Genomic DNA, 144,179 nt, shown 5'->3' with positions numbered 1-144,179 from the left:
AGCCGAGCTCCTGCCAGAAGAGCCTCTTAGCTCTGCACCCAACTCAGGGGGTCTCATGCACTCAGCAAACACCACCCTATACAGACATGGACCAAGCTCCTTCCTCCACCACAGGGAATAGTGATGGGCTTCCTTAGAATTGCCTCTTTCCTCGCATGCTGGCCTGGGGTCCAAGACCTAACTTTACATCCCCGCTGCACCCATCACTGACTGTGGGATCCCAAACCACATTTTGGGTCCCTTCTCATCTGCAGACAGGAGTGGTAGAACTCAAAATCAGGCCAGACCTGATGCTCTCACCGTGGGTTTTGAAGGGGATAGCTTTTGCAGCAGGAAAATAAGGACAGGAGGTGACCTTGTCCTCCACACTGCCCTTCAAAACTTGCTGCAGAAATTTGAGGTCCTTTTGGTAACTTGGGTTTCCTCTCAAGTATGTAAAACATTGAACACAGTGCAAACTCAGCCAGCGTTGATGGCCTTTCCTTCCCTTTTTTGCAACTGCTTCAAAGGGCCCCCACCTGCTTTTGCACGCCTCGCTGCCTGGGACAAGGCAGCTCTGCCCCACATCCCATGTACACCCTGCACTTCAATCATCTTCAGGGTGACTGCTGCCATTCAGGTTTCAAAGACTCCAAACTGGGGGCTTCATGTCCAGCTCAGTGTGATTAAGGGATGGAGCTAGAATAGGGGGCTTGGAAGGATTAACCAGCTCTCCCACAGAGAGGCCAGGCAACCTGTATTACTAAATCCTCCTACCAGATTAAGCCCAAGCCCATGGATCACCCACAGCCTTGAACAGATGTGACACGATAGGACACTTTCTGGGCCTCCGTCCAATGAAGGAGCCAAAAGTAGACAGCACATGGGCACATGGCACTTGTCACTCTCTCCCTGATGTTATTTGTAGAGGCAGCAGGGAGTCTGGAAAAGAGCATGAGCCAAAAGAGCTGGGTTTTCCCCAGTTCTGCCACTTGACAGCTGTTTGACTTTGAGTAAGTCACTTCACTTTTCTGGGCCTCAGTTCCCTCGACAGAAAAGCAGCGATCATTGTACAGATTTCACAGAGTCTTGAAGGTTTCTGAGATCGCCTATCAAACACTCATTTCCTCAAAGAGTCTGCACCTAGATGATGGTGAGGACCCCTGGCTGGGAGGAGGGCCTGGCTCAATGTCCTCCCACATCAGGGACCTTCCCAACTTGTCTTGCTCTCTCTGTGCTCCATGGTGCCCCACATCGGAGTCCACCTAAATGCTTCATCTTTCCAATTTCTCTTCTCACCACAGCTCCTTGGCAACAGGGATCCCATTATATTTATCTTTGCTTTCCCACACCTGGCCACACATGGGATCCTGGAAATGTATATCAAGCTGAAAGTACTTGTAAGTGAGGCCTGCCTTTGGGATCACTAGCTAGTGCAGCCAGCCACGTGTTGCTTAACAACATGGAAATGTGTCTTAGGTAGTTTTGTTGGCATGCCAACACAAAGCTAGATGACAAAGTCACACCTAGGCTATAGGTATAACCCACAGGGACCACTGGGATGTGTGGCCTGTTGTTGAGTGAAACATCATTACGCAGTGCAGAGCTGTGTCGAGTATCATGTTCCATCTCCCTGCCCAGATGGTACTCACTCGGAGGGCAGCCTCTATGGGCTTGGGAGATGAACAGGAGCTTGTGGTCAAGGAGGCTGGAAAGTCCAGGAAAGAGACCTGCATGTGGGTAGGACTGAGCCTATGATCAAGCACGTCGTGTTCTAGAAACATTTCCCCACTGCACACTGGCCCTCGGGTTAGGCTCCGGTTTCTGAAATTTTTCTGCCAGCTGGTATTTTTCATTCTACTCATTTGAATTCAAACAGATCTTCACTTTCAGCAATGTAACTTTACAGTGTGAGCTCAGACAAGGGGCTTCCTCATCCTATCTGCAGTGGCCCTCGGCCATAGGTGGTACTAACTAAGAGAGGTGTCCGGCCTAAGTGTGCCTGGCAAGGACCTGGCACACAGGAACTGTCAGTCCCTGTTCCTCGCCAGCCTGCCTCCCTTTCTCCATTGCTATGGAGACAGATGAATAGGTTTCTGGGAATCAGAAAAGGAGGCAGCCAGAGGTAAGTTGTTTAGGAGGAAAGAGAAGCTTCCGTGTTGATGACATTTTTAAATGCTGAGTGCAACAGGAAAAACCCAGGTGAGAGAGAAACCACACTGCCTATCAGGGAGTAAACAGCGTTGCCCAGCCTTTGTGAAGCAGCACAGTTTTGTGTTTTTTGTTTTGTTTCCTATTCTGCTGCACCCTCATCTTACTCAGACAGGACCATCTGGCCTGATTCATCCCCATATCTTTACTCTTCCTCTGCTTCCACCTCTGCCCTTCCCAAATCTAGTCTCGACTTCACGCCCCCATCAAGGCCATTTGGCCTGTACCCTCTGCCATGGCATTTCAGTTCCCCAAATGTGCCATGGTGGGCTCGCCTTCTGTGTCTCTGACCTTCAGTTCTCCGTGTAGATGTCCCCTCCTTTGGGAGACTTCCTAGGTCCTTGCCTGCAACCTGGCTCAGATAATGTGCATCCACTATGAGTCCTTCTACACCTACTTCTATTATACTTCTTTCAGTGCTAAAATTAACTAGTTTCTGCCTTTCTGCCCCTCAGAAAACCAGGGCTTGCCCTGTTCTACAGAGCCAGGGCTTGTCTTGTTCTGCAGAGTTACGTCCCAGCAACTAGCTCAGTGCCTAGCCAGGGCAGGTGCAGGAATGGCCCACACTGATGGACCCTGCCCTGAACTGATTTCACTGGACTCAAACAGATGCACAGCCAATGTCACCATCGATCCATTCAGCCCTCAGAATGCCTCCAGTGCCTACTGTGTGCTAGGACAGGGCTAGGTCCCAGGACAGAACAAAAAAGAAGACAGTTCCTGCTCTCAAGAAGAACCAGTCTGGTGGGGGGAAGAGACAGTTGCAATGTAGGAGAATGAAGCCATGGTACAGAGACAACCCCATTACTATAGAAGTACAGAGGAGGGAGCCAAAATTTCATCGGGGAGAGTCAGGGCAGGCTGCTCAGTGGAGGTGGCAGCTGTTGGGTTCTTTCGGATAAGGAGGAGTTTGCTGGGTTTAGGAGAGAGGACTGAACTGGCCAACTTGGGTGAAGAAGCCTGTGCAAAGGCAGCAAGGGGGTAAGAGGCCAGTCACTGTTTTAGGAGGAAGATGAGAAGTTCAGTGTCATGGCAATAGGGGAGTGGAGGCAATGAGCAAAGGCAGAGCCCACTCTAGAAGGGGCCTGCATGCCAAGAATCCCAGGTGAGCCTTGATGCTGCAAGCAGTGGGGAGCCTCAGAGACAGGGGCGCATGTCACTCATGTGGTCAAGTCTGGCATTTAGCAAGATGAGCACTGTAGGGTTTGATTTCCTACCCTCCCTTCTCACAAACTCTCCCTCACCCTTCCATCCTTCTACCCACAGACCAGTGGTTCTCAGAGTGTGAACCAGCACATCACAACAACTGTGAACCTGTTAAAAATGCAAATCCTCGGGTCATCCCCACCCCCAACCCACTGAATCAGAAACACCAGAGATGGGACCAGTTCTAAGCAAGTTTAAGAGCCAGCATGCCAAACAGTCCTCTTCTGAGGCAGAAACAGACAAAAGAGGAAAATGATTCCTTGCACTTCAGAGTTCTCCAATCATATGTGCTAAGGCACGTATCTAGTGTTTTTTCCAACAAACCCCAGAGGGCACCTACTGCATGGAGACAGAGGCAGGATGGTTAACCCCCAATTCAGTCTGTAATTTATCTTACAGATAAGTATTGAGTTTTGTATGCTTCCAGCTTGACTCATGACACATCTGAGTCCCAGGCCCACTGCTCGCTGCCAAGAGCGGAAACGTGGAGCACAGGCAGAGAAGAGAGAGTTCAGTACCCAGCTCTGCATGAAGCAGGAGGGGATGGGCATTTCTGGGGGGCACCTCTCTAGGTGCGTGTGGCTCTGTCCTCCTGCACAGGGCTCTGGCAGAAGGGGCACTCAGCTGTTCAGGGAAGGGCACGGGGAGGAGCACTCCAGTACACACCAGTGACACATGTTTCATATTATATGCAACATTCTTTGTGGGAGCCCCAGTGAAAAATACACATGGCCAACCATCCCTTCCTCAGAAGGGGGCCCAGGGAAAGGGGATTTGGCTGCTGGCTTTATCAAGGGTTAGAAACAAAGTAAAGGCTCTGAGCTTGTCAGGAAAGGTCTGTGCCAAGGCCTTTTATTTTAAGAATCAAGAGATGGATACCCAGATAGCCCAGGAGCCCACCTGGGTCTCAAGACCACGATGGAAAGTGCATGAGGGTTGTCATCGCCCCAGCTCACTGATTTCCTTACTGTGTGACATTTGGGAATGTGGTTGCCAGGCTGAGCGTCACTTCATGGGGAGCAATAGAAGGCCCTGTGAACTGGCTTTTGGAAGAGCGTTCTTTGTAAACATACATAGTATGTACATGAAACATAGTACATGAAAGGGGTTCTTTTGATCATTATTGTATGTAGAAAATTCACAAGGAAATATTGCCCAAAAAAGTATCTGCCAGCATGACAGAGTGGAAGAAATATGAATTTTATGACATCCAAAACTGGATATAATCCTATCTTCACCATATATTGGCTGTGTGGCTTTAGGTAAATTAGTTCGCTTCTCAGAGCCTCAGACTTCTCATGTGCAATACGGGGGTAAAAGTAGTCTCCACCAGAGAGGATGGCAGCAAGAATGAACACTGACTCTCTGTAAATGCCCCTGGCCTATAGGAGGTACTGGATAGAGGTGAGGACGGCAGCTGAAGGGCACCCCTCTGCCTGGTTGTAGGTCACTCCTAAGAGTTAGCTTTGCTTTGCACAAGTCCCAGTTGAGGAGACCAGGCTGCTTCCACCTCCTGACACTCCTCTGAAAAGCTATTCTTCATCCTCACAGTTCTGGCAGCCTCCCCTCTATCCTTGATCAAGTTACAGACCCATTTGTTTTCCCCTTACAAAGCGCTGCAGTCTGCGGCTTCTCCCCCTTCTCCTGCAGCCTTGTGAGCTGTGCCAGAGTGCAGCACAGAGTAGCACGCCCAGCCCTTCTCATTAATGCACACAGAAAATGTCACAGCTGGCCCCGCGTCCGCTCCCTTGTATGTGTCTTCATTACTTTCCAAGCCCCTGGAAGCAGTTCCCACCATCCTCTTCTCTTCAGTGCAGTCAGTTCCCTGGAGGGGAGGGGAGTTTCTTAAACCCAGTCCAAACCAGCAGGTGTGGATGAGGGATGTGACCCAAGGCAGCGAGACAGGAACTAACCTCTCGAGTCCCAGCCTCCTGTCATGCATGTATAGTCTCAGCATGAGGATGTTTTAGGCTGTTCTTCTGACTTCTTCAAGACTCGGCAGAGTCCCCTTCCTCACTCCCTTCGTAACCTGCACTTCTTCGTACAATCCTTACACGTGTGGGTTGAAGTCTTTCCTCCCTGCAGCTTCATGAAGACGCCTTCAAGACTACCTCATGGCTCAGTGTGACATTGGCACTTGTCACATGGAAGGTGCATAATAGGGCCTCTCCAGTGGCGCAGCAGTTGAGCGCTGGGTTGCGAAGCTGCCCGCAGCCTCTGCAGGACCGGTTCGATTCCTGGCGGCCGGGCGAGGGTCCCACATGGCACACAGACCTCTCCTGCCACCCGCTGCTCCCTCAGCAGTGTATTTCATCAGTCTGCCTCTTCTGCTCCCAGCTCTGGCTGTGGTGAGTTCTCTCACCCCGCCCCCCGCCCCCCGCCCCTGCTCTTCTGACTGTACCCAGTGCTTGTATAAATAAATATATAAATCTTTAAAAAAAAAAAAAAAAAGAAGGTGCATAATAGATATCTACCCAAGGAAAAAGTACAAGCTTGTGGAAACGCTGTAGGGTGAACACTACATTTCCCTTATTTTGCAGAAAGGCGATGGAGACGACGGGAGGGGAGGAGAGAAGTCTTACTCGGGCCCACAGGACCAGGAGTTGGTAGACTCAGATTCCAACCCCGGTTTTTCCCCCTGTATTAGATTTATATTACGATCCAGGCTGAAAATATTAACAAAGGCAATTTTTTTCAAGGAAGAAGCTGAAACTGTTTGCCCAGAACTCCCTTTCCACCCCCAACACAGCGTGATTTGTACTGAGCACGAAATTTCCCGAAAGCTTTGTGCAACCCACGCCAGGGGGAGGAGAAAGACAGAGGCGGCCCTTGTCCCTCAGCTGCCAGGGACTGGGTCCTCACATGGATCCCCTCCCCAGCTGGTCCCCACCAGGCCGACTGGGATAAAAAGTCTCAGAACAAAGGTCACATTTTCCCCAGTGAAGCAAAAAGGCCAACACTGGGGAAACAATGGCCTTGCTGGGGATCAAAGAGAGCTGGGCCCAGACTGAAGACAAAAGCTGAGCCCTAGCTTGATAAGAATGACAACCTGCCCTACTCTGCCTCTGACAGAGGTCTCTGGAGAGCAAGCAGTCAGGTCTTTTGAGGCCCATCCCACCTTCCCAGCCTCACCTCCCAATTCTTCTCCCCTCCCCCACACAATGGAACACTTCAGGAATGCAGCCTAATTGCCTTCCCCAGTCTCCATGGTCCTTTTCATGCTAGGTCTTTGCTGGGTTTTCCCTCTGCCTATTGGTCTCTTCCCTCCTGCCTTTGACGTGTGTTTACTCAGGCTTCTGCAGGCACTTAAGCTCCAAACCTACTCCTCTCTGCCCTCTGTGACTTTCCCCCTGGATCCACTGCACCTTGCTGCTGTGCACTTGCCAGGAACTGAATTCTGCCTCCAGTTACAGCGCAGACTACACTGACTTACCACTACCAGAGTCGAAGCCAGCCTCCCCAACCAGCTGAGGCCAAGCAAGGTCCAAGCCAATTTCTTAACAATTTTGTAAATGCTCAAAAGGGGAGGAAGAGGAAAAGGTTGAATGAATACAGCAATGAATGGTGTCGTGTGCTCTCCAGAAGCCTGGAAATTCACTTGAATACCATGTCTAAAGAAACCAAAACTCTGATTTCTTAATTTCATTCATTTTAATTTTATTCAACTAGTGTTTTTAAAGTGTTTCCTCTGTTCAGGGCACTGCAGGGTGTGGAGAATGGAATGGTCAGTGAAACAAGTCCCTGACCTCGTGGAGTTATAGTCTAGTGGCCAGGGACAGGGAACCACATATTGACCAACTACATGATCAAAAATTATGTGTGTTAAAGGGAAAGCACAGGACAAGACAATAAATGAGTATATTAATTTGTATTCCAATATCTGTTGCGAGCCCAACAGATATCAGCCAGGGGGCCAGGTTCTGGGAGGAATATGTCAGGGATACTGACGATTATGGAGCTACCCAGGCTGATAACAGGGAAAAGTGGTCAAGGCAGGGAAGTTTTCCTGGAGAAAAATGATAGCTAGGAAGCTAAGGGATGAGCCAGCATTAAAGAAACAGAAAGGCAGAAAGAGGAAAGGCTAAATGTTTGCTCTGATGGCCAATAGAATGGGGTTGCCTATAAGAAATGATAGACATGAAATTGCCACAAAGAACTTGGTGGCAGAAGTTGGTGGAGCAATCCAGGTTATGTGAAGTTAAGACTTTAATGCCTAGAGAGACTTTGTAGTTTGCCCAAGGTCACCCACTTGCAGGTGGAGAGAAACAGAGCTCCAAGGCCATGCCTCTGTCTATTGCTTCAGTGATCTGCACAGTGAGATGGATCAGGGAGACCCCTCTCCTGCTCTGGAGTCAAAGAGCAAGTAACCCAGGAAAGCAAACTTTTGAACAACCAGACTCAAGACTCAACCTTGAATTTCCTATAAGGGGCAGCCATTTTATATCAAAAAGTCTTCTGTTTTCATTGAAATTCCATTTAAATTTTTTTCATTGAAGTAACATTGCGTTACAACCCCTCGAAGTTTCAGGTGTGCATCATTGCCAATCAACATCTGCACGTAGCACATCACACTCACCACTGAAAGGTCAATTTCATCTTTCACCATACCATTGAGCCCATTCACCAACTGGCCCGCTGCCTTGCTCTCTTCCCTTCTAGTAACTACTAATTGGTCTTATAGTCTAAATAGCCTCTAGTCTAATTTGGTCTTACAGTCTAAAAGTGTACTTTCGTTTTATTGAGTTCATTTGTTTGTTTTGTTTCTTTATGTACAACATGTGAGTGAAATCTTATGGTGTTTGTCTTTCTCCATCTGACTTATTTCACTGAGCACAAGTCAAGGTCCAGCTATGCGGCTGCAAATGGCAGTATTTCATCTTTTCTTACAGCTGAGCCATATTCCAGTGTGTGTATACGTGTTGTGTATCTCCACGTCTTTACCCACTCATCTGTCAGTGATCACTTAGGTTGTTTCCAGCTCTTGGCTATTGTAAATATTGCTCAATATACATAGGGGTACATATATCTCTTTCAATTCATTTTTTGTAAATCTTCAGTTAAATACCCAGAAGTGGGATAATTGGGTCATATGTAATTTCTGTTTATAATATCTTATAATATTTTGATATTTTGAGGAATGTTTAACTATAAGGAGTTCTTATTATCTACAATCTTGAACAAGGTTCACCGCTCTGAGCTTGAAGTTCCTCATTCATCCTTTAGAATGTATGCTCCCAGCCTTCAGGGTTGTGGATAGGAAGGTATATTTATTAGTTTGCTTCTACTGTCATAGCAAAATGTCACACACTGAGTATCTTAACAGAAATTTATTTTCTAACAATTCTGAAAGCTAGAAGTCTGAGAGCAAAGTGCCAATGAGAGGGTTTCTCCTAAGACCTCTCTCCTTCTTGTAGATGACCATCTTCCGATGTTTTCACATGATCTTGCTTCTGTGCCCTAATTTCCTCTTCTTATGACACCAGTCACAGTGGATTAGAGCTCATTCTAATGCGACCTTATTTTACCTATTTAAAGATTTTATCTTTAAGGTACTGGGAATTAGGACTTCAATGCATGAATTTGGGGGCAATGTAATTCAGCCCATGACAGATGGATTAACATTCCTAAATCTCTGGTACATGACAGAGCCTGGCTCAGTGATATCGTCAGCATTGGTAGCATGGGGAGATGTCACAGGGCAGATGACTACCAGTTCTCCCTCATGTGTTGTGATGGACAAACAGGGACCTTGAGGTGCCCTAGGTTCTAATCCTCCTTGCTGCCTGGATCACCTTGGCATGACCTTGATGCTTTCTCAGTTACAACAAAGGGGATATACCACCAGTAAATCTACATTCCTTTCTTTCTCACATAGTTCTCTATTGTATAAATAGAGAAAACAAACACCCCAGCACTGGCCACTCAAGAGCAAGGCAGGAAGGAGGCTGAGGTTCTGCCATTTTAGAACTAGCCACACCTATGCTCAGAGGGCTCAGCTTCCTGCTGCTGCTCTGAACATGCAGCTGAAGCAATTCCAGAAAACACTCTCTTCCTTGCCCTTCCCCTCTGCCCTCCCCCAGCAAATGAGACACAGTACTTTTCCTAGAGGCAATCAATTATAATATTATCAAACACAGAAGGTATAATTTCAGGAGCCATCCTGATAAGACTCAGTTGTCTCCACATCACCCACTGGTATCTTAAGCCCGGTACATTCATCTGGCAACCTGCCTTGTTCCCAGGGAGAGGACAGGCACCCCCAGGAGTTGGTGACAAGGCCAGAATATCACATTTGAGGTAGCTTTCCCATCATGTGCCTATTCAGGGACTGGTAACTGGTTTGTTATTTTTTAAGACTTTATCAGCACATCCTATTTGCAACGTGAGACCAGGCAGTTCCTAAAGACTGGCTTTAGTCTATTGTATTTGCTTCCTCTTTGAACCCAGTCAAATCAAGATTGTCGCGCCAAAAGAGATGAGTGAGCAGAGGAGAGATGCTGAAATGGCACTTTAACACAGCAGGAAGAAAAAGATTTTGAAACGGTACTAATTGATATTTAGGCTAGGGAGGCCCTAAGTGAAGGGAGTTCCTTGTATTCCATTCTGTGTTCTGTATTGATTTTTAAAATGACCCTATATCCCATTGCAGAAAATTTAGAAAATAGAAAAATGTAAAGAAGCACCCACACACATTACATGCATGCATAACCCATAAACCTGTCATCTTAAGATAATTGTTAAGATAATTGCTATTAGAGTTGGGATGCATTTTACTCCAGACCTCTTTCTTGTGGAATCGAGATCATACTGGAGATAAAGTTTTAAATCATTTTTTGAAATTTTATTGAGGTTAATTGACATATCTTCCTTGTTTTGCTCAGCATTTTATCATAGGAATTTTTTCAAGAAAAACTGCTTGCATAATAATTCTTTAAATTGATGTTCCCCTGGTAGTTAGTCATTCTCATGCTGTGAATGTTTAAGTTAGTACTATTTTCTCTTTTATTGTGGATTTTTTTTTTCCTTTTTTCTGTGCTAGTGTTATAAACAATACTACCTTCAACATCTATGTCTTTAGTCAACTTTTTTCGTAAGGAAATATTACATCCTTAATTTCACGTGCTGTATTATTAAAACAACTCAGAGAATTAGGTAGCATTCACATGGAAGAGATGCAGGCCCCATAAGGCAAGTGATGAAACACAGCTTGTAAAACCAGAAACAAAACAAAGATCTTTGATTTTAGATCTCAAATCCCATGTCTCTTCTGTCAATCTATGCTTCATATTAAAAAGTGAGTGACAGGAGTTTGAGCCACCTGCCAGCTACACCTCGCCATGGAGAGCAGAGGAATCGGAACTCTGCATCTGGAGGAAAAAAGACAGAGAAAGCAAATATTATCTTCCAGCATCAGCCAGAATAACTGGTGAAAAACAATGCAAGATTGCTCTTTGCAGCCCCAGAGGGCAGAACTAAACTATCCATAGAGAAGTTAAAAGATGATTTCTATTCAACATAAGGAGAAAGTGCTGTGGGTTAGACATAAGAGGGACTCACGTTTAAATCCCTTCTTCATTATTTATCGGTTGTGTTACCTTGGGGAAGTCACTTGCACTCTAAGAAATTGAATTCCCACAAATTTAAACCATGTAATGTTGACTCGAGGATTAGAGGTAATGTATATTTAATATCTATAGCAGGGGCTCAGTAAATGGCCACTGTTATTAACACTAGGTTATGGCTGTCCACACTGGATGTTCAAGCAGAGTTGAGACACCGAGATGTCCAATAAATGTTGGAGGCAGTCATTGGTTCAACCAGGTGACCTCTAAGTCACATTGTACAACAATGTGAGCTAGAGGTGGGAGCTCTGAACAGAAGACATTGTTCTATTATTAGCAGCTGAGGCATAAGGACAAATGGCTTTTTGAGTATCAGTCACCTGTTTATAAAAATAGGTATAAGGGCCTTCCTGGTGGCACAGGGGTTAAAGTCAGTGCTATCAAGTTATCACAAGCTACTGTCTCAGGAGTTCAATCCCGGCCAGGAAGCGAACCCACATGGTACAGCCGACCTCTCTTGTCTCACCCGCTGCTCCCCTTACCAGTATATTTCAGTGGATCTGTGTGTTGTGCTCCCCACTCGGTCTCTGGTGAATCCTCTCACCCTCCGCACCTCTGGCCTACACCCCAGTTCTTATCTGCATAAATAAAATAAATCTTTAAAAAAAATGGGTATAAGAACAATGCATTTCTCACTGGCATACCAGGAGAGAGAAGAAAATATGGATGCGACAGCATGAAATATAAATACAAGTTTTTTCATAAAAGTCCATTAATTTCATGATTAAAATTCCAATTCAACAAGTGAATAACTCTCAGGAGGTTGCAGATGCAGTCCAACCATCACCACCCTTCACTACAACCACTGTGTTTTATTCCATTGTTTAAAGAAAGAGGGGTGAGGAGGACCAGTGCTCACCTGGAGTGTGGAGATCTAAAGATTCTGCCTGTGGAACTATCTTTCATCAGCCAGGAATGTCTGCAGTATTTACAGATCAGACAGAGCCTCCTTTCCAGGACTGGGCAGGCGACTGAGAGCATCCTACCCCAGCCCCTTCACCTCTGGGTGTGGAATAGTTACAGGTCTGGGACAATTGACCCTTGGGCTGGAATGCAGTGAGCTCAGCCTGACACATCTTCCATCAATTTCCTTTGAAAGAAAGATCCCAGCAAGGCAGCTTGCATCCATCCATCTGATCACAGCCATCCCAGGTGTCTTTAGCATTTTATCTCTTCATTGATCACAGCAACTGACCAGTGCCCTTCACTCAAATGCACATTACACGAGACCAGACATTCCTGATCCTCAGTGCTCAGACCTCCATCCATCACTTAGGAATAGACAGAAATTGCATTCAGGGAAAGAGTGGCTTGTAACAGCTTCACCCCATAAATTCTGATTAGGTGTCTTCTTAGCCAACATTAACTTCCCTCCATCAAAGAAACAGGATTTATATCGATCCCCCATCAATCTCTTTAAAGCAGAATTGTGGAGTTGAAAGTTCTGAAGGCAGGTAGACCTGATCATAAATACCTACTCTAGCACTTACTTGTGACATAAGGCAAGCTGTTAAGTAGGTAAAATGAGATAATGTCTGTTAGACACCTTAGCCCACTGCCTGGGCCATAGCAAACAGGCTGCAAACATTGGCTGTTCCTTAGCAGCTAAGCTAGATGCACACTCTTGGATAATTCACTCAGCTTTTCTGAATCTCAAATGTGGCTGAGAAGAAAGCGATGGGTTTCACACTCGGAGCAGGCTAGAGCTATCTTCTTCATCTTTCACTTAGTAAACTGTGTTTCCTGGGCATGTTGTTGAAAGGAAACAGCTTCAGTAAAAATAATAAGAGCCACCTTTCAGGGTTGCTGGAAGAGTAAGAGATAATATCTGGAGCATCCTAGCATGAAAAGCAACCCTGCCATTGTTCCCCACGGCTGGCTGGCAGGATGATTACCACTTGAATTGAGCGGCAGCAATTTTAAGTTGGCATCTGACGCATCGCTTTTCACAAGTTTGGGCAGTGTAATTGCCAGTCAATAGAGCAGCAAGAGGAAACTGAGGCAGATGCTGCAGGGGCAGCTGACGGGCCTCACAAATTACATCAGAACCAGGCTCCAATTAAAAGGTAGCCACGAAGTGTTTTGGTGGGGGAAATGACTGTCCTTCCCAATCTCTGCCTACTCTTGTTCAGGAGTGGAGTATTCTTCTAGACTGGATTCATGGAATAGCCCAAACAAGAGAGACTCTGGCCTCTAATCTTCATTCCCTCCTCAACCCCCACATTTATGAACACCCTCCCCCCATTATTCATCACCTAAAAGCAGTTTTGTCACATGAAGCAAGGGTCTTCTGGAATTCCCCACCACCTATCCTGAAGATTGCTCATGGCCTAAGGGGCTTGGGAGGTTCTGAACTAGGAGCCATGCACAGCGAACAAAGCCTGCCCATGACAAGGAGCACCTAAGCTGTGGGGAGAAGTTTTTCTGGAAAAATGAATGAATGTTCTTCAGTCACTGCAAGGTAAAATCTTCTGAAAGGCAGATTCTTCCCATCCCCTTTATTTAGAGCCTGGATTCATTACCAGTTTCCCATCATAAAATAAGGAGCAGGCCCTGTGCACCAGCCTCCACTACAGCCTTGTCTATTATTCATCTTCAAAGTCCCACTGCATTTGCCTTATACCTCAAACAGTGCAAACATGGAAAATATAGAATTCCTGAGGATAGTAGTGAGGTCTAAGGTGCTTGTCACTGTATCCTCGGCACAGATATATTCACTGAACAGAGGAGTGCACAGGCTGTCTCACCTACCAGGCTGTGTGTGCAGTGTGAATTGCAGTAGGAAGGAGAAATGGAGACAATCACATAGGTTCACATTGATACAATGTGGAACCTGCTGACCAGGGTTTGGTAAGGGATAGCAGCCACCAGGAAACTAAAGTAAAGGTCAGTCACAAACTCCCAGGAGAGCAAAGGTTTAGCCCTCCAGGCCTGGAGTTCAAGTTCCACCTCCGTCCCAACTCACATCACACCACCCTGGAGGTGCTCTCTCCTTCCTGGGTCATGTCGTCCTTGCGTGAGATGCAGGAAGGCAGATCAGGAAAGCTCACACGGCAGGCCTGGATTCGATATTCACATTTCTCCACTAGCTCATTCTTCTTGTTCCAATTTTTAAGGACATTTTCAAAACTTGCTGAAATAGTGACCTGAATATTAGATCATTAGCAGCAGCTCCTGGGGGTAAAGCACATGTGAACTGACCCCCCAACTTCAGCATGTTGTAAAGATTTAGGAGAGCAGGGATTCAAAATGGAAAAGAAATCCCAAATGTTAGGGTTGAATTTTTAATAGAGAAAGGATTTTCAAGTTTGCTTTCCCATTCTCTCTCTCTCTCTCTCTCTCTCTCTCTCTCTCTCTCTCTCTCTCACACACACACACACACACACACACACACACACACACACACACGGAGCTAATCCTGTTACCCATCTGAACCAGAAAAAAAAGCAAGAGAAAGGTAATTGCAATTTTCTATCCTCTTCAGGGTTTTCTTTGTTCAAAACCTAGTTGAGCTATGCATCACCTCATCAAAATCATCTGGAGTAGAGATTACCAAACTACTTTTCACATGTTCCCCTCCTGACCCTCCTCCCTCTCCCGCCACCCCCAACCTTAAACTCCTAAGCTTTGAGATTCACTATGTAAATTTTAGCCCAGTTTAGGGACTATTCAGACTTGACCGATAATTTATATAGTAGCTCAAAATATATGAAAGTGTCAATAGGCAACGATTTTTGACCTTTAAAAATGCAATCAAGGGCCTCCCCTGGTGGCGCAGCGGTTGAGCGCTGGGTTGCGAGGCTGCCCGCAGTTTCTGCAGCACCAGTTCGAGCCCCAGCCACCGGCGAGGGTCCCACAAAAAAATAAAATAAAATAAAATAAAAGTGCAATCACATACATATGGTTCAAACTAATCCATTGGTGTAGTTGATGTCAATCTTAGTGCTACCTTCTAGGTAGGCATAGTTAACTCCATTTCAGGCAAAGAACACAAGCCTCCAAGGGGTCATGAAAATTTGCTGAAGGACATGCCTTCCGTGGAAGGCAGAGGTGGGATTGGAATGTAGGCCTCTCTGTTCCCGGTTCTGCTCCAGAACTTCCTGCCACTGCTCCCTGGGACAGCTGAAACACTAGACAGATTTGCTCTGTCCGGGCCACAATGTCCTATGTTGGCGTCACCTCTGGCTCAAAACAGGGCCGTGAGTTGGTCCCTCGAGGCCTGGGTTGTGTGCACAAGTTTTCAGAAAGCTTTGTTTCTTGTCAAAAACTAAAGTGGTGTTTTTCCTGGAATAGCTTTTGGAAGGGAGCATGATTGCTGATTAAATATGAAGTGGTTTGAAACCTAAGTGTCTCTCTGCATAACGTAATGTTTACTCCTTACCAAGAAGCGGTGCCAAGGGGCTGTCTCATCGGGGTTATTTGCGTGTCCTGGTCTCCAACACCCCCTCGGGAAGCTGTTGCAGTGACTCTCTTTGGGTTTGATGCTTCTCGGGGGATCTGTGTCCTGAAGTGGCCTGAGGGTTGGGATGGAATATTGCTGTCCCCCAATGCTATCAGCTCTGCTGTCTGACCTGGTGCCTGCCAGAGAGCCAGGGCTGCTCCGTGCCTGGAGGGGAAGGAGCCAGAGACTTGCAGACACAGCTTGCCTTAGCATGGGGTTGGGGATCCAGGCTGTGAGGTGGCGGAAGGAGTCCTAGAGAAGGGTACCGGGAAAAAGAGAAGCTTTGCCTCAAAGGACTTCTATGAGTTCCCCCAAAGACCCCTCCATGGGGTCATTCCTACTGGCATTTTATAAATAAGAAAAACAGAAATCCAGAAATGTTAATACTTTTCCCCAGTTCACACAGGATTCAAAGCCAGGACTGTCTGATTCTAAAGCCTCTGTACATTTCAGGATGGAAATTGTACTAATTTTATGTTAATCACAGTGCAAGGTGATTTTCTCTCCATTATCTTTTTATTCCTTCCACTGCTCCTGTGAGGAAAGTATGAGTATGTGCATTTCACAGGTAAGGAAACTGAGGTTCAGAGTATTAGCGTGTTTTCCCAAGGGCATTTCATAAATAGCAGGACCAGGCTGTACAGCCCAAGCTGGCTCTCACTTCCCACCCCCTCGTGCTGCTTCTTTGATGAGTCTCAAAGTCTAAATCTCTTTCTAATTCTACCACTAACCAGAATGAGATTTGAGTAACTAAATTGCTTCTCTCAACCTCAGTTTATCCTTCTGTATCATAAAAAGGCTTCAGATGTCTCCCAGATTCATAAACAGGAGACAACAGTGGCCCAGCAGAATAGGCTCTACATGTTGGAGAGAAGACCTGGCTCCCGGTTGGATTATAGATAAATATTGTTTAAGTTGCTGCCCCTTGAACTGTCTTTGTGGAGGGGAAATGGCTCAGAAGACACCAAAAGAGCTTACTCCAGTCACAAGGAAGAAATTGGAAGGGAGTCTGGGGTGTGGGAGTATTTGGGAGAAGCAAGTATCTTCAAGAAATCCTTGGAAAGTCCCCAAGTAGCTCACATAGCCACTTGAATCAAGCAGAGCGGGAAAAGTAGGTGATTTGGGGTTATACAATCAGACACAGGGTAATGTGTTCTGCCAACCTGTCTATAGCAAACGTGCTCCCAGGTTATCACTCCCAGGTCTTCACTCCATGTTGTGCCCCCACATCAGCAAGAGTCAGGGCTTCACAAACCCCTTGCAAACATTCAGTCTTGGAGATGCCAGCTACAAAAGAGGCACAACAGGTTAACAACAGGTTAACCCCCTGAGAGGCAAGGAACTCACAAGGTTACAGTCTACTGTAGACCAAGTACATAGTCAACAACAAAAATAACTGTCCTTGCAGTATTTTTTATATAACAGTGAGAAATAATAATAAAAAGAGCATAAGTACAATAAGAAAAGTGATAGCAGTAAGCAACCCATATGGAACTCTCTTTCTATGCAGAGGGTATGTGTTATGTTAATCCTCACAACAAATCCAGAAGACACTTGCTACTGCTATACCCATTTCACTAACATGACCCCCTGAGACTAAAAGAGATCGAGTAACACACAAAATCACACAGCAAGTAGCTAGCCAACTGAGGATGTGACCCAGGTGTGTTTGACCTGCAGCCTTTGGCTGCTATCTATGTTTATACTATGAGGCCTGTAGTGAAATTGCATCCACTTCCCAGTCTTTCTTCTTCTTAACTGTACCACCTTGGTCAAAGCGTCTAGCCTCTCCGAAGCTTAATTACATTATCTGTAAAATGGAGGGTGCGGACAAGAAGACTAGATCCATTCGTGAATCTAGTCAGGCATTCCACACCACTGTGGGGCTCCTGTGGCAAATCAGCCATTGAGCTGGGTTCTGGGGCTTGGAGCTGAATAGGACTCTCCACTGACAAGGACAACAGACATAGAGGCAGTCACCAAAAAACAGCAGGCTAAGTACTGCTGGAGAATTGATTGCACACCCAGAAACTCTGGTGACCCTTCTATCAATTATTAATATTGCTATTCATTGAAACATTCAAAGCTTACTTTCTGTCTGAGTCTCTTCCTGGGGTTGTCCCTTTAGATCGTACATTCCTCAGATGGAGACCCAGGCCAACAGAACTTGTATGTGCAGCTGGCTCAGAACTTGCCACACACTGGACTTTTTTTAATCCTCCAGGAACTTGTAGGAAAATCCCAAAGGTGACTCAGAGATTTCAGGGAAAGTGACCAAAATAGAAGTCTGTAGAGCCCCTGGATTCTACCAGATCTGTAGCCACACCACTCCCAAAGCTGCACTGATGCACACACTCCTTTTCTCTCCATAGCTACCGAGGGAGAGAGTATCAAAGAGGAGCCCCAACAGCTAGAGTCCATGAACCCCTCAGCTCTGCGTCAACTGTAGGTCCCTGGGCAAGTCCCTCCAAGCTCAGTGTAAACTGGGGATAGAATTTCTCTTCCTGTCAAGCTTGATATAAAAACTAAATCGGAAAGTACAATATTGTGCAATGATATACCTATCAGATAGAAGCCATCCATTCTCTCTTTATTAGAGACACTGTGTCACCAAGCGACTATAATACCCAACATTTACTAGGTACTAAATCCATGTATTAATTTAATCATTCCATATATTAAATTCATATATGCAAAGCACTTCATTTTGCCTATATTAACTAATTCAATTCTCACAACACCGTAAGCAGATATTTTCTGTCGTCCCATTTTATAGATGGGGTAAATGTTCACATAGAGATTAAGTGACTTGTTTAAGGTTGCACAGGCTCCGCGGATACATGAAGAGCTGGAATATGCACCCAGGTGACCTCGCTTCAGCGTACTCTTAAGCCTCCCCATGTACCACCTCACCCTCCAAGGGGAACATACAGCTCCTAGCTTCAGGAGATGAGGGTGGTAGGAAAGAAAGACAAGTCAGCAAACCGATGCAGTACGGGATTACGAGTAGAACAAGGTGACCGCTGGAGCCAGGGGGCCAGCTCCAACCAAGTCTGGGGATTCAAGGACAGCTTCATGGAGGAAGGGGAAGCCTCCTGCCCTGACGGTGCCCTCCTATTTTCCTCCTTCCATTGCCCACCCCTCTTCCCAGCCCCAGGACCTCCAAGTCTTATACTTTGACCTGTTGTCAAGAGGCATACTCCCCTGTGGGGTCCTCCACAGACAGAGCTGGACATAAGCCCCCTTCCCTCTGTCATGGCAGCCTGGTACAGCACTGGAGCCTGGTGGCCTGGGATCACAGTGGCGGAAAGTCTGCTCCTCCTCGTGCCTCCTATCTGGAGGGTGTTGCTGCTGTGAGGCCAGGTGTGATCTCAGCAATGGTTTATACCTGCAGGGTATCTATCTGCTTTACACTGGGGCTATTTGAAGTGTTTTACCTTTAATCAACACAAACCCCCACAGGGTGCGTACTATGAGCAATTCCATCTTAGAGAGGAGACAACTCAGGCACAAAGGGTTTAAAGCAGAAAACGAGCAACTAGGCTGGGGCAGAGCTCAGCCGGGGGCCTCCAGCCTCGGTTCTCTGAACCTGCTCCTATGCATTTTGTCTGCTCTAGAAAGTCCCACAGCACATCCAATACCACATTGGAAATAAGGCTCAGGGAGTGGGAGTGATTTTCCCAGGTCGGTGATGGTGCCTGGAGCAGAACACCTGACCAGTCCTGTGCTTGTCCCACCTCCAGGCCTGTACCTTCTCCAACCTCCCTCCTGCAGCTCTGTGCACCCTGGACAAAACAGCTAAGTTCCTCTCTAGCTGCTCCATTATGCTGGGGTGAGCACTCCCCTCCAGGAAGCCAGTTTACGGGACATTAAAGTCTCTTGCTAATGACCTATATTCCTCACATCCAAACTGGAGCTTGGCCAGGTCCTCCAAGCAACTCCTTTCAGGGGTGGCAAAGTTTTTGGCCAGGGAATAACCAAAGCCAACTATTTCCAGTGGCAGGAAAACCCCTAGGGTCCCATTCCCCAGCTTGGCAACCAATAGAAGACATTTTCTGTTCTTTGAGACTCAGGGATGACACCTGGTTAGCCTGGGGTGACCATCCTAATCACTCTCACCCTATAATTATTCTGTAGATGACGGGATGGCTTTATTCAAACTCTGCATTTAACCAATGGAGAAACTGAGGTCAACAGAGCTCAGGCCAGCCCCAAGACACAAAGTAAGACCAGCAACAGTCAGAGGCCAGTTGGAAGCCAACCTGTGTGCTCTGATTTCCTCTTCTTCCCACTGTAACTTAAAGGGTCTTTCCAGCATTTGGTTTGCTCAGAGTAAATGTTTACTAAGAGTTTCATATTATGCTTAAAATCCTAAACAGTTGTATGTGTCCTTCCAAAAACATATTTGTAGAAATAAGGAAAAAGAGTTCAGGGAATAACATGTCTCCCTCTTCCCTTACTTAATCTGTTTACCTCAGGATTACTGGGCCAGTGACCAAGCTGTCCCCTTGGTTCCCCTGGGGAGGCAAATTTAGGACATATCAATGAGTTCCATGAACTCATGTTTGGGAAGCACTTCAGTTTACACAGTGTTTTCACGTTGCATTCACAACAGCCCTGTGAGGTAAACACGCTATTGCAAGAAAGGCAGAGCGTGACCTGGCTGTGTCTCCACTGGACGCTGAGTGAGGTAAACCCAGGTTTGGATCCCAGCCCAACGTGCACAAGCACAGTGAACTCATGCCAGTTATTTATCTTTCTGCAGTCCTCTTTTCCTCATACCCAACTCTCAGATGTATCAGGGAGGTTGAGTGAGTTATGTGGCCCTGATCCGTGAATGTTAGTGATGGTTTCCCTGGTCCTGTCCTCTGCCAGGAAACACGCTTCCTACACTAGCGCATCACACCCCCCTTGGGGTTTGTTACCCCAATACAAGCAGCAAATATAAATGGACATCACGTGGGTTTGACAGAGGTCAAATGATATAGTGAGAGTTAGGGGTGTTGGTACAGGCATGTCTCCCACTTAATCTAATCAGGTGGACTCAGGTCCTGTGTGGGAGTTATCAGGAAGGTACAGTGCATTTTTTTCTGCTGGATGTGAACCCAGAGAATGTAGGCCTAGCAGAGTTGGCTGCCATTTTACCACTACGGAAACTGAGAATGAAGCCAGCAGGGGGAAAGGAGACCTGAGAGGAGAGAAGTGGGGCCTGCATGTCATCATCTGACCCCCCCCCATCCCCTGCCTCTTCAGCAAGCCCTATCCAGGATATTTAAATTATATGAACCAATTTTTTTTTTTTTTGAGTAGGGAAGAGTATTTATCACTTGCAAGTGAAAGAGTTCAACAGATTTACCCACTGGCTTCGAGAGTTACTGAAAAAGATCAAGTCACACTAGGCTGTTTGGTGGCAAGGGCTGATGATGCCCTGGGATGAGCTGCCCAGGACACCCCAGACACACCAGGAAAAACACAGAACTCCAGCCACACAGTGGGAATGTGGGTGTTTGTGATGCCATTCTCTGCCTTGCCTGTAGGCAAGATCTCACAATCTATATATTTTCATTCTACCTAAAACATATAACCTGGAATCACTTCTCTAGAGACAACAATACATATTGATTATAATGCACAAACTCATTTATCAATTTAATTACTTGAATGGCTAATCTAAAGTACACTGATCTTGTAGTTCCAAGATTCTTCTTCTTAGTCCATGAAACCGTTAAAATGTGCACAAAAAATTAGTTTCCCCACTTTTCATTGAAATTTTAAAATTTCTAATTTAAATAAAAGATAACTTAGGCACTTTATCATTATGAAATTGAATAAATCATGATAAACCCTTACAATGGAATATTTATGTAGTCATTAAAAAGACTATTGTAGATTTTTTTCAATGCATTGACAGGGAAAATACCTTTAATAGAAAAGTAAAGTGGGGGAGAGGGGAAATTGTGTATCATTTATAAATTGCACCCAAAAGCCAGTAACCAAAAACCTCACTATAGTTGCTTAAAATCATAAGGAATTAGTCTCCAGTGTTAAATAAGATCTGATAAAGGACAAAGTGGGTTGGGGTGAATATTCTTTTTCTTTGGGTCCCAATGAATGTTATTCATCCTTGGGGTCCCTCATGGTCTAAGATGTCTGCTGGACAAATAACCTTCCTATCTGCTCTGTAGGCCAGAAGGAGGACAAAGACACACTTCCCATGTGAATTAGCCAAGTTTTAGCAACCTTCTCAGGTCTGACATCTGCCCACTTATAGGTGATTGGCCAGAACTTAGCCACAAGCACATATCTCACAGGGATGGAGGCTGGGAGACATGGTCTTTATTCCAGATGGCAGGGTGTTGAGCTAAAAATCAAGATTCTGCATCAAATTATGTGTGTGTGTATGTATCTAGAATTTAACATGTAAGTTCATGTGAGTACACAATAAAATCTGGGCATATACAGTCATAACAAAAAAATGTTATGTCTGGAAAGTCAATTCTTTCACTTCCTATGTCATATCATCCTGAATTAATAAATTATTTTCAAATAAATGATATCATTTTTAGAATCAGGAAAAGAATACAGAGATATCTCAGTGTTAAAGAGGAAGGAGCTCATTTGAAGTACTCATCCCAATGTGGTATTGGAAATGAGGCCTTTGGGAAGTAAATAGGTTTAGATTGAGGTCATGAGGGTGGAGGCCCCATATTGGAATTATTAGAAGAGAGAAAGGTGTGAAGTCATGTACAATAAATTTCTAAGTGCAGTAGTCGTGACAATATCTTATACCTATTATGGAGCATTCTTAGAGCCTACAGAATGTGGAAGGAACTGAGTGAAGGCAAGGTCAGAGAGAGAAGATAAGCTCTTTTCTGAAATAAAAAATGAGACTCTACTGAAAACTCCTTTTGTGATTCAATGAAGACTTCCTTTTGTGGATATTTCATCTCCCCAGGAGATTCATTCCATGAACATTAGTTGAATGCCTACGATGATGAGCCAGGCATTTTATTAGTGCTCTCAGCATTTTTTATTTAATACTTAACAACAACTCTGCCAAGCAGATCCTATTGCCCCATCTTACAGATGAGGAAACTAAGGTGCAGATTGATGAAATTAGTCACTTGACCACATGCCATACAACACTAGATCTATCTGACTTCAGAGTCCATCCTTTTTCTTTTTCTACTCTCTGGGGTGACATCTTCAAGCTGAATCAGCCCCAACCTCTGCACTGGAGGCCAGTGGATGATAAATGACAAATAAACCTCACTGAGTTCCCTTTCTCATACCTTAGGAGCCTTAGAGTCTGGGGCTTTCTAAAATTAGGCTGATGGCTTCCTTCCTTACTTCCAATCTATTTTAAATATAGGCTCTCCTATCCATCTTCCTTACTCACTGATGTTTCCTTTACACTCCATGGACCATCGAGCCCCAGCAGTATTTTTCCTATTGCCCTCTTAACTTCCTTTGGGAGTCTGATGATTACTCATTTAGGATCCAGTGTCTTGTGAACTTGTTAATGGTCTGCTTACCTGTCAGCTCTGTTGTAAGTCAGTCTTTGTGTTTTAGTCACTCTTCAAGAGTGGGATGTCATGCAGCCCCTTCCATGACACCTCCAGTGAATTTTCTGCGGGTAACAGGTGCGGTTAACAGATAACTGCAGTGGAGGGAGCTTGGGTCTGGACCCACAGACTTGGGTTGGGATCTTAGCTGTCCAGTATGTCTAGGTCTTGACTTCCTTATTCCTAAAATGCAGGTGATAGTACATGTTTTCTAGGCTTCATGTGAGGGTTTTTGAGATAATGTAAATATTTTATCACCTGGCACCTGGGAATTGTTGAGTAACTTTGATATTCATCTTTCTTCCAATTTTCAAGATTGAAAATGTCCAACTCTATCTTATAGTTAAAGAATATGAACATCAACACTTACATAGTATAATGGTTAAAAGCAAAGGCTATAGGAGATACTGCCTGCATTTGAATCTCAGCTGCACCACTTAGCAATGTGACCCTCTGGATTTCAGTTTCCTCAAGTGTAAAATGAGTTGTTTTTTTTTTTTTAAGAGTTATTTATTTATTTTATATAAGAACCGGGGTACAGGCCAGATGCACAGGAGGGTGAGAGGATTCACTGGAAACAGAGCGGAGAACAGAACAGGCAGACTGACGAAATACACTGCTGAAGGGAGCAGCGGGCGAGACAGGAGAGGTCTGCCATGCCATGCCTGCACCACCAGGGGAGGCCCGGAAAATGAGTTTTATGGTCATCCTTACCTCATGGGGTTAAATCATTTAGAATAATGTCTCATCTAATATAAGCACCCAATTTGTGTGCTTATATTGTGTGAGATGATTATTGCTACCATACATTGAGCTCTTATTAAATACCAAGCTCTGTGTTAATCTTTTTTTTAATATTTTATTTTATATAATTCTTACATCATTTTTCATTTTTGCACAATGTGTGCATTTTCATTTTTGTTATATTCCCCATACAACTGCACCCCCTCTTATTGGACCCTAATACTTCCTCTCCCCGCCATCCCCCCTCCACCCCATAGTGTGTCTCTGGTTTATAGTTGCTTGTTGATTTTGATTTTCACTTTATTATAATTAGTCTATTTCCTGGTCTCTTATTTAGGTTTTCTAGATTCCTGCTATGAGTGAGACCATCCTGTATTTTTCTTTCTCTTTCTGGCTTATTTCGCTGAGCATGATCCCTTCTAGCTCTATCCATGTTGCTGCAAACTGCATGAGTTTATCTTTTTTGATTGCTGAGTAATATTCCATTGTGTATATGTACCACATCTTCTTGATCCACTCATCTATTTTTAGGCATTTGGGTTGTTTCCAAAGCTTAGCTATTGTAAATAGTGCTGCGATAGACATAGGGGTGCAGGTGCCCTTTGGAATTACTGTTTCTGTGTCCTTTGGGTAAATACCTAGGAGTGGGATTGCTGGATCATATGGAAGCTCTATTTTAGTAGGTTGAGGAATCTCCACACAGCTCTCCATAGAGGTTGGACCAGTTTGCATTCCCACCAGCAGTACAGGAGGATTCCTTTTTCCCCACATCCTCACGAACATTTGTTGTTGCTAGTTTTTTTAATATGTGCCATTCTCACTGGTGTAAGATGATATCTCATTGTAGTTTTGATTTGCATTTCTCAGATTACAAGTGATGTTGAACATTTTTTCATATGCCTGCTGGCCATTAGCATTTACAGATACATCACCCAAAGCAGTGATAGTGAAGGCAAAGATAAACAGCTGGGACTACATCAAATTAAAGAGCTTCTGCACAGCAAAAGAGACAATAACCAAAAGAAAGAGAAACCCCACTGACAGGGAGAAAATTTTTACACACAACACTAATGATAAAGGACTGATCACAAAAATCTACAAAGAGCTGATGAGACTCAACAAAAACAAAGAAAATAATCCAGTCAAAAAAGGGGCAGAAGATCTTAAAGGAAACTTCTGTGTTAATCTTTTATGCATTCTCTTTTATTTTCTCAGTTGACGTGGGTGATATGTCTACCTATGTACAGGTAAGCTTCACAGTAGAAGGATGGCTTACCACAGAATCCCACAGCTAGTAGGTGGCAGAGGCTGGACTCACTTCAGGCAGTCAACACCAGAACCCCCTTTCACTCCACTGTTGGACTATCTCCCTCTGACTTCCAGCTCCTTCTCCAAGAAACCCCATGACTCCTTCATAACTTCCTATCCTGATATCGCACAGACATTTCCACATTAATCTTGGTTTCCTTTGCTATTTATGTTCTGTTACCTTGTCCATGCTGTATCACAAGAGTTGATTAATCAGAAATTGTGTCTCAGTGGTTATGACCCTAAAGGAAATGTTCTAGAATCCCCACCAACCTGTCCTTGATCTCAGCTTGTAAATGATGGGCCATTTATCAGCAAGCAGAAGGCTAACTGTTGTTGAGATATAAAGGAAAGATGACCAGGTTAGAGGGCCCATATAAGATAGGGCCCCTATAAGATGCTGAGTAAGCCGATGCCCTTGTTAAACAGGATGGTGCTAACCCAAACTGCTGACACTCAGCCCCTCTGTGCTGTGAACTGAGTCATCTAAGAACAGGCCATTTCTACCATAGAGATAAATATGCATCCACCTAACAACCAGTAGCAATTCAAATCATAGCCATATCTCTGCCTGAGTGCTTCCCACATGCTAAGGAAGAGGCACACACCTCTAACTAGGATGCCTTGTTCTTGAAGATCAAAGAATCCCAAACAACCCAAAGTTCCCCCACAAGCAAATTATATTTTGACTCTACTATTTGAATGTTATGGGTTTAACTGTGTTCCTCCTATTAGAGGAACAGTAAGGAGCAAACTCCGAGCCCATGAATGACATCCTGAATGAACTCCACCCCCTGACATTTTCGAAGACCCCATTCATATCTCCACACTGAAGAGATCTCAGGAATCTGACTTTCTGAATGGGGGTCACGGGGAACTAGGGGTAGAGTGACGCAGACGCACTTGGCGTTTAACTGAGTACATCCTGGCTCTTGCTCTCTTTTCTTTCTGGCTTCAACTTGCACCTTGGTACAGCTGGCAGGGGGCTTGGAGGAGATATTTAGAAGAGATACTTGGAAGAGACAAGTGGGTGCAAGCCAGTGGGGAGGCTGTTGGTTGTCCTTGGCAGAGACAATGGCAGCCATTGTCTTGGTGTGGTATATATTGAATTTTGAGTACCTCCTTCTGCCCCAGCTCTCTGGGACTTGCCTAACCCCTTTCTTGTGGTTCCTTAGACTTGTCACAAGTTTTCAGGCCTCAGCACCTCTGTTTCAGGCAGAGACTATTTGGCTGGACATTTTCCCATGAGGACATGGGGAATTTGGGGAGTTTTATTGGGGAAAATATTTGAAATCCATTCTTCTCTATCCACCTATGCAAACTTTTTCTATTAAAACTATCACACTAAGAGTATGCTTTCTTTGCCTTTTTATACCTAGATCACCGAATCCTTTTTAGAATGTGCATGCCTTAACACTTTGGGATCCCCGAGTACCCTTCAGTTGCACACTACCACTCCCACCAAAATTCTTGAAGTCCTAACCCTCACTATTTCAGTATGTGAAATTATTCAGAAACTGGGACATTGGAGATATAATTAGTTAATAAGAGGTTATACTGAAATAAGAGAGACTCTTATCTTATGGAAATTGTGTCTTTGAAAAGGGGGAAATTTGGACACACAAAGGGTAATGTCATGTGAAGATGAAGGCAGGAAACAGAGCAATGTGTCTAGAAGACAAGGAATAACAAAGTTTGCCAGCAAACCACCAGAAGCCAGGAGAAAGACTGACGTGATACAGCCTCAGAAGGAATAAACCCTTCTGACACCTTGGTCTCAGACTTCTGATCTCCAGAAACATAAAAAAATAAATTTCTCTGGTTTGAGTCACCTATTCTGTAGTATCTTGTTAAAAAAAGCCCTAGCAAACTAGCAGGGTGCTAGACTTGAGGCCACAGGATCCCACACCAAACAAGACAGATGAGCTCTCCTGTCAACACTGAGTTTCATTCCAACAAGAAGATGAAATGTAAGTGTTCACAAATATATATGACTTTAGGTCATGATATATAATTAAAGGAAACTAAAGCAGATTAGATGGGTAGAGAATGACCAAGAGGCTCAGAGAAAATGCCTGTGGTGAAATGGCATCTTGAGCAGAGGTCTGAAACAAGTACAGGAACAAGCCATGTGAAGTTATGGAGTAAGAACATTCATTTTGGCCCCTTCAGCTGGACACTGGGCCCTCTCCCAGCTTCTCCTAGACCCCCTCCCAAGTTTCGTATGGGGCAGGGTCATTCTCCAAGTCTCAGTTCAGGTGGCTTCTTCCCTAAGGAGACTTGGTAGCCTCAAAGCTAAACCAAATGTACTTCTCCTCTGGCTTTCAAGTACCTCTAGTAGAGGGTTTCCTGAACCCCCACATTGTTTTATCATTTTTTTGTTAGTTTTCCATTTTTGGCCTAGATCGTGCTTTCATAGAGGACATGTCTTATTCATTTCTGTGTTTCTACCACTCCACACAGAAGAACAAGGAGTCCAATGTAAGCTTGTCAGATGGATGGGTAGAGGAAGAGATGAGTAGAATCATGCAATTTATTCTCACTGTACCCTCAGGAAATGTGCTTATCTACAGTTGAGGAAATGTGGATCCCACTGAGGAGGGATCCCTGACCATGTTGTAGGCTGCAATTCAACTGGCCCAAATTGGGGAAGTAGCTGAACCACCACCAGTCATACCCATGCTATTCGAAAGCACATAACTACAGAGTTCACTTGGACATTTCCATCTGACCCTCACAATAGCCTGAAGAGAACACAAACAGGATAGTTATCTTGATTTGACAAGTAGGGAAATCTTGAATCAGATAGTGGAGAGAATGCCCCCAGGGTCTCAGTGCTGGTGAGAGAGTAAAGATTCCTGACCTGCTGCTTTTTCCATTCATGGTGCTCCCTCCACACCTCGCTGCCCCTAGGAACCATGGCCCCGAGGATCTTTGACTGCATTCAGTTCAACCTCTTAAGGATAAAGAAATGGCTCAGGGTTAAAGAGTCCCGTCACCATCCTCACCCCCCAGGTTGGTCCTATTTCACTTGCTCCAAACAAATGACAGAAGATGTTCTGTCCAAAGACAACAGGAAGCACCTGCCCTTTAAAACAAAACAAACAAAAAACAAAGCAAAGGCAAAAAAGGAAACTAGGCCTCCCTGGTGGTGCAGGGGTTAAAGACAATTCTATCAAGCTATCTATCACCAGCCACTGCAGCACGAGTTCGATCCCCAGCCAGGGAGGTGACCCACATGGTGCAGCAGACCTCTCTTGTCTCGCCCACTGCTCCCCTCAGCAGTGTATTTCAGTCAGTTTGCCTGCTCTGTTCCCCACTCTGTCTCTGGCAAATCCTCTCACCCCCATGCACCTCTGGCCTGTTCTTATATGCATAAATAAATAAATCTTTAAAAAAAAAAAAAGGAAACATTTTCAAGTATAGCCCTAAAATCCCTGTGAACTGCAGTTTTGTCTTTAAAGTTCCTTTCCCTTTAAGACCATAAGCTTTTCTTGAGGATTAAGTTGGAGGAGGACAGAGTGATGATAGAGTGATGATAAATCCACCAACCACAGCAGTCCCTGCCATCAGCCCTTTAATGAGAAACAGGTGGAAGTGGAGGAGAATGAAGGTGAGGATGGGCAGAGATCCCCCCCTTTCTGGTGGGGATGGGGGTTTGTTCTGGATCTCAATGGCCCAGCATTCCTGGCAGGAAATAACAGAAAGAACAAGTCAGCCACAGACTGGATCAGAAAAGGTAACAAAGGCCTCCTCTAGGCCTGAAGATTAACGTGACTTCAGTCACGGCTGTCCATGTTGCGAAACCACACTTTATTCTGTCCTGGGCCTCTATGCCCAATTCAAGAGCTTGCATTTGACCCAGAGAGGTCAAGGTCAGATTCGGGATCTGTATTCAATCCCAGTGCCCCATGTGAAAAATCTTTGTAAGCATGAAAAAGTTTACAAAGCATGTTGAGGTATAATACCTCCAAACTGATACAGAATTAAAAACTCTTATCCCCATAAACCTACTCCCACTCCTATGTTATCAATAAACAATACCAATATTTATTTATCATTCTGCTAGAAAAAAAGCTACGTCTCTTCAGTCTATCCCTGTATCACTCCAAATGCTTAACATTTAAATGTTAAGCAAAGACTGTTGACTTTATTTGAGAAATGTCTCCCCACTGTTGCTTTCTCTCCTTCCCTTGACCACCTGCCCCAGGTCAGGCCCTTTTGTCTCTCATGATTTTCTTACTGCAGCAACCCTCTTCCCCATGCCAACACACCCTACCTGTTGACATCATCTTCCTGAACAATTAAACTGATCAGGTCAGTCCCCTACTCTAAACTTGCTTGGAGTTAAAACCATATATTGCCATTTATCATTCCATTCATTTCCTCATGTTATTCACTTTTCCTGGAATGCCTCCCTTCCCTCTCTATCTCCCCTACCCCCACCCTACCTAACTCCTACTCCTTCTTTGAGGAAGCTTTGCCAGACTTCCCACTTGCCCCCACCCACCCCTCACCAAGCCACCCTGGCTAGGGTAGGTGCCTTCTCCATGGTCCACGGCCTTCTCTTGATGCACTGTGTACCCGCATGACAACCAACTGTTCCTGTGCCTTACTCATCATTTAACTGTGAGCTCCTCAAGGGTTAGCATTCTGCTCCCCTTATCTCTACATCACCCGATGCTAGTTAAAGACCTGACAGAAAGTAAGAACTGAATAAATGTCTAATGATTGAATGAATGGTTAATGGGCATGATGTGACTTATTCGGTAAAGAAGGGTGTGTCAGATAATTCCGAGTTTGGGTGGCTAGATATTGATGCTTTTCATAAATATGGGAAATACCTATCAGATAGAGACTTCACACTACATATGGAGTTCAGGGAAGAAGACACTGGGTGAGAGACATCATTTGGGGAATTGCTACAGTGGGAAAATTCCCCAGAGAGGAGAATAGAGTGAGATAAAGAGGGGAGGGAACACTGAAGAACGCTGGCATTAAAGTGTGGGCAAAGAGGGCCTCCCCTGGTGGCGCAGCGGTTGAGCGCTGGGCTGCGAAGGAGCCCACAGCCTCTGCAGCGCCGGTTCGATCGCCGGTTCGATCGCCGGTTCGATCGCCGGTTCGATCCCCGGTTCGATCCCCGGTTCGATCCCCGTCCGCCAGCGAGGGTCCCACATGGCACGCAGACCTCTCCTGCTGCCCGCTGCTCCCCTCAGCAGTGTACTTTGTCAGTCTGCCTGCTCTGCTCTCCCCTCTGGCTCTGGTGAATTCTCTCACCCTCCTGCGCTTCTGACTGTACCCCAGTGCTTGTATAAATAAATAAATAAATCTTTTTAAAATAAATAAATAAATAAAGTGTGGGCAAAGAAAGACAACCCCATTGCAAATGTCAGAGGGGGAGTAGCCAGATAGGAAGGCACTGATCTAGCACAGTGACATCACCCAAACCAAGAAGGGAATGCATTCCAAAAGAGTGACCAGGGTTTCTTGGTCATGGGCAGACTTCTTAAACTCTGGACAAGGAAGGCCCTTTCAGTCTAGGTCTTGCTTGTATTTCCCAACTTACCCACACACAATACAGAATCCAGTCTATCTACATGGCTAGGGTTTGCCCTCTATACTTTTTCTCAGTCATTCCCTTTCCCTGGAAGTCGTATATCCACCCACCCCAAAATTGCCATCAATCAATGCCATCTTGAGCTTTTCCTCCTGTAAAGCCTTCCTAACCTATCTCTGCCCAGTGGAGTAAGTTGTTCAATCTTCCTCTAGACCTTCACTCTTTGTGCACTTGCCTCTTACACATCCCCATACCATTGTATTTTTTTTCCCATGCTATTTTCTCCACAAGATTGACTTGTCTAGGAGCACTGTGTATCTGATTTATCTCTATAATGCCAGGAGCAGACACAGGTTCTGGCATAAAGCCAGAAGGTCATATATTTTGTTGAATGAGAAAGAATGAAGAACTTTGCATATCAACATCACTTTTGAGAACAAATCAACAGAAGTACACAAAATGTGGTTAATTGAAGAATCTCCTTCATTGGATTTTGATTTGCTGAGGTTCTCCTGGAAATGCCTGAGTTAATATCATACAGGATGAATTGAGTGCATTTTGCCCTGTAGAAGCTCCTGAATGTAGCTGCAAATGAACTAATCTGGGTGGGAGGGAGCACCTTCATGAGGTTATATAGAAACATCCGTTTGTGTTGAGGCTGCCAAACTGCCTTTCCCTTGCCCCCACTGCACCAAGGGTGTCTCATAAATGTTAAATAATCATAATGACCATACTCAAGGGGGTGTCAGTGGTCATAAAGCCTAGCTTTTATGGATGCTTTCCTGCATCTCCTGGTGGGTGGTTAGGAGCTGAGCAGGTCTCATGGCCAGAGGTCTCCATACAGGCTGCATCTGACAGACCTATAAGCTTGGGTGGCAGGAAGGGAATCCAATCCCAAGCTGGGATGCCCAATCATGATTGATTGAGGAAGGCCACCCACACTGAGCCTTCTGGAATCCATTGGTGAGTCACAAGCCAAAGGATTATGTCTTCAATATGGGCCATTGGGCCAGATAGCGAGGTATTTCCTGCTTACAGCTTCAAGGAGCTGTCCTTAATGAGGGTGATGACCTGTAGGTCCAAGAAATAAGCAGATGAGAGAGAAACCCTAGTCTCATTCACACCTCATGGGACATGACTTCCTAAGCCTTTTCTCTTTGATTCTCTATTCTCTAGCAGACCTCAGTTGACAGTCATTCCATCATTTATCTGTTGTATCCATTCATTGATGGACTGAGCACCTGGGCTAGGTGTAAGAAGTACAGAAATAAATGAAACAGCGTCGCCACCCTTATTGGGTCAACTTAGAGTGAGTAGTAAGAAACTAATTCCCATGCAATGTGTTAAGTAAATACAGTCATAGAAGTATGCATGGAGAAAAGAAAGGGGGCTGGGGAGATGACATTTGCACTGAGCTTCAAAGGATGAATAGAATTCCACCGAACAAGAAAAGGGAGAAAGTGAGAGTGCCAGCTATCCAGGGGGGTGGAGAAGCCATTTTAAATAATTAGCTGTTTTGAGTGAGAGGAGTGTCGAAATGGGAGTCACAAGCAGGACCTCCGCCTTACATAATTCCAGGGGTACCACTCACACCAGAGTCCAGAGAGTCACGCAGTGCATAACCTGGTCGTTACATGGCCCTCGTGGCCCTGATCAAGAAGGAGACTTTGGTTCCAGACCTGTTCTCTGCTATTAAATAGCTTTACGACCTTGGGTGATGCTCCTCATGGTTCTCAGTCTCTTCAAACATAAAATAGAGAAGCTGGCCTGAATGGCGTGCAGATATCTTCTTCTCTCGAGAGTTCTCTGAGAGTCTATGGGCCCAGACTGAGATGAAATGATACAAAAGTTAAAGCTTGTCATATCAGGTCTGAATTGGGCACTATCCCAGGAAATTAGACTTTAATCTTCCCCCTGGATCTTGATTTCTGTACCTTTTTTTCATAGGTCACTTAACCCAAGTGGCTCATTTCTGAGATGAGACCAAGGCCCTGAACAACAAACAAATGGCCAAAGAGATATGGTAGTAGGGTCAGAACCTAGACACAGGCCAGAACACAAGTGTTCTTTAGCCCAAGCCAACTAGTTACCAAGCTTGACTCCAACTCCCTCCAATACCTTGTAACCTCCCTAACCTAAGTTTCAGGTGTATTAAAAAAAGAAGAAAAAAGTTACAGGAAGCAAACCCAGCAGTCTGTTAATAAGCTTAGTGCTCAGATGAAGATTGCTGGCGGCTCTCCCCGCCTCTGGCCACCATGCTTCCACTCTGCGGGCTCCCAGCACAGAGCACACAGTTAACCAAACCTGCACACCCAGAACTACAGCGCACCTCTCCCTGATATTTCTTGAAAATATGAGAACTCCTAACACTTTTTGTGATAAGTAAATTAAATCTACAGATACAATGAAGTCAGTTTAGACAGATAGCCAGAATATCCCAAGCACTATCCACCCAGGCACCCAAAGGAGAAACCCAAGTGTCATTCTCCCCCCAGTTCCAAAGCATGTCGCTCTCTCCACTCCCACTGACCTACTTCAGTGCCACCCCTTTCTCACCTGACCTATTACAACAGTCACTTAGCTAGGCTCCCATCCACCTTTCTCCACACCACTGCCATGACGGTTAGGACTCTCCCCTGCTCAAAGGCAAATTGGGGCACTCCCACACCCATTAGATAAAACCCCAACTCTTCAGTACTGCGTGCCACACCATTTGTGATTTCCCCCACCCACGTGTCATTATCTATCTCTTCCTTCCAACTCCTCAAGAGAGCAAGGTTATTATTTACTATTCTACAGATAGGTCTTCACTTGGGCTATTTCCTAGGTCTGGAATGCATCTCCCTCCCTAAATCCATCTGCTTTGTATAGCCCTCTTAGATTAATCGGCTCTGGCTGCTATAAAAAAAAAAAAAAACACCACAGGCAGGATGACTTAAACCACAAAAATTTACTTTCTCACAGTCCTGGAGGTGAGACAATTTTAGTGAGAGTTCTCTTACTGGCTACAGGTAGTTGCTTTCTCACTGTGGCCTCGCACAGCCTTTCTCCTGTGTGTACAATGTGAGAGCTCCGTGGAGTCTCTTCCTTTTATAAGGACACCGATGCTGTTGGGTTAGGGTCCCACCCATATGACCTCAGGTAATGTTAATTATCTCCCCAAAGGTCCCATCTCCAAATACGGTTAAGGCTTCAATATATCGGGCCTCCCTGGTGTCACAAGGGGTTAAGTACAGCAGCCTCTGCAGCACAAGTGAAGCTATCTGCAGCCTCTGCAGCACAAGTTCGATCCCTGGCCCGCCAGGGAGCTACCCACATGGTGCAGCAGACCTCTCCTGTCTCGCCTGCTGCTCCCCTCAGCAGTGTATTTCAGTCAGTCTGCCTGTTCTGTTCCCTGCCCTGTCTCTGGTGAATCCTCTCACCCCCTGCATCTCTGGCCTGTACCCCAGCTCTTGTATGCATAAGTAAATCTATTTTTTATTTTATTTATTTATTTTTTTTTAAAGATTTATTTTTATACAAGAACCGGGGTACAGGACAGATGCGCGGGAGGGTGAGAAGATTCACTGGAGACAGAGTGGGGAGCAGAACAGGCAGAGTTATGAAACACTGCTGAGGGGAGCAGCAGACGAGACAGGAGAGGTCTGCTGTGCCATGTGGGATTCTCGCCGACCGGCCGGGATCGAACCCCTGCTGCAGAGGCTGCAGACAGCTTCACAGTGCGGCGCTCAACCGCCTGTGCCACCAGGGAGGCCCAAATCTATTTTTTAAAAAGGCTTCAATATGTGAATTTGGGAGAAAGGGACCCAATTGAGGTCACCACCCTCATAGCTCTTTATCTCTCTTTATTACATTATTTGTTTCATGTCTGTCTCCTCCTGGCTTTTGAGTTCTTGAGAGAATCAAAAATTGTCACTGAATCTGTTATCAGTGAGATTATCAGTCCAGGTTTCCTGGGGCCTGAGGTTTATAAAATGTGGTGGGCCTTGAATTTAGAAAGGCCACATGCAAGTAAAGTGTCTTAGAGTTGAAGCTTTATAAGCATCATAGCCAACCAATGTCTGGGCTCAATAAAGCTGTATCACAATAAAGAACCTCCTCGGGTATTAGAAAGACCACAAATGGGGCCACACTCCACACTTTGGAAAAATAACTTCATTATCTGAACCTCAGTTTTTCTGCAAATGGGCTTATAGCACCTGCTCTGTGAAGTCCTTTTAAAGGTATACATAGCCTAAAAATATGTTAAATATGTGTTTACTTGTTGATTGTCTATGTTTCCAACAATGAAGACAAGGACTTTGCCTTGGTCACTGCTGAATGCCTGGCGTTCCGTGATGGTGTCTGGAAATTCTTGGGTGCTTACCAAATATTTGTTGATTGAAAGTCCATGAAAGAACAATTCCTGGTATCCATTGGTCCATAAGTTCTCCCAAATGTAATAATTGCTGTTATTAATGAATCTTAGGTAAATAATAAGGAAGAGACAGAAAATACCAATTATCAGAAGACAAAAAAAACCACTGTCAGTTAGACTTTGGAAAGCATTATCGCCAAAATATCTTATAATTCTAAATGTTTTTAAATTTAGAATAGCAAACATCTGGAAGGAGGGAGAGAAGAAGGAAGGAAAGAGAAGAGGTGAGAGAGAGAGAGATGAAGAACATGCAAAACATCAAAACTAACACTGAAACATTGCAGGCATAAGGCAGAGTCAAAAAAGGAAAGCCCCAGAAATTTGACATGGTTACTCCGGTGACCAAGACAGCATCTTAATCCATAGTTCAACAGTTTCCTAGTCCTCTTGGGGGAACAGAGTGTAGCTGGGTCTGAAGGAAGCCCTCTCAGATCAGCTGTTCAAAACATGCAGGCAGAGCTGTCGCCAGACGACCTCAAATTATGTCAGGCCCCAGTCTCTCCCACCCTGGAGCTGAAAAACCAAACAACTTAGCTCTGAACTCTTCACCCCAATCAATTCAGTGAAACCCCATCAAAACCCACAAATAAGTTTGCTTGGCCTGATTCTGACATTTCTAGCTAAAGATATATGACTCCTCCTGGAAGAATCTATCTTTTAAAAATGGCTCCTAGTGAGTTAGATGAAGCCGAGAGACCTGAGAGAGGCCTCAGAACTACAGAGAGCACCCTTCATCACAAGTGAGGAGACTGAGGCTCACATCGAGTGACTTGTTTTTTTTTTTTACTGTTACAAGGAACCCTTTACACTGATCTAGTCTCCAATACAGCCTATATGATTCTTACACTTGACCGTGGTGGTAATTCTCACCCAAAAATAAGGCATGGCCTTGACCTCACAGACCTTGCTTCAGTTTCTTATTCTGCTTTGCATGTTCATGGGAACTTGGACAAGTGACTCTACCATCTGTGCCTCAATTTCATCCCCAGCAGGATGTGATAAAAGCTTTTATCTCAGATGCTTGTTGTCAAGATAAAGTGAGATAGCATTTTCTTAAAAATCTGATACTTTCGGTGCTTAGTAAGTGTTGGTTTCTCACCTTCTTTCTTCCTCCCTCTCCTTCCTTCTTTTTCTTTAAATCCACTCATTTCTTCCTTTGCTCTTAATAAGTACTATAATGAATGCAAAGAAGTGTAACACAGGGCCCTTGCTCAAAGGAAGATCCTTTCCACGCAGGTTCAGTTTTCACGTCTATGAAATATGAAGGTGTCTCCAGACCTACGCCCCCTGAGCTAATTCTCAGCTACCATGCGTGTTTACCTGTATTCTACCCAAAGTGCAAGCAGCTCTTCTGGGCAGGTTCTGGGCCTTGCTGCAGGGATATTCAGAAGTACATGTCCTGTCCTCAAGGAACTAAAGAAAAGAAAGAGAGAAACCCACAGTAGGCATGATATTTATATAGATACTTTCAAGAGATCAGATGTCTGTAGAGAAAGGAGGGAAACAGCCATGTCAGGGTCTGGGGATGAGATAGTCAGAGGGGGAAACCCAAGAAGTGCTGTGGTTCTCCTTGTCCAATTAAAAAAACAAGCAAAAAAATGTTAAAAGGAAGTAGAAGTTCACCAGTGAGGGCAAACAATTTCTGGGCATCAAATTTATTCAGCTTTCTGAGTGATTAAGTCTGGTGAGAAGAAAATATAAAATTATATGAGACTGCAAAAAGAAAGAAAAATGAAAGAAGTGGAAAAGGGACAGAAGAAAGGACAACTATCTTTGGTGATTTATTAAGCACCTCTGGGTGCTTAATGCCATAGCAGGCCCCTTCAGGCATACATTCCATGATGCAGACCATGAAGAGAGGGGAAGGAATAGTAAAGAGAAGAGAGGAGAGAATGAAGGATGAACAAAAAGGAGGAAGAAGACTAAGAACAGGATAGAAGGAAGGACAGAATGAAAGAAGAAACCTGTGAAGTAGATATTATCGTCTTCATAAACACAAGAAAACTAAAGCCAAGAGATGAAATGCCTTACCCAAGGCCACACAAGAACAGTAAGAACCAGGATCCAAGGTCAACTACATTAGGGGCTCTACAGAAGAATTCAAAGGACTCTGTTGTTTAAGTTTGAATAAGTCGTAGGGCCTCCCTGGTGGTGCAAGGAATTAAGAAGCAGCACTCTGAAGCTATCTGTAGCCACTACAGCATGAGTTTGCGTTCCAGCCAAGGAGGTACCCACATGGTGCAGCTGACCTCTCCTGTCTAGCCCGCTGCTCCCCTCAGCAGTGTATTTCAGTCAATCCTCCTGTTCTGTTCCCCACTCTGCCTCTGGTGAATCCTCTCTCACACACACACACACACACACATACCTGCCACACCTCTGACCTGTACCCCAGTTCTTGTATGCATAAATTAAAAAATCTTAAAAAAAGTTTTAATAAGTCCCTTTCCTGGCTAATAGAAGAAGGTCCTGCTCTGTCTCTGGTGAATCCTCTCACCCTCCTGTGCATCTGGTCTGTACCCCAGTTCTTAAATAAATAAATAAATCTTGAAAAAAAAAAAAAAGAAGGAACTAAGGAGAGAAAGAGGAAGTTCTTGGCCACAGTCACACAGTGAGTGAGAGGCCAAGTTCCCAGTCCTCAGAATCAGCCTCTTTGGATTTTAGAAAACCTAAATAAGGGACCAGGAAAAAGACTAATCAATACAAAGTAAAACTCAAAATCAACAAGCAACTGAAACCAGAGACACAATGTAGGGGGGCTGGGGGTGAGGGCGGGGAGAGGAAGGATTAGGGTCAAAATAAGGGGGATGCAATTGTATGGGGAATATAACCAAAATGAAGATGCATACATTGTGCAAAAATGAAAAATGATGTAAGAATTATATAAAATAAAATATTTTTTAAAAAAAGAAAAAGAAAAAAAAAGAACCAGCCCCTTTGACCTGCATCAGAATTACTGATCAGTTACAAACACAGCTTCTAAAAAGGCCTCCAGGCCCCTCAGTCCACTCTTATCAGAGACAAAATTTCCCTTTTTTGTTCTTGATTTTAGGTTATTCTCTGGTCTTCATTAGTATTTCAACCAGAAGAAAAGGGGCAACATCAGGTACCATAGCTTAAAGTTGAGTCAGTGAATTTCTATATATCCCACGGAAGTTACAGGTCAACAGGCCACTCAGCTGACCCAGAGAGGGATGGATCTCTTTACTGGTCAGGATGGGCCTTGAGGGCAGAATGAAGAAAAGCATCACAGTTCCTGTAGCACTGGCCCAAAGGTCTCCTCTTCCCAGAAGGTAGGATCAGGTAGGTGCCCGATGTCAGCAATTTCCTGGGCACTATTGTTGGTCACTCCAATTAAAATTAGAAGGGATTATTTGTAGAAATAATCAGAAGTTTCCAGTTTTCAAAGAGCTCTTGCGTACTTTATCTCTTTGGGGTATTCACACAAGGTCAAAGGAAAGGTAAAACAGAAATCAATTTGCCCTTATGATTTGGCAGTTGATACTGGAGACCCATTAAGATCTCACTAGAATATAAATTCCTCAAAGGTGGGGATTGTGTCTTTTTGTTCTCTACTGCTTCCCTAGTGTTTATAGCACTAAACTTGGAGTGATGCCCAATAAATATCTGTTTAACGAATGAACAGTAAACCATTTCTGTCAGTCTTCCCAACCTCAGCTCTCTCGTAGTCCTATTAAATCATGTATAGGAAGCTCTTTCCCCAGGATGTCCTCATTCTTCAGCCTGAAATGGACTCTTTCACCTTTGCCTCCTACTGGACCTTTATGTCTCAATCTTGACATTAATGGTTACTGTGCTCACATAGGAGACTATTTACTAAACAAAAATGATTGGTCCATGGGGGTAACTAGGGACATATCTATCTGCTTAGTCTCTACTTGCTATACTGAGCTGTATATCCTGGTATTAAAACCATGCAAACCTGGGGAATGTCATGCGTAATTGAGAGACACAACTTCAACTCAGAGTGTAACAACAGGGTTTACTCACAAACAGCAAAAGGAGAAAAGGAAAGAGTTTTCAAGGGCAAAAATGGACGTCTGTCTTATTCTAGATAGTTTCTCCAATGTTCAACAGTCCAAATCAAAACCTGCTCATGAAAGATGGCATTGTCACTCCAATAAGGGTCTGGAGCTGGTGGCACACTCATTAAGGAGTGGACCAGGACCCAAATCACAGTGGCAGCTGGAGGTAATCCCAGGTAACACCCTGAGGCATCACCACAGCAGCCAGTAGCAGCACTCTGGAGGCTGGCTGGGCAACAGGAGACAGCTTTAGAGGTGGTGCAGGCTACGTCTAGGACCAGGCAGCAGAGGACAGTTCTAGAATTTGGTGTTGGTCCTGCCAGAGGCAGGAGCACTGCTCAGGAAATTCGAAGTGACAAACTGGAGACCAGAAGCAAAGGTCTTCCCTGGCAAGGATAGAACGTGTTACAATCCATCTGCTGACCCACATTTTGTGGCTTTCAGGGTCCCCTTCACTCCTTTTCTTTGTTCCCCAAAGAAGTGCAGATTCCAAACCTGATGGGTGTGTTTTCAAAACTGGCATTGGTTTCAAAATTTAAATAGCATCTGGCCAAGAACCCTCTGCTGTACTACCAAACTAGAGGCCACGGAGTTCCTCTCACAGATGGCCTGCATTTACCCAGAAAAAGGGACACCTTTTTCAAAGCTTCACAAAAGTTCATAAGGCTTAATTGTAGTTCTGCTGACATCAGTTCTTCCAGAGGCCTTCTCACTTATCTAAGAGTCAGTAAGAATCTCTTCCAATCTCTGGCCTTGTCTGTTTCTCCCTTGGAGTTGTGAGTTCTTTCACTAGAGGGACTATCTTATTAGAAATTGTCTCATCCATTAGGATGGTGCCAGATCCACAAAAGGGGTTTAAGAAATGTTTATTGGATGGCAGGATGAATGAATGATGACTGAGGCCTATGGTAGAAAATTGCCTTTTTCCAGAGTAAGACCTTCAGTAATTGGCACAACTGGCTTGAGTCCCACAAAGCTCAAGAGCTTCCTCCATCAACGGAATCCCTCCTTCCAAACATCTCTTCCGGAAGTCCCGCCTCAGAGACACCTTAGTTTGCTGCAAAGACGAGCCAGATGAACTTAATTAGTTTTGAATACTCATGCATCTTATTCACTCAGTCAGTGAGGGTTACTGGAGAACAGAAATATTTGGGGAGACTCATTTTTCCACCCCCAAGTCATAATTCTGACTACTTGTCACTCTTTACCCAGATTTAAGAGGTGTTAACCAATTTCAAGCAGGCTCCATGCCTCCAGTGGCTATCCTGACCGCCAGGCCTTTGGCCCTTTGACTGTTATCCTGCAAATCCAAACCAAATTTGCTTTACCAAGTAGCTTCTCTAAAGGGTCGCCTTTTGATCTTTTGGGGTAATGTGATCCAGACCTTCAGGTGACATGGGCAGGGCAGAAAAATCACAATGGTAGCTGGGAGACCCAAGTTCTGATCCCTGAGCCACCACTCCCCCAGTGAGGAATTTGGGCAGGTAATCCCCCTGAAGAAGATTTGACAATGCTGGGGCCCAAACTGCCTGCAGAAGCCAATAGTCCCCCGGCACTGCTGTCTGGAAGACTTGAAACTATCAAGAGAAAGGAAGGCTGCATGGCTTCTCTATCCAAGGTGGGCACCATGCTAGTTGGAGTAGAGAGAATACAGTCCTGGTCTCCAGTGCCAACTCCACCAACATTACCATTTTGTGACCTTGGCCAAATCAGTAGACATCTCTGAGACTCAGTTTCCTTGTCTGAAAAAGGGGGAGGAAAATGTCTAGGTTGAAAGGAGTGATATTTTGTCATGTGCTTCTTACCCACTTTTAAGTCATTACTGCAGAATTACAATAGCAGAGGAGGAAAGAGTCCAGTTGTGGGGCATGGGGTGGTGATCTTGGGAAGACAATTTTCAGGATGTCAAGACACTTCCAACACCTCATGAAGTATTATTACAAGAGCTAAAAGAAATAAACACATAAGCGTTTGTTTGGTAAGTGCTAACCAAGTGTGAACTGCTTTTACATTCTATGTCTAAACAGTAAATTATGAAGCAAGACTAGAGATTAAAGGGTAGAGTATCTGGGTTCTAGCCTGTTTGGTCATTTACTTGTTTTGTGTGTTAAGTAACTGCCTACCCTCCCTGAGTCTCCATTTATTTCCTCCAAAAATGAAGTGGTATGGGTCCCCTAAGGGCCTCATCCTTTACATTCTGGGGATACCAGAATCTGTCCCTTTAAACCTTCTGCTCCCTAGTTCTCAAAAGTCCCTCTATGCCTGTGCATCCCCCTACTCATCCTTGATGGTCAGGTTAAAATGCACTTCCTCTGGGGATACTTCCCAGAATCACACAGAAACAAGCAAACACAAAGCCCACTGACCTTTTCCCTTGCTTTAGCATTCATCTGGGTCCAGCATTTCCTCCTTTATTTAGTGTTAGTTTCTCTTTTTCTCTCCCCACCAAGCAAACCCAGTGCCCCTGGTGTGCATGGCCACGGTGGAATAATAGAAAGTGCCAGGACTTTGAAACCCTGTCCAGAAACAACTGAATTCTGTTCCTACTATCTAGAGGATGGGGCTCACTTCAACTCTCTAAGTGTCACTTGCCTTATCTAAAAAACAGAGGCAGTCATAGCCATATCATAGAGTGATGAGGATGCAAAGCAGGGACTGTCGCCATTCAAGGACTTGAGAATCAGAGGCAATCACTTGAAAGACCTGGAAGTTGCCTTTCTTTCTAGAAAAGTTCCCAGGGTGTGGCACAAAGAATATGGGCAATAAAGCATAGGTGGACTTTCACACTGTGCTTCGGCAGCTTTGAAATCCAAGTGCTCCTGGAGCCACAACCACAAAGAGTTAATGTTCAACCACCCTTCTGACCCTTTCCTTTCAAAACAGGGTCTGGTGGGGAGCGTGGACAGCTCCCATTGGGCCCTTGCGGTCCGGCCTACCACCTGAAGAGGTGGGGATGGGGGTGGAGGTGGGAGGAAGGGCTAGGGGAGTCGAACAAAACGCTATTGCTGTGATCCCACTCCAATAGCTCTTCCAGACAAAAGCACAGCTACCAAGGCATTCTGCTTTGCATTCTAAAATGTCCGCGCTGGGCAAAATACCAAGGGAATTAGGTCAAAGCAGTCTGAGGAACGCTGCTGCCCCTCCCGCGGCTCCCTGGACACCCAAGCCCGGGACCCAGCCGGCCGAAAGAACCCCAGCCGCGGGGGAGGCGCAGAGGGGAGGCGACGCCTCTCCAGCGCCCACGGCCAGGGCCCCGCCCCGCGCTTTCTCCCTCCCCTGCAACAGGAGTGGCCGGCCCGGATCAGCAGACGCGGGACGGGAGCCTGAGACCAAAACAAACAGAACAGCCAGCTCCGAGGAGACCCACAAAGCCCGCCCTCCGGGCAGGGGCTGTAACGCTGAAAGAAGCCTCAATTCGTTTCCTCTGAAAAGTAAGATAATCCACCCATCAAAGGGTGCGAGAGGCTATTAAAGAAAAAGGAAGAGAAAATTGGGGAGTTAGAACGTGCCCTCGGAAAAATATCTCTGACGGCTGAAATTTTGAGAAAAATCAGTACTCCAAAGCCAGCAATTGGCTAACTCACGGGGATTTAATAAACCGTGAGCCCATCACCCGGCCCCACGCAGTCCTTTCTCTCCCGTAGCTTCAATTTCAGGTTGCATGTTTTGAATTACTTGAGCACCCATCCCGTGCACACCTGTCTCATCCCAAGCTGGTTAAACACATTGCTCCTGCCTGCCCTCACCTGCGGCCACTTGGAGGAACTTGGAGGAACGTGGCTCAGAAACACACCGCCTTGCTGACTGGTCTCAAATCCCTGACACCACACCCAAGTCCTACTACATTTCCCAAGTGCGCGCTCTCCTACTCCTGTGAACATTTTATTTTATTTATCTCTTCTCAGCGCCAATACCTCCTCCCCAGTCCTGACAGCTGCTAATCTTGCTTTGATTTAAGTGATATAGAACCTCTCAGACCAGAAGCGCCCACCCCACAGACATGTGAGCTTGCCTGTCCCTCCTGGGAATCTCTGCAGTTCTCTCTCTTCCCTGCAATAGCCTCACCTATCTGGTATCCCGTGGCCATGGTGTTTATTGCCACAGTGACGGCCATCCTCCTGGCCTGTCACTTTTCCCCTGTTCTCTAAGTCATTCTCCGCCAATAAATCACCTGTAATCTTTCCCATCTTTAAAACCAAACCCAAACCAAACACCTCTTTTGGTTGCCTATTGTAGGGTAAGGTAAAAGGTATCAGGCTTTTCTGCCCTTCCGCCATCAGGATAGATGAGAGAGCCCTGTGATCCTGGGTGCATGCCTGATGGCGGGCACCTGAAGTGGGTACACCTGCGCTAAAAGACTGATAATATAAGGGTGGTGCAGCATAGTGCGGTGTGGTGGTAGTGCGGTGTTAAGGGTGGAGGAGTGGAGTGTACGGAGGATTGTTGGAGCGACTACAAACCACGGCGAAGAGTATGTGGCTGCTAGAACCGTTCATAAACCTGCTCAGAATGGGTTGGTTGCTTTACAACTGGCGTAGACGGCAGGACGGTTCGAGGCAGGACAGCTCTACGCAGACGAAACCCTTTGAAATCTGGAGAGGGATCCCTGGATGGCCGGCCACGAGCAGATGGTACCCGGTGGCCGACCTCCTCGCCCAGTGGGCACCTCCCCAGGAATGGCCAGAGGTGGATGGATCCCCGGGGCAGTTGGAACAGGCCCTGTATGAAATAGAAGAAACCCTGAGTGGATGCAGTGCCCGCGAGGCGGCAGGAGCCGTGGGATGGGTGTTTCTCACGGCTCTGCGAGAGTCCAGGCGGAAAGAGCAGTCTAGGATCCAGCAAGTACTGGATGAGATGCGAGAAGAGATGCGGATACAGCAACAACATTTGAGGATTCTGGAGGAAGAAGTTCGGAGAAACCGACCCACCCTTCCGGAGATGCCAGACTCCGTCTCAGGAAGGAAGGAGAGAGAGGCTGGCCCTTTGCGCGAATCACAGCCGGTGGTGGCAAACCAGCCTGCGACTCCAGAGATGCCTGACCCCTGCTCAGGAGAGGAGGAGAGGGAGGCTGAACCTTTGCCTGAATCCCAACCGGCAGTGGTAAACCAACCCGCCACCCCGGAGATGCCGGACTCCTCTGGAGAGGAGGAGGAGGCCGGGCCCATGCTCCGGGCCCGCCCGGTGGTGACTCAGAAAATGAAGCGGCAGCGACCCATGGCCCCAGGGGGTCTGGCTGCGGGACCACCTCAGATGACGGAATTTACTACCTACCGACCTTACACCCAGGCAGAACTGGTGGACTTGGGCAAACAGTTCTGCCAGAAACCAGGGGAACCCTTGGCAGCCTGGCTGCTACGTTTATGGGACCTGGGGGTGGATGGGATTATTTGCACGGCTCAAGAGATGGAGAGACTGGCCTCCGTGACTTCACACCCATCCTTGCGACAGAGGCTGCAGAACAGCCGGCGGTATGGCCAGGGCGACCACACCCTCCTGGAGTGGATAATGGCTGCCATACGGACAGTATGGGCTGATGCGGGAGACGTGCCGGAGACAGTAAACGGATGGCAGACGTACGCCGAGCTGGTGCAGGTACTTCGGGAATTGGGGATGCGGCAGGCCATGTTTAATGTGAATACGCGTGGTCCTGACGACGAGCGTTTCACAGCAGGAATGAGAGACTTGGTATTAAAGGATGCCCCCTCCTCTACATTTGGATCCCTCATGGCAGTACTAGCACCCTATGTGGGACGTCAGATACATGACGTCACCACCATGATAGCCAGCTTGGGAGAAGTTGAGAGCCGGCGCTCTCAGAAAGGAATACGGGTAGTTTCAGAAAGGTCAAAAGGAATGCCAAGGAGGGCAAGGAGGCCTCTTGGCATCACAGAACCTATAAAAGTCACCCGTAAACAAATGTGGATGGATTTAATAAGAGCAGGCGTAGATAGCACTAAAATAGACGCACAGCCCAATGCATATTTATTGGAATTATGGCAGCAGCTGCGAGAAGACCAGAGGTTCACACCCATGAGAAGGACTGCTGCTCAAGGGGAGCCTGGAAGCCCCAGGCCTCAGGCGCGCGCCCTGCGCCTGGAAGACCACTTGCTGCCAGCCCCGTCCTCGGGTGATGGCCTGATATCCTTTGAATAGGGTGAGGGCCGAGGAACCCGTCCACAGGGGACGGGCGGGGACCGGAGGCCACATGTGGAGCTTGCCATTCACTGGTCCCCGACTAACGTACAAAGGGTTTTAGCGCTAGTAGACACAGGAGCAGAATGTACTCTGCTCTATGGAAATCCGGAAAGATTTCATGGGTCTACTTGTTATATTGATGGCTATGGAGGCCAGAGTGTCAAGGTGACAGCAGTAAAACTATCTCTGGGGATTGGGCGATTACCCCCTAAAGAGTATAAAGTGTATGTATCGCCCATCCCGGAGTACATCCTGGGGGTGGATGTACTACGTGGCTTATGGCTAGAAACCACAGTCGGAGAGTTTCGCCTTAGAGTGCGAGTGGTAAAGGCAGTGGTGAGAGGACATGCTAAGCATCCGCCCCTACAACTGCCAGTCCCTAGGCGAGTGACTAATACCAAGCAATATCGGTTGCCCGGAGGCTACAAAGAAATTACAGGCACAATATCAGAGCTGGAGAAAGTGGGCATTGTGCGTACTGCCCACAGCCCCTACAATTCGCCAGTGTGGCCGGTGAAGAAGCCCGATGGCTCTTGGCGCATGACAGTAGATTATCGTGAATTGAATAAGGTAGTTCCCCCCTTGCATGCTGCAGTGCCTTCAGTGGCAGATTTGATGGATCGTCTGAGCCACGAGCTGGGAATGTACCATTTTGTAGCTGATCTGGCAAATGCTTTTTTTTCCATAGATATAGCCCCAGGAAGTCAAGACCAATTCGCCTTCACCTGGGAAGGCCGGCAGTGGACATTCACTGTGCTGCCACAGGGATACCTGCACAGCCCGACTCTGTGTCACGGGCTGGTGGCAGCAGATTTGGCCCGGTGGGAAAGGCCATCTTCAGTGCGTTTATACCATTATATTGATGATATTTTATTGACAAGTGACTCTCTTACAGATCTGGAAAAGGCAGTACCTCTCTTATTAACACACCTGAAAACATGCGGCTGGGCAATCAACGAAAGCAAACTGCAGGGGCCTGGACTGTCAGTTAAGTTCCTGGGAGTTGTTTGGTCGGGTAAGACAAAGGTTATCCCTGAAGCTGTGATAGATAAAGTTCAAGCTTACCCCACTCCAACCACAGTGAAGCAGCTGCAAGCCTTTCTGGGTCTGCTGGGTTACTGGAGGGCATTTATACCTCACATGGCCCAGCTCTTACGGCCCTTGTATATGTTAATACGTAAGGGAGCCAGGTGGGATTGGTCAGCTGAGGCAGACACAGCATTTGCCACGGCCAAACGAACTATAAAGACTGCTCAGGCCTTGCAGGTTTTTGACCCAGCCCGACCCTGTGAGCTCGATGTACATGTTACTCAGGAAGGGTTCGGGTGGGGACTCTGGCAGAAATCAGAGAGGCTACGACAGCCTATTGGGTTCGGTCCCAACTCTGGAAGGGGGCTGAGGTTAGGTATTCCTTAATTGAGAAACAGTTAGCTGCGGTATATGCAGCCTTACTAGCCACAGAAAGTATAACTGCCACAGCCCCTGTCTCAGTGAGAACCACTTACCCAATAGCTGGATGGGTACGGGACTGGACAACAAAGCCCCATAGTGGCACTGCTCAAACACCCACTTTGGCGAAGTGGGGGGCATACTTAGAACAGCGCTGCACCCTGTCAACTAGCCCCTTAAGGGTGGAGTTGCAGGAGGTTCTTGGTCCTGTGACATATACTAGTATGGAACCAAATTCAGAAGCCTGTATAGAAGCCGAACCTGAAGCTAGTCCCTACAAGGAGGGTCGAGCACCCATTCCAGCAGAGGCCTGGTATACAGATGGCTCCAGCCGGGGCCAGCCAGCCTCTTGGACAGCGGTGGCTGTACACCCAGAAACAGACACTATCTGGTTCGAAACCGGGACGGGACAGAGCAGCCAATGGGCTGAACTGCGAGCAGTATGGATGGTGGTGGCCCATGAGCCTTCCCCTGTAGTAATCTGTACTGACAGTTGGGCTGTGTACAGGGGCCTGACACTGTGGATTTCCACATGGAATTTAAATGACTGGACAGTTATGCATCGGCCATTGTGGGGCCAGGCCCTATGGAAAGATCTATGGGATCTGGGGCATCAGAAGCAGGTGACTGTTTATCATGTCACAGGACATGCCCCATTAGCCTCACCAGGCAATGATGAGGCAGATACCCTAGCCCGGGTTTGATGGCTTGAAACTGCTCCAGGGCGGGATGTTGCGCAGTGGCTACACAGACGCTTGCTCCACGCAGGGCAGAAGACAATGTGGGCCACTGTACGTGCCTGGGGTCTACCTGTAACTTTAAAAGAAATCCAGACTGCATGTGAAACATGTGTAGTATGTTCTAGGACTTACCCCCGGAGACCTTTTGCATCTACAGGCCAGGTGTTGCGGGGGCAGGTACCCCTGACACGCTGGCAGATTGACATCATTGGACCATTACCTCGCTCCGATGGACAACAATATGCTGTCACCTGTGTGGACACTGCTACCGGGTTATTGGCAGCTTACCCTGCTCCACATGCGGACCAAAAGGCAGTTTTGGCAGCACTGGCACGCCTATGTGCTGCATATGGACGTCCGCTGGTAGTGGAGAGCGATCAAGGGACTCATTTTACAGGAGCCCGGGTGCAGCAGTGGGCCAAGAACATGGGTGTTGAATGGAAGTTTCACACTCCCTATAATCCCAAAGCTGCAGGGATTATAGAGAGGTATAATGGCCTACTGAAGCAAGGACTAAGAGCCACTGCCCTCACTCAGACGCTGGCCGGGTGGAGTCGACGTCTCTGGGAGGTGTTGCAGACATTGAATGAGAGGAGCAGGAGAGGCGGCCTGGCTCCAGTGGAGGCATTGCTACATCGTGCCGCTGCTCCCATCCAATTACAAATAAAGACATCAGACATCTTATTAAAACCGGGACTTGGACAGCAGGGCAACATCCTATTGCCAGCCCCAACTGGAGTGGACCCAGGGCAGACTGTGGACTGGGAATGGCCCTGGACAGTGAAGGCTCCCCACATGCGGTGGGTGGCTCTGATAGCCCCTTGGGGTCATGGCCTGGAGGCCAATTTACAGATAAAACCATGGGTGAGCGCGCAGTGGCCGCCACGGGTGCGTGTTACCCACCCTGGAGTGACAGATCAGCAGGCAATCCTCAAGGGGACATTTGTAATAACTCTGTGGCCCATTATGAGCTCTCCACTCCTGCTGCATGTAGAACCCACTGATGCCTCTTCACTGGCAAAGCGAGTGTGGTATTCACGCCCTGGAAGGCCACTGATGCCAGCAACAATATTGTCTTCGGATGCCAAATTGGCATGTATATTGCCCGATGGGAGGGATCTCCCATTGCTGGTACCGGTAACTTCTCTGTCCTTCCGCCCCTAGGAAAATTAAGTTTAGTCATTTGTGATGTATTTGCTTTTGTGGTCCAGGGCTGCACTGTTTATGTTTGCTTAAAAAAATTGTACATACGTAGACTATATGGCAGAAAACCCTGAGGGGGTGGACTGTAGGGTAAGGTAAAAGGTATCAGGCTTTTCTGCCCTTCCGCCATCAGGATAGATGAGAGAGCCCTGTGATCCTGGGTGCATGCCTGATGGCGGGCACCTGAAGTGGGTACACCTGCGCTAAAAGACTGATAATATAAGGGTGGTGCAGCATAGTGCGGTGTGGTGGTAGTGCGGTGTTAAGGGTGGAGGAGTGGAGTGTACGGAGGATTGTTGGAGCGACTACAAACCACGGCGAAGAGTATGTGGCTGCTAGAACCGTTCATAAACCTGCTCAGAATGGGTTGGTTGCTTTACACCTATCTTCCTCCAGTTGCCTACCCATTTGTTAGTGCTTCTTAACAGTACAACTCACTCATCAAGAACAATCTTTGCCAGTGGTTCCCAAACTTGTGTGGGTCACGCCCTTAAAAATGTTCAAAATATTATGTGCACACATTTTAAGTTAATGTCTTAAAAGGTTTTAAGCTTAAGTAGCTAAAAGAATGTAATTTATGGCAATTTGTAAAGATTGACATTTTGAAATCACTCTTAAATGCATCTAGTTGCATTTAATTATAACATACTGATGTTTACATTTACTTAAAAATGTATGAAATCGAAAAAGCCAGTGTAGGGTAAGGAAAAATGTCAGGCTTTTCTGCCCTCCCGCCATCAGGATAGATGATGGATCCTTGTGGTCCTGAATGCATGCCTGATGGCGGACACCTGGAATAGGGTGTGGGCAGAGGTAGATGGGATTCACCTGGGCTAAGACTGTGCTTTTTAAGGGTGGCGTCACGGGGACGCCAGCAGAAGCCGAGAGAGAAGCCAGAGCAGCAGAAGCCAAGAGAAGGCCGGAGCCCAGAGTGAAGACTTGCTGGGGCTGGGAGACCTGCTAGCCTACTGGCCTCCCAGCGCCCCTGCCTGCCATGTACCTGGTAATCCCAATAAAAACCTGCAAAACCACTGAGGACTCTGGCTCCTCCTTTACCCAGTCTGCTGGATCATAGAAAACCTGCACTGTGTCAATTCCTGCCCATACAGCCAGAAACTTTACATAGTTCCTTTTATTCCTTGAACTCATATTTTTGTTCTACTTACCTCCTCTCCAGACTTAGCCTACTGTAGATTCTATGATTAAAAGTTTTTATTTCTCATCATATCATATACCTCATATATATAGAAATGTAAATCTTTTGTTTCCTGTAGCCATATGGTTCCAAGTGGAAAATATTTCATCTGACTTGAGTTATCATAATTATCAGTAGTACAAAATTGATCAAAATAACAAATATGAATTTTTAAAAAATAATTCCTAAACATAAAGAAAACTTTACTGGAAAGTCATCTCATAATGAGTTAAATAAAACTTTTCTTAGTTCAGGTACCCACTGATATATATTTATGCTAGAACAACACAGAGTTAAGCATCAATCCTATTCCTATTTTGCATATTTACAGATGTCAGCACTGGAAAACCATATTCTCAAAAATAAGTATGCGGGGAAGAAGGAGTTTTGTTATAGGATATGACTCAGTTCTCAAAGTCCTTCTATGTTATAGTCAATAAGCTACATGGTGAACTCTCACCAAAAATTGTTTTTAAGAATATATCATCATGGAGCTAGAAGGGATTATGCTCAGTGAAATAAGTCAGAAGGGAAAAGAAAAATATCGGATGGTTTCACTTATAGGAGGAATATAGGGGAACCAAATAAAGGATCAGGGGAAAAAATAATAACAAAAAGAAAATTGGCAGGCAACTATAACTCAGAGACATTCTGTGGGGGAGGGAGAGGGATCAGAACAGGGGAGGGAAGAGCCCAAGGGACTATGGTGATGGTGCACGGGTGATGCGATGGTGGGAATTCTATGGGGACTATGCCTGAGAGGAGAAAGCAAATATTGTACAAAAATGAACAATGATGTAAAAAATATATAATGAAATAAATTATGTTTAAAAAAAGAATATATCATCATATCCTCAAATAACTGATACACCTGAAACTCAGTTTAGGGCATGCTAATCATAAGGTGCCTATTCCTTTCTTTTTTTTTTTTTTAAATTTTTTTTTTTTTTATTTAGAGGCATGTTTTATTTATTTATTTGTTTGTTTGTTTGTTTGTTTTTGTTTATACATGCACTGGGGACAGTCAGAAGCGCGGGAGGGTGAGAGGATTCACCAGAGCCAGAGCGGGGAGCAGAGCAGGCAGAAGGACCGAAGTACACTGCTGAGGGGAGCAGCGGGCGGCAGGAGAGGTCTGCGCGCCACGTGGGACCCTCCTCCGGTGGCCGGGGAGCAGCCGGGGATCGAACCGGTGCTGCAGAGGCTGCGGGCAACTTTGCAACCCAGCGCTCAACCGCTGCGCCACCGGGGAGGCCCAAGGTGCCTATTCCTTTCATGAGAAATGTCAAGGGACTGCCTGGTCCATCTCCTCTGGCAGGAGGGGGGATGCCCCAGATGTGAATGGGATGTGAGAGGGGGCTACAACAGTTGCCCCTGCCCTTGAGCACCCAGGTGGGTAGGAAGAGTGCTATCCTGAAGTCAAAAGACTTGGGTTCTAGTCATGGGACCTGCTCCACTGGCAGTGTTACCTTGGACAAGTTATTAAACCTCTCTGAGCCTCAGCATCTCCCTCCCCTCTTCATGCAGGTTCACAGACTCTGAAGGCAGGAGCAACTCTCCCTGGAAACACGAACATGCTTTGAGTACTTTGATTTTTCAGGAATACACCCAGGTATAGCTGAATCACTCACTCTGAAATCTTATTATCATATAATTTTCACTTTCAAATGTAGTAAAAAACCACATCACACAAAATTTACCAGCATAACCATTTTTAAGGGTATAGCTCAGTAGTGTTGAGTATATTCTCATTGTTGTGCAGCCAGTCCCCCCCTTTTATTTTATACTGAGATGGGACTTTTGTTAATTGAAAAGATATTTCTTGAGTACCTACTACGTTTGTGTATGTACATCTGTAGGTGATGGACAACGCGAATCAGACATATGTAAAGTTCACAACTCAGTATAGTTTTAAAAGTGGACCCATTCCTTTATCTCATCTCTTTAACCATCAACCAAGCCTATCGGTCAGAATATCAAGTTGGTAGCACAATCCCAGAATTCCAGTTTGAAATCTTGATGTTAGTGTGTGGCCAAGGAGCACCCCAGGACCTCCAACTTGCACACTATGACCATGCACACAAAGACAAAGCATACGTTCAGCATGAAAACTCTTTAATAGAATTGGTGCACATAGAGAGAGGAGAGATAATAATTATTTTCCAATAAAACACAAAGTTATCCACCCCCTTGTGGGTAAATGCCCAGTCAAACAAGGTTGACCTAAACCAAGGCTACTGAGGCCTAAGCACTTGCCACAAGCCTAAAGCACCTTGTGGCAGAGAACCATCAAAAAGGGGTTCTGAAGCAGATCCCAGAAAGCTGAGACAAAAGGAGAAAAATCAAAGTACAAATCAAGAGAACAGCCACCACCATCAGCCTCCCCATGTGTCTCTTTCAAGTTTCTCTATCTCTCTCCATGTGTCTTCTCCAAGTCCCCTAAGTCCCTTTTGCAAGTCCAAAGCTGAGAAGCAAGCACTCCCTTCTCCACAGAGCCCGCCTGCCTTCCATGTTATATAGCTTTACCTGGCCACTAAGTTCTGTGCCCTAATTCCCAGTGCCAGTCCAGGGCAGCTACAGGTAAATGGGGTTGGGAGACATGGTACCTCCCCTTTTATGGAGATGGCACTGTTACGCTGAGACTACCTAGTTCCAGCCTCCATGCTTACAACACCTCTCCAGATTCTTCCTCACACCAACCCAGTTATCCACCCCACCTTTATTCACTCCCTTATAAGAGGTGTGTAGGTGTTGGTATCTCTCTGGAGACTGATTGTATTTGCAAACAAGAAAAATAAGATTTAGTTCTATATCCTCAGCACTTTGACAAGGTTCTGGGGACATAGACATATTCCATAATTGTTTTATAATGTTTAGTTCTAAAGTTGGAATATTCCTTATTTGTTCAAAATCATTGAAATGACCCAAAATGCAAACTCAAAACAATTAAAAAGTCAGTACTTGCCTCATATGTGTCAGGCTCTTTTATAAAGGTTAGGACTATCTTGATCTATAATATCAGGACTTATTCTGGTTGGGGTAAGAGAATCAACAATAAATAAGAGAAATATCAGGCAGGGATTAGAAGGGTGTGTTGGAGGGGCCTCCCTGGTGGCACGGGGATTGTTAAATACAGTGCTATCAAACTGTTGTCAGCCAGCCACTGCAGCCAGCCAGGGAGCTGACACACAGGGCACAGCAGACCACACCTGTCTTACCCGCTGCTCCCCTCAGCAGTGTATTTCAGTACATCTGCCTGTTCTGCTCCCCACTCTCTCTGGTGAATCTTCTCTCCACCATCCCCACTCCTCCTCCCACCCTGCACCTCTGGCTTACATCCCAGTTCTTGTATGCATAAATAAATAAATCTTAAAAAAAAAAAAAAAAAGGGGGGGGGGTGCTGCAGCAGCAAGGACCTGGGTTTATTACTAATTTACTATGGAGATTCAGTGGAGTTCTCTCTGGAATAGAGTTAGTTGAGCAGTGGTCTGTTTGACAGAAAGGAACCAAGGAGGGGGTGGTCATAGGGAAGGGCATTCTTGGCAGAAGGAACAGAGGTTCTGATGAAGGAAAGTTTTTTTTGGTTCGGGTTCCAGTACATTATTTCTATTTTAGAGATAAGACTACCAAATCTAGGAGAGAGAATATGATCTGTCCCCCTCTCACAGGAGTGTCTAGGTTGGGAGTTAAGTACAGTCAGAAAATAATCATATTTGAGGGGTTTGTAGACATTTATCACTCTAAGTTATGGGAAAGAAATAGTCTAAGTGAACTTGGTCCAAAATAAGCCCTTCTCATTCCAGGCTCCCCAATGGGCCATCTGTTTCATCTATTTCCTGTGGCTTTTTCCATCTCCACCTGCCCAGGTTGTTGACTCCTAAATGTCTACACTTTTACAATATCTCCAGCCCAGAAGGGTATTCTGACCTAGCAATTCTAGTCCCCAACTAGAAAGCAAGTTCATCTCTTTTGTACATTGTTATATTGTCCAAAATCAAAGTATTGTCTGACCCATCATAGATAGTAAATAAATACTTGTTGAATAAAAGAATGAGTAAACTCTCCAATATCCAATTATATTGGATATGTCCAGCTCAATGTCTCACTGACACCTCAAATTTGACATATCCAAAACAGAATTCTTCATTCCAGCTGCTTTCTCCCCAAAATTGCTCTTTCCCTCTTTTCTCTTTCTCTCTGAGATCAGCACATCCTTCACTTGACGTCCCAAGTCAGAAAATTGGACATCATCTTTGATTTCGTCTCTCTGTTCTACCCATTTGTAATAGGCAATGAAGGTTTCCCAGTTCGAAATCTCTCCATATTCTAGAATCTACATTTCATGGATGTAGCTTGGCTCAAAGTGTCCTCATTTCTCTCCTGGATTATTATGCTAGTCATCTAATTGTCTCATTTCTTTCTGTCTCTCCTACATAATACTGTATTCTGTGTAATCTTAAAGGGAAGATAGTTTTTAAATTATAAAAGCTACATAATTATTCTAAAAATATGCAGAGTACAGAAAAAACTTGAAAAAGAAAGTGAATCTTAAATAATTTCATTATGCAGAGATAGTGTGTTTTGTGTTTTGTTTTGTTTTTTTGGTACAGTTCCTTCTAATAGTTTTGCTGTGCACATAGATATTTCTTTTAAACCAAAATCAGAATCATGTAAGCTTTGAAATCCTTTTTTTGAGTTGATATTTATTTTAAATACCTTTCTATTCCTTTACATATTGTTGAATACATTTGACTATTTTAAAATATCACATCAGTTGGTTGTATCAGAATGTATTTAATCATTTTCCAATTATTTAACATTAGATTATTTCCAGTTTCATTATTTAAAAAAAAAACAGATTTAAGTGTACATCCTTGCACATAATTTTTTGTCTTTGATTATTTCCTTATCATAAATTATTAGAAGTTTATTTATTAGACCAAATTATATGAAGGTGCTTATGCTTCTTGGCATTTATGTCCAGCTGCTTCAGTGACTTTTAAAAAATATGATTCTCTTTTTAAGGTCTTTAAAGGTGGAGATCAGAAAACAGTTTAGACTTGGTAGGTTTACAAGACTTCACAACCTCTACTACTGTCCTTACTTCAGCTTCCACCACAACCACACACCAGCCTTTTATTCCAACCACATCAAACAGATGACGCGCTACGTATCAGCTCGTGAAACGTGTCAGACCTGTGGACGTGGTTGTGTTCTCTGCCGAGAACATCACGTTCCTTTTTCTTCATCTAACCAACTCCTACTAGTTGCTTCAAAACTTAGCATTAAGCATCACCTATCTGAGATGTAATATATCTTTGATGTAAACGCTTGCAGTGAGTCAGACTCTATTCTAAAAACTCATTTCATTTAATCACTACAACCATTTCACATGGGTATGCTATCTTCAATGTCCCACTGAGGAAAGAGAAGCTCATTTAGTGAGTGGCTTCTGTAGTTAATTGGCAGAGGGGAGACTTAAACCCAAGTCTATCTGACACCACACCCACGTTTTTATCAGTGTGTGTATGAGTGAGATTTGCTTCCTCTCTGAACTTCCTGTCATTTACATTCCTCTTCTCTGGGTTTCCTCCGTATCCTGAGCTTACCTTTGTGTTTCTTTTGTCTATAGATAGAATGCCCTCCTTAGACTGTAAATCCCTTGAGGGCAAGAACTATGTCTTACTCACAGGGAAAAGCTCAGTGAATATTTACTATTTGAATGAATGAGGAATGAATAAACAAACACTGGTTGCACTCATTACTCTGATCCTGGTTTTCCTTCATTTCCTTTGCTGTCACCGATGATGACTTTATTAGCTTGTCTCCTTGGGGGATCACCACTCATTTCCTCTGATGTCTTGATTCACGCTGGGGTCCTCCAACAGACCAGGGGTGACATCACGGTCATGGCACTCCTCTGCCAATAAAGAAGGACCCCCAGACAGCAGCCCATGAATCTAGCAGAAAGAGAAAGATGTTGAGAGAGAGCACCCCTGGTAGAAAGTTTCTGTTTGCCCACATGCCAAAGTAATGAGAGGGAAGGAAACACAGAAATAGAAGGCAGAGGCTTAATGGAATGGAAAGGGGCCCTGTGTACAGCAGGAACTGGCCTTGAAAGACTAAAAAGAAAATGAAAAGGACAAACTGGACACATAAACTTCGATTAGAATCAAAGAGATAAGGTCCACAGGAATATTGTCTACAGAGGTGGTCCCACTGATGTCAAAACGCACTCTACTCCCACCCTTCCCATGCCCTGCACCCAAGAGCAGAGCAGTGTTCACTTAGGTACAATGGGTTCCACCTCCCATAACAAGAACCTTCCTTTGGGAGACTTTCTGACTGAGAGCTGCTAGAACCACATGTTCCACAGTTTGGTCACCAAAGTGGCAATTATCCTTTATTTCCCCTTTCCACTGTTACCGCAAACATCACAGCATCTCCACAAATGCCACCTAAGGGTTTGTGTCACTACTCAGAAGAAGCAGAGTGACTGTGTACATACATGCATATACTTGAACACACAGACTGCAGACCTAGCCAGAGAAATACATATTACATACTTGTACATATGAATACACATATCCTTCTACATATATAAGGTAAGGAGGGACTCCCTAGTCATTTATTCAATCAAAAAATATTTTCAAGTGCCCACTCTGTTCTGGTCACTATGTCCCAAGCTAAGACAAAAATGAAAGATAAGATCCTGTCACAGCCAGTAGGTGAAAATCAGTAGGCGAAATAGGTAGGCATATAGTCAATAGCAGAATAAGAAGGCAGCAAAGTCACTGTGGGCTTAGACATTTCTCAATGAAGGTGGAGGTAGATCTTTTCGATCCTTGAAGATGGTATGGAAATAGTTTCATATACATGAGAAAAACGGTCAGCCTGGTTGGATTTACAGAAACAAGGGAAAATATAGATGCAGCAAAAGAAATGGGAATCTAGAGAAAGGCAAGTATCAGACCATGAAAGGAACCCCATGCTGAAATTACAAATTCAGTAACATGGCAGACTTCACTATCAGCACCACTAGCAGAAAAAAATACATGTAGAAACATTGAGTAAAATATAACAACTCCCTCGACTTAATAAAAGGTAACAGCTCCCTTTCCCATTAATACATGGGCCAGGTTCAAAAGAGCTCCGTATATCTAATATAAAACCTATGTAATGCTTTTAGGCAGAAGTAGAGGTTGGAAAGGTACACTGCCATGCCTTCTTGTATATCTGAGAAGTCTGAACTATTTTCTGAAATCCTACTTTAGAGAGTTAAAGACAAGAACATGACTAGATTTGCATAGTCCAAGACCTGTAAACCTCCTGCAACTCCTTCCTGGCAGGAACAAACAAAAATGCTTTTTAGATACCAGGGCACATGGGACTCTCATGGAAAACACAAGCTCTGCTACAGTTAAGCTCACAATAAAAAATTACAGGCCACACCAACTCAATCTATTCAGTACCCAAAATGAATAACAAAACCCAAAGGGATTTTACTTATTTAAATGTATCATATTGTTAAAATTGAAAAGTCTGACAATATTAATTATTGAGGATGGAAATCTCACATGCAGTCGCTAATATTAGTATTTAAATGTGTTACAGCTACTTCTTAGAGCATTTTGGCAATAATAGCTATTAAAAATAGCTATTAAAATATATACACTCTACCATCCAGAAATTCCACTTCTGTACATATTTTGGGCTAAAACATTCATTTGAACAAGGGATATATGTGTTCATTGCTGAAATATTTATAATAGTGAAAAACTGGAACAACCTAAACAGTCTTCAATTTTATAATGGATTAGTAAGATTTACCCATACATACAGTGATGTTGCATGGTGGTCAAAATATTCTAGATCTCTGTATGGTCATGTATAAGTTGTGAAAGAATGACACAGAGTGATTAAAGCAGATTATGAGAATCATGCTACTTGATCATATTTAAACATATACATGTATAAAACAGTTCTCTATATACATAGCTCATGGATGCATACATATGTTGGGTCACACATCAAAGTCTAGGATAATAATTACCTGGGGAAGGGACTGTGTGGATCATAGAGACTAAGTTTTTATTGTATATTAATAGCATATTTTTTAACAACAACATTATTTAATCTGGAACAAATAGGACAAAATTCTATCTGTTAAATCTGAGGGTTAGCCACCTGGTTCTCAAGTTAGTTTTTGTATTGTATTTTTGGAACAAATTGAACTATTGAAGCAGAAATAAATATGCTGTGAAGGATTTTATTCCCTAAGCAGGTGAGTGACATGGTTAGATTTGTGCTTTGGAAAGCTTGCTCGGACTCCAGTGTAGTGGAATTCTTATAAGAAGATAGATGGGGACAGGGTTACCTAGTAGAGAGGCTGTTGTACTAGGCTAAGAATGAGTTCATAAGGCCTGAGTAAGTTAGTGGTCGGTTCAGATGCTTAAAAGAGAACCTTGGAGCCCTTGGCATCATCCCCACAGGTTTTATTTATTTATTTATTTATTTATTATTTAATTTTTTTATTTAAATGTTTTATTTTATATAATTTTTTAATTTTTTATTTAAATATTTTATTTTATATCATTCTTACATCTTTTTCATCTTTGCACAATGTATACATTTTCATTTTGGTTATATTCCCCATACAATTCCCACCCCCCTTATTTTGGCCCTAATCCCTCCCCCCATGCCCGTTAGTGTGTCTCTGGTTTATGGTTGCTTGTTGATTTTGATTTTTACTTTGTATTGATTAGTCTTTTTCCTGGTCTCTTATTTAGGTTTTCTAAATTTCTGCTATGAATGAGACCGTCTGGTATTTTTCTTTTTTCTTTTTCTTCTTTTTTTTTTTTCTTCTTTCTGACTTATTTATCTGAGCATGATCCCTTCTAGCTCCATCCACATTGCTGCAAACTGCATGAGTTTATCTTTTTGATTGCTGAGTAATATTCCATTGTGTATATGTACCACATCTTCTTGATCCACTCATCTATTTTTGGGCATTTGGGTTGCTTCCATAGTTTAGCTATTGTAAATAGTGCTGCTATAAACATAGGGGTGCAGGTGCCCTTTGGAATTACTGTTTCTGTGTCCTTTGGGTAAATACCTAGGAGTGGGATTGCTGGATCATATGGAACAGGCATATGAAAAAATGTTCAAAATCACTTGTAATCAGGGAAATGCAAATCAAAACTACAATGAGATACCATCTTACACCAGTGAGAATGGCACATATTAAAAAAAACTAACATCAACAAATGTTGGCGAGGTTGTGGAGAAAAAGGAACTCTCCTGCACCGCTAGTGGGAGTACAAACTGGTCCAACCACTATCATCCCCACAGGTTTTAATGGTAAGCAGGGGAACCAAGCCTGCAGGGAGACAGCAACTTGAGCCCCCTGCGAATCTCTATGCACTCTTTTCTCTTGGCTTTCCCTGATGTTCTCTTGTGGTCTCTTCCTCATCCTCTCATAGCTGTTTTCTTCCACCCATATAGCCTCAACCTCCAGCCTCAGGTGTGTGCCCATTTACGCATGCCCACACCATCCTCCAGGGATCCACCATGAGGCACACATGTCTCGGGCCCATGCTCCCAAGCCCTGTCTACATTTAAGGCCGCAGGTGATAGCCACCCAGGCTAGTGGGGTAAAAGCCTGACCGATTCATTACCCTACAGTGGTCTGGAAATAAAAGGAAGAAATAAGTTTGAAAGCTATTTAGGAGATAAAATTGCATTATATTGTCAATGTTTTCTTTTTCTTTTGGTATTTCTTTTTTTGTTTATATTTTACAAAGGTCCCTCTTTCTCCTTTCCAGTTGAAGTCTGACACAGCAATAGACAAGTGCATAAATCATAAGTATGATGCTTAATACATTTTTACAAAGTGACTCCTACACAGACCAAGTCCTCTGCTGTCCACAGGTCCATGCCAGGAACCACAAACTTGAGTTCTGTCACCATGGATGCCTTTGCCTATTTTGAACTTTCTAAAAATGGATTCACACAGTATGTGTCCTGTTGTGCCAGTTTCATTTGCTCGATACTTTTTCCATAAATTCGCACATGTATTGCTGCAGAGCAGGAGATTGCTGGTGTTCATTGTTGAATGGTATCCCTTGTGTGAACATTTAATTCCACTATTGAACTACCCATTCAATTTTAATGGAGATTTGGGTTATTTCCCATTTTGGATAGTGCCACCATGAGCTTTGATCAGTATATATATAACCTTCTTTTGGGAGTATTTTTAGGAGTGGAATTTTTGGGAGATAAGATATGCTTAATATTCAGTTAAATAGATATGGCCGATGTTTCCCCAAAACAGTTGTCCCAGTTCATATGCCCACCAGTAGTGAATAAGAAAGGCAGTTGTTTCACATCTTCAGCATTTGGTATGATCAGAGTTGTTTGTTTAATTTAGACATGGGTGTCACAGCTAAGTGGTGATATCTCATTGTGATTTCAATTTACATTTCCCTGTGACTAATATTGCCGATCATGCTTTCATATTTACCTCTCATTTGGCGATGGAGTCTTTAAAAAGGGTTTTTTCTCGGGCCTCCCCTGGTGGCGCAGTGGTTGAGCACTGGGTTGCGAGGCTGCCCGCAGCCTCTGCAGTGCCAGTTTGATCCCCTGCCACTGGCGAGGGTCCCTCCCCCACACAAAAAAAGTTTTTTTTCCTCTTTTTCTTATTCATTATTATTTACAAATTGTTTGGATCAAAAGATTCTGATACTTAACATTTATCTCTAGTAGCCGGGGTGATCAATTCTACATCTTTTTTGGGGGGGGTGGGGGGGTCAGGTGTGATTGTGTGTACACGGGTGTTGTCAAAAACTGCAAAATGCTATTAAAGGCTTAACTATCAGGATTGCAAGGGTTTGGGCAGAAGCTGGCATTTTCCCCTCAGGGTTGGATGTTCTAGAAGGAATGCTTACAGGAAGGTCCACATGGAGGACCACAATATCTTTCTGACTCATTGCATTTGCAGCCCCCACAGAACTTCCTGTGTATGACATATGTGTGTGATTGTTTTATATTTTTGAGTTTTACAGGTTCACTTATGGAGATCAATTTTACCTCAGGATGGAGAAAACTCAGAATCTCACCCTTATTTACAGGATGGGGTTTAGATGGTAGATTCGGGACTTTTGAGTTGACAAAATTTAGTTGAGAATTTTGGACTTTAATGCTGTAATATGCTGAAACTTTAGAGACATTGGGATAGGGTGAAGGTGTCTTACGTGAAATGAATGTGAATCCTTGGGGGTGGGAGAGTGTAGAGTGAATGAAGATTACACTGCTGGCCTCTGGGCCTATCACCTGCCAGCTTAATGAAGGAGGCACTTGGGAGTGTGGGCCCAGGGCACGCATACCTGATGGTGGACACCTGGAATAAGATGTGGGCACACGTAAGTGGGCACGCTGAGCCTGGAGGCTGGGGATATAAAGGTGGAGTAACTCAGACAGAAGATCCTATGAGAGGATAAGCGGCTGCTGTGAGAGAAAGTGAACATGAGAGAATGCCAGAAAAAGCCCAGAATAAGCATATGGAGAGAGATTCGCACAGGCACTAGCAAAAGGCAGCTCTCCTGCCCACCTGGGACAATGCAATCATTTGTTTTCACAAAGCTTTCCCTTCGCAAAGCAGAAGCGGCTGCCCTCTGCCCACCTGTGTCTGTGCAGGTAGCTCTTTTTTATTTCTCCTTTTCCTAATCAACCTGCCCTCTTAAAATGTTAAAAAAAAAAAAAAAAAGAAAGAAAGAAAGAAAATAGGTGAGGTGGACAGTCCTGGGTTATCTGAGCAGGTGAAATTAAATCAGCAGGGTCCTAGATGCAGCAGCGTGGCAGGGGAGAAGAGCCCTTCCTTCCATAGCAGTGAGAAGGCCCAGCCCAACATTGTTGGCTGTAAAAGTGGAAGAGGCTCACAAACCAGGGCAGGTGGGTGGCCTCTGGAAGCTGAAGAAGGACAGGAAAGTGCTTCTTCCCCCGGAGCCTCCTGTATTCTCAGATAATAAGTTGGTGCTATTTTATGCCACCAAGTTTGTGGTAATTTGTTAGAGCGACCACAGGAAATGAATGCTAGTCCTGGCCTGCGATGCGCTCTGGAGGGATCTTTAAGTAGTTTCATCTTTGCATTCCTTAATAGTCATTAAAATAAGAACTGCGCGAGGATAAGTGACAAGTAGAAGTGCTTAGTACAGAGGCATCCAAATAAATGTGAACGTCCAGCTTCCTCTCTTTTCCAGGGTGGGGAAACACAGGGAAGGAAAGCAGGAGCCAGTGCCATCCTCAGGGCCACCCTCCTTTTCTTTGATGTGGGGCCTGGATAAAAGGCTCCCCTAGCAAGCACACCTTATCTACAGCACTGCTTCTTATCTGCCTTGTGGGGACCACGGCCCTTCCTTCCCAAAGGAATACCCCCTTTAAAATACAAAGGCACTTTTGGAGGTGAGAACACAGCCAGGGTCTCACTCTGCAAACAGGCTTTCAGAGATGAAAGGCCAGCTCAGACATCAGTATCTGCAGGGCATTTATATGATGGCCACCATATTGCCCACTGAAAGAATCAAGAGGTAGTGCCCCCAACTAAGGCAAGTCCTTTCACAAGGAAAGGCCTGAGCTCCCCATCCTTCTACCCACACATACTGGAGACAGACATCCCTCAGACACTTCCAGTTTAGTTAGTTGTGTTATGAGCTTTTATTTAAAAAGCACATTTAATACAAGTATAGTTTCGCAGATACAAGTTTTCACTTTGTATTCTACAAAAGTCTTTGAATATTATTTTCTTTACAAAATGGAACCTTACAAAAATACTGACAATTTAATGCTTTTATACAGTTTTCTCTAGTTGCAGTTATTCCTCTCATTGTAAAACAATGTCTACCACAGAACTATATTTTAGCTGATATTAAAAAAATTAACTTGATGCTTTTTTAAGCAGCTAATGTAAATAACACAGGTCGAGACACAGTTTATAATCATAGTGGATATAGCTAAAATTGTTTCAGAAATAATATTTTACATAGTTAACTTTTAATGTTTTATACATTATTTATATAATATTTATATATAAAAATCATAGCTTGCTATAAATTGAAATGAAAGGACAGTTTCTGTAGTAAGGATGTGCATGTGGTTGATCCATGTGGTTATATTTAGCCCTTACATTTAGCATCCAAGATCTGAAAGCATGTCTCCCTTCCTCCTCTCCTCAAAGGTTCAGTAGAAGGGTTCCCAGTCTACTGCCTGGAGTAGGACCTTGCTTGGAAGGACACTTATGGACAGAGGATGAGGTGAGGAAAACTCTCAACAGAGATTGAAACCGTGTGTTCTGCCCAGCAGAACCTACCAAGAACTGCCCTAGAGATCAACCCCAAGACATTAGTGCTTTACCAGCTCAGCAAGAGTGACTCCGACAGCCACCCTTGCCAGCTCCATTATCTAGAAGGGCAGCCCTCTCAGACATGAGACCATCTGCTACTCTGGCTCGTTCTGACTTTAAGTAGCCAAAAGTTTGGTTTATTTTTTCATTCTCGCCCGTTCACTCCCTCATCTCTTAGACGGCAGGCTGCTCTGCACGGGTGGCGGCAGCCCACGCCTCTGCTTGTCTCCAGGCCCTCGAAAGGAAATCCTGGTGGGCACACAGCAAGGACTTCAAGGAAGGAAGCAGCAGACGAAGCTAACCGATACGAAGAGCGTGCGAGCGCCCAGTGATTGATGTGCACGAGTTCAGCATCCCCAGCTGACTTGTCAGCATCACAGGATGATGCGTCCAAAGAAGACACCTAAGGGCCTGGACCCTCGATGTCTTCTGAAATTGTGCTATTTGTGAAATTCACTCATCCACAAAGAGTCTCCTAGCCACTAAAGTGAGGGACGGCGGTGGTTGACCTAAGTGTTGGGGAAGTGAGTGAGTGATGAGGCCTTAGGACAGGGAATTCGATTCAGGGTCTGAAAACTGGACGGAGCCAACTTGCTCTTTGTTCCATTTAAAAAAGACAACAAAACAAAACAAAACTTCCTGAACCAAAGTCAGTAGAGAATAGAGTGGTGTAGGCTGAGAGACACCAGGGGAGAGCCCCCCATGGCTGTTTTCTTGATTCAGTGCTATTTCTGGCTTTGTGTGCTACAAGGTGAATCTGAATTTTTCTCACGAGGTGACCAGCAGACTCAACTCAAATCATTTTAGTGTTTGTTCCAGAACAAGCCCGTGTTCACTAGAACATGAACACTTAAACCAATTGCACATCCAGGACTCCAGCACTTGGTGTTAGTTTGTTGTTTCCACTGAGGTGAACACTACCTATTTTGGAAGGCCACAAAGTAAGACTTTTTTTTTTCCTTTTAAATCAGTCGGGCAAAAAGTTTTTCCCTACATTCTACTGTCTGATGAGATTGGAGAGCAGCAAGAAGTTGCTGTCAGCAGTCATTTACAAGAACACTTGAAGGTGGGTGGCACCTACACCATGTTGTGGTGATTGTTCCTGTCAATAATGTCCACTGGAGAAAGAATTTCCTTCCTGATGGCTGGTGGAGGCAGGGAGAGTGTTGTCTTAGTCTTGAAGAGGTCAGACACGAAGAAAACCTAGAAACACAAATCAGAGATCCAAATCAGTAACTGACATTCGGGACCCAGGGACAGGCAAAAGCCACGTCATAGGAGCCCAGCCTTTAGGAAAAATGGGCCCAATCCGTAGAGTTTTAAATAGGGGAGGACCATGGAGACCAAGTCTCATTGCTCATTTCAGGAAACAGAGGCCCAGAGAAGGACAGTAACTGCCCCTGGTTGCACAGCTAGGGTAGGAGTAGAAGGCAGTTCTTGGGGCTGTCAGTCCATTGCTCCCAATCTGCACGCCCCCCTTCCTTATTTTGGCAGGCAGATGAATAGCAGTGAAAGAGAAGTCCCTACACAAAGTTCTTAAACAAAGGTGGCAAGGACTCATGATTAGTCACAGTCACTACTCCATACTTTCCCTTTCCCCACAAAGGAATCCAGGGGGTAGCCAAGAAAGATCAGCCAATAGCATTCCTATCAGCAAGAGCCTGAGCAAGGAAGCACTTGTGACCACTTTTTCCTGAAAACGCAGTGATATCAACAATCTGATGGAGGTCAAGAAGCCAGGGTCTCACTGCTGTGGGAGTCAGCAACTCACCAGGGAGGAAAGGTCAATGAAAACTCTCCTATCGCTCATTCCCAATGTCCTTCCTCCTACTGAGCATGTGACCTCACTGCATCCTTCATAGAGTCATCAAGAAAGGTTTACAGAACACCCACTTGTAAGGGAATAAGGATGGCTCGGGTATACATTTCCTGTCTCAATGAGCTTATGACAAAAGATTAAAAACCCTGAGGAGTTACTGGAATAAGAAAAATTGATGCTTTGGATTAGATGGCAAAACAAACACACAGACATCCACTTGAGCCATTTAGCAACAGGAGTTTGCACTAAGTAACCATAAACGGCAGCTATCAGTCATGTACTTTAATAGAAAACACGTGGCTGGGTTTTTTTTAAAGGGGGAATGAAACATATGCACATTTCCTACGTGGAACAGCTTTCTGGACGAAGTCTTCGTCCTCGGATAACAATGCACTCACTAGTAATGATGGCACCATTAATTCATTCTGCCGCATATTACAGGCAGGATAATGAAGTTCTTAATAAGACTTCACCACACCAAGGTTCTAGCAGCCGGGGTCTGGCCACTGTAAGGACTGGGATGATTCACTGACCCAATCAGCACAATGTTCCCTGTGCAGTAACGCAGCCATCAACACAGCACCACAACCATCACAAAAGTAACTGCCTATGATACTGGTGACCCAGGAGAGCTGGGGGCCAAGACAATAGTAACACATCAACAGTGAGAACTGTAGCACAGAAAAGGTTGTCTTCTTGAGAAGCAGGAAAGAAGATGTGATCCAGCCTTCCCAGGAGGCTCTAGGGATTCCTGCTTGGAAACCCTTTATTACCACAGGGGAAGGGGTCTTTAGTGCCCCCGATGATTAAAGTTAAGTGTGAAGATCATTAAGGTTTTCAATTCTTCTCTGACAGGTGCAGAGTCCAATCTTCACCTCTACTTGGAAACACCCTTCCCATTTAAGAAACCTTGCAAGGTTTCAATGAGTCCCTCCATCTCTGGCTCTCAACTCCACTTCTTCCAGCCTTGAAGCTGGCTTCACCAAGTAAGGGCTCTAAGGGCCCAATTTCTTAGAGATCTTTCTCCCAGCCTCCAATCTGCTATGGGAAAAACACCAGGAGAGTCCTATGCCCCAAGCACTCCCCATTTCACAATCCTGATACTACCTTCATCTACTGGCTTATCTCCCAACTTAATTTCCTGAGTGCATATCCACTATACATTTGGGTATCTGTTTCCTAACTGCAAGATAGGAATAACATGAAGGTCAAAGGCAATAGTGTATTTGAGAAGACCCAAGTCTGTGTCTAATACAAAGCTTAATGATAGGCCTTCCTTTCTGTAATGCTCGGGGAACCACAACAATGAGCGGTCATGCTAAAGGAAGTCACGTTCTCGTGTCTCCAAGACCTTGCTGATCAGCCTGTCTCCCTTAACGGTGGTTTCTTAGGGAAGGAGCTCTGGCCCTAATCAGCCTGTATCACCCACAGCAATTATGGTTGTGTCTTGCACACGTCAGGGACTCAAAAAACATTTGTTGTTGAGTTTCTAAACTCCTCTCTACTGGAAGCAAGCACCCTTGGCCTTGGATGGTCGCACATCCTGTGGGGGAGCTGCACGCACTGCATGCATGTAGCCCAGCGGCGAGAAGAAAAGTAAAATCAAGTCCAGCAGAATCTCCCTTTAAGTTGTATTTCATGTTCAGCGTGGGTTGAGGTTACACAAACACTTTTTTTGGGATCATGAAACACAAGACTCAAATAGGCTTCCTAATGCTTGAACAGCAGAAACACAAGACAGATTAGTAAAATGGGATACCTTTGAACTTGGAGCAGTTCCATTTACTACAGATGATCCCTGACCAAAAAGAGAACCCAGAGGCCCAGGCTAGGAAGAGTCTCTACTGATTAAGCAGCTATCTTAGGTCTATAAAACAAACCCATTCCCAAGCCCATAGTCCCAGCACTATGACTCTCCTCTCCTGTGTGAAAGAACACATTAAACAATGAATACGGTCTTAGCAAGCAGGAAATCTATACCCTAACACCAAGAAATATTCTAAGTTATAAATGCCATGAACATTTTTCATCAAGTCCTTTTCTCCAATTCTTTGCATCTTATAAATTGTTTTTAAAAAAAACCTTCATCAGTAAACAGTGTGAAATCTGCTGTATGCCAAGTGCTAAGATTATAAAAGCAAATATACATAAGACAGAGTCCTTTGCCCTAGGAGTTCACAGCGGAACTCATGAGGAAAGAGATCAGGTAAACAGAAAACTACAATACTGTGTTTTAAGGATTATGATAGAAGGAGCCACGGTGTTAACAAAGCACAGAGAATGTGGATCTAACTCAGACAGAGGAGAGAGAGAGGACCTTAGAAGGCTTCCCCCAAAGGAGATGTGTTTGAGTTTAGCTTTAAAGGATAAGTAGGAGTCAGCCAGGTGGTGAATGGCAGGAATGTTGTCCAAGGGAAAGGGAGGAGTGTGTACGGACACAATACAGTGTGTTCAGGAGCTGCAGGTTGCTCAGGATGACCAGGACCAAGTGGTCAATGAGGCTGGAGGGGAGACAGCCAGATTGTGAGAACCCCATATGCCTCATTAAAGAATTCAAACCCTATCCTTGTGGCCCTAGGAGCCAACAAGTTTGAAGCAGAGAAGCAGCCTATTGGGAAGACTTGTGTTAAGATAGGGAGACCTGAATTCCTAGAGGCACAAGATAAACTATGTGCTTATCTGTCCCCAAGTCTTTATGTTATTCCTTCTGCATAGAGCCCGAAGGCAGGGCTACCAGTTGGGACACCGTTGTAGAATCTAAGAGAGAATGAGTCCTGAACCATAACCATGGAGTGAAGACAAAGGAAAGCCAGTTGATGGAGGTGGTGGGTATACGTGCAGGGATGGATCATACTTTTCTACTTAGCTCTGCTTTCAACTCTCAAAAGTCTTTGTACTTATTCCCATCAAAACTCTTAGCAGTTTGAATAACTACACTAGGGTGAAAGTGTCAGTTCTTGTTTTCCTCTGCCTTCTAAGATTTTAGCTCCCACTGATACTGTCTTAAAGAGGTGGATGTGACCTCCCTCTCAGTCAGGATGGCAGACAATTGTGTAATCTGAGCCCATGACTTGATTTACCCAAACACTCTGGGCAAGGTAGTGCTTTCATCAAGAGCAAGACAGCACACACGTACAAAGCTATTCCAGGTGGGAGAAAACCCAGCTGATTAACTCCTGATGAGAAGTTAATACATATACAGGGTTCCTCCCCACAAATATGACTCTCCCCACAAATATGACTCTCATTATCATACCATTGCATTACCATCTCCCACTCCCCATCCAAGACACACGGCACTGGTAACAAGCTTTGCTCTTTAGAACTTATTTTCAAATCCAAGTTTTACCATTTTCCGAAAAATACCTAAATGAGGGATACAAGACCTACCTCAGAGAGTTACTCTAAGATTATACAGTATGATAAAAGGTTCAAGCATGGCAGCACAGTGTCCAGTGCCCAGTAACAGAGTGACACGTGAGGGTCATTATCACTGGCTAGTGCATTCAGTATCTTCCTACACAAAGCCCCTTCTAATCTCCTGGCCCTGTATGGAAAGAGAAGAAGAGAAGGGACTAGAAAAAAGGAAAAGGGAAAAACAAGAATAAGAATAAACACATGGAATCCAGACATGAAGACCATGTGTGACCACGTGTGGATGGAAGTTTTCTGCAGAACAGACAGAAGCCACTCTTAAAAGTCCTATCATTTCTGGGGCTATTGTGGGGGATGACTCAGCACAATTAAAAAAAAAAAGATGCTTCCCTTGTCTTTTGTTGGCATTCACCAGCTGCAGAGATGCCAGTCCCCTTGAGCACACACAGCAAGAGCTGCTGGGCTGCTGCCTGGCTGGAGCTCACCAAGAATCAAGCTGGCCAGAAGCAATATGCCTGGTTGGTAGCCAGGTTTCCATTCTCATTGTGGCAAAAAGCTGAATCAGCAAATTCTGGGGGTCAGTAAGGGCAGATTAAGACAATATTACCCTTTACGTGCTTCTGGAGTCCCTGAGTGCTTCAGCTCCCGAGAGTATGTAAGTAAATCCCTTGAAGATAGGAATCACATTCTTACACACTAGGATTTTTATAAACCTCTGTTGAATTTATAAGTAGAACAGATAAGTATAAAAGCAGAATTATGGATTCTTAGAACCAGAAGAAAACTGAGATTTGCCTAATGTGGTATTTCGCAAAGTATAATGCTTAGATCTATTTCAGAATCAATTAGGTACCTCTTGGAAAAGAGAATTCCCGGCCCATTCCTGGAAGGGTTCCCTGGAATCTGCATTTTAGTCAAGCATCCACAGGCTTCAGTACACACAGCTTCCCCCACCCCCGCCCTGTGTGAGTATAGACACATGCACTGCTCCTATTGCATACACCCCATACCTTGGCCTTGGCATCCTACTGTACTCAACAATCTTTGTCCACTCATCTTTCAAGAACTGCCTGCTAGAGGAATTCTTTTTAACCTTCTAGAAAACATAAGAAGAACAAACTATGGAGAAAGTTTTGGAACCTGGCTCTCCCTCATTTCTTGAATATAGGAAGTTGTCATCTAAAGAAAAGTCATTTTTACAGCAAAGTAGAGGAATTCAGGCAATTCTGAAGGAGAATCAGGGTCTGTGCTTTGCCAAGAAACTTACAGGAAGCCCCTTCTTGTTTCTCATGAAGGGGGGTTTCTAGTAAAGGTGGCCCAAAGGGTTCACAGCTCCGTCAATGGGGTGGCTCCCCATGCAACAGAAACTGGATGTCAGAAATGTGATTCCCCAGGATGATAAAGGCTGGACAAAGGCAGAGGCCACCACTCCCAGAAACCTAACATTTTAAAGCTGAAAAGGTAAGGGGGGGGTTATGATTTATGGAGTGCGACCCCTTGTCCCACAAGTTCCATCATCCCGAGGCCACAAGATTTACCATGTTCTTATCCATCTTCAAATATTGGTGCTATTCCTCTACATGAAGATTCCTTCTGCCGTAAAGAGTTCTTCCTTATCTTCGGTATCTCCTACAAAATGTCGATCCATCTTTCAACAATCACCTCCTCTGGGAATTCTTTCTAGCCTTCTGATACCTCCCCTACTGTCCCAGTAGAGGATCCCATCCAACTGCTTGACATCCCGCTTATCTACTTACACAACTGTCCCCTCTAGATCCATGTTTTTCAATCTGCATGTCACAAATCATTAGCAAGATACAAAATCAATTTACTGGGTAGTTACCACCAGCATTTTTAATGGTTACATAAAGAACATTAAAATGTATTGCACACAGTAAGGGTGCATTTTTATTTTGGGAAATACTGTGTCTATCAGGTTATGATGTAAAACTTATGTCTTACTATAAATCAGGGTCAAATCTTAGTCCACCGCACTGTAAGCTCTTTAAGGAACAACTGTTTTTAATTCCCTATTTTAAAAACAAAGCAAAGCACTAGACAGACAATGCACATTCAATCAGTGTGCTGCATTTGCCAGGCATGACACATCTTTTATTCAATGAACTCAATCCAAAGCGCATCTGAGGTACTATCAACCCCACTTCCTAGAATGGGAAAAGGAGGTGGAGTAAGAGTGACTTGCTAGTCAGCATGCGGGAGGAACAGAACTTCCTTTCAGAGTCTCTGCCTCACCGTCCATCCATTCAGCTCAGCAGGGAAATGAGAACGGAGATTTTTAGAAGGACTTTGCAAACTATGGCGTGCTACACAGACACTATCAACATCATCAATTGGGGGTCAAAGTACATCTCCGCTTTTGCTTCCTTCTCTCTCCCTGGGATCAACTGCAGGGGTACTGAGGTCAACCTCAGAGTCTACTGTGCAGAGAGCTAGGCTTTGCAGAAGAGTTTTAGGAAGTCATTCATCCATCCCCCTGTGTCCAGGCAGCAGTGGAATAAATCTAATGGCAAGAGATGGGAATCGCCCTGTTAGAGAAGAAGGATCTCTTGTAAATTCTCGGCCCAAACCAAGCTTGTTTGCAGCTTACAGTTTTAGTCCTTTGAGATATTAATCAAGAGAGCGGGCACTGCTCCTACACTGCCCTGTGTTCTCGGTACGGCACAGCTCCTCTGTGCCCCGCTTTCCTCCTGAGGGAACTGCCATCCTGAACTCTTCTTCACATGAGCATTCTTGCCTGTCTCTTTTCCCAAGGTCATCTCACTGGGGCAGAGACAAAGAATACCCTCGCCCTGCCCTACATCCTGGAGGAAGATAGCAGCACACAAAAGAGGACTGCTGGCCGCGCCACACCCCCGTGGAGAGGAAAATCAGGAAAGACTCTGCAGAGTGTTTATGAAATTCTCGAGCAGCTGCTTCCTCTGCTGAACCCTCAGCAATGGCGGCCTGGTCCTGCCCTGACCCCTCCCAGGGCCGCACAATTTGCCATCTGTTGGAGGGTCAGGGAGGAGGTGACCAGATAGGCAAGTTGTCACCAGACAGGAAATGAACCGATGTCTGTCCCTTCATCCGATTCCCTGGGCTACTCCTGGGGGTGGGGACGGTGAGCCCAGATGCAGAGCTCACCTCTTGGTAGGGGTGACTATGTGTGTGTGTGTAGGCAGGAGGGGGACAGTGAGGGTCAGCATGTGCCTGTGTTTACATTGGCCTATCCATCTGTGTCTGTCTGTGTCTGAGTGATGGTGAGAGAGGGGGGTGGGGATGGATGTCTGTGTTCTGAGTGTGACTGGGTTTGCCCATGTTCTTCTTGGCCAGGCTGTGGCTCTCCTCCTTTGTCTTGATACCTCCATCCACAGGTGTGCATCAGTGTGTAGGCCTGTCTGCCCAGGTTCCAGCGCCCATGCCCTTGTGTGGAGCTATGCAGCCCTGTAGACTGTCTGTCTGTGTTGGGTTCTAATGTCTTCCTTCTCCAAAAGGGTTCAACCAGGAAGCAGTGGGGGAGGAAACTGGACCCGCTCCTGTTTGGCAAGAGGGTTTTGTCCAGACAAGTCAGCTTGCTGTATGACAGGACTTAACCTCAGCAGACTTGGTGAAAGTGCTTGGCTGTCACTGTCTGCTGCCCAAGGCTCTGTAGTGACTAAGTCAATATTCTATGTGCTGCACCCACTGGGGACATAAAGGCATGTTATGACCCCCCAGTTGAGGCCACCTTCATGAGATGTGTCCATGAGAAGGAAGGTCCAGTTCAGTTCAGTTACTACAAAGTCATCTGTGCCACAGAATCTCTGTGGGAGGTGACAAATTAAGGGCACTTGAGATCAATTCAGATAAGGAAACTAGGCTCAAAGGGGAAATGTCTTGTTTGTGGTCACAAACTACTCATCATGTATTCTCGAGTCAATGCTTATTAAGCATCTGTTGTGTGTCAACCACTTCACTAAGCATGAAAATGAACAACAAGAAGGTTAATCCATGGATTCTGCTATTAAGATATCCTGTCACCACAGGAAGAACACACAAAGGACCAAGGAGACTAGAAGACAGTGAGACAATCTTATCTTCAGAAAAGACAGGGAAGGTGTAGAAGATACGATGTCAAAGATGTCCAAACCCTAAATCCCAGAACCTGCAAATATATGCCCACACGACAAAAAGGATTTTGCAGAGGAATAAGTGAATGTTCTCAAGATGGGGAGATCACTCCAGATTATCCAGGGAGGCCCAATGTAATCACTAGGGTCCCAATGAGTAGGAGCCAGAGGGACAGAAGGAAATGTGACCATGCAAGTAAAGGCCAGAGACAGCAAAAGAAAGAAAACAGATTTTCTGGTTTTAAAGATGAAGGGGCCACAAACCAGAGAATACAGGTAGCCCTGGAAGCTGCAAAAGCCAAGGAAACAGATTCTCCCTGGAGCCTCCAGAAAGACAGAAGGCCTGCTAACCCCTTGATTTGGCCAGTTGAGATTCATTTTTAATTCTGAAGTCAAGAATGGTAAGGAAATTAATTTGTGTTGTTTTAAGCCAATGAATTTGTAATTGTTACAGTAGCAACATGGAAAACTGTCAGAGGGCCCCATGGAGAGCAGGTGAAACAGGCAGGTAGTGTGCCCCAGGCAGGTAGCGTGCCCCAAGCAGGTAGAGCTAGAGGACCACAATGTCAGACAGGTGCTCAGGACACTGAAAAGACTGAGGTGTCAGGTATGCCTGAATGTGAGGGGCAGGAGGTAGCCGGAGGTGAGGCCTTTAAAAGAAGTCAGTGGTGGAGCACATGTGGGCTGGGTCAGACCTCCAGGGGTGCACCGGGTTCCTCTGCATCTCCTCCATGTGCCATCATCCTTCATGGTCCCAGTCCTCATCCCTTCCACGAGGACAATAAAGGATGTGAGATTTTATGTAGGATTTTTGAGGGATAAAAGATGATCAGTGCAAAGTGCTTACACAGTGGCTGGTATATAGGGAGCCCTCAGGCCAGCTGAGTGAGGACTATTTCTCTGTCACGTTATGGGGAGTTCATTCCACAGAAGCTGGGCTTGGGAGGTTATCAAGCACAGTGGAAAATCGATTCTGCAGGGGATTTCTTGGTCCCATGGAGGGGCCCTGTGTCCCACTGTATTGTCTTTTTTTGGGTCCTCTTCACCCCAGCTCATGCCTGTGTTCGAAAAACCAGTTTATAAAGTCACATTCAGGGGTGAGAAAAGAACCTGGCTTTTCTTGGGATTTGCCAAGACAGGTAATCTTGACTCTTGGGGGAAATTCTACAAGACAGAGCAGAGCAAGACCGCAGGGGCCTGCCTGGGTTGTGAGGGCTACGTAAGCTGCACAGTCAGGGAAGGCACTTGATAAAGCTGCAAAACCTATGAGGCAGCTGCCCTCTGTCCTCCCTACAGTTCCCTCTGCATGGCACCCACTGTCCTCAGATGACTTCTTGTTTCCCCAGATCCATCTCCAGCTCAGGCCAGGGCCCTGAGCTGTGCTTCTGTCTTCCTCACCATCAAAACCAGGATGGCAGATATGACGATGAAAATGACAAAGGACCCAGTGCCATCTGTTCCCCAAGCTGACCATTCTCAAGCGCCTGTCCTGACCTGTGCAGCTTCTTGCCCTGACCTCTCAGACAATTTAAAGGAGGTGGAGGCTTCAAGCCTCAAGGCAATGACTGTATCCGCCCAAAGGTTTGGGAAGCCTCCTGTGAGACCCTTAAATGCTCTTGGGGCAGCTGTCTATGCTGTTGATGCCTTAGTTAATTCAGACCATCCCTCTAAGATGACTGCCACATTTGGAAGCAACATTCTGGAGTCTGGGAGCCTCATGGGAGCAGCTGTCCACTAGCTCTGACCTTGGATGACTTGAATCACTTCTCTGAGCCTGAGTTACTGCATCTATTAAATGGTTTTGGGTGCTGACAAAGAGAAAATGGGTAGAGGATCTGAAAGGATGCCGCAGGGACTAGGTGCTTTACCAATGCTAGCACCTAATTCCAGTCCAGTGTTACACTCGCCACAGAGAAACAGTATAGTCAGACCCCTCACTTTCCTGCTTGAACATAAACCCCAGTCTTCCCAGACTCTTTGTCTAATGGTGCAAGGCCAACTTCTAGTATATAAAAGAGAGGAAGGCTACCAAGGATCCCCCACCTTTAAATTTTTTAATCACAAGTGCAGGAGACTCCAATTAGGCAATGGCACCGAGAAGGAAGTACAACCTTGGCCCCAAGGCAGGGAGGGGCCTAATCCTGTCGAGAGCAAAACCCAGAAGGGCACAGTGAGCAAGAGGTTACCCTTGGTACAAACCCCACCTCCCACTGTCACTTCACACTGACGAGCCAGCACTGGAGAACACACTGGTCAGAGACAGCTGTTCTCATTAATGATTTGTTCCTCCCCAAACAACAACTAACTAAAGAACAGAGCCATCAAAATAGCCAGTCCCTTGGGCTAGGGTTGCAAGGCCAAGGCTGGCAACAGCTCAGTGCCACCTTCTTCCTGCAGCCCACTCTATTACCCCAGCTGCTCTCCCTCTTCGTGCCTGCTGCACAGAGTCAGGCCTACGCTGTCTGTCCACGTCCCAGTCATGACCCCACATCAAATTGTACCTTCTGCATTCGGCCTATGCCCTTTTCATCCCTTTGCTTTCAAGAGAATGTCTCATTAGTGTTCTCAAGAAGGGTTAGATCCACTCATCCATTCTAGCTTTGGCTAGTTAAGCATACATGCACTCACTCAGTGCTAGGATCCCTAAGAGGCCTTGGTGAAGCTTGCAGAAGAACAACACATGCTACCCATGGTCCCTGCCCCCAAGGAAGTCACAGTCTAAAGGGAGACACATCTATAATTTCAATCCAGAGAAATACCACGCTAGGGGAAGGGGGATTATTGCAGGGAGATGAGCAGCAGCTGCAGCTAGGCCTAGAAATCAGGGAGGGACTAAGGGCCTACTGTGTGGTGCCCAGACAAATAATGCAACCTACTGTGTGGTGGCCAGACATCCAGCCTTTACGTGTCTGGACTCCTGCTGGACTGGGATGAGCTCCGAGGGGGGTCCAGGAAGGCACATTACCAGGGCAGGTACTCTGTTACGTTTGCTGAATAAGCCCCTTTAAACTTTCGTAGGTGGGAAAGGCAGAGATTACTGAGGAGATGGCAGCCCAGAGAAGTGGAATGCCTTATGCACCTGCACTGGGAGTGCAGGATGTCTGTGGGAAGTCTATGAGGAGGGCAACCATTCATTTGGGGCAAATCAGGAGGTGGCCCTGCCCAAGGCCATTCTTTAGGGAGTTCTGTAACTGCAAAGTCCTGCTCTGGGGAAGAGTTCCCCTCTTCTCCAGTCGCTATCACATTCATGATCTGACCCAGTCACTCTAAAGGTCACAGCGGGCAGGGTGTCTTCCCAGAAGCTGAGAAGTTCTACAGTGGTACATGAACACTGAGTCAGTAGACATAACATGTGACCCAAGGCCAGTTCCCTCCTCTCTTGAACACTCAATGTCCTCTTTCATAAAGTGAGCAAGTTGGACAATATCTAAAATTTCTTCCCATTGCAACATTCTGTGAGCCCAAGCTGTGTTTAAGGAGACGAGGATTTATAGACCCTGCTGGAGTAAGACTCGCAGGCTGGAAAGAAAAAGAACGATTCTCATTCCACTGGAGGGGTTCTCCAAGCAGAGAAGAGGATTGAGAGTGCCCCAGCTTTGGTTACTGAGCTGGAAACATTTAACAAGCAAGCAGGCCAGGACTCCGCTTGCATACTGAGGACAATATCCTACTTACTATGCAGCAGGCCACCAAGGCTCCTTGTGCGAATCCTGCCAGAACGTCGCTGGGATGGTGCTTGTGGTCAGACACGCGGGACAGGCCCGTGTAGAAGGCCATCATGAGCAGGGTGAACTGCAGAAGGGGCCGGAGCAGGCGCGCCCCTCGCCAGGTGAAGCGGGCCTGCAGGTACAGCTGGAGGGAGATAAAATGAACAGATGCTAAGTGACTTGCTAGGCCATGGTGACACCAGGTCAACACAGGCTACATGTTCACTAAATGGAACCATCTCGATATCTTGGGTGATATGATAGAAAAAGAACATTCAACTTGGACAAGCCAGTGAGTTGCACCCTGCCTGGCACACAGTAGATGTTTGACAAATGTCACTTCCCTTTTATGTCTTTTATGATTAGAACTAATTAAAGAACAGCAAGCAGGGCAGGAAAAGGTTTCATTTTTACAGTTGATGACAACTCAGTTAACACATTTTTGTGTTTTCCCAGAGTGACGGCTACACAATCCCCACTTTCTCTGCCTCTCCACTGCCAGACTGCCATAGAAATAAAATACATGACAAAGAAGGGAGGCGATCACGCCAGTTACAGGAGCAATGCTGTCAAAAGACAAGCCATCGCCTGAAACTATGCCTTTTGAATCAGAACATAAGGAAATACACGACCCAATCAGACAATGACAGAGCTTTCCAATCGAGGTTAACAGACATTGGAATTGGGTCGGTAAAAAGTAACCTGAAGAAAAATGGAAGCAAAAAAACCCACCCTCAGCCAAAGCCACTAAGTTGAAATGACGTCAACTGGGCATTGTCCCTCGGAGTTATCTTGTTACAGTTTCCGTTCTAACCTCTGGGCACAACCTACTTCCCAGGTTCCTGTGGGAACTTGGAAAATGAGGAGGAAGAGGCGATGGGACAAGGGGAACTTCCGACTACAAATCAAAGCAAAGCACTTGGAGAGGCAGAGAGGCCAGGATAAAGGGAAAGAGAGCAGAAGGCGGGGTTGGAGGCCTAAAGATAGGCCTGTGACAATAAAGGGGTGACTCTGCCCTTCTTGAGACAAATGGACACCTTCCTTTCCGTGGTCAGTACAGAGCAAGGCAGCCGCTGGTCCAGAGGAGACAGAAGAGTGGAAGATTCCAGAGTCACTCTTGCCCAAATAGGAATAGTGTCTAGCACAGAATCAATCCTCAACTAGAAAAACTATTTCAAAAATCCCAGGCATGGAAACAGCAGCCAACTTCATAATCATTCTGAAATTATATGAATGCATTGTTGGGAAATCCAAGATTAATGGGTTTCTATATAAAAAATAATAACGAGCTAAAATCTAAAATCATCATAATAACAAAGATGATTAAATAAATAGTAATTAGCTTACCAAAATTGCATAGGGCCTTTATGAAGTAAGGGATGTAAAGGACAATTTGGATAGTTAGCATTTTTATTTATAAGAACGTTCATTTATAAGGACACTCAACTTATAAACACATAAACTGACATGTGAATTCAATCAGATTCCCATGGACACCTTAAAAAGACTTGGGGGAAAATGTTGGGAAAACGATTCTAAAAAAAATTCTAAAAAAATTTAAAAGATAACCTAAAGATCAAACTAGCCAGAAGAAATAAATACATAAGCAAACAATCCAGGCACTATGATAGGTACTAAGGACACAAAAATGAGAGGTTATAAGTCCTGCCCTATTGAGCATATAGTCTCAGGGTGGGGGCGAGACGCATGAAAACAAGTGTCCTTAAGGGTTTCATGAGAACTAGGAAAGAAGTTGTGGGGCCAGGGTCAATTAGCAAGGGGAAGGGATACTTGACTTGAATCATCAAGATGAATTTGAATTTGCTAGGAGTTTAAGGGGATGACAGTGAGGGGTGTGTGTTCCAGGCAGAGCAATGGCTTAAAAGCCAGCAATCAAGGACTCAAAGAATTTGAGTTAGTTCAGTAGTTCAGTACAGCTGAAGAGGGTGCATGGGGGTGGGGGTGAGGAGTCGAGAAGGAGTGAGAGATGACACAGGGCTACAGTGGAAGCAGAGGCAGTTCACAAAGGGTGCTGGATGTCAAACTAATAAACTTGGCCTTCACTTAGTCAGGAAGTCTTTCCCAAGCCATGCTCCCTGGAATGCTAAGGGTCTTTTGAGTCATAATTGGGAAACATTGCTAAAAGTCATGGTCAAAAAGTAAGTGATTTTAGGGAAGGCACTCAGTACCAGAAAAAATAATCAGCATATCAAAGGCTACTCCGTTTCTGCTCAAATGACCCAACAGTGCAATCGTGAATCAAAGACTCCTTCCTTTTGGGAGAGGGGATGGAGATGATGTTAGTGTAGCTGCAACTCAACACAGGTCTTCAGGAGAAAGCCAAGTCCCAGAACAAGGGGCAGTCTGCCTGCAGCATGCCCACCACGGCCTGGCCTTACTCCAGCCAGTCTTGGCAATGCAGAGGGGTGTGGTGGGTAACAGAAAGAGCAAATCTTCATCAGAAACATCTGGCTGCACTTCAGTTTGGTCACACTTAAAGGAAGCATAACCACCGCTGTTTCACAGGCTGTGGCACAGACTGCAGACTCCGTGGATCAAGCATCTGCACCTTGACCTGCTCAATAAACAGATGATTTTATTCTCTAACCACTTTTCTTAATTTGGACATAATAGCCTCTAGATGTTCTCATTTCTCTCAACTGAAAAATCTGCTGGTCCTCAGAAAGATTTGCTGAAAAACCTCCAACTCTTCCCCTGCCCCCTGCATGCGGCCTTTAGGTCACCGGCCTAGGAAATCAGGGTGGGGCAGAGGAAGGGAGTGTTCCCTCCCGGACAAGGCACACATCTCCCCTTCCACTGACTCAGACACTTAAAGCTGGAGCTCAAGAAAAGAAAAAAATAAATACATGAAAGGAGAGAGGAAGGGACCAGTCATTAGAATAGCTTCAGGAAGGGAGTGCTTATGAATGAGAAAGGAGTAGGGGGCCATGGGAAAAGACTCCCTTTGGGAAGCAGCTGGCCACAGAATCACAGTATCAGATGGAAACCTGCTCCTCCATCTCCATGAGTAACTAACACAGCTCATGTGAAATGTTTCGAGATCTCAGGATGGCGCTGGTGCCTGTAGCAGGGGATTCAGCGGAAAGCACAGCAGAAGTGAAATCTGGGGTGAGGCCCTGATGCCAGTTCTGGCTCAGTCATTTACTAAGTGTGTGGTCACTTAACTTGTAAACCTCAGTCGCCTCATGTGTGAACAGATGGGGACGTGAACAGTTTCTCCCTCTTCAAATTGGCAGGATCAAATGAGACAACACAGGACCCTGCCTGGACTAAGATGGGCCCACGGGCGCCCTTCAGAAATTGATGCCCCTTTTAGCCTCAGTGAATGAGATTTCTTTTCTTGACTGTTGATTGGACCACAACATGTAAATGACTAAAGAAAGCTATTACACAATGACCTTCCACCCAGTGGCTTCATCTAATTGGAGAAATAAGTTAGTGGCAACAGGCTTTGAGGTTGATCAAATGATCTGATACCTCCCTCTAATCCCACATCAATCTCACTGCTAACTGGTTTGGGTATTGCTAGTTCATGGCTCAGCTTGCATGAGCCACTCTGGGCTAAAGGCCTGGGCCTCCCCAGAGCTATCGAAAATGTTCTAGAACGCCAGCTCCCTTGGAAACCTGAGCCTAGGACACCTTGTGGGATAAGAGGCTCCATTCATTCCTTCTCCACGCGGAGGGGACGCCTTGTTCAGCAGAGGAAGTCAGACCTTTGACCACAGGGATGCCATGTCTCTATCCTGGGCCAAACAACAGAGACTTTCCCAGAATCAGAATGCCTGCAGGGGCTTCAGACAAGTCCTAGTCGTCCTGGATAAGGTAGTTAGGAAAGGGATGAATACACAGCTGGATGAAACCAGAAAGTTTAAATCACCCTGACCTCACCCAGTGGTCCTATAATATCTGTTTTCACTGCCCCATCTGCTCGAAGGCTTCTGGGCCAGGAAGCCAGCGGTAGGAATCCCTTCCTAAGTATCCATGGGCCGCTGCAGACAGTGTTTGATCTGAGGTCTGAGCAACTAGATTTGAATCTTCTCTCTGTTACATATCAGCTATGTGACCCTGGAAAAGTCACTCTGCTTCTTGGAATTTGTTTACTCTTATATAATGGAAAGAGGTTTGTTCATTAGTAAAACAGGTAAGGATCTAGTTGTTCAAAACTCTGAAGGACAGGCATGAATGAAATCAACTCCTCCCTAAAAAGAGGAAGGAAACATAAAATCCCTTTCCTGGACTAAGGCTTTTCTTCAAATTGTGAAATAAAAATGCTGATTGTAGAAAGAAAGATTTCAGAAAGTTGTATGTCTGCCCCCTCCACCTTTACCCCCAAAATGATGTTGCTCCAAAAATGGAGTTCTCTTCTTTCTGTAGAATTCCAACAAAACCTCCTTAGAAAGGGCTGGCTGAATCCAACCCGGCTCCTAGGGCCTGAACCAGCACAGTCAGATGCGGGGTGAGTCACCCTCCCTTCTTGCTAAGTCATTTGTGTCTCATTACATGATTTGCATACTGGTGAAACAGGTCTGTACTGTCCTCTGGCTTCATTTCCATCACCCCTGGGACCCTGCTGCTAAGACTGAAAAGGAGATTTTTTGTCTTTCCATGTGTCCCTGCCTGTCTCTTCCTGGAAATCTGTCCAGAGCACTGGCCCACAGGGAAAAGTGTCTCCCTCCTCTAAGCACCTTCGTGGCCCGTGCCTGAAGGCTCAGGAGCTGGTGATACGCCTATATGATGCAAAACTAGAATGTCTCTGACAAGTAATTCAACTTAAAGGACACAACAGAAATTTCAGTTGAGTGTTTTCACCTTTAGAGGGGAACTAGATCTTGTTCTCTGTCTCTGCTGCAGGGGAAAAAGAAAGTGCCATGTTGGTGATCACTGGTCCAGACACTGTGGAAGGTGCTGTAAATTACATTCCCTGCTTTGTCACAATCCTCCTGTTGGTGGATACCACTGTCCCCATTTTACAGATGATCAGAGACCAAAGAGGCCATGTCACTTGCTCTGAGTAACACGGAAAATGACTTGCCTCTTTCTAAGTCGACACTCTAACCACAGAACCACCCCGCCTCATTAGGGAATCAGTGCTTTGCACACAATACTGGTTCTTTTGGTAATTTATGGGGATTAGGCAGTTGTCAATAAACTGCAGGGGACATGCAGAACTTTAGGCTCCTCTAACTCACCAGTCATACTACGCTAATGTCCATATCAGAAACACAGCTTTTTTTGTTTTGTTTTGTTTTAAAGATTTATTTATTTATTTATACAAGCACTGGGTACAGTCAGAAGCGCAGAAGGGTGAGAGAATTCACCAGAGCCAGAGCGGGGAGCAGAACAGGTAGCCTTGCTACAGAGCATGGAGAAGGGTGTGGGTGAGACCAGTGGGGAGGTGACAATGTCAGCTTTTATCTTGATTTTGATTTTGCTCTTTTCCTTCTGGGCTTGTCTGGTTGTTCCTGACCCTTTTCTGTGGGTCCCCACTGGAAGTAGACTTGTGGCAGGCTTTGGGGCCTTCCTCTGGGCCAATCCCATTTGGATGGAGTTTTACCCACGAGGGGACGGGTAACTTTGGGTGCTTGATTTAGAAACTAGATTCTTTGCCTTTCCTGTATTGTTTCCTAATTGTATTAAGTTCTTTCCCATTAAAGTTTCATGTTTTGTGTTAATGCGGTGGATGGCAGAACCCTATATAGAATAGGCAGGTTTGCGGGGTTTAGGCTGCCCCTCTCTCTGCCCTGTAAAAGATTGATGAAGTACACTGCTGAGGGGAGCAGCGAGCAGCAGGGGAGGTCTGCACACCATGTGGGACCCTCCTCCTGTGGCCGGGGAGCAGCCGGGGATTGAACCGGCGCTGCAGAGGCTGCAGCAGTTTCACAACCCAGCGCTCAGCCGCTGCACCACCGGGGAGACCCCAGAAACACAGTTTTTGTAAGAGTGAGAGTAGGAGATTTTCTAAATCAATCTTAGCTAAGGAGAGCCAGTGAACTGGCTCAGCACACCTCACAGCAGCAGGAACAGCCCTCTCTGCTGAATGCCAACCCCTCAGCGCCCCGCCCCCCCCAACCCAGAGGCCTTATCCAACTGTTTTGCAACTACAGTTGACCCTTGAACAACATGGTTTGAACTGCATGAGTCCACTTAGAGGTGGATTTCTTGTAAATAGACAACATAAACCTACAGTCTCAATAAATATAGTACAGAAGCATAAATATATTTTCCTTAAGATTTTCTTTTTTTTTCCCTTTCGCCTCATGATTTTTCTTTTTTTTAAAAGATTTATTTATTTGTTTGTTTGTTTGTTTGTTTATACATACATGCAAGCACTGGGTAGAGTCAGAAGCGCAGCAGGGTAAGAGAATTCACCAGAGCCAGAGCGGGGAACAGAACAGGCAGACCGACGAAGTACACTGCTGAGGGGAATAGCAGGTAGCAGGAGAGGTCTGTCGCGCCATGTGGGACCTTCACCAGTGGCCAGGAATCGAACCGGCACTGCAGAGGCTGCGGGCAGCTTCGTAGCCCAACTCTCAACCACTGTACCACCAGGGGAGGCCCTCCTTATGATTTTCTTAATCATGTTATCTTTTCTCTAGCTTACTTCATTGTATGAATATAGCACGTAATACATATAACACACAAAATATGTGTTAATTGACTTATGCTATCAGTAAGGCTTCAGGTCAATAGCAGGCTTTGTGGCAGTTAAATTTTTTAGAAGTCAAAGATTAGAGGTGGTTATCCGACTGTGGGGTTCGTGCTCCTAACCCCCACGTTGTTCAAGAGCCAAGTGCATTTACTTTCAGACTTTCCATGCAAAATTGTGAGTTCTTTCAGAGGTCCTAGGTGCTCACACTAGATCAAGCAGAACAAATATTAGAAATGAGTGGAAGGGTGGGTGGGTGGGTGGATGGATGGATGGATGGATGAGATAAAGAGAAAGAGGAAAAAACATCTGGTACAGTGGTTTATTCCCCTTGGAAACAACCATCTTGTTCCTACAGAGGGTTCACCAGACACTCCCAGGATCTGTGGGTATGCCTCATGGGCATACCAGATCCCACTGCTTTAGGACTCTAAACATGTCAAACAAAACCTCAATGACTAACAACCGCAGGACAGAGAACATGGCTATCAGAGTACAGCCACTTCCCTGTTTCCTTGGTACCCGACGAGCCCTCCGACTGACACATGGGCAGTTCTCACAGGCGCCACAGTCAAGAGGCCATAGGTGAACAGTTCAGCAGAGTCAGCAGAGATCTTCCCACACCACACCAGCCTCTCACCATCCTATCAAGTGGCTCCTGGGAAAGGAGTAATGTTCTTGACATGACTTTGTGCTGCCTAATCTGAGCTGCAAAAGGAAGAGCTGGGATGGAGAATCACAAAGGTTTGCTTAATCACAAAGGTTTCCCCCCTTGTAACCTCCACTCACTGCTCCCTACCAGCCACCAGAGCTGTCCTGCACTGATACCTGCAGTTCCCAAATCACCATCCTCCTGTTCACCTGCACACAGGTAGTTATTCCAATCTTTCCATCTTCATGTGTCTCATCCTCCCAGCAAGCCTTTCCTGGCTTCTGCCACCCTCCATTCAAGTTACTGTGATGGCCACAATTCTATGCTTTCATAATAACCTCCTTGTCCCTCCTGCACAGTGCACCAGACTATTGTCACTGTCTACGTTACTCTAGATGGAACTCCCCAAGGTTGGTGGCCATGCCTTACCAATCTCTATATTCCCACCCTAGCATGGCACATGGTACATAATAGTTACTCACTAATAGGAGCTAAGCATTGAATGTGGACTGAGTTGAATGCAGGGCCCAGGTGTGGTATATCACAATAGCCCCAGAAGGTAGCAGAGTGTCTGGTCTGGAAGAACCATTCATTTAGGCAGCCAAGACTTCCCTGACCATGGAGGTGCAGGGTCAATCCAGATGCAGTCCTCTGGGGTTTAGGCCAGGGTTCGGGGGTAGGAAGCATTGCTTACTGTTTATACATGTTGTGGAATTTTTCTTATTAGAATTTGCATTAATCTCTAACAAGCCTTAACCTCATCCTTAAGCTTCCTTGCCCAGAGATAATTTGGTGTTTGGGGCATGGCTTTTCCCAGCTAACCATTTTACAAATCAAAAGCCAATATGGAATGCCTTCAAAGCCGTGGGAGGCCCCAGATGGTAGCTGGTGCTGAAAGGCCTGGAATAGGAGTGGCGGGCACTTCTGGTGGCCGCTGCCTTTGAACTCCATGGTTATGTGGGCATAAGTTAGTCCCTGACGGCTTCCCATTTTCTCTTTCAGCCCTTAGGAAGTTCAAACATCTTTGAAATAGAACCACAGAGATCAAACCATCTAATTCTACTCTTGCATTTGACAGAGATGGGGAAAATGGGGTTTAGAGAAGAAAAGTGCAAGGACTTTGCAAAACAGATGACTGTCTCCACTTTACAAACGAGGCTGCAAAGCTAAGTAGCCCTTCATGGCTCCACATGGCCAGAGACACATTGGACTCCAAAGGCAAAGCTGGTGAAGTTACACCAGCTGGTTAAAGGTGATTCTCCCCAATGGTCCAGGGAAGCTGTGAATCACAGGCTGCACCAACAGAGCCCAGGCTGCCCTAGGGGAGACTAGATCTCTCCTGCTCGGGTCTGGCGCTTCCTGAAACCAGACAGAGACACATGGAGTGGGGTGTGGGGGAGGCTCGACAGCCTTCTCTGATGCAGTATAACCCAGCAACCTGGGCAGCGATGGTGTTCTCCACATTTCCGTCAGACAATTTTGCTCATTGGACAAAAGTCTGAGATTTCTGTATAATATCATATAAGAACCAGCCCTGACAAAGAGCACTGTCCTCCTTACTTCTTGGCTCTTAGCTTCAGAGACTGTTTCACAGCAAGAGAACCTTAGAGCTACAAATAGATCCCTGTGTTTGGGTGTGTATGTGGATGTCTTTGAGTTACCATTGTCGAGCATGTATATGTCTGCCAGAGTTCTTAAGAGCCAGTGGTGTGTACATGTGTGTATATGTATAACTATATACTCAGGGATGAAAGAATAAGGAGGATCTTCTCTTTCTCCTTTTCCTTTCCTCCTAACTTCCTCCTTTTCTTCCAGGAATATGAAAGCTCTATAATTTTTTTTCCTCCCTCAGAGAGATGCAAATAAACATTCAATCAAAATCCATTCCTCACCCATCATCCCCACAGAGATCTTTTGTTGTAATCACAGCTAGTAAGGAGGTGATGGGGTGGGTGTGGGGGGCATCTCCTGCATTAAAGCAGATCTGAAGAAAGGCAGGCAGCCTTCAGGTGAAATTGAAAATGGTCTCAGGAGCTTCCGTTCTTGAAGTTTACCCTGCAGAGATCTTCTCTTTGGTTTTACTGGTTATAGTGCACTACAATGTAAAGAATGCACAACAATGCTGGAATCATGCACACTAATCTTCAAGTAACTTTGCTGTCTCTTAAGGGATGTAGAACTTTTATTCCTTCACTTCTTAGATTACACTTGGTTGTTTTAAGCTGGAAACAGGGCAATCATAATACCTCTCATCAGGATGTTGAAGAAAATGGAATGTGACAGTTCAACAGTGCCTGGCACCCAGAAAGCACCAGGAACACACCAGAGCCTTTACGGTTTGGGTGGCCGGGGGCACACAGTGCAAGGTGCTAGCTCCAAATTATCCCACATTTTTCTCTTGGAAGAAAATGAAGGAACATGATAAAAAAGGAACCCGCTCCTCCCAGCACCTTTACAAAGCACTCTGATGTAACATTTGCAAAATTGTTTCCAGTCCTGGGTAAAATATAAAAATGGAACAGGAAACTAAATATCTTTGTTAAATTACCCATCCTAGGAGCAAAGCAAAAACAAAAACAGCTACCAAAAAAACGGAGAAAGGAGGAAAGTCCCATTTGTAAATAAATGACATCCCTGTGTAGGTCCGGCCCACCTTGCGTTAGAAGGCATCCTAGGTAACGGGAAAGGATTGGGGGAAAACAAACAAGAAACCTCACTGTTGTTTTTTCCAATTCTGAATTATATTTTTTAAAGTAAGTCTAAATTAAAACGTTCATTTTCCAAACAGCTTATGCTCATCTGAGCTATGTCTGACCTCTCAGTGCCTTTTCGCTCTGAACTCTACCAGGGCAGCCGAAAGCAGGAAGTACTGGCACGTGGGTCTCATTCAAAAAAAGAGAAAATGCAGGGGGACCAAGCTGCACCCACAAGAGAAAGTGGTCAGCCACTGTCCGTGGCAGGAGAGAGGGGAGCGCAGAGCACATCACCTGCACCCCCAGCATCTTCAGGAAGTCAGAGTGGACACAGCAACATGGGGAGGCCATAGCTTCCCCATTAGGGAAAGGCCCCCAAGACCACCCTGCTCAGCCTCTCTGGGTCTGGGGCTCCGCATGTGAGAAATGGAGAGATAAGGATTTCCTACTTCGATGACAAGGCACCTGTGCTCACGGATGCAGAATTGTAAACTCAAAATCACCTGGTGTAGTCAGATAATGATGATTTTCCAAATCCCTTCACCAGTGGAGTATGGAGGAGGACTGGTGTGATGATCACAAGAGAAATCTGATCACAAGGCTAGGATTTGAGTGCCAGCTCTGGGGTTCAGGTAATCTTTGGCAGTTCACCTGAATTCTTTGAGCCTCACTGCAGTAATCCTTTCCAACAGTAGAGATAATGTGACTTAGACTATAAGGTTCCTGCAAGGATCAACTGAATTGATGGATTCTCAGAAAACAGTGCTTGATATCCTAAAATGTCATCATGGATCTTTATCCACTTTATAATTTCAAAATGGGCCACAATTCTTACCAAGTAGGCACAGTAAATATTATTTTTATTTGAAAAATGAGAAAAGCCTGGAAAGTCAAACAGTTTCTGCTAAGGCAGTGGCAAGGCTCAGAACAAACCAATTTTTTCCAGCTAATCTCTTTTTCCAGGTTTTCACAGAGAAGGCTGTCCCTAACCACTCTGAGGGCTCTAGGCACAGAGGGGATTTGAGCTGGGGTTGGACGCTGGACTCCCGCTATCAGAGGGAAGGTACTTACCACCAAATACAGCATAGTGTACATGGAGAAGGAGGCGTGGCCAGAGAAGAAGGACTTCCTGCAAAAGCAAGAGAGGGCCATGAAGGGCCACATTCACATCCCTGATAAACGTCTGACTGTTTTCCCTCCCTAGACTGTGACCTTGAGAGCAGCACTGACTGCTGTGTGCATTTTTGCATCTTTGGTAGTGCTTTGGACACACTGACTGGAACATAGCAGGCACCCTTGGATGCATGAATAAACAAAAGAATGAATGGACAGACTTATCGATGCTATATCATTGTTTATTTACATATCTGTCTCACTCATTTGACCATAACTCAAGAATAGGACTATGCGTTATTCATCCATGTAAATCTGCGCCTAGCACTGGGATTGGCACATGGTAGGCACATGCTCACTGAACTACCCGAATCAAAGGGGTGGCCACGGGAGGAGGTATCTCACCTGGCTTCCTGGACTTTGCTGTCATCACCTCTGCATGTGTAAGAATGGATGTAGCCCTCAGAGCAGTTGATCTGGCGGAAATCAGGGTTGCAGACATTTAAGAAGTGAGGACGCAGGCGTCCTATGGAGACTTTGGCAATGTCTGTGAAGGACTGGCTGATGGCACAGCCAAAGAGGAAGCAACCCACTTGCTTGTAGAGGGCTGCCACGTAGGGATTCTGAATCGTAGACCGAGACTTCTCCTTCAGGTAATAGATCCGATAGAATTCCCCTGTGATGATCTGAAAGGAAACCAATAAAGGAATTAAGCGGTGTCAAGGCCCATCATCAAAACTGCTTGCTGCTCTATAGGGTATTTACTGATATAAGAGAATGTTCAGTATGTAACTGCAGAGTATAGTCTATAAAATCCCAATTTCTATTTAAGAAGTACACAAATAGGCGTGTGAGGAAAGAAAAAAGTGCTAACATGGTCACTATTTCCTTTGTTCAGAAGTCCTGCATAGCCATTTAGTACCTTTGCAACAAGAAAAATATACAATCAAATATATCTACATATACACTGTATGTACACACACACACACACACACACACACGCACGCACGCACGAGCGCGCGCGCGAGAGAGAGAGAGAGAGAGAGAGAGAGAGAGAGAGAGAGAGAGAATCAAATAAGGATTTAGCTACAGAAAAAAATGTTAGAGGAAGAATCAAGGACATGATTACAATTGGCCAGGATGACAGGATCTGAGCAAATCTGAGGCTTCTGGGATTTGGAGTAAAGGATCACCAACAAGTATCTAACTCTACAAAGGGCCCCAGACTTGTGCTAATGTTAAGCCAGCTGGAGTTTCTGTAGAAAACAGTGAATGCTACAGACCAAATTGTGGGTTTGGAGTGGGCTCTGACTCCTACCCGGTGTCCGTCAGCAGTGACTAAACCTCTCCAAGCTTCAGCGTCCCCTCCACGAGAGGAGGCTACCATGTTTGCAGAGTTGTTGGCTTAAATGCGGTACCGGGGATGGGAAATGACCTGGCTTAGGAAAAGGGTTCTTTTCATTTTACTTCTAAAAGTGTGGGATGATGAAAAGAACACTGGTCTAAAAATCAAGGAACCTGTAACACAATGGCCTTCAGTGCTCGCGAATTTCCCCAAGCCTGCCTGCGTGGTCTCCTTGATCCCGAAGGATAGGGAGTACCAGGAAGTGAGTCTTTCTCCATTTCTTTGTGTCTACTCCTCGATGCTTAGGGGACATTTATTATTACTTAAAAAAAAAGAAAGCTGTTACTTATTGATGACCTACTGCATACTAGGCATGCTTTTATAGACTTGATTTCATGAAATCCTCACAACCACTATAAAGATACAAACGGTTAAGGCTCATAGAGGGGAAGCACCGCAACTCAAACTGCCCAGTTGCACTTAAAAATGCAAGGTAAATTCCCTTACATTTGCCCTTACAATGTCTATTCAGCAGATGACCAGCCCGGCTGGACGATGTTTAACCACACGGCCTGCTGCCCTTGGCTTAACTCCACAGCATAGCCTGACCACTTCCTGGTTGCAACCACAGTCTAGGGACCGAGAAGTTCAACTCATCACTTACCACAATGCCCCTTTCACCCTTCCTCCCAGCACAGGATGATGAGCCACACTTGCCCTTTCAGGGAGCAAAGAGCATGTTCCCCAGCACAAGGGAAGCAACAGACTCACACATCCTGACATCCTTTTTCTAAGTCCCCCATTATTCACTGACAACAGAGGAAGGCATCAAGGTGCGGAGTCCAATCCAAGTCCTCGGGGGCTCCAAAGTCTGGGCTTAGGATGGTTGGCCAAGCAGGTGGGAAGTGTCAGCAGAGCCAGGGGATGAGCAGGTGTGTAGGGAGACCAGCTTCCACCACAGCCAACATTTATACAGTAATTCTGTGCTTACAAATGCTTGATATTCCTAATGCTACACTTTGTTTTCCCAGATCATATTCAGCGTGGTTCTGGATTCGAGAGAGATGGCACGGGCCCATTGGGTCTAGCACCCTGGCTTAGCCATTCCCTGAGAGAACAGGAGCTGGCCCCGCAGGGGTGGCTCAGACTCCATGGGTTGAATGAAGGAATGAATGAAAGGGAGCAGGAGAGCAATTTTGCTTTATTGCAAAATTGGAAATATCCTCTAAACATTACCGAGAGCCCTTTGATAACACGTTACAGAGATTAAAATCTGAGAAGCAGAGCAAGTCAGAAATGAAAGGGGCCATTATACATGGAAGAAACTGAGGTCCTAATTAACTCACAGCTAAAGATTAGACACAGGTGTCCTGACTCCCCGCCCAGCATTCTTTCCTACCACTCGTGGTCTAACTCCCCTTTTGAACCTGTTTATATTTTCACCCTATATAACCTCACAGGCTAACAAGTTCCAAATGTTTATTACCAAATGTTTATGTTCTCTTTTTTACTCTTCTTTATTTATATAAAAAAAATTATATAAATCATGCTCACAGGACTTCAGATGCAGGGGGGAGAAAACTAACTAGGTGTCAAAGGGCCAGAGTTGGAGAACCTACTGACTAAATGAATGTGGTTGATGAGTTGGAGTCTCTGCAAAATGAGGGTGCTAGACTCCATGATACAAGCCTTCAAAATTGCTGTGACTTTTCTTCTCAATTCTTCTGTGCTATCTTCCCCACTTGCCTTGCAGCCAAAGGCAATACATAGCAGCAGAGGGAGAGTCCTCGGAGAGGACACCCCAGGGACACCCCAGGCAAGCAGCAGAGTGGAGGTCCCCTGCACAGCCCTGCCCTCGCACTGCTCCTGAATTCTCATGCCATTCCACGGCCACAGACTCTGAAACTTTCTAAATTGACTTGAGTGTGACTTCCTGTTTGATGCTAAACGAGAACATGTGGGTTTACACTACAAGTTAGCATCTCTTACAAGAACTTAATGATTAATTGCAAGTACCTTGTGGTACAATCATGGTTTAGGGAGAAAGGATTTGATTACATTCAGGAACTCCTTTTAGCTCTAATATCCCTTCTTTCTCAAACTTCGAGTTTTTAATGCCACAGATTATAAAGAGTAAATTGCTATTATTAAATGCTTCCTCTTCTCATATGCCATAAAGAGATGGTGCCTCAAATTCCTAAGAACAATGCTAATAATAGTAGCCATCTTTTACATTTCTTTTGCTCTTTTCAGTTCCCCTTAATCTGCAACTCTGTGAAGATGTACCCCTACCACAGATGGGGTACTAACGTTGGTTGAGAGGTATCTCAAGATATCTGGAGGATTCAAGGCTAGTGAGTGCTAGAGCATGGAGCTCAGACAGTCTGAGTCTCAAGTTCAAAATCCCACAGGGGACGACATCGTGATAATTTTATTATTTCTATTGTTATTAACAGCAATTTCCACTGTAGAATACCAATTGCATATTTTCAAGGGCAGGCCCAGGTTGAAGCCATTTAGCAGACATATGACTCTAGGACCACATGGCTTCTGGGGCACCCCTGACAGATCTGGGAGTTAATGAGCAACAAATTATGTATTTTCTCCATCCCCTTGTACAGAAAGGTCGGGGAGTCGACAACACAGTCATAAATCATCATTATGAACCAGGCGGACTTGGCTTCTTGTAATCCTAACCCTTAAAAGACCATTTAATGAAATTTGGTTGTGAAAGGCAGTCCAAATGCCTCACCTCTGCAGAAGAGGCGAAGGCTTAAATTGTTCTCCGACATGCTACACACCTAACTGGAGTCCTAGATTTACTGCTTTCGGATTTTATTCATTACTCACAATGTTTTTATTCCAGAGTAATAAAATAAAAGCTCCATTCCTCCCCCTGCCCCCACCCGACAAAGGCTTTGTCCCCACCCCTGGACCCCAGCCCCTGGAGCCAGCATTTCTGCTTCAGTCAGCAGGGTTGTGATATGTAAATTTCACTGCTGAGAAAAATGCCTTCAATGTTGATCTCTTTCTGAAACAGCAAGCAACAGATTCTGGGGTGATGGCAGGCTGCCAGGCGAACACAGGAGAATTCTCCCCTACCTGCCTTTTAAAGCACTTGGCACGGAATCTGGAAACTAATAAAGTGGGAAAGCATTGCAATTAAGCTATGAGGGGACAGAAAGGGATCAGTCCTTGCCTGAGCACTGCTAAGAACTGAGCAAGGTTGTCTCCTCTCTAAGACAGCTCCCCTTCCTGTCTTTTCTGGTGAAAAAGGAGTTCAACTGACCATCTATTCACAAATATTGAACAGTTCCAGAGAAGAAATTTGGAGAAAGATTAGGATAGACATTTTGGAAAGGAGAGCGCAGAGGATGGCCAAAGAAGCACTAGCTTTGGCGCTAGAAAAACCTATCTGAATCCCACTTGTTACCTTAGTTAGACAAGTGACTGCACCTCTCTGGGCTAAGGTCTTCTTGTCTATACAATGAGATTAATCAGTCATATTCCTAGGATTTCTTTTGGGAGAACTACTGGTGGTTTGGTGAGCCTAATGGGGTAACACACATCTGAAGAGGTATGAATCTATGCTCCTAAGTCATATACAGTGTGTAAGCTAACATGATTACCTTACCAAAAACAATGCAACTTTTTAAAAAATTGAATAAAAAAATGACGTTAGCAACATTTTACATATATTTTTCCAACATGAACTATATATAAAATCTATTATGCTTTTCATGTAATATATCACACGTAAGTATATATTACATGTTAATATAGCACACAAAAGCATATTATAGTAATATATATTTGATATTGAGAAGAATATACATAAAATATTGCTGTTTATTTATAAATAAAATATTCGTTCATCTCTATAGATACATAGGAAAATACACACAAATTATTTTTAAATTGAGAATAAAGCATGTGTTTTGCTTTTGTCATCTAAGATTGTTTTGACGGTTTCTTAACAGCTATACAATCTGCAACACTCTGATTGAAATGAGTCATTAGTTTTTGACCATTGATACTATTTCTAAATATTGGTTATTATAAAAAATGCTGCGATGAGCAATCTTGAATTTAACACTTTTATATCTTTAATCATATTAACCTGTGATTCTTTTACTAAATTAAAGCCTGGGAAAAAGTAAGCTTAATCATATCTACCTTTAGGATTGCCAGGGAACTCAAAAAGGTGATATGTTGAATACCCATCCCCTAGTCCAGCAACCCTCCAAAAGTTAACTTTCCTTTCCTTCCATGGAGAAAAGAAAACAAAAAATTAACCAATGCTTCTAGAGAATACATTTTCCAAGACACTTCCAAGACACAAGCTCCTTTGAAGTGAACACTCCAAACTGCAGAATCTGGAAGTGCCGCCCCCTCCAGGGTAGAAACAGAAAATATGTCAAAGGATGTTGGTGTTGCCCGTGTTATTTAAGATTCTTCAAGGGGACGAAGCAGGAGTCTAAACCCAAGGCAGCACAGGCATCCCTACTGAATTGTTTATGTTATTTTTTAACATTCCATGCTATTTATAAATTATCCCTTCAAAAGTAAGATTTTTGCACAGTGTCCCAACAATCCCTCTTTTAGAGACTGGGAAGTCATCATGTCCCCCTGCCGAGTTCAAAGGACAAACTTCCCTATATATTTGATCTGCTTTAATAATAATAATATTTGTATAACACTTTACAGCTTACAAAAGCACTTTCACATCCACTGTACTATTTGATTCACACAACACCCTATGAATTACTAAATTATTATCAACACTTTGTAAGTGAGTATGGTGAAGGCCAGAGAGACCAGTGAATAACCCATGATCAGAAATAGGACAGTGGCAGGTTGGTCACTGAAGCCTGCACCCCCTCATCATGTGCTCTGAGGGCATAGAGCTGGCTTTCTCTTAAAAGAGCTGCTAGCCACGGGATCTGTGTCTTCGGGGATATAGAAGTTCATAGAGCGCTAGCAAGGTTATGCAATCTTATAAGGCACTTGCACACCTAAGGCCCTGCTGGCCATAGAGAGCCACATAGTTCTTTCACCTCTCAGTTACACAGATTAATGAGCTTCTTTCAGCCCAGAAGACATTCGTTCAACAAACATTTGATGATGTAGAGTAATGAAGGGTGAATCACTTTTCTCAGTCACAAGGGAAAGGAAGAAGTAATCTTGTAAGGATGGGAATGGGAGTGTAAACTGTATTTGCTCTGAAGTTGAATGCTCTATGGACTGTAACAAAATGCAGTGTCTTTAGTGACATATAGTTGATGAGAAACTTAATCTTTGATTATTCTGTCACTTGGTTGTCTTCAACCTCTTGGCAGAAGGTCAGTGCCTCACATTCTGAGAAAAGCAGTGAGGATCTAGGTCTGTCCAAGGTCACCAGCAGAATTTCTGGACTCTATGAGTAAGTCAAAACTCCTATGTGTAGCATATGGATGGCAAAGAGACCAGACAGAAGCCACATAAAGTCTTTATGGTTGAAATTACAGTGGTCGCCCTATGCCTACAAACTATGAAGAATATGGTCTGAACCAGGAACCACCATGCTTTTCCAAAAAATCAGATTCAAATTTTCTGAACTTCTTAATTTCACACGAAATCATACTTTTCTCCCCATTTCTCAAACATCTGATTCTCCTTCCAATGGCTCCACTTCTGGGTTCTACTAGATACATACAGGTTTTCCCTGGGGTTGTCTCTTTGGCATTCTGCTATGATCTCATCTGTGACTAGTTTCAAGTCTTTTCTCTGTGAGAAGACCTCCAAAAGGGCATTACCCTTGTCTAATTCCAGCTTACTCCTTACCCTTATCAGCTCTACTCCCAATCACCCAACTGGATATCAAACCAACGTTATTTAGCATGTCAACCAAACCAAGGCTAAGATCACATTCTTTCCAACTTCTACCCCAAAGCTCACTTCTCTTCCCTTCATTTCTTATCAAGGTGCCACCAAATATATACAGAAAGTCCAGACTTACTACTTAGCAATGGTGGGAAAGTGACAAATATTCAGTAGAAACCATATGCTGTGTCTCCCACACAACCATGAAAGGTGAACAAGTGATTCTTTACAGTGAACTACGTTGCCAGCATTTGTTGGATGTTTGTGTTATGTATAGACTTTGTGTTAGATGATATCGCCTATCTTGTCAGCTAATATGATTGTCCTGAGCACATTTAAGGTAGGCTAGGTAAGCTATGGCAATCAGTAGGTTAGGCCTCTTAAATGCATTTTCAGCTTAGGATTGTTTTATTTCAACTTAGGATGGTTTGTTGGAATGTATCCCATCCTAAGTGGACGACCTGTAAGTGCATGAAATCTTGGGCTCCTCCTTCTCCCTTATTCCATTGTTATCAGTTTTAGTTCATCCTGCTTCTGTGTCTCATATCCATTTTTTTTTTTCTCTCTCTCTTCCCCTTGCACAGCTGCCATTGTGGTTCAGGTCTCATCCTTACCTTTTTATAAAAATTGGCCAAGGTAGCTTTAAAAGCTTTCATCAATCTCAAGTCAACTAGCTGAAATGAAAACTCAGTATTCAAGGGTTTTCAGAAACTTGCTATAATCTTTTCCTACCTTAACTTCATCTATTCTCTTAGTCTCTATTTCTCCAGTTTTCTGAAAACTTTGCTTCCATCTCTACCATTGTTGAAATAATCCCTTCTCTCTGGAATGTCATGATCTTTGATGAAGATCTCACCCATCCTTCAAAGTAGGCCTCATGTGCCAACAAGTATATTGGGTGAGAGTTTTGTTTCTTTTACTTATGAGTCTTGGGTAACTGAGCTCTGCAAGTCTCAGTTTCCCCAGGTACATAAACAGGGATAACAACACCACCAAGAGCTCCAGGCCTATTGCAATAATTACTGGGACAAGCACTCAGTGGATGCTGATAAAGATGAAGCCTTCGCCAATGTAAATAACCTTCAGTGATGTACCTCTGAATTCCTGTAACACTTTATTTCACCTCACTCCATCAACAGCACTTGGAGTCATTTTTTCTTGAAGCTCTTGGCTCTCTAAGGCTTACTGTACAATCCTGACTCTGAGCAATTATTTAGTCTCCTTGAGGGTCTAACAATGTAGTCCCACTTACACTTGCTCTGCTTCCCCTTTAGACCATAAGCTCTGAGGACAGGATCTGTGTTTTATACATTTGCGTATAGGCCAAGGTGCCCATCACAGTGTCTGCATGTATAAAGGGAGGTCTCCCAAGCACCTTCCTACAGCAGGTTACGGCCATCTGTACAAACCACTTCACATGAACCCCTACTGTTCACCATAACCTTAGGCGGTCATCTGCCCAGTGGTCTGTAGATGTTTTATCTTCCTCCAGACACTGACCTCTCCATGCTAGGAACCAAAGCTTTTTATAGCTAAATAAATAAAGAACACACTGCAAAGCACTTAGCACAGAGTGGGCCCTCAATAAATGTCAGTCCAGGTGCTAGGACTTTGAAGCCACACAGACCTAGGTTTTAATTCCTGCTCCCCCAATCTCTAAGCAGAGTAACCTCATACTAGTCACATCACCCTTGTCAGCCTCAGGACCTCCTTCTTTTGGAAAATGGAGTAAGTCATACCCACCTAACATGGCTGTTGAAGAGGATTTAAGATACGTCATATTAATTTCCAGCCCATTAGGTAGCTCATGAATGTTATCTAACTCTGTAGCCCCACCTCCCCTCCCCCATCTCCTAATACACACTAACTTGCACAGAATTGACTTCTCAGCCTCCTAAGCATGATCACCAAAAATGGGGGAATACTTACACCTTTGTATTAGATCTATTTTTCAAATTAGATCTATTTTTCAAATATCATTGACAATCATGTAACTTGGGGAAAACCAAGCAACTCTTACTTTTCCAGGACTTGAGAATATGGGAGGTAGGGAAAGGCAACTAGCTAAATCCTAGACAGCGTAATCTCAATGCCTGTGTTTGTTAAATCACACATAGATGCCCGTTCCACCATCCCCCAGGGATAAGAAGGTCTTCAAAGAACTATGTAGCCATCCGATCGGGGGATGACACCATTGAAGGATAACGTGGCCACTCTGTTGGTGGTCTTGGTAATTGCACAGATGTAGGGGATTGTAAACTGGGGGACTGAGTCTCCCACTAAGGCACTGCTGGGCCAGCACGACTTCACTTTTTTCAGCGTTGAAAACTTGACTAACCTTTAATGAGGAGGCAATCTTGGGGAACCTTGTTTTCTTGGCAGTGTGCTCTCAGATAAAGGGAGATGGGGGTAGGGGAGAAGTAATGAAGTCCAGATGTGGGTAAACCGAAGCCTGAGCCTAAATAAACAAGTCTTGGAGGCAGCATTAAGCTCTTCTTCTTGTCTCTCCAGCAAAAAATCTGCATGTGGTATTGAGCATATGCCCATGTACATCATGGGCCCTATTTAAGATTTTAGGATAGCAAACAGGTTATTTTTTCCCTGCTCCATAGATCCTCTGACACCTTTTAGCCTAATGCTTATGATTTTCTGCCCCAAATGCACAGCCTCTCTGTCATTGTTAAAAATATATATTGAGCTGCAAAGTCTGTCCTTGTAACAGCAATATGCACAGTCAGATCAGACTGGTCCCTGCTCTGATGTGACCAAAAGGGTAACCAGAAAATAAATAGACAAGTAAACAGACATAACCATTCAGCTCAGGGACTGTAAGGAGAGAGGTGGCCCCAAGTTCTCTGTAATATTTGGAAGTGGGGGAGGAGGCAGTCAAGGAAGTCTTCCTAGAGGAGATGCAGAAGGTTTATTTAGTACATACAAGAGGAAAAGGCCTGGCCTCAGCCTTCCATGAAGAGACAACACCTGCCCTGACACACATCACATTACAAGGCTGAATGTAGTAAAAGTGTATTTGTCTGCTTGAAATCGGGGCACCGTGTAGCTAGTTGGGCTGAGGTTCACCACTCTGTCCAGCACCTGCTGCACCATGGGTGCTCCATAAATAATTGTGCAAGGTAGGTAGGCTTTACAAGGCTGTAGAGATGTCATTATTTTAAAAGCCTTGTCCTTAGAATCAGAGGACTCCTGGGCTGGTCCAGCCGCTAATTAGTTATGGGAAAGTCACTTAATATCCGTGAGCTCCTTTTGGCTCAGCTGTATCAGTCAACCTCCCAGGATGACAACCTGGTACAATGAAGAGAGCAAGCACGGAAGACACTGGGTGCACTGGCTAACACGACAGAAATGAAAAGGATGCTTCTCACTGATGTCACACAGAATGTAGCTAGACCTGACCTCCAAAAGAAATCTATGGAATGGGTGGACTCTGATCACCAACTTAAAAAAAAACGAAAGTAGGGCCTCCCCGGTGGCGCAGCGGTTGAGCGCTGGGTTGCGAAGCTGCCCGCGGCCTCTGCGGTGCCGGTTCGATCCCCGGCTGCTCCCCGGCCACCGGAGGAGGGTCCCACATGGCGCGCAGACCTCTCCTGCCGCCCGCTGCTCCCCTCAGCAGTGTACTTCGGTCCTTCTGCCTGCTCTGCTCCCCGCTCTGGCTCTGGTGAATTCTCTCACCCTCCCGCGCTTCTGACTGTACCCAGTGCATGTATAAACAAAACAAACAAAACAAATAAATAAATAAATAAAACATGCCTCTATTAAAAAAAAAAAAAAAAAAAAAAAAAAAAAAACGAAAGTATTGCTCTTTTCCAAGAAGATTGATGGTTTGCTTAACATTTAAGAACACATAAGCATGAAAAGTTGGAACATGAACCTAGGTCAGATGATGCTGAAGTCTGAGATTTGACATGTAGAAATATTATCGCAGAGGCCAGATTCAATAGGATCTGAGAGAAAAAGTGACATTTTTATGGCCAGAAAGAGAAGGGGATTGACCCATGACTCATCCATGTGTCAACTCCTAGATACTGAGAATCTATATAAACCCCTTTCAGGGTCTGATCAAGGCAAGCCCTGAGTACATGTTTATTTAGAAAGAATACTGCGCATTTTTTCCATATTGAAATCATTGCTCTTAATAGTCTTCACAGCGCAGTGCAAGCAACTGAGAGGAGGCTAGATAGGGATGGTACTTGACTGTTTGCTCCTAATATCACTGCTGCTAGAGTCATTATGACTTTACAAGGCAGGCATAGGAACCACTGCCTTGTGGATTTGGAAGGAATTTATATTATGCTATAATTCCAGAATCTGAGATACATCTGAAAAAGAAGTCAAAATGACTAGATTTTTCCATATCTCCTGCCACAGAAAGGTGTCTGCTTTCCCCATAACCTCTGATGCTTTGCATCTCTAAATGGTGCTCTACACTCCACGACATTCTAGTCCTTTGTTGTGGGGACTATTCAAACAGGAGCGAGGGCATCCACATTGGCCAAGGCTTCTCTTGCTTTAAACAAACCTGACATTCAGCAGGAGAAGGAGGAAGCAGCAGGGAAACGATTAGCTCCAGCTCTGGGTGCCACTCCCAGACTGCCAGTCACGCCCTCTGATCAGAAGCAGACTCTGGGTGGAGCCAGCCAGGTTCTCAAGACAAGTCATAAGGCAAAGTGGAAAAGGTGTTGCTGTTTACTTTAGCTGTGCAGCTTTTCCAGAATTGAATACAACAAAGCATACTCAGCTTTCACTTTCTCCCGTGAGCCCTGGTAGTGAACGGCAGCTAAGTGGCCAGCCGGCTCACTAGATGCCCACATCCCACACGTCTCCAGCTGAAATGCAAGGCCAGAGGAGTGGGGAGGGAAAAATCCTTTTACAAAGAACATAGGAGTGAGAGTCCAGAGACGTGGGTTCTAATTAAATAACTACAAGGAAAGAACAGATGATAGGATGAGTCCAAAGGGTAGAGGAGTGGAGTTCTGTCCACTTCTATTTTCCCAGATAGAAAGTCTCAGATAAGTCACTTCACTTTTTGACTGTTAATTCATTTATAATAAAAAATAATTAACATATACTGAATAGACTTTATGTGTCAGGCAGAATTACTTTATATACGTTAACTCACTTAATTCTGAAAACTATAGTAAGTAGATGTTGTTATCCTCACTTAATAGATGAGCCAACTAAGGCTGAATGAGGCCAGTTAACTGGTGACGTGTCCCATAGCAGAGGACCTCAGGCAGGAACCAGGGCTTACGCTTTTAACACCATGCTAAGAAGAACTTAGCTATCGGGGGGTTTTTCTGAGGGTGAAATGCTTCTACGTGGTTCTCATGTTTCTAGGGCACACAGGAACACCTGACAAAGGACACCAATTATTATGCTATTTGCTTACCTAGTCTTTCTCAGAATTACAGGAAAGCGCTATCCAAGCTATTTTGCTGACACCATATGGGGTGGAGAAGCAATGCTCATATTATATCCAAAGTCATGGCACATGACTGTTTCAAGGAAACCTGAGAGGTCAGGGAACATTTTAATTAAAACATCAACATGACAGGAGGAGAGAGGCAAGCCACATCAGGCTGTTTTTAAAAGCAGATTTTTCTTAGAAATGCCAGCATCTAGTGAGGAGGAAGAAAAGGCTCTTACAAACAGGGAAAGAGTTGCTGACCAGGAGTTCTGGTGGAGAATGGAAGAGAAGCATGGATTTAAAGAAGCTACTTTAGCACTTTCCTTTGCCCCTCTTGGGACCAGGTGGGGAAACTAGGTCCTCTGCTATCTAGAAAACCCAAATCTATCTAGACTACCAGTGCAAAGTACATTCCCAGGAATGGCAACATTTAATTCCTATTGTGCAGACAACACTCTTATTTTACAGGTGAGGAAAAGGAGGTGGGAAAACCAGCAAATCACCTAATGTATAGAGCTAAGGAGTGGCAAGGCCCCTGAAGAGTCCTCACTGCAGTGTCTGGGAGCAGTCCACCAGCGAGCTGGGAATATGCCCAGGTCAAGAGTGTGAAGAGCATGTGATATGCCTATCCCTGTACTATTCTTATCTAAACCACTTTGAGGCTTCCCCAAACCATTCAATTAACTGATCCTCCAGTTAACAGTTGAAGAGGACAAAAACACCTGTTCAAACCTTAGTGCAAGATACTGTGCAATTAATTGCCTTCCATTCCAAACATCTTTTCTAGACAAAGTCATTCTTCCTAGTGTGTTCAACCTCACTGTCAATTTGGAGTAAAAATTAAGAAAATGTAAAATCAGATCTTATATTTCTCAGTTTCTGAGCACAAAGATCCCTAGTCCACCTTTAAGAAACGACTACAGTTGCCAAATGGCCTGTTTTTCTTTAAAAGGTTGGAAAGAATTCTACTAGCCTCCCTCCCCCTCCCCAATTTCAGACTGTTGATTGTGTGCCTGGTTTACGATGCTATTAAAAAACAAAGAGGGGGTCTCAAAGTTTACAACTAACCCCCAGAGTGGGGAAGTCAAAAGAAAAACTTCATGAAAGGTGGCTCCTGTGCCATCAGTAGCTCGTGTTTGATCTGGAGCAGGCAAGATTAGCCAACTGCCTATCCCCTGGAGCAGGTCACAGGGATGGGAAGCCAAGCGCCAATCTGAAGTCAAGTCTGCAAGACAGCAAGAACACTTGAAAGAAACCAGGTGCAGGCTTGAACCCCAGCTTTTAGTAGCTGTAGCCTTTAAGCTTATCATTTAACCCCTATGAGCCTCTGATTCTCCATTTGTACAATGGAGATAATGTTTTTGTTTCACATTTAGAGCTCCTTAATTTGGACTTCCTTTCTTCTGCCATGCTAATATAGGTCAGTTTCCAGATGATGGCAAATACAAAGGTAACCCAAGGACTGGTGAGAAAGAATATATGATCTTAGTGGACACGATGTCTATCCCTTTCACCTACGTGGCTTGGGTTCAAGGGCAAAGAGAGCAAACTTAAAAAATGCTGGAGGTATGGAATGGACAGCTGTGAAAATATATGAGTCACAAATTACAAGACTGGATTACCCTCAATTACTGCTCCCCTCCCGTGCCCCAAATGGATGCATCAAAAAGAGGGCAGTGAACTTCCAAGTGGGGCCCGGCTAGGCTAAACCCAATTTCCACGAGACTCCATTGCTCAAAATAATTCTGGACCTTGTCCAAGTCAATGACACATTTTGCTTTCTTAACAAGGACTTTATCCTTTAAAGGAAGACATGGAAGTAAGTCTGAACTTTACACCTGAATAGGAGTATATGCAGCAATTCTGAGTTTTCAAGGTGCTTCCATATTCATGATCTCTTTTACTCTTCCCTTTAGTGCTGTGAAGCAATATGGTCACTCTTGGTCTTTGAGATGTAAGGTTCATTAGTGGAGGGCCAGGTCTAGAACCCAGATCTCTGAATTCCAAGTCCCATCTTATTTTCATTTTGACACCACAGTCTCTGGGAGAGAGAAATCAACAAGCAGACACCTCAGCATCACCACGATCATATTAGCATGGCCATGGTATGAAAAGAGCATTGAAAATGCCTGACTCCTTCCTCTGGGGCTCAGAATGCAGGCTTTGGGGTGAGGGTCGGGGAAGTCAGACAGGCTGAGCACAGCAGCCTGGACACTTACCGCAAGGATGGCGATGACGATCCCCACGGCACAGAGCACAGCATCATTTATCGTCTCCCCAGTTTTCAGTGGATACTTGATGCTCTCGTCATTGCAGTAAAACCCTCGCTCATAAGGCTTGATGGTGCTGGTCTCGATGATGATGAAGGGCAGGCCCGCTGGTCAAGATGGAACCATCACATATACCAGAAATAAACAAGACAAAGGAGAAAACATCAATGCAAGGAAAGGAGCCCAAAGAACAGCAAGGAATCTCCCCCAATTAACAACCCCGATGTGATAGTAATTCCTCATGTATACATCATCTATTGCCTACACGAACTCTCACTACATGCAGCCCCTTCCCCCCCTTCATCACCCCTCAGAAGACAGTAGCATCATCCTCTGACCTTGCCCAGGAATACAGAAGAAGGCAGGGGAAGAGCCCAGGAAACAGCTTTTCCATGCTCAACAAGACCCTGCTAAAAATTAAAGACCAATTTGTAATAACTACTAACAGAGCCCCAAATCTAAAGATGTCTCATTATGTCTCCCTGTTCATTTTCCAGTGTGAGACTCAACCAAGGCTCTGCCACAGGGAGTGTAGGCCTGGGTGTCAGGTAACTTGAACTGGAATCCTAGATCCACCACGTCCTAGCACAGTGACCTCTAGTTCTCACTCCAACTTCCTAAGCCTCAGTTTCCCCACAGGTAAATGAGTTGAGGTGATGACCAACCAAAGCACGTAAAACCTCTAGCACTGCACCTGGAATACAGTAGCTGCTCAATCAATGCTATTTTCACTGCCTTTCCTTCACTGCTCAAAGGGTCACTGACAAGACTGAGCAGAGCAGAGCAAGGCCCATGCTGCCTAGAGGCCTGAAATGGAACCCAAGGGCATCTAGGAGCACTAGGAGGCTCTTGCAGCTGCCACTGGTTTATCAGTGGCCTGCTCAAATGTCATTCCCTTAAAGGTCATGGTAAATGGATTCCATCACCTGCCAGGAAAATTGCCTCATTACCCTGAAGCAAAAAGTGAAGGCCCGCACTATCTCTTGCTCGGACATCACAGTAGCCTCCAAATTAGCTTTCCGGCCTTCACTGCCTCTCACCCATCCCCACATCCCCATCAGTTTACTTTCTGGCCATGAGCATGTCACTGCCTTGCAGTTCTCCAGTGGCTCCCCACTGAACAGGAAAGGTATGTCTCCAAGTATGACCTGTGGAGTCCAACGACCTGACCTCCCCTGTCCAGAATCATGGTCTGCTACCCACACCAGACATACCCTCAAAAAAACAATACCAGAGATTCCAACTTAGTTCATGCTCTTCTTCTAGACTGGTTGACCTGCTCCTTCTCACCCAAGTTTAATACCAGCTCCAAAGCCACCTCACAAAGAAAAGGTGAGCCGCTAAATGTTAAGACCATTAGGAGACCAACCAAAACAACCTCTTTAGTGATTAGTCACCAGAGATGTGCACCAACAACATATAAGTATTTTATATCCATTTTTTGCATTGAATCTTCCAACAAAGCTGAGAGGTCATTTTCAAGCATCATTTAAGCACTACCATAGCTCAAGTGGAAAACAGGGACTCAAAATATTTATTTAGCCCATTCAGAGTCTTAGTCCACTCCCAAAATGCCTCAATCCCTAATTTAACTTTGCAAATTGGTTTCATCCAAATGTGAATTTCATTAGCTGAAAAATCCCAAGATAAGCAGTTGTTTAAAAGATAAAATTCCATTTTCGTGTTTTTTTTCAAAAAGAATTAAATTCATGTCACGTTGCTCAGAGCCCCAGACCGCCTCAAAAAAATGTACCATGAACTCCACAATTTTTCAATTACTTTGGTCCAGACCGGCAGCGATAAAAATGCTCACTTTCTAAAAAGTGTATTTATGTATCACTGTGCATACACACATGGATTTATTTGGTTTTATTCTCTGGATTTATTTGAATTCTACGGCTATTTATTTTGTGACCCCTAACTGCTTCCTGCTAGAACAACAATTTACTTTATCAAATTCATACTGGTGCTTTGAAAAGAAAGAACAGCAACACACCACGGCATTGTGCCTGACCTTCTCAAAGTAAACAGAGGGCCCTGCAAGGCAATAACCATTAGCTCTCGAAATTCTGTCTCTGCAATGGTGCAAAGTGGGTGAAGGGAGGCAGTGGGTAAACGTCCTGTCTTAGACACGAGGAGACTAGTTAAGTGACCTAGGGATGGGGGCTGGGAGAGAAAGTCCCGCACCATCTTCATTTCACCGCCGAAACATTTTGAAATGTGGCCAAGTTGGCTATGAAATGTAGCTGAGAAGCCAGCAGTATGATATTAATAGTCCACTTTTAAAGTTCCACACATCGTGATAAAAACATTCAGCGTGGTGTCGGAGCCCGGCCACAGCCTCTGCGGTGCCTCGGAGCCAAAGCGTTGCTAATAAACTCAGGAAGGGAACAGACCCCGAGTTCCTTACATTTGTGCTACACGCTCAGGCCCCCGGCTTCTATTTTTAATAGTGTTCACATGATAGGCCTGTAAAACATATGTTTCTAAGGACAATAAAACACATATAAAAGAGCTGTGGAGTTAGCCGGAACTAGGTTAATGATCTCAACTCTGCTCCTTACTACTTGAGCAAGTGATGTCACAGCTCCCCACTCTCCTTCTCAGCGGCTCGGTGGGAAAGATGAAATCTAGCTTTGGGGTTGCTGGGATGATGTAAAATAAGTTAATGTATTTACGCATTCATGTATCTAACAATATCTATTGCTATCCATGCCCACTAAGTACAAGCAATACGAAGATGACACAATCCCTGTCCCCAGGAAGCTCACAATCTAGGAAACGAAGACTCATAGAATTGAATAAAATCAGTACAGGAAGTTGCTTTAGTTGGAAGAAACCAGGCAACAGCATTGGGTAAGGTCAGCAAAGATCCTAGCACGCACTGTGGACATGCAGAAAATGTAAAAAGGAAGAAGGGGGAAAGTCCCACAGAGAAGGCTAGGAAAGAAAATCTGTCTCATCAGTCCCTTTGCCATCTCCTAACCTGGGAGTCATCCAAGTGCCTTTTCTTCCTTCCTTGCCTAAGGCTTGGGGAGGTTTCCGGTTTTGATTATGTGGATGATGACCACAAAGAGACCAGAAGTTGGATCTGAATATGTTCTGTTTATTTTCTTGAAAGGCATGGAGATAGCATTTAGAAAACCCAATGGCTTTTTCTGTCTCCCCTACTAACTTGTGGTATTATTGGGGGTGATGCCAGTCAAATCTTGGCTTTTCTCCAGGAAGAGAATAACCTCAGATTCCCTTCAGTTGATGGGAATGAAGCATAAACATTTCCCCCCGTGGGGCAGCAAGTCCTCAACAGACAAAAAACCATGGCTTGCCTCTCCAGGACAGAGAAGAGGATGTTTTTTCCAAAGCAGCGCCTCCATCACCAACATTGGCATCATCTTTATTACCAACCACCGTGGTCCCCCATCATTCCGTTTCAAGAAACTTCCCAGCACTTGCCATTGGGAATCTAAAGGTGAAAACAACACAGTACCTGTTTTAAGAGGCTCAAGGCATTGTGAAAAAATCACAACTATTTCTAGTATGATGACTGAGACTAGATGGCTGCACTGGGCACAGCCAAGGCACTGACAATGTCCACAGAGGACGGGCAGCTCGAGCAGATTCTCATGTGAGCTTGAGGTTCCTTCCTGGGCGCCAGGGGCTAAGTACATTCATGAAAAAGTCCAGGAGTGTAGGGATTCCAACAAGGCAGTCAACAAAACTTATGGTCATGTGAGAAGGCAGTTTTAAACTGCTACAGAGCTGGAAGAGAAACCCAGGTACACGTCGGAGGGAAGAAAGAGAAAAACAACTGAGAATATTGGTAACTACTAGCACTTACTACACAACGATTATGCGCACAGACTGTGTGGAGGGTCCCCACATAAGCTGTGACAATCTGGCACTGACAGGGCTACTGGGATAAAGAAGGTTAAGTCCCAACCTTCAAGGCTAAGGGTAGAAACAGTCATTAAGAACTTACATGTTAAGTCACCCTAAGGTTCAAAGGGATTAAAGCGACTCCCTAGAGTCACTGTAAGTAAATGGCGGAGCTGGCTGGGAATCAAATGATCTGATTCTTGGGTGCTTTCTAAGGTAAGTGAGTCACCCAAAAGAGAAGAAAGCCCCAAGAGTACTAATCAATTAATTGAAGCTCAGCAAAATCTCGTGGCCTTTGAAGAAAAAATTGCTTTGTTAGGAACAGTCAAGTAACAACGCTGGTTAATAATGTTCACTGAAATTTCAGGGGTACCACACACGTGCTCGTATCTAATTCAATCAAAAAACTAAACCCACTATTCTGGAATTTAGATTTATCTATAATGAGGTACATTACAAGCATTCTACAAAGCAGAACCAAAAGCCACACACACACACACACACACACACACACACACACACACACACACACACACGGTGATACTATCCCCAGATTCAAACACTTCTCCTTCTTTTAATCAAGGATCAATTAACTTCCTATAGCTCCAGGGACCTCTTGGGATGTGTAGGCTGCAGAGGAGGTGAAATACGAACTCACTGACAAACACTTAATGGGCAGAAAATCAAAGCATGAAGAAAGGCCTCTATGTTGGGTTCAGGCCTTTGAAACTTCTTGGGCTTTGAAAAACTAACACTTGGACAGGTTGGGCAGTTGGGGGTGGGTGTAAAAAAACACAGGGATAAGTTTTCGTGGCCCACCCATTGATAAAGTCATGTGGGAAGTGTTAGCAAAGTGACCCAGCCCTAGAGCCTGCTCCCTCCAGCCACAGCTTCACATTTGCACAAAATTAAACACAGCCTCCTGCTTGCCAAGTGATTTTTAGAAAGCCTTTGGTGAGGGGAGGGAAGAGTGGGGGTGAATGAGAAATTTTTGCACTTTTGCATCCTGGACATCAGTGCTTTGGAAGTGGCTTCCCAGAGGTCCCAGGTACCAAGACCTTTAAGTGCATTTCCCAGAAATGCCCAACTGTCTGCTTCCCCTGATCTGTAATTACTTTAAAATAAGCAAAGTACAGGATCTGTGAGAGTAATAATTAAACTTATATCAGCAGAAAGCCTACACATGTACCCACAGGATAATACTGGATAGTACATGTATAGGTATCCAGCAAGGTTTAGAGGTATGGAGAGTAGCACAGCTGCCAAAACCAGGCAGCTCTTGGGACTCTGAGATGGGAATATATACACCTTTGCTGCAGTAGTGGGTCCTACTCACTTTAGTGTCTTGCTCACTTTACAGATTGAAAAATTGAGGCTCAGAAAGGTTACTCAACTCGACCTTCAGAGCTAGGAAAAGACAATCTAAACCAGATGTAGAAACAGAGAAGGTGGAACGCTGAGTTCCTAATTTCAAGGAGTTTAGTCTCTGCTTAGAAATTAATGTATCTTTTTTTTAAGATGTATTTATTTATGCATACAAGAAGTGGGGTACAGGTCAGAGGTGCGGGAGGTGAGAGGATTCACCAGAGACAGAGTGGGGAGCAGAACAGGCAGATTGACTGAAATACACTGCTGAGGGGAGCAGCGGGAGAGTCAGGAGAGGTCTGCTGCGCCATGTGGGTCAGCTCCCTGGCCGGCAAGAGATCGAACTCATGCCGCAGTGGCTATGGATAGCTTCACAGTTTTGAAACTTAATCCCTTGTGCCACCAGAGAGGCTCAGAATTAATGTATCTTAATCACCACCATAGTTTTTAAAAGTTACATGTTATTATTTTTATTTTCACCCAAAAGGAAACAGAGGCCAGAAGCTATATAAATTATTCAAGGTTCTCAAGTGAATTGATTGCACACTGGGATTTGAATCCAGGTCTTTCTTCGTTTTGCAACATGTTTTCTTACTCCATGACCTGACCTTCCCTTTCTTTACAAATGTATTGACTGTTAAAATATGACCAACTGATTTTTTTTTTAATCACTTAAGGCCAGAATGGTCAACCCAGCTACTACTTAGAGGTTCAAAATATAAATATTTATGTTGCTTGTAAGTGACAGGGTTTCTATTTAAAGTAATTAATTGCTACTGGTCTTAGAAGTGAGCAAACTTTCTTTGGTTTATGATATTTGTCCAGATTTTTAGACTGGACACAATCCAGATGAGACAAAACTAAGTTTACTATGAAGGCGTTTCTCCACCTTTGAAATGGGCTGCCATGAAAAACACTTGCTGTTGGCTGGTGTGAACATGCAATGTTCCCGGGCTAGAGGTTCCCTTGACAAATGCTCATTCTTCAGGACTAGAAAGTTCACATCCTTTCTTCACAAAGAAGACTGTCAGAACTGAAGGCAACTACAGGATAGGAATGAAGACATCATTGCCAGATATAGCCCTGGTGCCCGGGTCTCCTGATCCTCATGTCCGGGGTCTTTAGTTCAGTTCCACAAGTAGGTACAATGCCTGAGTATCATGAGCTGTGTCAGTGCTGTTTTGGGGTTCTCTATCTTTGCAAAGACTTGAACTCCATGATAGAGAAGTCTGTTTTTATTCTTATTGTGAATGTGAAAAAGAACATAAGATTGCCTTTTTCTTGAAGTGAAAACATTTTATTTTTTAAAAAAAGTTAATATCAATCATTTTAAACCCATAAACCGGGCCTCCCCTGGTGGCTCAGCAGTTGAGCGCTGGGCTGTGAAGCTGCCCGCAGCCTCTGCAGTGCAGGCTCGATCCCCGGCCGCCGCCAGCGAGGGTCCCACATGGTGCGCAGACCTCTCCTGCCGCGCCGATGCTCCCCTCAGCAATGTATTTCGTCAGTCTGCCTGTTCTGTTCCCTGCTCTGGCTCTGGTGAATTCTCTCACCCTCCCGCGCTTCTGACTGTGCCCAGTGCTTGTATAAATAAATAAATAAATCTTTAAAAAAAAAAAACAAAACATAAACCTCCCAAGCTTAGACTGCTTTGTCTTTCAGTTGGGTTTTCCGAGTTGCTACAACCACCAACAAGCAAGGAACTGAAAAACAAAATGCCCAGGAGTCCCTGATTCACATCTTTCAGTGAAAAGCTCCAGACCGCTCTCTCATATTTCACAAAGGAGGTATTTTTTTCTAGTCTTACACACTACCAGAACCAACAGGTCTTAGAATTCCTCTGCCCCAGGTAAAACTGGGTCATCTCCCAAGACCTCACTCCTCTCTTTGATTCCTCTTTTAAATAACCAGGAGAGTAAATTTGCATTCACTGGGCACTTATTATGTGCTGGGAGCTTTGCATATGTTAACTGATTTAACTCTCCAAACAATCCCCTAAATTAATTATTGCCAAAGAACCAGGGATCAAAGGATTATAATTTACCTGTGTCAACTCTGCTGATAAGAGGCATAATTGGGATATATGATAAAATACTGTGACTCTTAATTTCACTCTGAGATGAGGTAAGTTAGCTATTTCAGCTATATACGCATGACCTATGTCTTGTAATATTAACAAACCTACAAAGCTCTGGAAAGTGTACACTGACCTTGAGCCAGGATAAAAAGGCAAGCTCCTCCCTGGGTGTTGATGTGGACCTAGACAGATTCAGTCACTCTCCTACATAGTCTCCCTGATGACCCAAATATGTTATTTGCAATATAGCTGTCCAGGAACTAAGACAGAAAAAGTCACATGCACGGGTTTTATAGCGCTCATGTAATAATCACATTTGATCTTCCTAAAAACTCTATAAAGTAATGTCAGGATTAAAGTACCACTGGCAAACTCCTATTCATCCTTTAAGATTTAAATATCTCTTTTACCAAGGATTCAACGAGCCATAACCCCCTCTGACAGAATTCATTTTTCCAATTCACCCTTGAACTTTAGAGCCAGGCATCCAGGATTTCACATCCCACTTCGACCAGCTGTTATGTTTACTGTCCAACCTTGGATAAGTCACTTTACCTTTTTGAACTTCATTTCCATCATTGTACAATAGGACCCTCCACAACAGTTCCCAAGATAGAGTGAGAACCATGACACAGTTTATAAGATATCCAGTAATTGCCTAGCTCCATAAATGTTAGTTCTTGCTTCTGTGTGTGACAGGAAGCCTCTGAAAGCTTAAGCAGGGAAACATATGATCGGAGTTGTGTCAAAAGCGCATTCAAGCAGTCACGTGCCTGCCAGTCACTTCCCAGATGCAACCTGATCCCAAGAGAAAAGCCTGCTCATAAAATCCTATAATTCCAGGGACTTCTTGGGATTGTGTAAACAGATGGATTTTGACAGTGGTTAGCAAGGCTGACACCCTGATGCAGAGAAGAAATATCACAACAGGCACCCTGCCATGCATTCTCAAAAGATCACACGAGGCTGAATAGGAGATAAGTCTATAAAAAGGGCGAAAGCAAGCATTCCTTTTTATTTTTCTGACAGCTAAACATACATTTGTCAGCATGCATGATCCCATCCAAGCCATGCTGTCCAGGTGTACACAAAGCCCCAGGTTCACAAGCCAGTAAAATAAACAACATGTGGACTGGCAGGACATCAGAACCCTGGGAGGGCCAAAGTTCGAGATAGTCAAAAGCCTAAACTGCAGCCAGCTGCAGTGCCAAAAATGAAGAGATGAAGCATTATTGGAGGCCCTGTGAGAACAAATGGTGCTGGTAGGCATGCGAGGCCATCAGAGCACTCAAAAGTAACCCATTAAGATACACAGTCCAAGTTCTAGGTCAAGGGTCAAAATCAGCAGCCCAGGGCCAAATCTGGCCTGCAGAGATGCTCTGTTTGGCCCACCTAGTGTTTAAAAATTTTTTAATTACTCGTTAACATTTACTAACGGGAGGTCTCACAAAATCCAGATTTTCAGCTGCTTAAGCCAGCTCTCACACCCTGCGGCAGTAAAGGCAGTGGTAACTGTGGCCGCACACATTCTCCAGGGTGCCACCCTGCCCCAAGGTCTCCCTGACACCAAGGTTGCATGTCAGCTGCATTCTCATTCAGCGAGTATCATCATTTTTCCTATAACTGTTCTAGTTCTATCATTCACATTAACTGCCCAGCCCTGGTAGATATTTGAGTTTTCTATCTCTGCTCTAGAGAATATGGAAGTCTTTGAATGAAATCATAAAAACAGAAATAACTAACTCGTGGTTTAATAGTGACGTCCACGGTATAGCCACATTAGACACACGTGTGTTGTGTATATGGCTACGTGCATACGTTTATGCATAGATCTCACTCTTAACCAAAGAGTGCTTCCTCTCGATGTTTTCAATTATAAATCCAAAGGCTGTGTCAGGTCACCACTGAAAGGCAGTTAATAATATTTGTATTTTAGATAAGGGGGAACCGAGGCTCAGCTGTAAAGTACTTTTACCCAGCATCTCATAGGTAGTGAAAGTACTGAGGATTTGAAGCCAAGGCTTGTGGAACTACAAAACCCTTAGCAAGTTCACTCCATGAGGCTGGCACTGGGGCCAGAACGAATCTGCCTTATTTGCCAGTTAAACAATGTGAGTTAATAAATCACATAGTTATATTTTAGAATAAAGAAACGGACCCAACTTACATACCTCTATGTAACACTAAGTGGATATAGCAGAGAATTTTATTCTTTTAAGTAAAACTTATTAAAATAAAAGCAAAGCAGTGTCCTTCTGAAAGAAACTCATTAATTCTAAAGAGTAAAAGACAAGTGAGAAGGAAATTAAAGAATTAAAATCCATCAGGTATTTCTTGGTATTACAAGTTAAAGGGAGCTAGGTATGTTCAGTAATGGGATGATAAAATTTTGGAGCTATCTTAGATGTCAGTTACTCCATTTAATAGATGGGAACTGAGACTACACTCTTGCTTTGTAACTATTTTTTTTTCTGTAAGTCTCCTGGACTAGCTGACAGAAAAGGGTTTATATTATACTCATCGCTACCTCCCTCGCACAAAGAATAATGCTTTGGCACTTAATAAGTTCTCGACAAATGTGTGCTGAGCAAATATCTAGGGAACAAATGAAAATGCAGAAGCTCTGACTCCACCCCCTACATTCCATGACCTGTGGATCCTTATTTTTCTTTCGAAATTTTAATCTAATCTCATATCTCAACCACTGTTTTTCTAATGCAATCCCTCAAAGTAACATGAAAAACAGACAATTCCATCAGAAATTACATATGGAGAACCAAACCAGCTTCCCGTCTCAGATGGGTTGTTTAAAACCCTTAATAATTTTCAGTTTCCCAGCCTTTTGACCTGCTGAAATGATCAGAAAAGCCTCTGCAGGGCACTGCTGGGCACACGGAGGCGGTGGCTGCTGCCCAGCCACTCAGCTGCCATGCCCCACCCTGTCCAGCTGTCCAAGGGGTAAGATCACTTTCAGCACACTCCAAGCCCATTTGCTGAGATCCTCTTGGGAATCTCTGCCATGAAGAAAGCTCCAGTAAATGAAGAGCACAAATCTCAAAAAAACAACCAACTCTGACCTGTGGGTTTGAAAACCAGTTTTGCCACTTATAATCTAGCCACATTCAGAGAGCTGCCTAACTTCTCTGTGTTCCAGCTGTAAAAAGCAAACGCCAATACCCACTTTGAAGAACTGTGAGGATGATATATCATTTGGTAGTAGGTATTTTGAAAGGTTAGTCCTCCTCCCTTTCAGTCTTGAAAATCTACTATCCAGCTGTATACATGATGCCAATCAACTGGCCTGACTGGTTTCCTCAAGACCGTGGCCGGGCTAACCTGGACAGGGCCATGTTGGCTCATTAGGACTGTCACTGGAGTTGAGCAAGACTGGAGCAATCGCAGTGTGCTGCGGAGAAGACAACCCTCACTCCAGGAGCACACTCCCCATTCCCAACCCTGTCAATGTTCCTTTTGTAAAACACAGAAACCCTCTTCAAATCTGACAGCTGCCACCTGCACAAATAATTCGGGGATGTAATTTTGTAATTGAATACAAGGCCCCTGAAAGCTGAAAAGTTTTAAGTCCAAAATAGTCCCTTTGACCTTCTGCCTAAATGCTCACTAATCACTTTTTAATTTGTAGTTTATTTCCTCTTGATGTGCTGTCCTGAGAGGCTACATTTTTTTTATTTTAGAAGTATCCTGGGAGTGAATGGTATTATAAAACACCTGATTAAAGTACAAGTCAAACTTCTTTCCCAGACATCTGAGGCTTGCTCCATGCTCCACTGAGCTTTCCAAATTGCACTGGGTGGCAAGAAAGGAGAAAAAGGGCTGCTTTGAAGGAGGAAACTATTTGCTGTGAGAATTATGGGCTACAGAAATTATTAAGATGTGGTCCCTGCCCTCTAAGAATTCATACTCAGGGGACAACTACCGTCAGGCTACATGAGGTGATGTGACAGGAACTTCCAGAGGCATTTCTAGAATGTGGAGAGCAGAGGACGCCCTTCAGCACCTGACCCATCAGCCAGTAGGTGTGCAATACCAGTTTATTGACTACCTGGTAGGTAAATGCATTTCAAAGATTCCTTGCTGTCATCTGGATGCCTGTGACACATTTAAGGCTGTAAAAGAAGAGTCCAGAACTTGTAAGTACCTCCTAGGTTCTTCAAAGTTAACAAAACTTCCCTCAGTGTTCTACCCTTATCCCCTACGTAACTTTACTGCTGAGGGGAAAATGAGAAAAGTAGTTTGAGGGAGCCATCTGATTTCTAAAACATAAATCCTAAAAAATGCTAAGAAGGAAAGAGTAGCTGTTAAAAGTGGTATTTAATGCAGAAGAAATTCCTTACTTAGAGAAAAAAGAGGTTCTAATTTAAATCTTCACGGGGATTACTATAAATTGAAAAATGTGGAAGCCATACAGGTTTGGGAGCGGGGGGTCATTTGACATTCCATGCGTCTGTTCTAGCCAACTAGCCACCCTTTCACCTGCTGCGTAAGAAAGAGTGTCAAGTAGTATGACCTGGATCAGCTCACCCAGTATCCTGGAGAGTAAAATGATTTCAACACCAGCTTTTGGTTCAGTGAAGTAACACCTCACACCACTAAGACGGTAACACAAGCAACGTGGGCATATTAGCAAAGCTTTCTCCCCAATAAGATGACCTTAAAAAACAAATATTAACCAGTGCTTGTTGATAATAATAACCTGTATTCACCAGTGTGACCTCTGCCAATAACTATATAAATCACAGTGTGCTCTTTCTGACTCTATTTCTTCACGTGAAAGCGGTGGTTGTACAGGCATCAAATAGTCTCTTCCAGTTTTCAGAGTTCTCACCTTTATCCAAGGAGTGCAGAGTGTTTTGTAAACAAACTGAAGGCTTCATTTCCATGGCATCCTCACAAGCACATGGGCTTCACCTTGTGCCCACTGGCTTGGCTGGGTAACTGAAGAGCACACAACTACCTTTTAAGTTTGTGCCAAGGGCCATGCAAAGCCCTCCCAGCTGTTCCTTTATAAAGCAACTCCAGAAATCAACAGACCTTCAGCTAGAAACTGAATTAATGATGGCAGCTCTCGACTCTGCCAAAGGAGGAGGTGTAGACAAAATGTGGTGTAGGTGGGAGGAAGGTGGAAGTTAACATCAGAGATTGCTGTAAACTTGGCATTACTCTGGGTGCTTTAGAACTGGGCCTCCTTTATTCCTCCCAGTAATCCCTTCCAGGTATGCAGTGAGAGCCTGAGTTTGCAAGGGCCAGAACTAAAAACAGAAGCAAGGTGGCAGAGCAGCAGAGCGGCCTGGCTGGGTCAGGCTGGCTTTCCTAGGTCCTGTGGGGTCATCCAATTACCTCTCTTTCGGTGCGCCTAAATGGACGTGAGGAGCGCCTCCTATAAACTGGCTGGCCCCTGTGGATAGAAACCCACTTGCACCAGGCCCACCCTCAGTTGTTTTTGCAACCCCGTTCCTTCCAGAATCAGGCTGGGGAAAACAAAATGTGGGCATTCAGAAACACGTAGGAAAACTGGCTGCAGTAAATAACTCCTGGGAGGTTTGCTATAGGAACCCTATTGTTCCAAAGGGAAGCGCTTTTTGCCAAAACTCTCCAGGAAGCCACTGCTCTTGTGATGCATTTTTCAGCTGTTGAGAGAAAAGGGTAGTTCCTGGGATATTTCTTCAGTGGTTCTGGAAGCCAGGCCCTTAATCCTTGTGAAGCAGCAAGGAGCCAGCTTCTCTCAGAGGGACAGAATGTGTAGAGTCCTTCCAAATGAAAATATAAAAACTCCCCAACTTCCCCTTTACAACCTCTCAAGATGTGTGATCAGGCAGAGGGAGAGAAGAGGGAATCGAAGCCCAAGGGGGAACTCAGGCTTTCTCTGCACCCCTTCCCCCATGACCCTGCCCACCTGACCTCGCTATTGCAGTAAATGACAAAGCGGGGACTGTTCTCTGTGACCATCCTCCTCCGCCCACCTCACACACACACACACACACACACACACACACACACACGCACACACTTTTTAGGGGCAAAATGCCAAATAACATTATTCCCCTTCACCATGGTATTGCCATGAGAACTGCCTGGTATGTTTGCCTGGAAAAAAAATGGAAGGTTTTCATGAAAAAAATCTCAGCCTCCATGACAGCTCTCCCTTTGTGGAAATGGACTTGGAAAGAAATGGAAGGATCCCCAACTGGAAGCTAACTAACTGGGCAGACAAGAGCAGGCCCGAAGGCCCAAGGACTCCTTGACTGCGCCTTTGGCAGCCTGGAACACACTCTCCAAAGCCACGTTCTCTCTCTCCAGGACCAGCACAATGCAGCCCTGTGTAATGGGAAGCCTCACCTCAGAGTAGGGACCTGTGTATAATTGGAGGAGGAGGGGAGCACTTACAGTACACATATTATCCACGGACGCAAACAGGTATCCCCTGCACAGGATGTAAACAGCAGAAACACGGTTCACAGCACACATTCATCAACAGAGCACCAAGAAAAATCAAAAATGCTTTTTGTGGGATGGGTTTGGCCTGGTGAGAGTTTGGAATGAGCAGACCCAGGTATGAGTCCCTCCCATGTCTGCCAGGTGTGGCATGTCTGACGAGACTAATACATTCTCAGCCACCATCCCCACCCCCACAATGGGCAAAACAGGCCCTGTGACCTGAAGGGGCTTGGCAGTCTCCTGAGATGCCATGTTAAAGAGCAGAATCAGTAGCATAGGCATCCAGAGTTTCTTCCTTCTCTCCCAAAGCAGGAAGGGGCGGGAGATGGATTCCCAAGAATAGGACAGGATCCGTGAGAAATAATCTCTCCTATCAGGCTACAAGTAGCACTGAGAACAAAACTGCATATGTGGTCTCCTGCTTTGTCCATCAAGATGACAGAATGGGTCTTGGGGAATTAATTATTTAACAAACTCGCCCTTCACAAATCCCATCCAAAGGAATGGTTTGATGCCTTTCAGTACACTAACTATACAAAATACTGAAAGACCAATGCACTTCAAAAGCCTCACAAAAACCCAGGCCTGAGCTTGGCAGGAGTTCCTCGGCCACTGGGTTTTTCTGTGTGTGGTTTATAATAACATGCAAACCTGATGCCAAGTCCTAATCTATTAAGGGACTGCCAATTAGCAGGAGGCTGAGAGCTGCAGGTTTGAGAACTGGGGAGCAGGTCTAATTAGGCTTGCACATCATTTCTCCCCATCGTCCCTGTCAATTGGACACCAGGAATGCTGGCCTGGTACTCCCAGCACATCCCTTCTGCATTCCTAGTCACATTGTTTGAAGGTTCCAGGTCTGACAATCAGTATTTATGCTGAGGTCAATCTTTAAGGGTAAAACTGGGGACTGGGCAAGGTTATCCTCAGATCTGGCAGTTCATCAAAATCATCAGGGGCACATACTGAAAAATACATTCCAGGCTCTGCCCAGACCTACTCAGTAACTCAGGATTTTCAGGGCGAGGGCCTGAGAATTCTCATCCTTCACAGGACCATCAGGCAAATCTATGCCGAGGTAATTTGGGAATTACTGCTCTAAACAGAAAAGCAATTTCATTTTTGAATGCAAGGACCTTTTAAAGAAATTGATGTACAAGAGGCATAAAATGTAATTTACATACGCATACACTACAAAACACTGTTTTAAGCCACACCAAGTATCAGAAATTTTATTGAGCACTTACTGCACTCTGAGGACGAGAAACAGATGAATGAAACAGGGTTCCTGCCCACAAAGAATTCCCTGTCTGGGAGGGGGAGAAGGTGTAGTAAAATTCTAATAGAAAAGCCAGTCTTTCCTGTGTAGGGGTCCTATAAGAACTCAAACCTGCAGTTCTTACACTTTCTCTTCTGCCTGGTTGTCAGAGTTAGCTCTCCAATATCCTCACCTGGACAGCTCCAAAAAAGAAACGTTCATTCAGGTGCAAAACATCAGAGACCTATGACAGAAGGGGAGGAAAAGCCAGAAAAATGTATGGGTCACAATACAGGAGAAAACAAATGCCTGAGGAACGCCTGGTTTCAAGACAGAAACTGAGAGTGGGGAGTCAAATTAGTGGGGTTCTTTGTCCTTCCATGCAGCAGAAAAGGCTCCAGGCTGGGTCTCGGGGGAGCCCATGATTAGATTCCTTAGATGCTTTCTTGGCGGAGCCTCCTTATCTATCAGAGAGGAAGATGGATTATTTGGTTTCCACAAGCATATTCAACCTAGAGCTTTCTCCCTGGAGCCTCCATCAAAGTTCACTGTTAAGTTTCAACAGGTAGATGTACGACCCAGGAGAACTAGCATTCTCCAGAACACTCTAAGAAAAGCTGGCTGAGATGATCTCTCTCCAGCTCTAACAAGGTTACGTGTGTGTGTGGCTTTCAAACGAGACCGATTTCCCGGTCAGCAGGGACAATGTTTTTTATTTATCCTCTATATAGCACTGGCTACACAGCAGAGGCTTAAAATAAAGGAATGTGTACGGGGTAGACAGTGACGTGGCCAGGCTGTATTTTAGAAAGAGCACTCTGGCAGTCATGTGGAAGACGGACCACAGCACAGAGGCGTTCTATACAAAGCTCCCTGCTCATTGAGGTGTGACCAACCAGCTTCCCAAGGAACAGTCATCTGCATTTTGCAGACACATCCCCATCAAGTCTGAATAAGATGTATTAAGGCCTCTCACAGCCATGACGCCAAGCCTGGTCCTGGACAGCACAACTCAAATAAACACTCCCTGGTCCCCAGGAGAACCTGGGGTTGTTTCCCTCCGCTTCAAACACCTCCTTGAAACTGATTGCTGTGGTCTCCCTATTCAGACTCTCTCAGGTTATCTTTTTTGTTTAAAAGATTTATTTTTATTTAAACATACAAAAACTGGGGTACAGGCCAGAAGTGGCAGGGGTGAAAGGATTCACCAGAGACAGAGTAGGGAACTGAACAGGCAGAGTGACTGAAATACGGGCGAGACGGGAGAGATCTGCTTCGCCATGTGGGTCAGCTGCCTGGCCGGGGATTGAACTTGTGCCATAGTGGCTGTGGTTAGCTTCACAGTTCTGAGACTTAACCACTTGTGCCACCAGGAAGGCCCCTCTCTCAGGTTATCTTAACACATAGCACTCTTCAGGAGCACACCTAGGGCTAGGTTCTAGAACTGAGCCACGACAGGAGATAATCCATCTGTTGGCAATGAAGCAGAGAGGCATGGTGGCACCCTAAGAGTGTGGACTGGGGTCAGACACACCTGGGTCCTAGTCTCCTCCTTAAATAAGTCGGTTACCCTCTCGCAGTGATGGAGCGGAAGAAGGTTATCGTATGCAAAGGTGCTTCACACACATGCCCAGCACACAGAAGATGGTCAATGAAAGTTCCCTTGGTCAATATGGGATGATATTCTATGGGAAGAAGAAACAGGTGTTATCTCGACTCATTAAAAAAATCCACTGTATACTTCACATATAGTCATTATATATCATAACAGTCATCACGCCGTTAGCTTTTTCATGAGACTTGAGAAGGAGGGTGACTGACAATAGGAATTTTCAGGAAAAGCACAAGCTTAGAAGTCGAATGCTTTGCATTTGAAGCTTGGATCTGCCTCTTTTTAGTCCTGTGACTCTGGCAAGCTGCTAACCTCTCTAGACCATGTTAAGATGGGGTAAGTACAGTCAGTCCTGAAGGGTTTTCTGTGAAGGTTAGAGATACAGAACAACATATTAAGTGCCTCAAATCCATGGAAGCTACTGTTAATGATCACAGCCTCGTCTATAAGATACATCAGAATGATGAGAGATACATTAGGGTTTGTTGTCCCCAAGTGACAATTCTTCCTTTCCTGCAAGCAGGCAAGAGCAACACTGCATCTAGAGTTTGTTTGGATTTTTTTAAATATCAATGTTTTTTCACTGTTTGGATTTTTTTAAATATCAATGTTTTTTCACTGTATGGTTATTTTCAGCTAAAGAAAAATAACAGTATCATCTCTGCACCATGATAGTATTTGTCCACTTTTTGGTCATTACCTTTTATCCAATAAGTATGTATTAAGCAGCTACAATAAACAAAGCACACATTTATGGGGAACAGCATTGATCATAGTTCAAATCCCCTTTTAAAGTGTTTGGACATCTTTTAGAATATTTCAAACATAAAGTGGAAGCACAGTATAGTTCTCCACACAGAATGATAATTCTAGTTACTCAGCTTTAACAGTTCATAACCCATGATCAACTCTGCTTCCCTTTTTATGGACACCTACGTGTCCCTTTCTAACCTACCTCCGAATTTTGGAGCTATCTCAGACATCACATCTGTAAACATTTCAGAGAGGTCAAACTGTTGATTTTGTATTCATGAACGGAAATTAAGGCAGAATGGTGACTTGCCCAAGGGCACAAAGTGAAAAGTGAACATAGGTATTTATGTCCTGCACTACTCCAGGGAAGACTACTCACAAGTCTCTGTTTCAGCTGGGGCTAAAACTAAGGCCATTGCCATTTTCATTACTTTGTATTGGAGAAGGTTGTACAGGCACCACACAACCTCTTCTGCTCAACAGCTTCAGTAGGAGTTTTTATTTTAAGTGTGAACATGGACACGCTAAGGACCATGGTTGGCAACATTTGCTGGTTATGATTATACTGGCTCTAGCCTATCCAGAGGCCTTTCTCTCTCTCTTTCTCTCTCTCTCTCTCTCTCTGTGTGTGTGTGTGTGTGTGTGTGCATGTGTAGTTTGCCATAGTCACTTATGCAGGAGAAAAAAAAACAAAAACTGGAAGAAATCTATTTAACAAAGATGAGAGAAATAGAGGACCAATATCTAATAACGATTGGTTTTGCTATGGAATGTGATCTAATTACCAAGGAATTATTGAGATGTCCAATAGACTATAGGTCACTATGTTTCTTATAACCCTCCAATAAGAATGGAACAATCTGTGCAACAGGCTTAGCAAATGTGTCAAAGCAATAAAAGGTTTCAGCTAGGCATACTGTGTTATACTTAACCTTGTCTTTAAATAACATGACCATACAGGTTTCTGGTCAAACTTAGTTCAAGTGAGCACTAAATAACCATCAAACATTGTCTCACATTAATTAAATTCAGATCAAGGAAGGACCCTTTTTTGTTCATGGTATTTTCAATTCATGGTTCAAAAACAGGATGTGATGAAAATGCAACATTTCAAAGTTACGTAGGCCTTAATTTAAGTCCCAAACTACTTGGCTCGGGTCTCAATTTCCTTGCATAAATAGGTGGGTTATCTGAAGTGTGCCTCCCCTCCCACCACCACCACCACCACCACCATTCCTAAGTTGAAGTTCTATCCCCAGTACCTCAGAGTATGATCTTACTTGAAAATGGGGTCTTTACAAAGGTAATCAAGTTACAATGAGGTCATTAGGATGGGGTCTGATTTGACAGGGGCCTATAATTAAAAGGGGACATTTTAGAGACAGTGACAGGCAGGCAGGCCTTTAGGGAGGATGCCATGTGATATGTGGAGATGGTCACCTCCATGCTGATGAGGGAGACCAGAATAGCTCTTCCCCCACCACCCTCAAAGAAATCTATTAGCGTCTCCTTGACTCCTAGTCTCTAGAGCTGAGAGAGGAAGCTTCTTGCCTTTAAACCACCCAGTCTGCGGTACTTTGTCACAGCAGCCCTTGCAAACAGGGGGCGATAGTATCTGCCCCAGAGAGTTTTAATGTCTGGGAGCAGGATGAAGGAAAACAAAAAGGAGTAAAAGAGAAACCTGTGTGTGATTGAATGGTTGGCTTAATTCTGATTGACAGTAAAAGTCATTTAGTTGAGTAAAGATAAAATTAATCACAACAATACCAGTAACATCAAAAATGATAATGTGTACGTATATCTAAAAACTGAAGGAAAATTAAGTAAAAATGACTGAGAGGAAGCACACACAAGTGGTAATAATGCCTATAATATGAGTGGTTTCCCCCACCCCTTTTCTTAAGTTTTGCATGGTATTGTCGAAAACATTGAAAATGAAAAACAAATTTACCAATTTGAGAAAGACTACAATTTTTACAGTAATATCAAAAATGACTTGGGTTTTAAATTCTGTTCCATTTTTACTGAATATCTTGTATGTACCAGGCCTGTAGTTAATCACTAGAAGTGAAAATCACATCTCTGCTGCAGATTTCTCTATCAGGATTCTACATAAACCTTTATTTATTACTCGCTATACCTCTCCAAATATGCATAGAACTACAGTATTTCCTCCAAACTTTAATCAAAAAGAGAATAAAGATGCATGTGATGAGTGGCCCAGGAATTATATGAGCACAACAGAAGCATTTCTTCTAAATGTTGTTTTCAATCAGTCATTATAACTTCTCTGGTTAGGTACAATTGTCAAAAACTCCATCAGCAGTGCAAACCAAAGAGGAGGGAAAGCCATCCCTACACCTCATGACAATCACCTAAACGATGATGTTAGGGTCAACTGCTGGCAGATTCAAAGGCCCTGTCACCTCTGCATTCAAGTGTATTTGCATGTGCTAATCAAGCAAATGTTTGTAAAACTGCCACAAAGAAATAATAATAGTTAACTGATATCTAAATAACACAACATGGCAGAGACAGAAAAACCTTAGTTTAGGTTCTTGACTCTTATAAGACAGTCAGTATAGATTACATGAACAATAAACATTTGGGACACAGAGAATACATTTAAGGTCACTAATTTATAAAAGGTGTTCCTTCTTATCTCACTTCTCTGAGCCCTATCTGTTCCAGAAGAATCAGTTTGCTAAATGTGTGAGCCAAAGCCAATGTTCTTCTATGATGACGGGTTGGGTTGACCCAGCTCCTTCCAGCATAAGCTCTGTTGTCAGAAGTTTTTCTTCCTCCTGTAGATTCTATGGTTCTATTTTCTCCTCTCAATCTTACCAAAGATTGAAAGAAAGTGAGTATTTTCTGGTCATAGAAGTTTTGTTAATACATGAAATTTAGATCTATAACATTAAGAATGTGGGAGTGGGGAATGAAAAATAGAATCCACCAGAATTTAAATTATTTTCCCTCCTTGAGTTACATCATTATGTATTCTTCTATGCCTATAGCTCTTATTCAAGTGCCCCTTCCACACTCCTTCTGTTGGTCATTTTGCTGTTATTCAGACCATCTAGGAGGGTGACTATTAGAAGATTCACTTCAGGGAAGGTCAAATATAAAACCTGGTTTGGATGGATGAGCGTCATGTGTATGTAAACACACTGGCAAGTACTTATCAAGAAAGATTGGCCCCTTCACTTCAACTCTTCAAGTTTTGGTCAACTAGATTTTGAATCCCTTGTGTAGGAATTATACTTTTAACTTCTTGGCGACATCAACCAAGCATAAAGCAGGTGACTGGTAAATGTTGCATGATTAAGTAAGTGAATGAAAGAATGAATGCATGTGGTTGCTTTGGGTCCTGCAAGGAAACCACTGGTCTTTAGCTCGGGCATCTTTGCTGGAATGGTTATGACTATGTGGACTTTCGTGGGTCGTTTCCCTGCTCTGCTCAAAGACACATAATGTTAAGTCCACATTTTAGAGGTATGCCAAATCAACTGACAGAGGAAAGATAGCTTCTGAAACCAACTTTCGAGGGTTTTGAAATAAACTCTCACTGTATGGAGAAACTTTATACTTCCTTCATCCATCTCCTAGTCCCTCCTCTCCTCAGCAAGTCCCAGGGCGCTTTTCCAATCCCACATCGCTCTGTGCTGAAGCCAAAGCCCAGTTTCCTGCCTCAAAAGGCCCTTTGTTTGGGCTCTCTTTCCAAATCAGCGTATCCTGAGCTTGAACCCTCTTGCTTTTGAGAACTCCAATGCCTTGGCAGCAGAAGGCTTTGCCAGCAGGTTTGTGGTCCTAACAGCTTTCAAAAACCTCAATGTGAGGGCATGTCTATAGCTAAGAAACTCTTTTCATGGGAGGGGGAGAGAGGGAGTATTATTTTAAGAGTTGCAAAAACAACTTCAAATTGACTCTTTAGTCTTTAATTGCTACCAAAAGACTGAGAACTTCTTGTTAGCTTGTATTTAATTAAGATGATAGTTTTAATCAACTTTAAATGATATTGGTTAATATGCTCTGCTCAATCTCACAGGCAAGTTTTGCCTCAGAACCCTGGAATGTATTAAAGACAAATTTCCAACATGTTCTCTACCAATTGGAAAGCACCTTCCTGCAGCAAACACATCGGTGCAGCTACCTTAGAGTTCCCTGGAAGCGGTCCAGAGAGACTTTCCAAAGACCAGGTAAACAGCATCGGATCCACCCTTTGTATATGACACAAGCCACAAATCTCTCATGCACCTATTTGTTCTGAAGCTTGCCAATTACTGATGACAGGCAACAGTTGCCACAAAAAGTTGCTAGGGGGCAGAGGAGATGAAGGTGGAAATGCCTACTGTCTGTCAGACACCTTCCAACCTTGCAGCAACCTAAAGATAGGAATCACTGTCCCATTTTACAGATGAGAAAACAGAAGTTCAAAGAGGCTACCACCCTTGCCTCAGGTTTAAACTAGCAAATGATGGAGCCAAGACTTCAGTTCAGACTGCCTGACATCCTCTCTCCATTGTATCCCACTGTCTTTCAAAGTTTAAAACTTTTTGACTGTAAGCTCAAACTGTGCAAACTTGACAGTGAGCCACCTGATCTCACATCAAATGTTGAAACCTCTCATTAAATGCAGGATTCAGCAACTCAACACGGTCAAGACTCCAACTGTCAAGAACTGTCCTGGGTAAAGAGATTTTTATATCTGATGACCGGAGCAGATCTTAAAGACCATCTAATGTGACTGCCCCATTACCTGGGTTAGGAAAGATAGGCCAAAGGAGTGTGATTTGTGGAAGGTTCACTAGTGCCAGAGTAGGAATGACTTGAAAGGGTAAAAGCAGCCAAAGGTTGGAGCAGGGAGGGAATGGGGTGAGCAAACACCAGCCTTAAGAATGGAAACTCTACCAAAAACCAAGAAGCAGTAGGGTGGGTACCTTGAAGAGCAAGACAGAAGGCATGAAGGCAGACATCTGTGTGGTGTGTCTTGGGACCAACACAGATGAAGGTGGATGCCTGTGAGAATACCTGTAGATTCAAAATAAGGCTGGTAGAAACTACAGACTGTTAAGGACAGATGCCACTGGGGAATGGAATTTGGAGGATGGTGAAAGTGCCTATTCCCTTTTAATATATTCATATTTTTGGAAGATTTTTTTTATTGTAAGACTACATTACTACTCTCTAGGATGCTATGTTAAGGTTTAAAGGGCTTTGAAGCTTACTAACAGATAGGGCCAGTATCTGATTTGCAGAATAATCACATCCACTATTTGAAGGGACGCTTTAAAAAGAAGATATTTACTGGATTTAAACTTGAACCCACACAAAGGGTTTCATTTCCTCTGACTTTTACCCATTTTCTAAGATAGGTTTTTTTTTTTTTGTCTCATTTTTTCTATCTATAAATTGGAAGTGGGCAGGGGAATCCTCTAAGAAGGACGGGCACTGGTAGTGGTCTTAGTTGGGCAGAGTCACCCCTTGCTAAAGAGCTTCAGTGCCAAGCCTTCTTTGACAATGGTGCCTGAAAAGATTCTCTGATTTGTCCACCTAAACAACAATGCTATTAGCCCTCCCCCCAGGGCTCCCAGCTGAATTCTGCTACCTCTATACAGTGTCCATGTTATATTTCTAAACTGATCCTGTCCAATGTCTGCTCCAGAATCTCACAGACAGGGACCACACCTGAAACACCATTAGATCCCAATACCTAGACCAGTATCTGTTCATTCAAGGTGCCCAGTAAATGCTCCTTGAAATGACTCATCATCACCATTTATTCAGGTGTTTTTAATTATAAAACTGATTATACTGTTATTAATGCTATTAATTACTTGCCCAAAGAGCTGCTACTGGTCTAAAATTATAGGAAGATAAATCTTTTATTAACATAACATTTGGAAGAGCCAGAATTGCCTCTAAGGAATAAATAAGCTCACCATCACTGGAAATATTGAGCAAATACTGACCTGATACCAAAGAAAAAAAAGGTTTAGAGAGGACATGCCTGGATGAGGCATGATTAAATGGTCTTGAAGCCTAAATTCTAAAATATGATGTATAAATTCTGAGAGGGATTCCTAACACCTAATCTCTGTAGGCTTCAGCTTTATCTGTAAAATTGGAGCAATTTAATACTCCACAAGGTCATAGCAAGGACTGAATAGAACAACTGAAGTAGCAGGAATATATTTGTGACTCTACGGTTAAGTTTCTCTTTCTTCAGAATCAAACATTTTGGGTGGCCAATCAGCCCTCTCACAACTGTGAGAAGCAAGTTTAATCCAAATAAATATCTAGAAAGACAAACATGCAATCTCCTAGTATGCTGAGGGATTGCTTTTAAAAGTTTTTCAAATAGGTAAATAGTAATGAATTATACTTTTGAACTGACAGAGTAATCAGTGTAACAATATCATCAAATAGGAAAAGGTTGAAGAAAAAAATCATTCCCATTCCCTTCCTCCCTTTCAGTGTGAACTTTGTAATATTTTTTTAAGATTTATTTCTTTTATGCATATAAGAACTGGGGTACAGGCCAGAGGGGTGGGGGGTAAGGGGATTCACCAGAGACAGAGTGGGGACCAGAACAGGCAGATGGACTGAAATAACTGCTGAGGGGTGAGTGGGCAAGACAGCAGAGGTCTGCTGTGCCATGTGGGTCATCCCCCTGGCCAGGGATCAAAATCGTGCTGTAGAGGCTGTGGACAGCTTCACAGTGCTGTGCTTAACCCCTTGCGCCACCAGGGAGGCCCCTCAAGAACTAAGATTCCAGAAGATGTACCTGGTTGGACAAAAAAACTAGAGAATTTGTTAAGCTAGAAAATGTCTCTGTCCCATTTCACAGAGGAGGCAACAGTCACAGGCCAAGGTGAGCCAGTAGTTAGTAAAGGAGTGAGGAGATGAACCAGATTTTCTGACTCCCAGAGCTTGGGAAACTTTCCCCTATAGGAGATTTCTGCTCTTTCGGTTCAGAGAAGGCAAAACTAAGATGAGAAAGATCACTTCTTCAAAATACAGTCCTAGTTTTCAGGTTAAGTTACTAAATTGTTTTATTTTTAATAGCAATTATCATAGCACAAATTCAGTTCACTGACCAAGTTAAAAATACCAAGTGAATGTAAAATTGAACTTAAATTCCCAGCTGCTCTTAAGTTTGTTACATACTCCTAATCCCCTCAAGTTAATAAATACTTTATTATGGGCTACTACAAACTGTAGCAAGCAAAGGATTTTTCCATTTCATCACACTGACTTGCAGGAAGTATTAATAAGCACCCAGTGTATAGCTTCATAATTATACTTAATAATAATTCAGTTATTTATAGAAAGAAAAAGATACAGTGCCAGTGGCTACCTCGGGATTGTGGGTGTATATGGGCAACAAAAATGTTCTTTTTAATTTTGCTTCTAGTCTATATTTTCTAAAATAACCTTTTATTGACATTTTTTCTAATAAAAAGTTTTGAGCATCTATTATAGACAAGGAAGTCATAATCTATTAAGATGGAACTGTACAAAACTATAAAGCAAACCAAAAATGTTGACCTAAGAAAGGACAACACAAAGTGTTATGGGAGCCCAAAGGATTAATTCTGCCCAGAGGAAATCAGGAAAGGCTTCACAGAGGGAATGGCACTTGAATTAAGTATCAAGAGGTAAGTAGCACATACCAAGCAAAGAGAGGAATGATGAGGTGGGAAGTGCCTGGAATAGCCACAGGGCTGAGATGCCTAGAACAAGAGGATGGAGCAGGGAGTGGAGAGGATGGGATGCAAGGAACTAGGGAGTGGAAAGGGTTGGTTGGGGCCAGATTCTGAAGGATGTGAAATATGCTAAGTTTATTCACTAGTCAAGGAGGAGCCATTAAAGTCCTGCTATGCAGACGAGATCAGAATTGCAGTTTTGAGAAATGACTCCAGTATTCGTAATTGCTTAAAGGATATATGGGCGGGGAGAGACTACCACCATAGAAATACACATGTACACAAATGTCTTCAGATCGACCATGCACTGAAAATGGGTGGGAAATGTGGAGAATGGAGAGTGGATTCAAAAGACAAAAAATACACACACACCCTCCATTGAATACATGTGACTTTATAGCTCCAAAGCGTTCTTCTATAGATATGTGATATCAGACCCTTTGGCCTAATAGCTCTATGATATAGGCCAGAAATGACTCATCATCCCCATTTTATCACTCCTAACATAGCCATGATTGGCTGGAGGGCCACCACGCTAATACAGCAAAGCTGGGAACAGGGCCCAGATCAGCATCAAGCTGCCTCTTAATCTGTATTTTTTTAAATTGCACTTAATTGTCAGCTCAAGACACCTGGTCTTGTTCTAGCCATGGATCATCTGCTCATCTGCTCACCTGCCCCTTTGAGGGCAAGATCCACTTCTTGTATTTCCTGTATCTCCCTCAGTGCTTTGTATCTATCGCAATAAATACTGAGGGATCCGTAAGATGTCCCCATCTGTATTTTTCTGCCAAGCGGGAATGGTGAATAGCCAAGGACACACTTGCCCATTGGTCAGTGGGTATTTCCATTCATCACTGGCCACAGGGGACAAACAGCCTTTGCAATGACTCCCATGATCTGAGGTGCCTCTTGCCAGCTGCTTCACTACTCTGCATTCTAAGTGTGAAGGATCTGTACAAAATGGGCCTGCTCTAAGTCCTTCCTATTTAACTTTTCCATGGGTCTGTGTTTGTCAAAGCTCCATGCCAGCTCTGTCAGAAAAAGAAATGCCTCAGAACTTCTTTCACGAAAGGGGAAAATAGGCCTACTTTATACACTTGCTCTCATGCTAATCACACCACCATTCAAATCCCTACTGAATAGAAGACTCACAATAGCCTGGGAAATACACAGAGCCTTTACCCAAGTGTAGGCTACTTTGCTAAAAACGTTGCATTCTCCTGGCTTTTTAATTCACTTGGAGAAGAAGAATTAACAATGTAATCTGAGGTTACTACCCTCTGCAGAAATGTCTTTCTATTTCTATATGGAACTGGCCAAGTATTTTCCACCACGCCCATTGCCCCTTTCTTCAGAGATGCTACAGAATTGGAGCTGAGCTTCTCCTTGACATATTTTCAGTGAACGTGGATGCACAGTCCAAGTCACAAGCTCAAGGCAGATTTTAGCAAAGCATTTGCCCTGGAGTCTTAGTAAACGATCTCTGCTAATGATTAACTAGTTGAATTATTAATAAAGTGTGTCACCACCCACCAAAAAGGGTTGAGAACGGCTTGGCTGACCAGGTTCTGAGAAAACTGAACTGAACTTCAACCTCCTCCTCTTTCATAGGGTTGCTGTGAAATTCAAGTAAGTTAATAATGCATGTAAAGGCCCCTGCATGACTGCCTGCCAGAGAGGTATTCAGGAAAGTTCATGCCCTGCCTTCTTGTAGGTGACAGGTTTTGCATCTAATCTCTAGCCTCTACAAATTTACAAAGAAGCAGGCAATACTAAAATGGGTAAAGGATTTAAAACGGGCAAATCAAACTTGAATGCTTTATAATCCCTCAATTTCATTTTAAAACTGGTTAGCTTGCTTCACATGGTTATTATTCAAAATAGCAGTCAGTACAAATTCCAATACCAGTCTCCATGGTTGGAGAAAAGACACAGCTGTTGGTTGGTTCTTATCCCAGATGCTCCATTTTCCAGTTGCAGAATCCACAGCCAACTATTCAGTTACAGCATTCTCTACCCTTCAAGGTTCAAGGTCTTCGTGAGGTAAGTGAATGTGCCTGACTACAGTGTAAGAGTTCAAAAAGGTTCTTTTCCCAGTCTTTTTCCGGTTGACATTTGGAAAATGATACTCTGGGTGTGGTGGGTTTGGAATATTGTTTTGTTGGCTTTTCAGGGCTGTGGAGTTGGAGATTAGCATGAGAAAGATTAATTGCGGCAAAAATGGATATTAAAATTTGAAATCTGAAATGCACACAGGTAGTAAGAACTATTCAGTGAATAGGATTATTAGTTAATAATAAATATTTGGACTTCACTGAGGACAGCATAATGACAAATGAAGAATTTAAGGCAAAATCGTAATTGAAGTTCTCGAGCTCCATCAACAGCCTTAGGAAAATTTAATCTAAAACCAAAGTGGCTTATTTTCTGCTGGAATTGAAAGCCCTGTTTTTCTTGAATGCTTTTGCCCCAGTGTATTTTAATTTCCCAGCCAGACCCTAGAAATTCTGTATTAACTCAGTGCCTATTGTACAGACCTTCTAAAGTCCATTACATGGACATACCACATTTAGTTTATATATACATTGATTGGTTCATGAACATTTGGGTTATTTCCACATTTGGCTGCTGGGAATAGCACTGCCAGGAACATTCTGGTACAGATTTTTGTGTGGATATGTAGTAAAAGTAAATGAAATACTGACACATGCTACAACACTGAGGAACCTTAAAATATGATGCTGAGTACAAGAAGTCAGTCACAAAAGACCACAGATTATATGCTGACTCTTACATAAAGTGTCAGGAACAGGCAAACCTAGAGACAGAAAGTTGGTTAATGGCCGTCATGGGCTGGAGGGCAGTGGGAAGTAGGCAGTGACAGCTACTGGGAGTCAGTTTCTTTTTGCAGTGATGAAATACTCTGCCAGTACACTTTAAGTGGATGAACTGTCTGGTAGGTTAATTGTATCTCACCATAGCTATTTTTTGATATGGCATTACAACCCAAGAAAAACTATCTAATCCAACTCTATGTTTAACTCATTAAGAAACTGCCAAGCCATTTTCCACAGTGGCTTATACCATTTTAGACATATCTTCAGGTTCATTAAAATATGTAAGGAAAAAAAAAAAACAATAAATGGCACCATGTTCCATTTATTTTAAGGGACATTTGAGAAATTTTTAAATTCCAGAGCAAGAAAATAACAATAGCTTACAGTCTCATTTTCTAATAAGACTAATAAAAAAGGCATTTACTATTCTATTATATGGATTTCCTACCTCTTCCATAGACACTATTTAAAATGTCTGTGGAGGCAGTGGCACACCACCATTCAGAGATGCCCATGGAGAGAGCAACGGCCTGTAATCTTTCTTACCCATCCTTCTTTTCAGGTCCCCAATGCCGCAGGTATAGCTCTCATCTGCCTCAAACCTCCAATTTCCCTCCCTCCAAACCCAACAATCTCAAACCACAAATCAGATTTGTACCCTCTTAAAGACTTTTGACAAATATGTTCATTCCAAAATCATCTGTAAAACCTGTATTTTTCCCTTACATATTTTAACTAATCTTACCATACTTCTAAAACACTGCAGGGCCTCCTAAGTGGTGCAAGGGATTAAGTCTCAACACTATGAAGCTATCAGCAGTCACTGCAACATATGAGTTTGATCCCCGGCCAGGGAGCTAACCCACATGGGGCAGCAAATCTCTCCTGTCTGGCCCGCTGCTCCCCTCAGCAGTGTATTTCAGTTGATCTGCCTGTTCTGCTCCCTACTCTGTCTCTGCTGAATTCTCTCAACCACCAACCCCCTCTCCCCAGCACCTCTGGCCTACAACCCAGCTCTTGTATGCATAAATAAAATAAATCTTTTAAAAAATTAAAATAAAACAGTGCTGCCACTACAGAAAAATAATTTGGCTGTTTCTCAGAAAGTTCATTATGGAGTTGTATGACCCAGCAAGTCCATTCCTAGTAATATACTATGTTTGCTTTCTACATGAAATTTTCCATAATAAAGCCAAAACAAAAATACAACTTCATTTGCTTGGTTGATCTTCCCAAAAGGCAGTTCATGTTCTCAGTTGCTCATTTACAGCCCCTCCCCGACAAGTGCAAGTACATAATACTAACACCCTGACCTCCAACTACTCACCATTCCATGTATGCTCTCCTTTCCATATCTCAGCACCTGATGCAATACCCTCTCCTCAGCTTATAACTCTTGTTTCTCTAGCAAGACCCAGCTCCATGCCCTCAGGCAAACTTCATCCCTCTACAGAGGGTAGCTACAGACCCTGCCCTCACCACTCCAAAGTCAACATCACAGTGTGTGATGATTTAAAAGTCTGTTTCCTCTTCACCAGTCTAGGAAGTCTTAAAGGGCAAGGAACTCCAAGGGCCCAGCACATAGTAGGTGCATAAGCAACAACAGCAGAAAACTAGACTTATACTTGAAAGACAGGTATAGACATAGACCTAATTAAACAGGTTCTCTAGAAATTATACTGATTGATACCACAGGCTAATCTGGGGGCCAGGTACAAAGAAACTGTCAATGAGAATGGCTTCCTTTGTGTCAATATAATCATGTGTATTCTATGCGCTTTAGGAACACATAAACAGGAACCAAAGCATACTGCTTATTATGACAAGGCTTACATTGATTTGCATTTGTCTGCAAAACTCTCTAGGCATATAATTTTGTTAATTTGTGACAAACCTCAAAAACACACCACCAATACTCTGATTGCAATGTATACTTTCAAAGCATACAAAAATCAACAAATTCCTTTCAAAAGTTTCCAACTGAGACTTATGTGTGTTGTTTGTTTGGTTTGTTTGAAATTTGGGTATTTTAATGCAGATCATAATTTATAACTGAACCCAGATCTAGGGAAGAATAGTTTTCTAAGGATATTCAAGAATCTGACCTTGCCTTTGAACATTGGGACTGCCAATTAATGCTTTAGAAAATTATTTAACACAAGGCGCAGTTTCTTCCTCCGTCAATTGGGAATAATTTTCACCTCAAGAAGTGACTGGGAGGTTTTTAAAAAACAAAACTTTTTAAAATGTATGTTGTCTTTCTTCTCTGCCGGGATACATCATTTTAAAAAGATGGCGCACGTTTTCATCCACATCAGTCAGCGGTGATCTTTGGTAGTAAGCACTTTCTAGAACAAATGCCAATTTGAAGAAAGGTAATATATCAAAAAGCTGTATCTCATGCCCCATGTATCTCTGCCCTCACACAACTAACCATCAACTGATTTGGATTAAAAGTTAAACCTGTTTAACTTGTTCCTCTTTTGATTGACACAGACAAGAGAAAGAAGAGAATGGAGTTCTCTGGAGAACTCTACTTCTCGGATGATAACAAATTTCAAACTGACAAAAACCAGAATAGTAAAATGGTATAAAGATAAGACCTGGGTTCTAGACCTTGTTCTAGACCTGGGTTCTAGACCCAGATCACTGCACAAGCACTAGTCATTCCAAACCTCAGGTTCCCCAGAGGCAAATCAAAGTACTGACTAGGACATAGCTTGTCTACATACCTCAAACACCTGGCATAGCATCATAACTTCAGAGCACACAGCATCCCATCATTTCATGAAAGAGAAAACAAACCTCAAAGACATTCAGTAACTTGCGTCAGCTACCAGAGCTAATACATGTAGGCAAACTCCCATATCTGACTCAGAAGACTGTGCTTCCCTTCTCAGACCTCCCACCCAAACCCCCACTGTTCAAAGAGGCCTGTTCTTCTGACTGAGATAAAAAATGACCTTGGTATTGTTGATAATGAAATCTCCACGGCACTTTCAAATTCTAAAGATTCCATGAATCTAGACAATGAAGAATTGCTCCAATGGTATTTTCTTTATTATGTCCATAGAGAGGCTCATTCAACATATGCTATGCTGTTCTGCATTTATTTATGTATAACACTGACTCCTCCACTGACCAATATGGTTGGTGAGTTAAGACTCATCTGTGCCCTATATTGAGCTCTACAGAACATATTGTCCCTATTCAAGCTTTACAAAATTAAAATAAATGAAATAGAAAAGAGTGAGTCTATGTGGCACTAAATTAAAAAGTAGGCAGCAAGCAAAGTTAACAAGAGCTCTGGAAAATTCCATGACTACTTTATTAGCTGGGTACCCTTTGGCAAGTTACTTAACTTCTCTGAGCTGTAAGTTTCCTCATCTACTTACGGTATCTAATATCTATATCACATGGTTGGCCCGAAGAGTAAACATAATTACTAGCACAACTTGTCCTTCCTCAATAAAGATAGAGTGCCCTGGATGACAAACACTGTGATCATTCTCAATCAGAGCTATTCTTTCTAGTAGGTTTTTCGCTAGGCTGTCAAGACACAAAAAAGAACTGACCCAAAATTACACCATTTGTCCAAATTCCTTCCCACCCTTCCTAAGGTGTATTTGTCTTTCTCTTAAGATGATACGGTCATCTCCCTTTCAAAGAGGAAGAATCCAGCCACCAAAGACTATTGAGGTTCCTGCACTGTGACTTTTCCAGACAGGGTCAGAAAACCCGCCCCTGCTTCTCTTCAGCTAATGGAAAACATTTGTGTTCACTCTGCCTGGTATTTTCTTAAGAGTCTCTTCACCATTTTTTCTACTAATGTGTTTCAGGCACCTTTGCTGCCAAAAATGTAACAGGATTTCATAGAACCATTGAAGAACACTATTACTTGCACAATAATAACAACATAATACCTGATAATGACAGTACTTTCTAACTTTGCTTTCAGATTTATGATCTCATGTGAGGCCACACCAGGGTGTCACCAGTTTCTCTAACTTTAGGAAACTGAAGCCTTCGATGGTTAAATACTTTTTGCTGCTGTCGCCTATGGGCATGAGTGTTTTAAGTCAGGATTCAAATCAGAGCTGGGTAAATCCAAAGCTTGTATTGTTTCTACAATATTTTGCCAAGCTGAATTTGATGTTTTGAAGGCACCATTGAGGAATCTAATGTATTCCTTTCACTCTTCACTCACATACACGTCAATATCTCAGAAGAAAATATTTATAGAGTTAGCACCTCGTTTATCCAAAGTAGTCACTTCACTGGCAACTTCAACTATGGAGAACTCAGTTGGAATGTGGAAACAAATACGGGTCCTAGCCTTCCAGCAATTAGGAGACACCACCCAAGTCCTTGCACTAAAAATCACAGACCTTCAGTCCGGCACCAGGGGTAATTTTTCATCTTGAAAGAATTGTAACAAGCTTGATTATCTTTACTGAAAAAGACAGGTGCACTGGCCACAAACAGACAATCTGATAATGTGGAAAGTGCCAGAACATTCAGTGCAGGGACAAAAAGCCCCAGATATAATTCAACTGCCCTGAAGATGTGAACTGTGTATAATAAACAGCATAGTGGTTCTCCAATAGCCCTGATAAGAATCACCAGAAGCTTTCATAAAATACAGAATCCGGGGCCTGGCCCAAGGAAAACTGAATCTGAATCTCCCAGGAAGGAGAATCTGTGTGTTTCTCACAGAGGGGTCTCCTTATTAGGTGACCTTGTGAAATATTGACATAGTAGGCATCCCCAAAATAAATTCTTAACTCCTCAAACAATGTGCACTGGGTGGAATAGACACAAGGGTAGGGTTTCTCCATAAATATAACTGTCTTCACAGGGAAGAAGCTGGACTACAGTCTCATTAGCATCATGCTGTGACCAGCTGGGCTTGCCATCCCAAACAACTGCCCAGGAGGGGGGGTTGGGGGAGAAAGAGGCCAAAATTGACAGGCGATCAAAAGGGCTAAAAGTGGAAAAGTGGAAAAGGCCACCAACCCTGGCATTAGCGCTCGCCAAGAAAGGCAGCCATACCCCTAAGGTATATCTCTAAAGTTTGAGAGAAGGTTAGGGAGGAAAGTGCAAAGAGCAAAAAAAAAAAAATAACTTGCCATTCTGGACAATGAGGTTTTCAACCATCCAAGAAAAGCCAGCAGGCCTTACCTACTAAATGGAGGTTCCCTTTTTAGTAAACTAAGTGGTTCACCAGTTAACTAATGAAAAATTTGTTTCTGTATTTTGCAGTTCACATGGTAGAGTAAGTTATCAATATATGTTGAGTTATTAAAAACACATGCTTAGTGAATATAATAACAGCCACAAGAAGGGAAAAATTGCCGGTTATGCCTGCTTACTTGTCTGCTTGTGATTACCACATTTCAGGAAGCAGGTAAAAGGACACAAGTAGCCAAGACAAAATCTAGCCATTTTCTCAGCACACTGAATTAACTCCATGCAGTAAAACAGGGTACTTGAGCTTCCTCCAAAATGAACAAATTTAACAAGCTAATTGTCCGCATTATTTCCTTGGTAAAAAATATGTAACAATTCAATTGATGACAAATGATCTAAGAGAAGCAGTGACTAGCTTTTATCTATCACAGTATCTCCAGCAAAGATTCATAAAATTGTTGGCATCAGAATGGGTTTCAGAGATGATCCATCCCTTCCCTTTGTTGCAATGATAAAGAAAGTGAGGCCCAGAAAACTCAAGTGAATTTTCCCAAAGACACACAGCATCAAAATGGCAATACAAGACCAGAACTCATATGTGCAAGCTCCTCACTGTGGTGAAGTCTCACTGAGCTAAGAGATGAGAAAGAGCTAACTAATAAGCAAGAGTGCATGCATGAAGGAGACATTCAACCAGTATCATTCCTAGGAATCGGCCACAGAATGTCACGTGGCAGCCTCAAGCATGTTCAAGATCCCACTCAACCAGTCCTTTTACCAATCACACAACTAGAGGGTGGTGGCAACGGCAGCCTGGAACCTGAAGGTTCTGGCTCCACGCCTCCCATTCTCTTCACTACACCTCATTCCTCCCCCTTGTCGGCTGCTGAAAGTGAAAAGTTTCATAATAGCACACGGCAATCTTATATGTCCATTACACTGAAAGAGTTCTAGAATTTTATCTCAATGATTTCACTGCAAGTTAAGAAATGTCCAAAAACCTCCTGGAATCACAAACATCCTGGAACCACAGGGTTACTGCTCATCCAAATTCTATATTTTTACCCGTTTGAGCATCTTTCCTTTTGCCTCATTGACTCTGATGGGATAGGAGTCAGGTCATTCAGGTCGAACCTGACCATCACCTGCTTCCTTAAATAGCTCCCACCCTGACTGTAATCCTTCCACCCTCGAAAGTCAAATGAGGAACAGGGTTCAGGGCTTAAGAAGTCTGATGAATTTTATGGGCTGCCTTCTCCCAGCTAACATTTAGATAAACAATGAATAGAAATCATATGTCTTCAACTTACTGGGCAAATGTGACATTCTCCTATTTGAGGTGAATGGTTTATGGTCTTCATTGCAGCGTGATTACCAAGTACTTATTTCATGCCCTCATCTACCTATGATTCTGAGACACAATATATGAAGCAGATCATAAAACCTTTATCCAGGGATCCAGATTCTAAACCCCTTGTATTTGCCCAAGTCTTGAAAGATGACAAATAACTTTTGCATCCAATATTTCTTCTCCTCACAGGAATGCAACAAAGTGGTCACCCTGATCACCATTTGGCAGATGAGCTAACTGAACTCAGAAGACGAAGGACCTTGAACAAAGTCCACAGGACCCAGAGCCAGACCTGGCTAAAACTGCCGTCCAATCTAAGTGCATGGGATGGAAGAGGGCACTGCATAAACATCCAGAAATGGACACAGGGAAGGTGGAAGGCAGGGATAGGAGGTCAGCATGTTTGACCAAATCTCCGCCTTTCTGCTACACCCATGGAGGGCTATGTCCCCTGCAGTAAAGAGACACTCTCAAAACCTGGGAATGACTTAATACCAGAAGTAGCCCCAAATCAAAACAAAGCCATGGAGCAAGGAAACCATGTCACTCACCAGGAAAGAACTGGACCATTCCTATCCATCTGCTCTGGTTCCAATGGGTAACTAGGAAATGCAGAAGCAATGCTTTTTGTGAACTGAGCTTCAGGATTTTCTAATGAGAATCTAGTTTCAGGATTCTTCAGATAGGAAAGGAAAGGGGGATGGACTCCATCATGCTTGCTGAAAACCAGGGATTGACCCAAATCAACAGCTTAAACCTCAGCCTTGCCTTATGTCAGTTTTTCCCTCATCTATAAAATGGAGATAATCTCTTCATCTGAGTTGCAGTGACAAGTATATAAACTAACATTAAAAAGGGGCAAACATTATGTACTCTGGTTTCAGTTGTGCAATCATTTATACAATGGTTTATTCCCAAGTGTGTCCTAAGCAGAATAATTTTTTTCTATGTTGTCTATGTTTTTTCTATGTTGCTTTAATAAATATTTAATATAATTTTTAAGTAAAAAAAATAAAATGAAGCCAAGAGAGCTTGGAAAGATAGTGGATGCTGTGGTTCTGAGCCTCCTGACCTAGAGCCAATGCACAAAAGACAGGAGGTCAAGGCACATTACTTCATTGAAGAGAAAACAAAATCAACACCAGAAAAAAATGCCATGCAAAGATTCATAACTGTATTTATAAAAGCAATTAGTCAGCAAAGATGGGAGGCGAACTCCCATGGATGTTTTTTTGATACCAGATTTTTTTGGTCTTCAAACAGGAGAGGACTTTTGGCTTTTTTCCACCAATTTTTTAACATTCCAAAGAGGTAAGTGAAATAAGTTAGACTGCTTGCATATTTCCACTTATATAACACTTATATAGCACATCAGCTTTTATTTTTTCCAGATACAAGGAGATGAAGCTTGGTATATATTCCTATGAGAGAATAAACAGAAAGCTATGTCTCTTTTTAATATATTAGTGCCATGTAATCCAGACCATATGATCAATAAACTATATAGAAAATTAAATCATACTGACAATCTTAGCAAAAAGCAAAGCAAGTAGAAACAATTTTTTAGGATTGTGGTGTGTGGAATATTAAAATCACATGTGTGCTATTAATTTTCTTTTGGATGCCAAATAGAGTTCTCCTGCACAATTTTCTCAAGTAAACATTTACCTTACAGTTCTTCTTATTAAACATGTGAGAGAGGTATTAAACTTGTGACATTGTGTTTTGGTCTATGCAGAGGGGAGACTGATAATGACTTTGCTGATATAAGTTATAAAGGCATGGCACATACCCTTAAAATGAACAGCTATGTGCACATACCCTTAAAATGAACAGCTATGTGCTTCTTATAATAAAATATAGAGTCCTGTCATCTTACTACTTTTTTGAGGTAAACAGAGTCATTTGTTCAAATAAACCAACAGTGAGTAAACAATATAAATATGCTGGCTTAGAATATTGGGGGAGCGAGGCAGATGACCAACTTGTAAACAGACACCTTACTTACACCCTCAGTGGACAACAGAGATTCCAAGGGTTTCCATATCACCGGCTGCACTGTAGCTGATCGGTGTGTCTTTTTGCAAATCCCTCCACACTTCCTTTTCTTTATTAGGAATACACTATCTCTTGGGACTGTCTTCTGGAATCAAAGTGTGGAAGGGGGGCAGGAGAACAATGAAACTGTGCAAAGGCTGTCCAGCACGTTCTGCTTTCCTAATCACCAAGTAGGAGGTAGGAGGCCACTCTCTGCAGGTAGTCTAGAAAGAGCCTTCCCCACCACCCAACTCCCAAGATTGCTGGAAGCCCTAGGCAAGTTTACAGCAAACAGCTTCAACGTGTTTAGTGTTTCCACCTACTCCCCCAGGACCAGGGAGGGTCTTTTAAAAATTCAATAGCAGGCAGCAGGACGTTCAGTACTAATCTTCCCACTGTGCATGATAATAAGCCAGTCACCACCAGGAAGGTAGGCCCCCCAGTGACAAATCCTTTACATAGCATCTAAATGCTAAATTTATAAGAAGTGGGGAAGGGATTTGCTACCAGAACTCCTGTTCCTCTTCTGCCCTTCCACACAATTTTACCTGGGCTAACTCTCCTGATCTAAAAGGGGCCATTTTCATTTTCAAACTCTAAGAATCACACCCCTCTTTGACTCTCAAAATTTACTATGGACAGTCAAGTGACGGACAGATGGACCTCAGGAAGGGCCCTGCCACAGAATGAGTGGGGAGCCCAAGAGGTGTAGATCTCCAGCCCAAGATGTCCATGCTTTGCATAGACAAATCCATTTCCAAGGGACTTAAGACTCCGTGCAGGAGCTCTGTTTTAAGGGAACTGAATTGGGAACACAGATGTTTCTTGAGTTAAAGAGTTGGCAGAACAGCTCCTGGACCAAATCCGAGTTCTTAATGCAGGAAGGGGCCTTCCAGAGCATCTAGTTCAAACCCACTCACTCAACTGATGAGGAAACTGAGTCCAGCCAGGCAGTTAGGTGGCACACCCAGCGAGGGGCAGAGTGGCAGTGTTTCTGATGACAAGTCCCGTAGGCTTCCCATTACACCAAGATTGGCTTTAAAAAAAAATTTCTGCGCTGACTTCAACCTTGGAACTCCTGTGGATTCATGTCAATAGCTTTTTCCCTCCCCCCCACCGAGTTCATAAATCCTCCTTACCCTCCCTCTTGCAATTCCTTTAACTCCCACCACTCTTTTCTAGCTGTGGCCTCTAACTAGTTTGGTAAACAGAAGGGCACTATCGCCTCATCTTGCTGAGAGCCCAATTGATTGTGCTCCCCAAAACCAGGACGGGTGGTTTGTTTTTCCAGTGCCTCAGTTTCCCCGTCGGTGAAATGGGGCGCCTCCTTCGATCTGCACCGACTCAGGGACAGGGTTACTTAAAACCACCACCTGACACATAGTAGGTGCCTAAGAAAATGCCTGCCTAATCGCCACCTGGCATCTTGCCCCTAGAGAGCACCCTGGGGCAGGGTGGAAGACGAGGAGGTTCAGCGAGAAACAAGTGAAAAGACCAGTTTACTAGTCTGGCCGGGCCGAGGCAGCAACGGCGGAAGGGCTGGATGTTTACATACAGCCGAGGGGAAGGCAGCTCGGCTCCAGGCGGGAGCCCTGCGCTCCAGGAGATCCATTTTACTTGGATGCAAGGCAACAAGTTCTGTGCTGTCTCTGGGTCAGGGTTCAGCTTCCCCGGGTGTAAAAGAACGAATCTACACACCTTCCGAGGGATTCCGCCCAGGCTTCCAACTGGAGACGGCTTTCAAGGAGTTGGTTTCCAGTTGCCCGCGAAAGCCTAGGCACACCCAAACACTAAGTTACAGGCCAGGACGGCGTTGGGATCGGGGTGGGCGGGGGCCTCGGGGTCAGAAGCGGCGCGAAGGCTCCCGAAGAAAGCTTCGGGGGCCTCCCGCGGCTGACAGCGCGGCGCGGCGCGGCGCGGCGCTGCCCCGAGACTCCGCGTCCAGCCCCGGGCCCCGCGCCAGCGAGGACGCGGAGAGCCCTGCGCGCAAGCACCGATCGGGCTGGGGCGCGCGCGGGGCGCCGAGGGCGGAGGGACGGCGGGACGGGGCTCACCCATAAACAGGCAGAAGAGATCCAGGCAGATGAGCAGCACCCGCTTGCTGCCGCTCCTCCGCGGGTTGTTGTTGAGCGCCGGGCTGCCGCCGTTCTTGCTCTCCGGAGCGATCGCCTTGTCGTACTTGTAGTTTTGCATGGCGCTGGCTGCGCCGCGAGCCTCCCGCCCCGCGAAGTCGTCCCGGGACAGCAGTCACACACCCAGATACCCGGGCTGCCTCTCGGCCGAGGCGCTCTGGAGACTGGGGGTCGGCCGCGGCTCGCGAGGTGGAGGCGAGAGCGCAGTCCCTGCTGCCTGCTTCCCACTGCAGACAGGGGTGTCTTCAGCCCTCCGCGTGCTCCTCTGCTTCTCCCTTCCTCAACTCCAAATCGTGCCAAAGTCCAAGAAGAGAAGCGCGTCAAGCCCCAAGCAGAAACTTTTGCAGAGCTGCTGTGCCCGGGGCGCGCTGGGCTGGCGCGCGTCTGTGTGCGCGAGCTCGCGAGTGGGCAGCGCGGCCGCTCCGCCACCTTCCTCCGCAGCTGGTTAATGAATGGGAGCTGCGCCGAGCTCAGCCACTCCGCAGCGCCGGCCCCACTCCTACTTTTCCTCTCCTCCCCCTCCTCCCGCTGCTGCTGCTGCTGCCGCTGCGGCTGCTGCTGTGATCGCCTGGATTTGTTTTCTGCACTTTTATTTCACGAGGTCCTTTAAAAAGAGAGAAGGGGGAGGGAGAGGGAGAAACAGAGGGCCCTCCTTACTTGGCTCCGAAGAGATTCCGAGAGCACAGCCCCTTCCTTAAGCAGCCTAAGACGTAGGATAATTAAGGCCACATTTCCCCCCACCCCCTTCCAAAAAAAAAAAAAAAAGTCCTAAAAGGAAAAGTTACTCTTCAAACCAGAGATTCCGGGAGCCCCTAGCGTTCAGAAACACCAAATTGTTACAAAATGAAAAAAATAAAAAGAAACATTTTTCTTGCTGTCCTTGGGTCAGGCAAAAGTTTTGGCTGTGCACTTCAGGGCGCTGCTTCTCATTTGCAAATGTGGACCTCGAAGTCGTTCATGTTATTTGAATCGTGTTATCCTGAAAATATTCAAGGAAAGGTGTGTTAGGTTTCTTTTAATTTTTTTAATTTTTTTTTTTTTTAAATCTTAACAGGATACTGCGCTAGATTCTGGGAATACAAACATGACCAGAGTGCATGACTCGAGCTAGACCTCGTGGGTTTGAGTCCTGCCTGTGACTTTGTGCCTTAGTTTCCCCGTATGTGAACTGAAGATAACTGTTTCTCCCAAATAGAGAAACTGTGAAGATTTAATTGGTTAATACATGCGAGTGCGTCAAACAGTGCCAGGTACATATTAAGTCCTATATAAGGATTTGTCACTAGCTTTATTCATGTTCCTGTGGTTGGATCCCAAGTCTCCAGCCCCTCTGCTAGTTCACTTGGCATCAAGACTGCCTGTACCAATATGGGGGGGAGGGGAGGGGGGTGTGAGGGCTGCAAAATGCTCTCTGGTGGTATCTTATCTTTAACTTGAGTTTTGGTGCACACTAATGCCTTGCCTTCAAATGTTATTTTAATTTTTTTTATGAGTTAATCTTTCTTCCAGATAAAATGTAAACATTTCCAAGGTAAGGGTTTCCCTCGTATCTTCAATGGTGGCTAACAGAGTGCTGGGTACACAATGAATAAAAAAAATAAACATTTCTTGCAGATGTCTCTTTTTGTGCATCTAAAACTTGTAATAATTGCAGCTTTTGGATATATTATATTGATTGTGTTCTCTTTTACACCGAATTGTTAGTGGGCTCAGTAACCCTATACCCAACCACCTTCAACAACTTGCCCTTTCTCCCACAGTCCATTCCCACTCCATACCCCTGAGCATCTATTCCCCCCGCCTGTAATCACATCCAATCCTTCTCCAGCTAGCAAAATACTTCTCTTGCTTTATGGTCCTCTGAAATGTCACCTTCTCTCTGAGACCTTTCTTGACCCCTGGACAGAATTAACTTCACCTTCAACACTTTGTTTATAACACTCTTGTAGCACTTATCACAGTCTGATTTGGTGTTATAGTTAGTAAAAACTAGTCTGCTTTCTAGATTATCAGCTCCACAGCATCTCCTCAAAACTAACACAGGGTTTGGTGTCTGCTGAATTAAGCTCAAGTCCAGCTTGGAGATGACAAATGGGATTGGCAAAGAAAGGCAAAATTGCCGTCTTCTGGAGCGCTTTTGGAACTGAGGCATCCAGTACTGATCAGATAAGAAGCAAGTAAAGTCAGGGTGATTAAGAAAATAGATTTCTTAGATAGCTTTTCAGAATAGCTTGTCTTAAAATATTAAAAGTAGTAGAAACAATACAAGGCCAATTTTATGATTATTGAGCTTCTAAAAGAAATTTAGTGATTCCAATGTCTTCTTCCCTTGCACACCAACCCTCTTTGTAGTAATAACCAATCTTGAAGTTCTAAGTCACTAAAACCTTATCTTTGAAATTCCAATGTACAAGAAACTGTAAGCCTTGTTGAAACTGATCTCTCCCTCTTTTGAGTTCCAAAAATCCTTGACATCTTGTGGAGCTCAGTTGGCCGTTTACTTTTCCACCCTGGACTACTCTGCTGTATTATTTGGATTTTATATTTACCTCCCTTTACATTTCTTGTCTTCTTTTCCTCATCTGTTAAATGAATTTTATTAATTTAAGAATAAACATTTTAAAAGCCAGACTTTTACTGTATTAAAATGATCTTATAACTCAGCAATCATCATTGGTCTCTTTAAAGTTCCTGGGTTAAAAACAAAGAGACACCCCACCAACTGGGAGAAAAATTTTGTTTTTTGGTTTTTGTTTTTTTAAAAGATTTATTTATTCATTTATACAAGCACTGGGTACAGTCAGAAGCGTGGGAGGGTGAGAGAATTCACCAGAGCCAGAGTGGGGAAACAGAACGGTCAGACGACGAAGTACACTGCTGAGGGGAGCAGCAAGTGGCAGGTGAGGTCTGTCCTGCCATGTGAGACCCTCGCTGTCAGCCAGGGATCAAACCAGCGCTGCAGAGGCTGCAGGCAGCTTCGCAGCCCAGCGCTCAACCGTTGTGCCACCAGGGGAGGCTTGAAAGAAAATTTTTGCACACAACACTAATGATAAAGGACTGATCACAAAAATCTACAAAGAGGTGATGAGACTCAACAAAAACAAAGTAAATAATCCAGTAAAATCATGGGCAGAAGAGCTAAAAAGAAACTTCTCCAAAGAGGAAATGCAAATGGCCAAGAGGCGTATGAAAAAAAGTTCCACATCACTTGTCATCAGGAAAATGCA

The 144,179-nt window shown here is 44.2% G+C and overlaps 1 protein-coding gene and 1 long non-coding RNA gene across 2 annotated transcripts; one reads left to right on the top strand and one right to left on the bottom strand.

Annotated features, from left to right (window-relative positions):
• Positions 1–31,437: 31,437 nt before the first annotated feature.
• LOC129145158 (uncharacterized) lies at positions 31,438–35,445 on the top strand. Its single transcript, XR_008550310.1, has 3 exons — positions 31,438–31,596; positions 31,810–31,942; positions 35,225–35,445. It is a non-coding gene; the product is annotated as an uncharacterized LOC129145158 (long non-coding RNA).
• A 28,787-nt stretch (positions 35,446–64,232) lies between these two features.
• PLPP3 (phospholipid phosphatase 3) lies at positions 64,233–141,619 on the bottom strand. The gene is made up of 6 exons (XM_037499596.2): positions 140,875–141,619; positions 102,252–102,409; positions 87,809–88,089; positions 87,362–87,419; positions 76,247–76,423; positions 64,233–64,471 (listed from the first exon to the last, which is right to left on the bottom strand). Exons 1-6 carry the CDS (start codon positions 141,011–141,013, stop codon positions 64,346–64,348), a joined length of 939 nt encoding a protein of 312 aa, XP_037355493.1. The 5' UTR covers positions 141,014–141,619; the 3' UTR covers positions 64,233–64,345.
• Between the last annotated feature and the right edge of the window lie 2,560 nt (positions 141,620–144,179).

The sequence above is a fragment of the Talpa occidentalis genome, unplaced genomic scaffold, assembly GCF_014898055.3.
Source record: "Talpa occidentalis isolate TD23 unplaced genomic scaffold, MPIMG_talOcc4v2.1 talOcc4.9, whole genome shotgun sequence".
Classification (NCBI taxonomy): Eukaryota; Metazoa; Chordata; class Mammalia; order Eulipotyphla; family Talpidae; genus Talpa; species Talpa occidentalis.
This window is presented reverse-complemented; position numbering and strand designations above follow the sequence as displayed.

Excerpts from the sequence above, each read along its gene's own strand:
- PLPP3 (XM_037499596.2), bottom strand. The coding sequence starts at position 141,013 with ATGCAAAACTACAAGTACGACAAGGCGATCGCTCCGGAGAGCAAGAAC. Across the intron at positions 76,424-87,361 it reads ACACTATGCTGTATTTGGTG|CTGTACCTGCAGGCCCGCTT; the intron begins GTAAGTACCTTC and ends ATCTCCCTCCAG. Across the intron at positions 64,472-76,246 it reads CCTTGGTGGCCTGCTGCATA|GTTTTCTTCGTGTCTGACCT; the intron begins GTAAGTAGGATA and ends TTGTGTTTCTAG.